This window comes from Esox lucius, chromosome 8 (assembly GCF_011004845.1).
Source record: "Esox lucius isolate fEsoLuc1 chromosome 8, fEsoLuc1.pri, whole genome shotgun sequence".
In the NCBI taxonomy this organism is placed as follows: Eukaryota; Metazoa; Chordata; class Actinopteri; order Esociformes; family Esocidae; genus Esox; species Esox lucius.
Window position 1 is genome coordinate 182,471 of NC_047576.1, and position 101,685 is coordinate 284,155.

Below are 101,685 nucleotides of genomic sequence, written 5' to 3' on the forward strand. Positions count from 1 at the left end.
ACAGACAGACAAACAGACAGATGTGTTATTAGACAGACAGACATGCGGTTTGTCAGTCAGACAGACAGACAGATGTGTTATTGGACAGACAGATAGACAGAAAGATGGTTTGTCAGCCAGACAGACAGGTTGTTGGAGAGGGAGTATCTCATTGAACTATAAATACTAACTCTGGTTTAAATTTCAACACGGCAGCTGCAAGTGATGTTGGATCTATATGTGTTATCCATGTGTTACCTCTAAATATATCCCAGCAGGAGGACATCTATCACATGTAATAAATATGTTGTAGTCGCTAAGGTATTATCATGATCTGCCAGACATTTTGAACAATATTTAATTGCAAAGAAATGAGAAAAAGGGTTAAAAAACATGCAGTCCATTATTACAAAATATAGTGTCTGTCTGTCATGGCTTTACAATAAAGGGTGGGGATGTGGAAGAACAGCCTAAACCAAGATGGGTAGGGGTAGTGTTCTGGGATTAGAGTTTGAGGGTTAGGGGTTTGGGGTATGGGAAAGAAACTGAGTAATATGTAAATGTAATCTGGTTGTTTTTAAATGTTGGATCAGAACCCTTCTTCATGACATCACTTAGCTTCTCTCCCTTAGTCCTAATCTCCTAACACATAGTTTAGGGTCACAAACCACCACTGGATTCTTGGTAAGCAACTCAAGTATATATCAGGCCTTCATCGTCCTGTTGAATCAATCAATCAAATATATTTTATAAAGCCCTTTATGCATCAGCAGTTGTCACAAAGTGCTTTTATAAAACACCCAGCCTGGAAGCCCAAAGAGCATGCAACAGTGTTGAAGCATCGTGGCTAGGAAAAACTCCCTAAAAGGGCTGAAACTTAGAAAGAAACCTAGAGAGAAACCAGGCTCTGAGAGGTGACCAGTCCTCTTCTGACAGTGCTCGTGTACAAATTGTAAGAATTAATAAATGCATCTGGGCTGTGTTCAGAGTCTGTCAAACATAATCCAAGTGAATTTTTCTTCCATTGTTTGGTGTATCACTCAGTGAAGATTTTGCTCTAGAGTTGCCTCTGTGGAATCTCATTTCTTCTTTTCTCAAAAATTCTGTAGTCTTTGCTGTTGTCAAGTATATCTATATCATGATGCAGATACCATCATGGTTGAAAATAAGGCAGTTCTGCAACTTTTTATTGTTTTAGATTTGTCCTGTATAAGAGCAATAGGTGGATTTGAAACCATGCAGTGGATAAAAACTGTCTCCATGTACACTTCTATTTTCCCTTTAAGACTAAATAATATGATTAATAGGTCAATAATGCATAATGAAAATAATGCAAATTCCGTCCATTGTCAACTGCTGTGACCTTTCCCAATGTTTAGGGTGGGTCCGGTCTGCGGTGTGCTCTCTGTCCCATCACTCTCCTAGGGTGTCCATACAGCACTCCTGCCTCTCCTTTGTCTGCGGCAAGATTTGCAGTGGCGGCAGTTTGCTGTAGACATTAGCCATCCCACAGGAAGAGCTTAAGCTCCCACCTCTTCCATCCCTGTCAGGGATTTAACTAAATACTCATTCAGCTGAATGTGAATGGACCTAGTGAATGGACCTGGTGGATCAGCTGGAGATGGAGCCTGGTGTGGAAGTGACGGCATATGAGCGTAAAGCTGAATGACGCAACACCAGAAGAATCTGAAGAACTGTCTGCTTTAAATCTCCATCTGTCAACTTTGGTGGATTTGCTTATCAAACACAGAGTTATTTATTCAAAGAGATAGTGACTCTTCTAAAATCATAAAATCATACTGTGGGAGTTTTAGATCATTCTATTGGGGTTAGTTATTCAGAGGACAGTAACTATGTTAGACTGATAGCTTGGGGCTCTCCACAGAGCACAGAATATACTTGGTGATGTGCTTCGGGTCCCTCCTATTATACAAATAGCAATGCCGACTGTCTCGAGAACATCCTGGGACCCAGTATCTCGATTCCTGTGCTGATTAGTAATAGAAGGAATTGAGTGCATGCAACTTGTTAAGTAAACTTGTCTAATCTGTTAACTGTAACATGTCGATTTACTAGTCCAGGAACCCCTATTATCTCTATTTAGCTGGCTTTACTTAATATCAGATCTCTCGCCAACAAATCATTCTTGGTAAATGACATTCTAATATCCTACAACCTAGATTTGGTGTTTCTCTCTGAAACGTGGCTAACAGAAGACTGTAGTGCTACTATTCTTTACGAGACAGCACCCGAAAAATTTATATGCATTATGTGTTATATGAATACATGTTGAAATGTTAGGAAAGGAGGAGGAGTGGCTGCCCTATTCAAAGATACATTCCAGTGCAAAGAAAATACACTTGGTAATTTTATTTATTTTGAATACCTCTGTTTTACATTGAAGGGTGCGCCCAGAATTTAGTTTTTAACTATTTACAGACCTCCACGATATTCTGCAAATTGTACTGATCATTTTACTGAATTACTGCCAAAGATTGTTTTGCACTACTTGACACTTTTGATCTCACTCAACATGTGAAAGAATGTACACACACTCAAGGCCACGTTCTAGATCTGGTTATCTCTAAAGGTCTCGATATTTCCTCTGTCATGGTTAAAGACTAGCCTTGTCTGATTATTTCTATGTCTTTTTTTTATCACTTATCACCCTGGATGTTCAAGTAAACTCTGTTTCTCTTAAGAAAATGTACATTAATGAGAATGCTCAGTTTATGGAACTGAGCATTCAACAATAATAATTGCCGAGTCATTTGATGTACACCTGGATATTTTTATTAGCCAAAATATTGAATGTCATGGATCGTGTTGCACCGGTAAAGATAAAGAAAACTATGAGCAATCAGAAAACGGAGAACCACCATGATGGTAGGAACCCTGAAAAGAGAATGTAGGAAAGCAGAACATAAGGAAAACTAAACTTAAAATTCACCATGACATCTATAAACAAAGCCTTGGTAGCTTCAACAATGAGTTACACAGGGCCAGACAGCAACATTTAACGGGAATGATCAACAAGAATATCAACAATACCTGCACTTTATTTGTCATGGTCGACAAGCTTACAAACCCACTAAAGCAGATAGCATCAGAACTCATATCCACTATGAAATGTAAAGAATTTGCACGTGAAATGACATTACATAACCCTAACCCTAAATTATTAAACAGACCATCAGAACTACACAGTCTTACAAGGACTCTGTACCGTCACCATGACCACCTAGACATCACTTGGTTATTATGTCCCAATTAAATACAAATGATCAAAAATCACTTGAAGAAACAGTTTGACATCTTAAAGCTTCCACATGTTGTCTTGACAGACTGCCATCTAACTTTTTTTTAACTATTTTTAATGCTATAAAAATTGACCTACAGCAAATAGTTAATAGCTCTCTGCAATCAGGCATTTTCCCAACTTCTCCATAAACAGCTGCCATTAAGCCCTTATTAAAAAAGAGAACACTGGATGCATCTATAATGAACAACTATAGACCTGTATCAAATCTCCCTTTCATAGCCAAGATCAGTGAGAAGGTTGTCTTCAATCAACTCAGCAATTTGTCTCTTAGACAAATTTCAGTCAAGCTATCGACCTCACCACTGTACTGAAATGGCTCTGATAAAAGTTTTAAATGATATATGGCTGAATACTGATTCAAACAAATAAACAGTTCTAGTTCTATTAGATCTCTGTGCAGCATTTGACACTGTAGATCATAAAAAACTTATAGAACACTTATAGATAGGCTGAAATTCTCTGGCCCTAAAAACCAGGGACCATGTGAGTAATCTTGGTTTTCTGATCTCAGACCTCACGTTCAAGAGTCACATCAAAGTGGTCACCAAAACAGCATTCTATCATATTAAAAATATAGCCAGAATCAAAGGCTTGGTGTCCCAGAAAGACGAAACTCATTGATGCTTTTAGCTCTAGTAAGGTTGACTACTGTAATGGTCTCTTAACTGGACTACTCAAAAAGACTGTCAAACTGTTGCAGCTCATTCAGGATGATACAGCTAGAATGTTAAACAGGACCAAGAGAACTGAGCACATCACTCCAGTTCTTAAATCTTTGCACTGGCTTCTAGTCAGTTGGCTTTTGCCCCGAATACATTTGTGATATGTTTGAAGAGTATAAACCTAGCAGGGCTCTTAGATCCATGAACTCAGGTCAGCAAGTAGAGCCCAGAGTCCAAACTAAACATGGCAAATCTGCATTTAGCAGTTATGCTGCACACAACTGGAATAAACTACCAGAATATCTTATAAGTGCACTAAACATAGCAATTTGTCAATCCAGGTTATTTTTATATTTCTCTTTTTCTTTGTAAAGCACATTTAATTGCTTCTATGTTTTTATTTTGGTTTTATTCTATTTTTGTTCTCTTATTCTAGGTTTTATTCAGTTATGTATACATTTTCTATTCTATTTCTATTTTTCTATGTTTTACCAATAAATACTTTTTCTGTAATGCAAGTTCTGGTGCAATCAGAGGAATAACCTCTGTTTAATCTGCAGCTGTTTAGACATCGATGTAGGGTATTATCTCACAAAAGACTGGTGATTTTATGAGATACCAGGGTGATTCAGTAAACAGTTCTGGGAACTGTAATTCATCAAGGATTCATCTATTGTATTTTTATATTTTTCTTTTCATTGTAATGAATTGGGCCGTTCTTAATCCACTGCACGCTTTTTCTTTACTGTAGGTACAATAAAGGACATGTACCAACTAACCCATTGTCAATATCACAGGACAGTTAATTTGACAGGCTATATTACCATATACACATTTCTTTCATTTTTTATTTTACCTTTATCTATACAGAGTCCGATCTAGGTCTCTTTTATAGCTAATCCTTATGTTGCAAATGAAAACATAAAAACAATAGACTCACGACATAAAATATTTTTAAATCCGACTGTTATTAACAACCAATACTTCAGCTGTGGCGGTAGTGTTCTGAGCGCGTGGTTGGACAGAGGATCCTTCATCATTGGTAGTTTCGCGCCTTGCACTAAATCCAGATCCGAAATAGGTTCTAATCCGTGCCAGGTTTTAGGGTTTTCTTTTTTACCACCTCACTTTTAAAGCTCTGAAAAACATACTACGAATTGGCAGCTGATAACCAGAGGAGCAGCGAGGATAGCGAGACTAAGATTTCAGATGTAGAGAATTAAACTATGACTGAAGAAACACTAAAACTCGGACATTTGGATTATTCTGGGCACGTTTTGTATCGAAAATAATTTATTGGGGCAGACTTTTCTTGAGCACAGTCAGACATTCCTGAATCGGTGCATCTTATAATGCCATTTGCCAAACGGATCGTGGAACCTCAGTTACTGTGCAGGCATTCAGTCCCGACTGGAGATGATTTGTTTTTAGATGAACTATGTACGGTCAACAATGTTGCTCTGTCCGGGACTTTACGGCAGCTATCGGACCTGGCCGGACATGCGTGCTCGTTATTCCAGGAGCTGGAGATCGACATCGTGTCTATTAACCAACGGGTCTGGGGATTACAGAGTAAAATCGGCAAGCTCCAGCCGACAATCTGTGGGTTAGACCCCAAGCAGGAGGCAGTGCGTGAGTACTTCGGTTTCTTCGTTGCTACTTTCTCTACTTGGACGGCATGCCATGTGTTCTCTGCTGTGTGCGGCGCAGCCGGGCTGGTCTTCTAATCCGCTGCAACTCACATGGGGGGAAAAGTGGGGTCGGTGCCCTGAATATTAAAACTAAAACCTTGTAAGAGTAATTACAGAACTGTCTAAAGCCTTTTTATGCACTATGGAATAGTAATCCTTAATTCACAGTCCTTGGGTACCCTCTCCATGCCCATATTTCAACTCTGTATGTGTGTGCATATCATTGTTTTTAAAGCATTTTTGTATGTCTATTGATATGTTACTATTCTATTCGACTCTATTGCAGTCTATTCTGAATGCAGTAGATCGCCCGGCGGGGCGTGTTCATTGTTTCTTAGTTATAGCCGCATTGTAGCCTATAGTAGGCAAACGCCAGTTTTGATAACCAAGCGAGAGGTGCCATCGCACTTCTCTGTGCATCAGTAATATTAAAAGTAATATTATTAAATATTTTAAGTAATATTTAAAGGATCTGTATAGTTAAACGACCTGTGTGATGATAATAATTACTTAGCTGTGCCTCCGTGCGGTGGGTGAGCGTTAGTTTGCTTTGACACTAGTGGGTGAGGATTAGTTGGCTGTGCCTCTGTGCTGGGTGAAGTCCGTGTGCAGGAGTATGGGGGTTGACACCAGGCGGTTGTTGCACCAGATGGGGCCTTTTGTTTGTTTTGTTTATTGCTGTTGTGTTTTTCTTTGTAATTAAAGATTAGGGTGGGTAAATGTTGGCCTTGTAACCTCTGTTCATTTATCCCCACATGACACAGTTTCTAACACCCTATATATGAACTGTGTTTATGTGTGTGATCTCGCTGTCTGTCCCTTTGTATAACCCTCTGTCTTCGCCTACACTGTTTGTCTCTCTATCTTGTCTGTAGGTGTCTGTTTATTTATCTGTCAGTCTGTCAGTTTATCTATTGGTCTGTCTTTTGTCTACATGTTTCTTTCTATCTGTCCCTCTATTTGTATTGTCTTTTTCAGACAGTTGTCTCTGTCTGTTTACCTGTCTCTCTCTACCTGTCTAATCATCTGCCTGTCTGCCTGTCTAATCATCTGTTTGTCTACCTGTCTAAACATCTTACTCAAACTCTTCCTGTGGTCACAGTGGTTTACCTGTCTGTATTGATTCGCTACGCAGTGTTCACTGCCCTAAACATAATCCTGGTAAAATCATGTCCTGGAGTCAGCAGGTTAAGGCTTCAGGTTGGGTTATAAAAAAATCAGCTTTCTAGGATATTAACTATAATAGGGTAGTTTGGGGATTTTGGCAATGATGACATTTATTTACTACCCCAGTCTTGGTAGCCAAAACCTGAGTCCTGTGCATGACAAGAAAAATATACCAAAGCAAATGTTTCATCTACTTTTTGATAAGAAAAAGGACATAAATATAACAGCTCTTCTCTTCGAACATCCAAACCGGTTGGAGCCGTGTGATCCCCTCCCATGGGGACAAACCCTAACCGCTAAGACCACTTTCTGTGGTTTATTTAAAGAGAGCAAGTCCTCTGGTTGAATGAGGACTTGACAAGGTTAGGGTTTAGGATTACAGGGCAGAGTATAGTGTTGGTTGTGAACGTTCTCTAGCTACTAACGTTCTCTAGCTACTAACGTTCTCTAGCTACTAACGTTCTCTAACTTCCTTCTTTGAGAGAAGAGCATGTGGCTGGCAATGTTCCACATTCCTGCTCCCTGCAGCCAGACCAGACTCCAGTCTGGAGCGGAAAATATGGGTTAGAACCATAGACATACAAACTGCTTTATATAACTCTGGGTTACAACTCTGATTGGACAAAATGAAGTAAGATATTTTGTATCTCTGATAAGAAGAACCATTTGTGAGCCAAACTATCTTCCCCTGACTGTGCTTTATATCATCCACGCCCACATTTTACACACTGTTGGTAACTTTAGCATTAAGACTAAACTATCATTCAGATTTATCCAATACTGTCTGACGTCCTACAGACTAACTAGACTATTCCACGTCCATGTCCAATTACTATTATGGACTTGCCTAATCACAGTCATACCCCACTGGGTTCCGGTATGTCGGAAGACTGAGATGTGTCCTCAAATTAACTTATTGGAATATTATTACCCTGCTCACTTAACCAAGAAGTATTGTCGGTTACGTACGTGTTAGAGTATAGCGAATCTCCTGCCAACAACTATGACTCTGTTATCAAGCGAGTTATAATCAACTACAAATCAGCATTTCATTATCAGTCCCACTAGTCAAAAGGTCACCATCAGATTGTTTAGTTAATTTATCAGGTAATCAAAAACAAAGTGATTGAAACAGTTATTCTTGGTAAATGTGATACAATTGCTGATTTGTGATAATTTCCTGTGTCAATAGTATGACCATGAAGACTGGTCTCTGTCTTCTCCAGTTCAACAACATCCTTTCACTTTTTTTATTAGTTAGAATGAAGGGAATGCACCAACCAAGTCAAGGGTCAAGGCCGGAAAACCATACTGGATGCCCGTGATCTTCGGGCCCTCAGACGGCACTGCATCACATACAGGAATTATACTGTAATGGAAATCACAACATGGGCTCAGGAATACTTCCAGAAAACATTGTCGGTGATTGAAACAGTTACAAAGTGATTGAAACAGTTATTCTTGGTAAATGTGATACAATTGCTGATTTGTGATAATTTCCTGTGTCAATAGTATGACCATGAAGACTGGTCTCTGTCTTCTCCAGTTCAACAACATCCTTTCACTTTTTTTATTAGTTAGAATGAAGGGAATGCACCAACCAAGTCAAGGGTCAAGGCCGGAAAACCATACTGGATGCCCGTGATCTTCGGGCCCTCAGACGGCACTGCATCACATACAGGAATTATACTGTAATGGAAATCACAACATGGGCTCAGGAATACTTCCAGAAAACATTGTCGGTGAACACAATCCACTGTGCCATTCGCCGTTTCCGGCTAAAACTCTATAGGTCAAAAAAGAAGCCGTATCTAAACAGAATCCAGAAGTGCAGGTGTTTTCTCTGGGCCAAGGATAATTTAAAATGGACTGTGGCAAAGTGGAAAAGTGTTCTGTGGTCAGACGAATCAAAATTAGAAGTTTTGGAAAACTGGGACGCTATGTCATCTGGACTAAAGAGGACAAGGACAACCCAAGTTGTTATCAGAGCTCAGTTCACAAGCCTGCATCTCTGATGGTATGGGGTTGCATGAGTGCGTGTGGCATGGGCAGTCTACACATCTGGAAAGGCACCATCAATGCTGACAGTTATATCCAAGTTCTAGAACTATGTTGTATTCTGAATAAAATATTGAAATTTGAAATGTCCACATCATTGCATTCTGTTTTTATTCACAAATGTACAGTGTCCCAACTTGTTTGGAATCAGGTTTGTATATGGGTCATAGAACTAGATACTCAGTTCTTTAAATGAATCTTTGCATCAAAACTGTTGTCGTCCTGAATGTTTTGGTGATGAACAGCATCAGATGATAACATTAGAACATACTGTTTCGAGTCTGCTCTTAAGCTCACCCAACGGGTGTTCAATAAGCCATTCTGGTGTGGATCTGGATGCAGATAATTGTCCTATTAGAAGATACAACGCTAACCCAGTTTTAGTCCCCTGGCAGGGGCAGTCAGAGTTTGGTCTAAAATCTCTTGGATTTTTTATTTTTGCTCATCTTTACCAAGGGGTCCAGTATCTCGGGCAAGTAACGGTATCTATGCCCGGCTCTCTTTCCCAGTCTGTCTGTCTCTCTGTCCCAGTCTGTCTGTCTCTCTGTTCCTGTCTCTCTGTCCCAGTCTGTCTGTCTCTCTGTCCCAGTCTGTCTGTCTCTCTGTCTGTTTTTCTGTCCCTGTCTCTCTGTCCCAGTCTGTCTGTCTCTGTGTCCCTGTCTCTCTGACTCAGTCTGTCTGTCCCTGTCTGTCCCTGGCCCTCTGTCCCTGTCTGTCTGTCTTTCCCTGTCTGTTTCTCTGTCTTTCATTCTTAATTCAAATTCAGTTACATTTTCCATTTATGGGCTTTATTGGCATGGGAAGCATTTGTTTACATAACCAAAGCAAATAAAAAATTAAAAGCTATAATAACAAAAGTAAAATAAGCAAATCTACAATTTTAAGTTGTCATTACACACATTTTTAAGAAGGATGAAGGTAATTTGAATGTAATATTATAGTCTGCGTAATGTGATTTCAAATGTTCAAATGGTTACAAGTGAGCACGACAAGATAAAGTAAACACATGATGATGTTCATGATCACGCAATGATGTCCACAATCTTGCTCCACTGGTTGCACTTGGCAACTGGCTCACAAAGTCTGTCTCACCATCTGTTTGTCTCAGTTTCCCAAACTCTGTCTGTCTCTCAGTCTGTCTCACTGATTCAGCCTGTCTCTGTCTCTCAATCTTTCTCTGATTCAGCCTGTCTCTGTCCCAGTCTCTCTGTCTCTCAATCTTTCTCTGATTCAGCCTGTCTCTGTCCCAGTCTCTCTGTCTCTCAATCTTTCTCTGATTCAGCCTGTCTCTGTCCCAGTCTCTGTCCCAGTCTCTGTCCCAGTCTCTGTCCCAGTCTCTGTCTGTTTCTCAGTCTGTCTCTGATTCAGCCTGTCTCTGTCCCAGTCTCTGTCTGTCTCTCAGTCTGTCTCTGATTCAGCCTGTCTCTGTCCCATTCTCTCTCTCTGTCTCTCAGTCTGTCTCTGATTCAGCCTGTCTCTGTCTCTGTCCCAGTCTCTCTGTCTCTCAATCTTTCTCTGATTCAGCCTGTCTCTGTCCCAGTCTCTCTGTCTCTCAATCTTTCTCTGATTCAGCCTGTCTCTGTCCCAGTCTCTGTCTGTTTCTCAGTCTGTCTCTGATTCATGCTCCCTCTGTCCCAGTCTCTGTCTGTCTCTCAGTCTGTCTCTGATTCAGCCTGTCTCTGTCCAATTCTCTCTCTCTGTCTCTCAGTCTGTCTTTGATTCAGCCTGTCTCTGTCCCAGTCTCTCTATCTGTCTCTCAATCTGTCTCTGATTCAGCCTGTCTCTGTCCCATTCTCTCTGTCTGACTCTACCTCTCTGGTTTAGAGGCAGTAAGAACTCAGAGACAGTGTTGAAGCTGCAACTTTGTTTTCATTTACATTACACTCAGCTGATGTCATCTCTGTGTTTTCCAGCTGTGGCATTGTTTTGCAGAGTTATGAGGCCTGGGGCTGTTATGTGATGTGGTTGGGGGCTGTTATGTGAGGTGGTTGGGGGCTGTTATGTGAGGTGGTTGGGGGCTGTTATGTGAGGTGGTTGGGGGCTGTTATGTGATGTGGTTGGGGGCTGTTATGTGATGTGGTCGGGGGCTGTTATGTGAGGTGGTTGGGGGCTGTTATGTGATGTGGTTGGGGGCTGTTATGTGATGTGGTCGGGGGCTGTTATGTGATGTGGTCGGGGGCTGTTATGTGATGTGGTCGGGGGCTGTTATGTGATGTGGTCGGGGGCTGTTATGTGATGTGGTCGGGGGCTGCTATGTGATGTGGTCGACTCCGGTTTACTCTAACTGGAAGCAAGCTCATATTAGAAGCAAAGTCAGCTCAAGTGTTTTGCTCTGCTATTGTTATCCTAATAGAACTACTGGAAGCCAAACCTTGATTCATCTTTAATATTGATGATACCATTTTAGTTGTATATTAAACTGAACAGCTGTCTTATAGCTTAGCAACAGACATTGAAAGCAGAGATCAGTCTGTCCTTAAGCAGGTACCTCAAAACTGCTAGTCCCTGTCTCTGGCCAGGTTGACCATTCTAAACCCTACTACTGGCCCAGCTGTCCATTCTAAACCCTACTACTGGCCCAGCTGACCATTCTAAACCCTGCTACTGGCCCAGCTGACCTTTCTAAACCCTGCTACTGGCCCAGCTGACCATACTAAACCCTGTTACTGGCCACAGCTGGCTATACTAAACCCTGCTACTGGCCCAGCTGGACATACTAAACCCTGCTACTGGCCCAGCTGACCATACTAAACCCTGCTACTGGTCTAGCTGACCATACTAAACCCTGCTACTGGCCCAGCTGACCATACTAAACCCTGTTACTGGCCACAGCTGGCTATACTAAACCCTGCTACTGGCCCAGCTGGACATACTAAACCCTGCTACTGGCCCAGCTGACCATACTAAACCCTGCTACTGGTCTAGCTGACCATACTAAACCCTGCTACTGGCCCAGCTGACCATACTAAACCCTGTTACTGGCCACAGCTGGCTATACTAAACCCTGCTACTGGCCCAGCTGGACATACTAAACCCTGCTACTGGCCCAGCTGACCATACTAAACCCTGCTACTGGCCAGGCAGACCATACTAAACCCTGCTACTGGCCAGAGCTGGCTATACTAAACACTGCTACTGGCCCAGCTGTCCGTATTGCTGGTCCCTGTGTCTGGCCATACTCAAGCCTACTATTCAAGTATTTTCCACTCAACCATTTCAGTCAAGTTAAGCATTCCATAGCCCTAACCCCTTCCCCTATCCCCTAACTCCTACCTCCATAACCAAAACCCAATAACCCTGCTGAGTAAATGATATAAAGGAAAGGGTGTTTGGGAGAAGGAGAGAAGTTAGATGAGTTTGAGAGGAGAGGGGTGAGAGAAAATAGAGGGTTGCCAAGATAGGAAGAAGAGGGAGAGTGTGTTGAGAGGGGGAGGAGAGGTTAATTGTGGAGGTGCTTCTTAATGAAAGGTTTCTGATGAATGGTGCAGATTCTATTTGTAGTAGTTAACTAGAGGACATGAATCAGTCATTACTGATGCATTCCTGTGAAAGAGTGTTGCAAGTAGCTTCTGAATACCTGCTGCAAGATAAACTCCAATATTGGCGCTTTTCCACTGCATGGTAACGGCTCAACTCGCCACGCCTTTTCTGCTTTTCCATTGGGCAAAAGTTAGGATAGTACCTGGTACCAGATATTTTTTTTGTACCTGTTCTGTCGAGGTTCCAAGCGAGCTTAGACGATACCAAAAGGTGATGTGAAAACACGTAAGACTTCTGATTGGTCAAAAGTGACTCAAAGCGTACAGCAAAGCAAAGCAAGCTGAGACGAGAACGACGCATTGCATTGAAATGGGTTAATTTCAGTGCCAGTGCATAGGACCAGACTCGTAATTTGAGCCATCGTATTTTCCCAAAACTCCTCTTGGTTTGGACCTATATACTGGCATTGAAATCAACTCGTTATCACCGTGAGAGACCCACAAAGACACACTGTTTTTGTAACCTACAAAAGCACCTCGTCTTTTTCCTCCTCTGGGTTTTTCTATTGGCTAACTGGCATAAATTGCACTGGTCAAAGTATTAATGTCAAGCACTGGTCAAGTATTAATGTCTGTACACAAGGCAATATTATAAACATTGCCTTGTGTACAGTAGGCTACTACCAGTATAAACACTGCCTTGTGTACAGTAGGCTACTACCAGTATAAACACTGCCTTGTGTACAGTAGGCTACTACCAGTGTAAACACTGCCTTGTGTACAGTAGGCTACTACAAGTATAAACACTGCCTTGTGTACAGTAGGCTACTACCAGTATAAACATTGCCTTGTGTACAGTAGGCTACTACAAGTATAAACACTGCCTTGTTTACAGTAGGCTACTCTTGAGTCAGTAAGTGTGGTATTATAGCCGGCAATTAATAAGCAATTATTTATACCTTTTAATGGAGATGGAGGGGTTATGTAGGTTGCTTTAAATGTGTTGGTGTTGAGTTGTAAGGTGTATACACTTAAATCTACAGTTATCTTTTATACTGCAGGGCAATAATTATATTCAAAATTTTCACAGTTTTTCAAACAGGGTCTGTGACCATGATATCCAGATTTAGTTTAATTTTGATTTGCCACTTTACGTTTAAAGCTTGATAGAGTTAGGGTTAATGGATGGAGTTAGGGTTAATGGATGGAGTTAGGGTTAATTGATGGAGTTGGGGTTAATGGATGGTTCAGTAGTTCATTCAGTACATTATTCTTTACGATATCCTCCATTGTTGTTCCCGTTTGGGTCACATTGGAGGTGGCGTCACGGCAGTTTTCCTGAGTCGAGGCGAGACAAGTAGAGTTGAGCCGGTACCATGCAGTGGAAAAAAGCCATATCAGGTCAGCCCCAGTGTGATGCTAAGTCATGCAGATGGCAGTGACCTTCAGGTTGCTTCCATCCTGAAAATTTAAAAGACGGCGGTTCATAAGAACAAGGTCAAGCAACAGTCATTGGGAACAACAAAGCATCAGACTGGCAGAGGGCGAAAACGACTGTCCACTGACCGAGATGACTGTCAACTCATTCGAATGTCACTCAACAACCATAGGATGACATCAAGTGACCTATAAAAAGAATGGCAGCTGGGGTGAATTGCACAGTGAGGATGGTTTGAAACAGGCTCCTATGGGCAGGGCTGAAGTCGTGCAAAGCTGGAAAAAAAATTTCATAAATGAGAAGCAAAGAAGAGCCAGGCTAAGAAGACAATAAGGATTGGACCGTAGAGGAATGGAGTAAGGTAATCTTTCAATTTTCAGCTTTGCCCAACACCTGTTGTCTAATGGTTAGACGGAGACCTGGAGAGGTCTACAAGCCACAGTGTCTCGCACTCACTCACATTTGGTGGAGGATTGGTGATGATCTGGGGATGCTTCAGATTTGGGCAGATTTGTTTTTGTGAAGGACACATGAACCAATCCAAGTACAAGGTAATCCTGGAAGAACACCTGCTTTCTTCTGCTGTGACAATATTCCTCAACTCTGAGAATAGTTTTTTCCAGCAGGACAATGCTCCATGCCACACAGCCAGGTCAATCAATGTGTGGATGGAGGACCACAAGGACCCTGTCATGACCAGCCCAATATCCAGACCCAAACCCCATTGAAAACCTCTGGAATTTGATCAAGAGGAAGATGGATGGTCACAAGTCATCAAACAAAGCCAAACAAAATTTTTGTGCCAGGAGTGGCATAAAGTCACCCAACAGTAATGTGACAGACTGGTGGAGAGCATGCCAAGACGCATAACAGCTGTAATAAAAAATCTGGGTTATTCCACCAAATATTGATTTCTGAACTCTTCCTAAGTTAAAAGATTAGTATTTGTTGTTGAAAAATGAATATTAATTTGTTTTCTTTACATTATTTGAGGTCTGAAAACAATGCATATTTTTTTGGTTCTTTTGACCAGTTGTTATTTTATATAAATAAATACTCTAAAGGACAAAAATTGTATTTGGAATTTGGAAATAATGTTGTCAATAGTTTATAGGATAAAACAAAACTGTTCATTTTACTCAAACACATACTTATGAATAGTAAAACCAGAGAAACTGATAATTTTGCAGTGGTATCTTAATTTCTTCCAGATCTGTATATATCAGGCAGTCTGAAAGTAGGGAAGGTTTCCAAAGTAATTTACCCTGAACCTAAACTGACGACCACCCCTGCTTCACTCCCACAGCCCACCCCCGCTCCACTCCCATAGCCCACCCCCTGCTCCACACCCACAGCCCCCCTGCTCCCCTCCCACAGCCCACCCCCGCTCCACTCCCACAGCCCACCCCCTCTCCACACCCACAGCCCCCACGCTGCACTCCCACAGCCCACCCCCTCTCCACACCCACAGCCCCCACGCTGCACTCCCACAGCCCACCCCCGCTCCACACCCACAGACCTCCCCCGCTCCACTCCCCGGTCCACCACCACAGCCCCCTGTTCCACTCCCACAGCCCACCCACGCTCCACACCCACAGACCTCCCCCGCTCCACTCCCACAGCCCCCCCGCTCCACCACCACAGCCCCCCTGTTCCACTCCCACAGCCGTCCCCCGCTACACTCCCACAGCCCCCCCGCTCCACCACCACAGCCCCCCTGGCTCCATTCCCACAACACCGCTCCACCCCCACAGCCCACCCACGCTCCACCCCCACAGCCCACCCACGCTCCACCCCCACAGCCCCCCTGTTCCACTCCCACAGCCCACCCCCGCTCCACAACCACAGCCCATGCCTACTCCACTCCAACAGCCCCCCTGCTCCACTCCCACAGCCCCCCCTCTCCACTCCCTGCACAACTTTTTTGCAACTACATGTTGAAAACAAGTTTCAACTTCATGTTGAAAACATACACCATTGATGTGTTCTATGAAAAACAAATTGAATAGCTTGCTATTACTCCAGGCTTGTTGTAAACAGAGCTGAACCAGGTTTGTGGGTGAGGGTGGGTGTAGAATCGTAGGGGTGTATGGGTTAGGGATTGAGTTGGGGTCAGCGTTAGAAAGTTGCATTAAGGACCACCAGGCTCAGTCACATGTTGATTCGTGACTGGTTAATTCAGTTTATTGATCTGTACTCCATCATAATAGTATGGGTAAATCCAGCCCATGTCACACTAGCTCCCTATGTCATTTCTGGTTGAATAATTATACTCTACATTCCAGAATGTCATCAAAGACATTCTCTTCCGCATGCTGTGCTCTTGGAACTTTGGCTCAACTCAACTATCTCTGAAGCAGACAAAATCTGTTTTTCTGCAGCCGGAGTAATCAGTTGATCTTTCCACTATGTCTTTTTTTACCATTCTAAACAAATTGGGAACAAATTCTGGGAATGATAGACAACAAAGGTAACAGATCACCCAGAGAAAAGAGGATATACAGTGGATATACACCCCTGTTTAAATGCCAGGTTCTTGTGATGAAAAAGAATGAGACAAAGATAAATCATGTCAGAACTTTTCCACCTTTAATGTGACCTATAACTTGAACAATGCAATTGAAAAACAAACTGAAATTATTGAGGGGAAAAATTATTTTATAACTGGGGATGTGGCTGTGATCAGACAAATTCTTTATCAATAAATAAAAAAAATTCTCAAAACATGTCAGAACTAGTATGCTTTGTACACCCTTCCCTTGCTAATATAACAGCAGTGACTCTCCTCTAATGTTTGAGGTGGGAGTAGACATAGTGAGTGATCTGAGACAATTTATCCATGCAGAATCTCTCTAGGACATTCAGAGTTCTTGGTCCTAGCTTGTGGAATCTGCTCTTCAGCTCACCCCACGTTTTCAATGGGGTTTAGGTCAGGGAACTGGGATGCCTATTGCAAAAGCTTTATTCTGTAGTTAGTGGAACATTTGTGTGGATCAGGAAGAATGCTTTGGATCATTGTCCTGCTGGAGGATCTCCTGGTACTTGACAGTCAATTATGCCATGTATCCTAACAAAGTTCACAGGGCCTCTGGAAGCGAAACTACCCTCAGGGATCTACAAAAACCTTTTTTCCTTAACCCCAGTTAGGTTAGTTGGCCAAAAGACTACAGGCCCAACATTAATTTCTAATGGCCCAGACACTGTCGTTTTCAGAACATATGCACAGCCTTTTTAATTTACTTGAATTCATTAAACAGTATTCTTTAAGTATTATGGAGCAGTTACATTTTTTTTGTTAGTTATACACATCTATAAGTATGTTAACAGCTTTTGCTGAAACTCTCTAGCCAAATGGAATGGGTGTAGGGATAACATTATAAATAATCATGTTTCTTAGTTCTGATTCCATCACACGTGTAGCTAGCTAGCTCGACCAAAATGTACACTTGATTTCCATTCAAAATCATAAAAACATCACCTATTTCACCTTAGTAGCCTGTGGCCGAGTAGCCCGGCTCTCACTTGGTGCCAAGCCCCGGATTTAGGAGAAACTGTTTTGTATAATACCCATCCCTTTTGAGAAAAAACATTAATTTCAAGAAGTCTGAGGCTGAAATATGCAGTCAGGAGAAGGGGGGAAACAGGGTCAGGAGAACAGGGTCAGAACAGGATCAAGAAAACAGAGAACAGGGTAAGGAGAACAGGATCAGAAGAACAGGATCAGAACAGGATCAAGAAAACAGAGAACAGGGTAAGGAGTACAGGGTCAAACTAATTTCCTTAACACGTTGATAGGTTGTATGTTCAGCTTTTGAACAGCAGCATATCCTAAAGTTTTGTGTTTGGTTTAATGCACAATGCTATGTAACCTGAAATATTAAGTATGAAATATAAAACATGAAGTGTGACATTTGAAATATGAAATATGAAACTGAAAGGAGACTGCCTTCTAAACAGAAACATCTGGGATATTTCACAGTTACAGGACCACCCTAATATAAAAGAAGCTTCTACTCCTTTCTTCAATCCTTCAAGTAAAAACTAATTTTCCAGAAAGCTTTCTGATCATTTCATGGTGTCTGATTCATGGTTCTCCTGAGCGATATTGTGGTTTCAGATGTTGTTTTTCAGAATCAGCCAGGAGAAAGGGTTCTTGGAAAGGCTGTTTCCTCATGTTGAGTCATTTATGGGAAATGTGGTTTTGTTGTCTTGTTGCGTCATGACAACGGGGCCAGGACAGGGTCAGCTTCAGTCATCCTCCAGAGAGTACAACTCCAGTCAGGCTTTACAGAAAGATTATGTTTGAACTGCCTTGCAAAGTGCCTGGGTCTGTTGTGTAGTTAGAGTAATGTGTTAGTTACCAATGAAGAGGAACCTCTTCTACTGGCACCTTCCCCAGTATAGTGCTGTGCTCCACCATCAATGCTAATGTAACACAGAAACTGCCCACTCAACTCCTTTGCCTTTCATTTACACCCCCATTTCCAAAATAGTTTGGATGCTGCATAAAATGCAAATACAAACAGAATGCAATGATGTGCAAATCATGTATCCCTATATTTTTAGGGATAGTAGTACATAGACAGCATATTGAATGTTGAAACTGTGAAATGTTCTTGTTTTTGGAAAAATACATGCCAATTTTTTATTTGATGCCAGCAACACGTTAACAGAGTGAACATCAAGGCCAGCAATAGACCGAGTGAACTACGAGTCTAGCTGTATATAGAGTGAAACACGAGGCTAGATGTATATACAGTGAAACACGAGGCTAGCTGTATATAGAGTGAAACACGAGGCTAGATGTAGACAGAGTGAAAAACAAGGCCAGCTATAGACAGAGAACCTCTAGGCCAGCTGTAGACAGAGTGAAACACAACGCCAGCTGTATATAGAGTGAACCTCTAGGCCAGCTGTAGACAGAGTGAACCTCTAGGCCAGCTGTAGACAGAGTGAACCTCTAGGTCAGCTGTAGACAGAGTGAACCTCTAGGTCAGCTGTAGACAGAGTGAACCTCTAGGTCAGCTGTAGACAGAGTGGAAAAACAAGGCCAGCTGTAATGTTGGGTATCGGGACCGTATCATTAGTAATATTGAGTATCGGGACCGTATCATTAGTAATGTTGGGTATCGGGACCGTATCATTAGTAATATTGAGTATCGGGACCGTATCATTAGTAATGTTGGGTATCGGGACCGTATCATTAGTAATGTTGGGTATCGGGACCGTATCATTAGTAATGTTGGGTATCGGGACCGTATCATTAGTAATGTTGGGTATCGGGACCGTATCATTAGTAATGTTGGGTATCGGGACCGTGTCATTAGTAATGTTGGGTATCGGGACCGTGTCATTAGTAATGTTGGGTATCGGGACCGTGTCATTAGTAATGTTGGGTATCGGGACCGTATCATTAGTAATGTTGGGTATCGGGACCGTATCATTAGTAATGTTGGGTATCGGGACCGTATCATTAGTAATGTTGGGTATCGGGACCGTGTCATTAGTAATGTTGGGTATCGGGACCGTGTCATTAGTAATGTTGGGTATCGGGGCCGTGTCATTAGTAAAGTTGGGAATCGGGACCGTGTCATTAGTAAAGTTGGGTATCGGGACCGTGTCATTAGTAATGTTGGGTATCGGGACCGTATCATTAGTAATGTTGGGTATCGGGACCGTATCATTAGTAATGTTGGGTATCGGGACCGTATCATTAGTAATGTTGGGTATCGGGACCGTATCATTAGTAATGTTGGGTATCGGGACCGTATCATTAGTAATGTTGGGTATCGGGACCGTGTCATTAGTAATGTTGGGTATCGGGGCCGTGTCATTAGTAAAGTTGGGAATCGGGACCGTGTCATTAGTAAAGTTGGGTATCGGGACCGTTTCATTAGTAATGTTGGGTATCGGGACCGTATCATTAGTAATGTTGGGTATCGGGACCGTATCAGTAGTAGAGTTCAGTAGGGTTCAGGGGTTGGAATATGGTTAGGAGTTAGTGTTAGCGTTTAGGGGTTGTGTTAGGATAGTGACAACTGGATAGAATTGCTCACATTTGTTTAATAACGCCCTTCTTCACAGAGAAATAAGACTGCTTTCTTATGTTTCACTGCCTCCGCCCTTACAGGAGTGACGATATGTGATACAGTGGGAACTGTAGAAGGATGATATCAGTAGGGATTTACTGTCCAGCAGAAGCCTCCTCAGAGTAACTCAATCTCACTCAGCCCTGACAAGAAAATGTCTTGCCTGAGGAAATGTCTTGGAGATTAACTAAATTATTTAGATACCAGGTCATGTTTTTCAACCACAAATGAGGAGAGATGTCTTTTTAAGATATATATCCTCTATGTTTGTTGTTTGCAGTTTACAGCATCCCAAAGACATTCCAGCATGAGGATTACAACTTCATATGTCAACAAAAGACATGTTGTCTTATTGTGACTGTCAGTAATCATCATGATTGTCAATTTATTCAGGTGGTTGAAGCAACTGTTCTGGTTTTCTCTCATGTAGATGCATAGTACATCTATTGTGTTGATGTCCTGAGGCGTCAGCATCTACTGGTAGTCAGCTGCAACAAGAAGCAGCAACCCTATCCTAATTCTGTCTCCTTCTGATGATGTCATGAACCTAGGGTCATGTTGAGAGCTTGAATAGGAAAATCTGTTCACAGAAAAATCACTTTCACTACAATGTATGGGTGGAGCTAATACATTACTTTGAGTTTGGGTGGGGCTACATTACTTTGTTTGGATGGAGCTAGCCTCGTATACCTGGCCAAGCTACACTAGGCCTGTCGATGTGTGGGTGGAGCTAGCCTCTATGTTGTGTGGGAGCTACATTACTTAATGTATATATGGAGCTACATGACTGTATGTGTGGAGCTACAAGACATTATGTATGGATAGAGTTACATTACTTTGTGTAGGTGGAACCACATTAATTTATCTAGGGGTGGTGCTACATGACTATGTATGGGTGGAGCTCAGTTCGTGCTACATGACATTATGTACGGGTGGAAAATAATTGGAAAATAATCAGATGTGCACCGCCTGATTGTTAAACTACAAGCATTACCTCAAAGTAACATCACTTCATAGTGTGATTGTTTGTTAGACATTAAGCATTACCATACAGTAACATCACTTCCTATTGTGTGTTTGTTAGACATGAGCATTACCACACAGTAACATCACATCATATTGTGATGGTTAAACATTGAAAATTACCACACAGTAACATCACTTCCTATTGTGATCGTTAGACTATGAACATTACCACACAGTAACATTACTTCCTATTGTGATTGTTTGTTAGACATTAAGCTTTACCATACAGTAACATCACTTCCTATTGTGAGTGTTTGTTGGACATGAGCATTACCACAAAATAAAATCACTTCATATTGTGATTGTTAGACATTAAGCTTGGCACCAAGTGAGAGCCGGGCCATGGCCTAGTGGCCGACTGGCACTGGCCCTTGTCAGTGGAAATAGAAACATTTCTGGCCTTTAGGGTAAAACACCAGTGCTTTGCACCAGTGGAAACGAGGCATAAAATAACTGCAGCCAAACCCCTCTGTTGCCTTTAGGAACCAATGCTTGCAATTTTTATTTCTCTTTTGCTTGCACAGACTTTGCTGATAGCTACTTCAATAAGTAGCATTTACTTTGTAGTACTGATATCCATTGTTTTTCCACCATTATCTCTCTTCATTCTGTCTGATCTCTGGGTTGTTGTCTCTCTTCATTCTCTCTGATCTGTGGGGCATTGTGTCTCTTCATTCTTTCTGATCTGTGGTGTGTTGTCTCCCTCTTCAATCTGTCTGATCTGCGCTGTGTTGTCTGTATTCATTTTGTCTGATCTGTGGGGTGTTGTCTTTCTTTTCATTCTGTCTGATCTGTGGGGTGTTGTCTCTCTTTTCATTCTGTCTGGTCTGTGGGGTGTTGTCTCCCTTCATCGTCTGATCTGTGGGGTCTTGTCTTTCTATTCATTCTGTCTGATCTGTGGGGTGTTGTGTCTCTTTTTATTCTCTCTGATTTGTGGGGTGTTGTGTCTCTTTTCATTCTGTCTGATCTGTGGGGTGTTGTCTCTCTTCATTGTCTGATCTGTGGGGTGTTGTCTCTCTTCATTGTCTGATCTGTGGGGTGTTGTCTCCCTTCATTGTCTGATCTGTGGGGTGTTATTCTTGTTCACTGATCCAGATTTCCCCTGTTGGACATATGGCATGGGTTGGTCATGGACATCAGTGAGGGTGGAAAGGGGAGTTTGGGAGGAGGGGGGGGGGGGGATGAAGGGTGAAGGACCATATGCCTTGGATCAGAGAGCAGAGAGGTTTAACAAAAATCAGGGTAGAGCACCCGGAGTAGGTGACATTCTTTAGAGGGCTGATGTGACCAACAGGCCTTCAGTTTTGTTTTCAGCAGGGTTCAGCAGGGTCACAGTGTGTCTAATTAGTGGAACAAAACCAGTCAGAGTCTTATGTCAGGTGACTGCTGTCTCTTGTATGGCTTTCTCATGTTCCCACCACAGATACCAGACCAACTCACATGGTAGTCCACTCTCCACCAGTCACCAACCCCAATCCATTCAGTCACCAACCTCATCCCATTTACAGGCCCCAACCTCAACCCATTCAGTCACCAACCTCAACCCATTCAGTCACCAACCTCAACCCATTCAGTCACCAACCTCAATCCGTTCAGTCACCAACCTCAACCCATTTACAGGCCCCAACCTCAACCCATTCAGTCACCAACCTCAACCCATTCAGTCACCAACCTCAATCCGTTCAGTCACCAACCTCAACCCATTTACAGTCACCAACCTCATCCCATTTACAGTCACCAACTTCAACCCATTCAGTCACCAACCTCAATCCATTCAATCACCAACATCAACACATTCGGTCTCCAACCTCAACCCATTTACAGTGACCAACCTCAACCCATTGCCACCAGCCTCAACCCAATCAGTCACCAACCTCAACCCAGTTACAGTCACCAACATCAATCCTTACATAGTCACCAACCACGCATTTTATAATCCAAGTAGTATGTGTTAAAATATAGTATTGTTTAAATAGTATTTGGTTAACCAAAATACATGTTTTTATAAACTACCAATACCATATTAGAGCTACTACATAAGGCGCAAAGGAGTGGGTGTCATTCCTATCTAACATTGGCTGAATGGCGGTTCGTGTGATAAAAGAGGAAGGAGGAAGTTGTGTGGTAGACCCACATACCTCGGCTACAGAACTTGAAAACAATACAGTTCCGGAAAAAATGTAAAGTTGCAGTGGTCTCTTAATTTTTTCGGGAGCTGTATTTATCAACACCTAACATTGAGTTTATTGGATGGAATAGTGTATAGATAACCCAAATTAGCTAAGCTAGCCAGAAAAGTTACAGCTCCAGAAAAAATTAAGAAACCACTGCAACTTTTTCTTTCCTTTCCAAAAAAGTTGAAAAGAAAGGTTTTGAGTGAGGAACAGAAGGGTTAAAATTAAAAGACCACTGCAAATTGAACGCTTTTGTTCCTCACTCAAAACCTTTAAACATTTTTGGAAAGGAAAGAAAAAGGTGCAGTTGTCTCTTAATTTTTTACAGAGCTGTATATGCCATTTGCTTAACTAACCGTTTTCATTACTCTCATAACTGCCTTTAGATTTCACAGCCTAACTTTACGTAGTGTTTTGTGGCCAATAATTTTTTTTGTAGGTAACGTTAATTCCGTAAGTATATTTAATCTTCCCTTGAATTAGTTAACTTTCATTTACTTGCTAACGGTAGGCGGTATATATTGCGGCGTTTTGACTGGGTCAAAACATCACTGCTTTGATTGACGAACGTAAACAACAAACATGTGTGAAGCAGTCATAAAAACGACTTAGAAAGGTATATTTTTTAAATGTCATGGTATATCATCAGACTTGTTCCCTGTGCATGTTGGACTCCGGCAGGGCTGCCCTTTGTCACCGGTTCTGTTCATAATTTTTATGGACAGAATTTCTAGGCACAGCCAGGGGCCGGAGGGTGTCACGTTTGGGGACCACACGATTTCGTCTCTGCTCTTTGCGGATGATGTTGTCGTGTTGGCCCCTTCAAGCCAGGACCTTCAGCATGCACTTGGACGGTTTGCAGCCGAGTTAGGGTGAGCTTTCTCCGCAGGGTGGCTGGGCGATCCCTTAGAGATAGGGTGAGAAGCTCGGTCACCCGGGAGGAGCTCAGAGTAGAGCCGCTGCTCCTCCACATCGAGAGGGGTCAGCTGAGGTGGCTTGGGCATCTGTTTCGGGGAAGGTGTTCCGGTCCCGTCCCACCGGGAGGAGACCCCGGGGAAGACCTAGGACACGCTGGAGGGACTATGTCTCCCGGCTGGCCTGGGAACGCCTCGGTGTCCCCCCGGAAGAGCTGGAGGAAGTGTCTGGGGAGAGGGAAGTCTGGGCATCCCTGCTTAGACTGCTGCCCCCGTGACCCGGCCCCGGATAAGCGAAAGAAGATGGTATGGTATGGTATATCATCGTATGTAAAAACAAAAAGAGATTGGAATTGTAATAGTAGTTAGAAAAAAAATTTTCAGGTCTATTTATTTACCATTTACTTTACCAAAGAAATACATAAATGTCAAAAACATTTCGGGGCACTGCCTGAAATGAACTTTTTGTCTCACCTGCCAAGGGGACTGGTAGATGGAAATAATCCACCAGCCAAGCATATTTTTTACCAGGCAAAATAACTAATTGCCTTTTTGTGTCACATATACATTAATTTCAGTACATGTCATTGAGATAACAAGGTATTATGTTGAATACAAACTTAAAGAGCAAAATGTTAATACATACAGCTCCGGAACAAATTAAGAGACCACTGCACGTGTTCCTTTCCAATTTTTTTTAAAAGGAATATTTTGAGTGAGGAGCAGAACAGTTAAAATTAAGAGGCCACTGCAAATTGAAGGCCCCTATTCCTCACTCAAAACCTACCTAAATTTTTTTATGGAAAGACAAGAAAAAGGTGCAGTTGTCTTTCAATTTTTTCCGGAGCTTTAGAAGAGAGGCTTCGATTGAACACAGATGCCCAGGCAGTGTGACACTTGCTGTGTTCATGGCCATGAATGTTCTCCAGCTTCCTCGTTTTAGCTTTACCTATTAGCTTTTATATTTTGCTTACTGGCATCACACTGAACAACTCATTACCACAGCCTCAGCATCATACTGTAGTCAGCTTCTTGAAACTCCTTTATCTCTAGTCCTCCATTTCTCACAAAACTTTATTTTTCATGTGATTTGTCTTGTTTTTGTCGGTGGGTTTTCGTTTCAAATGTTGGCTTACTCCAGGTAAATGTCGCAACATAACTATTTAATGAATAGTAGCTATCCGCTGACCGGCGGCAAGTGAGCGATGTCGAGTAGTTAATGTCCCGTACATTAAACAGTGCCGCGAAATACACAAACAAGTAAACAACATTAATTTCAGTTATTTGAATATTCAACTAACTGTGCCCATCCGTATTAGAGTCACCAACCTCAACCCATCTAGAGTCACCAATAGGGCTGCTATGGGATACCTAACCCATGGTACAGTACATATTGCGGTTTAAAGGTTTGGTAAACTTTCGGTAAAGTGCAAACAGTTAAATTTGTCGAAAGATACAACAGTAATCCAGGAATAATTTATATTGCCTGATGAGAGCACAAGCTAAAATAGTGCAATATGTAATTATGGCACAAACACTTACATTTTTTATTATTTAATTAATACCTCTCTGTCCATCGCTGTTGTAGTCTACTCGAAACCCCAAATGCTACAAAACTGGAGATTGAAATGAAGCTGAAAGGTTCTACAATGTTGGTTTATTGTATTCATTTGGATTCACATTCGTGATCCATTACATCCTTAGTCACCAACCACAACCCATTAAGTCACCAACCACAACCCATTTAGTCACCAACCACAACCCATTTAGTCACCAACCACAACCCATTTTGTCACCAACCACAACCCATTTAGTCACCTACCACAACCCATTTAGTCACCTACCACAACCCATTTAGTCACCTACCACAACCCATTTAGTCACCTACCACAACCCATTTAGTCACCTACCACAAACCATTTAGTCACCTACCACAAACCATTTAGTCACCAACCACAAACCATTTAGTCACCAACCACAAACCATTTAGTCACCAACCACAAACCATTTAGTCACCTACCACAAACCATTTAGTCACCAACCACAAACCATTTAGTCACCAACCACAAACCATTTAGTCACCAACCACAAACCATTTAGTCACCTACCACAAACCATTTAGTCACCAACCACAAACCATTTAGTCACCTACCACAACCCATTTAGTCACCAACCACAAACCATTTAGTCACCTACCACAAACCATTTAGTCACCAACCACAATCCATTTAGTCAACAGCATCAACAGCCCATTTAGAGTCTATCCCCATTTCCATCCCGGACTGTGTATAAACAGCAACATTAACTTTATAGCTTTGTGTGAATGCACACCCGAATATTAATACCCATATATAAACCGCATTTGTCTGGAGAATTGACAGTTCGCAAAACCCATCCCAAAAACAGTCCTTGTCCAATCCTACCTTAGCAACCGGTCACTGCTTCAAGGTCTGTCAAACTTTCATTGTTATGGCTCAAAATAGTGAAACGCTGTGCCTTCGCTACAGCACCTGCTGCATATCCGACAGCAGGTACCTGAAAAGTTTAGAAGGGGAGTCATTTACAGTGACTTCTCTTGGGTTGTGAAATGCTTTAGTCAACATTTATACATAATTAATCATTACACAACAATTTTATCTAACGCTGATGTTATAGTTATTTGTGCTAATTAATATGACTAACTTGCTACTATGTTCGCTAAATAGCTAGCTACCTCTAATATTAGCTTGTTATTGTTCATAGGCTTAACTTTAACATGTGACTTTCTGCTGAAGTTGATAGGATGATGTTGACTGATTAGAGTCCAATAACAGCTATAGAAACAGAACTTGCCTCCGTGCTTGGCTGTTTACAGTAGTTGCCAGCTGAGCTTGATGGGTGTAGCAACAGTAACTGAGACAGATGGGTCTTTTGTGAAAGGGTTAGTGGTTGAAAATGTTTTCAATATCTGGGTATAAGTCGCGGTTTACAAACAGGTTGTCGCCAGTCTCAATGAATTTAGTAAGTAAACTTAGGCCATTTGTTCACCAACCTCCACCAATATTAGACTTGTCTAGATCAGGTAAAATACTCTAGATTTAAAAAATCTACTTTGAAAATAGTCTAGATCAGATAATAAAAAGTTAAAAAAGACCTAGGGCTAAAATAGCCTAAATCAGATCACCCTAATCCCACCCACCCTGAATCAGCTAACAGTTATCCCGCCCACCAAGAATCAGCTAACCCCGCCCACCCTGTGTCCTCAATGCCACTAATCTGTGGCACTCCCCAAAACATAGTAGGTATAAATAGAAACAACACTCCCCAAAACATAGTAGGTATAAATAGAAACAACACTCCCCAAAACATGGTAGGTATAAATAGAAACACCACTCCCCAAAACATGGTAGGTATAAATAGAAACACCACTCCCCAAAACATAGTAGGTATAAATAGAAACACCACTCCCCAAAACATGGTAGGTATAAATAGAACCAACACTCCCCAAAACACAGTAGGTATAAATAGAACCAACACTCCCCAAAACATAGTAGGTATAAATAGAAACAACACTCCCCAAAACATGGTAGGTATAAATAGAAACAATACTCCCCAAAACACAGTAGGTATAAATAGAAACACCACTCCCCAAAACATGGTAGGTATAAATAGAAACACCACTCCCCAAAACATAGTAGGTATAAATAGAAACACCACTCCCCAAAACATGGTAGGTATAAATAAAAACAACACTCCCCAAAACACAGTAGGTATATACAGAAACACCACTCCCCAAAACATGGTAGGTATAAATAGAAATAACACTCCCCAAAACATGGTAGGTTTAAATAGAAACAACACTCCCCAAAACATGGTAGGTATAAATAGAACCAACACTCCCCAAAACATGGTAGGTATAAATAGAAACAACAATCCCCAAAATACAGTAGGTATAAATAGAAACAGTCAAGTCAGTCGATAAGTCAAATGTGTTTTTAAAGATGTTTTGCATCTAATGATGTCATAAAGTGATTTTATGACAACAATTCCAAAACCCCCAAAAATCAAGCAACAACCACAATTGAATGAATGTACAGTGGCTAAGAACAATGCCATTGATAGGTTGGAACTCAGGAAGTGACCTACAGAGAAGCCAGACGCTGGGAAGTGACCTAAAAAGGACTTCAGGCTTTTCAAGGTTAATTTTACAAGATTACCCAACCTTTTGATGTCACATCATTCATCAACATATTCAAACATTCCGGTGAGAACAGGTGGGTTGTGGCCAGCAAAAAAAGGAGTCTCCATGACCAGGTGGAATTTGTATTAGGATGGCCAAGTAGTCTTTGAACATGAATGACCAGGTGAGCTTTGAACACGGATGACCAGGTGAACTTTGAACACGGATGACCAGGTGGGCTTTGAACACGGATGACCAGGTGGTCTTTGAATAAGAATGACCAGGTGGGCTTTGAACACGTACAGAGTTAATCAGGTAGATTTTGGTCAGAGATGACCAGATGGACAGTGACGGCAAAACGTCTTTATAATTCTGTGAAATGCAAACCTCAAAATCAACACAATAATGGTTCACTTAGTATTAAATTAATATTTATGACCAGGTGGTCATAAATATTCATTTAATACTAATATATTAGTATTAAATGAATATTTTATACTAATATATGAATATTTCTCAAAGGTACCAATATTTTGCAGATGGCACTGTATTTGTTGCCAAATCTAAACGAAAAGTTGTCTCTATTCCCATTATTCTTCAATCTCATACAATTGTGCTCTTGATCAAGACACCAAGTACAGACTAAAAACAATTATCAAGAGAGATCTGTTATTTATTCACAGCATGGAAGTTGTTTGTTAACTTTGCTATTACATGATTTGATGGAAATCTAACTGATGACAAGATGGTCTGATTGGGTCATTCCATCCCTGCGATGCTTGTGCCCACTGCCTGAAGCAGCCTTTCAAAGTCCCACAGTAAAAATGAAAGGACCGACAAAACTCTTCTATACATACTGTATGCTAGCTGCAATTCTGTGACTACAAAAGGATGGAACTGTCCATAGATTCATAAAAACTGTGATAATATAACATGCATTTACAATGCTTAGAATATAATATGCATTTACATACGAGACCACTGCACCTTTTTCTTGGCTATAAATACTTTTTTTGAAATACATGTTGATGAATTCTGTAAAAGGCTCAAAATCAAGATTTCCTCTATAGAAATCAAACATATTTGTCCTCCATAAATAGAAGACAAATTGTGCATTCTACTTTTATGTCGGTTATATATAATGGGGATATTATCTACATGCTACTGCATCCACACTTAAACCAATGGATGCTGCTTATCATTGTGCACATTTAGGTTTATTATGGATGCTAACTACCAACTACCGTTGTCTGACCACCAGAGAATTCATTTCTCAAGCTTACCATCTCAACACTACTATGTCTGTCTCCCTCAACTCTCTGGCACCACTAAACATTTTCCTTTCACCTCCTCATCCCCCTGGTTTACATCTGAGATCTGAACCATGAAGCAAGTTGGTCGTCGCCTTGAATGCCGAGTGAGGAAATCGGGTTCACTGTTCACACTGAAGCCTACAAACTTCACCTTTCAGCTTACAGACATGCCCTCAGTGCTGCTAGGTCCTCCTACATCTCAAACAAAATCAACAGCTCCTGTATGAACTCCCGGACCCTCTTCTCTACTGTCAGCAAACTACTTCAGCCATGAAATGACTCACTCTCTAGCCCCTCCACTAAACTTGCCAACTATTTTTTGCAGTTTTTTAAAGATAAAATAACTATCTAATAAATCTACCACAGCACCCCCTACTGTTAACCTCCATATTTGTCCACCTGCTGCCCAGGACTCTCACCTCTCCTCATTCAGTCCGGTTGATTTCCCTTACATCACAAAACTCATATTGACATCCAAAAATACTACCTGCTCTCTTGATCCTCTTCCCACAGTCCTGCTTAAAGCCTCCATACCTGCTCTCTGTCCACACATCACTAGCATAGTCAACCTCTCCCTCATCAACGGTATTGTCCCCTCCAGCTACAAAGCTGCTTCTGTCAATCCCATCCTAAAGAAACCAGGACTAGACAACACCATCCTTAACAATTTATGCCCCATCTCCAATCTCCCCTTCCTGGCAAAAACTCTTGAAAGAATTGTTGCCTCATAGCTCCAAACCTACCTCCTCAACAGTAATCTATATGAGCCTCTTCAGTCTGATTTCCGGCCAATCCATAGCACAGAAAATGCGCTCCTCAAAGTTCTCAATGACCTTCTCCTCTCTGCTGATGCCTGTTCCCTCAACATCCTGATTCTCCTTGACCTGAGTGCTGCCTTTGACACCGTTAACCACCAGATTATGCTCACCAGGCTCGAGGGGTTGGTTGTTGAGGGAACTGCACTTGCCTGGCTCAATTCATATCTCACTAACCAAAACCATTTCATCTCACTCCAAGGCCTAAACTCAGACTCAGCCACAGTCACTCAATGTGTCCCCCAGGGCTCAGTACTTGGTCCCCTACTCATCATCATCTACATCCTTCCCCTTGGTCAAATCCTCTGTCACTTCAACCTTAATTTCCACTGCTCTGCTGATGATACACAAATATATTTAGCCACCAAATCTGTCACCAACTCACCTCTGACCCATTGAATCCTGCCTGACTGCAATAAAAGTGTGGATGAAGGACAACTTCCTCCAACTAAACAGAACTCATACCCATTGGAACCAAATCCACACGCACCAAAACTCTCACTTTCACTCTCTAACTTTGGTGTTATTCTGCACTCTCCTTTGATCATCATGTGAAACAGACTGTAAAATCGTCATTCTTCCATATTCGCAACATTGCCAAACTCAGACCTTCCCTCTCCCGTCCTGCTGCTGAAACCCTAATACATGCGTTCATAACTTCCCGTCTTGACTACTGCAACTCCCTACTCACCAGCATCAAATCTACATCCCTCCATAAACTCCAAATGGTTCAAAACTCTGCAGCCAGACTACTCACTCACACCAAGTCCCGGCAGCATATCACCCCTATCCTCTGTTACACTGGCATCCTATCTCCCAACGCATTGACTACAAGATCCTCCTACAGACATATAAAACCCTAAACAATATTGTCCCTGCCTGTTCCCGTCTTTAAGAAAGAGTGAGGGTAGGTTTAAGGTTAGGGTTATGATTTAGGTTAGGGTTACATCCCAGAGTGATATACCAAACGGTTCATAGGGTTAGGGTTAGGGTTAGGGTTATGATTTAGGTTAGGGTTACATCCCAGAGTGATATACCAAACGGTTCATAGGGTTAGGGTTAGGGTTATGATTTAGGTTAGGGTTACATCCCAGAGTGATATACCAAACGGTTCATAGGGTTAGGGTTAGGGTTAGGGTTATGATTTAGGTTAGGGTTACATCCCAGAGTGATATACCAAACGGTTCATAGGGTTAGGGTTAGGGTTAGGGTTATGATTTAGGTTAGGGTTACATCCCAGAGTGATATACCAAATGGTTCATAAACGTTCTCTTGCCCCCTCCCTCCCACTCTCGCTCTCCACACTAACATTTCCAATTAAATTCCGTCCTTTCTCTCTTCCCTGTCTTTATTTCACATTCTCTCACTCTCACCCTCAGTCCTTCTCTTTTCCCCTATTTCCCTGCTGTGATGTCATAGGAAGTGAAGCTAGACTGACCCGGTCAGAGCCAGGACATTCCAGGTTTTATCCTCCCTTCATTCTCCACTATGGCTTTGTCACCCATCTTCTGGGGTGGGGGAAAGAAAACTTGACATTGTAATTCCTGTATACAGTCTGTCAAGCCTGACCAGTGACTGTCTCATCCTTGCTGGGTGGTCCACTACATTTCTTAGAGATTCTCCTATCCTCTTGAGATTGGCATAGAGGCTGGCTGGTGATTGGTATAGAGTCAGAGCCTGGCTGGTGATTGGTATAGAGTCAGAGCCTGGCTGGTGATTGGTATAGAGTCAGAGCCTGGCAGGTGAATGGTATAGAGTCAGAGCCTGGCTGGTGAATGGTATAGAGTCAGAGGCTGGCTGGTTATTGGTATAGAGTCTGAGGCTGACTGGTGATTGGTATAGAGTCTGAGGCTGACTGGTGATTGGTTTAGAGTCAGAGGCTGGCTGGAGGTTTGTATAGAGTCCTAGGGTGGCTGGTGATTGGCAGAGGGTCAGAGGCTGGTTGGTGATTGGCAGAGTGTCAGAGGCTGGTTGGTGATTGGCAGAGGGTCAGAGGCTGGCTGGTGATTGGCAGAGGGTCAGAGGCTGGCTGGTGATTGGCAGAGGGTCAGAGGCTGGTTGGTGATTGGCAGAGGGTCAGAGGCTGGCTGGTGATTGGCAGAGGGTCAGAGGCTGGCTGGTGATTGGCAGAGGGTCAGAGGCTGGTTGGTGATTGGCAGAGGGTCAGAGGCTGGCTGGTGATTGGCAGAGGGTCAGAGGCTGGTTAACTTTGTAGACTGCTGATTAAAATGAAAAAAATTCTTTTTGTCCCTTCTCATTATGCAAGGCCTGTTCAGCTTGTAGGAAACTGCAAAGTCTTTGACTGCTGAGTTTGTCCTGGGTCAACACATTCCTACTGCTCAGAGGTACAACTCTGACCACACAAGAAGCGTTCACACAGAACGCTAACTGGCTGTACAAAGTAGTTATCAAATATTTACCCTCGCTAAGTTATTTCTGTTCTTATTTATAGTGGATTGAATGACCAGACTATAAGACTGGTGCACTTACACACTCAAACACACATAAGTGGTAATTGCTCTTCTCACAGATAATAACTGGTTTAAGAGTGGTTGCATAGCTTAGTGACAGCCCATGAGTCTAGGGTTTTTCACGTTTTTCACAACCTATTTTCTCTTCAGACTACAGTAACACACACAAACACCACACTAGAACACACACAGACACACACCACACTACCACACACACAGACACACACAACACTACCACACACAGACACACACAGAGACACACCACACACACAGACCCACACCACACTACCACACACACAGATACACACCACACAATTACACACAGACACACACCACACTACCACACACACACAGACACACCACACACACAGACACACCACACTACCACACACTCAGACACACACCACACTACCACACACTCAGACACACACCACACTACCACACACACACAGACACACCACACACACAGACACACCACACTACCACACATTCAGACACACACCACACTACCACACACACAGACACACACCTGACTACCACACACAGACACACACCACATAACCACACACACACAGACACACCACACACACAGACACACCACACTACCACACACACAGACACACACCTGACTACCACACACAGACACACACCACACTACCACACACATTCCTAGAGTTTCATTCTGGGATTGCTGATTCTCTTCACTCTGTTTCCATGAGTCAGGTTGATCAAACCACCTTCTGTACCAAGAAATCTTTGCTAATTAAGCTTGGAAAAGTTTCTCTGGTTTTATTAATCATAGGTATGTGTTTGAGTAAAATGTGTTGTTTTATTCTATGAACTACTGACAACATGACTCCCAAATTCCAAATAAAAATATTGTCATTTAGAGTTTTTATTTGTAGAAAATTACAACTGGTCTGGCATGTGTAGGTGGCTTGTAGGACTCTCCAGGTCTCGGTCTAACCATTAGACCACCAGGTGTTGGGCAAAGCTGAATATTTGACTTGTCAGAGAAGATGACCTTACTCCATTCCTCTACGGTCCAATCCTAATGGTCTTTTGCAAACTTCTGCCTGGCTCTTCTTTGCTTGTCATTGATGAAGGGCTTTTTTCTAGTTAGACCGTATAGTCACAACAATAATTTCATTGGAACTTTGTTTCGTCATTCTGTGAAATATCAAAGTTTTGATTTCTCTGGTAACACCCTGGATTTTAGGAGGTGGAAGCAAAATGGAAACTGTGGAGTAGACTTTAGCAACCTTCGGACTGGACTGGAATGTTACTCAGTGTAGCACATTAGGATTAAGGCCAGGATTAGGTTAAAGTGTTGTCAGGCAAATAACGTGTCTACTGCAGAATAGGGTTAGGACCAGGGTAAGGGATGCATGGTTTAAAATTATTATTTGCAATTTTCATCTGGTTGAAACAAATGTCAAATTTGGAAACTGCACTATTTTTGGAATTGAAACATGCTGAAGTTCTCTACAAAACACATGCCTTTACTGAAACACATGCTGAAGTCCTCTACACAACACATGCCTTTACTGAAACACATGCTGAAGTCCTCTACATGACACATGCCTTTACTGAAACACATGCTGAAGTCCTCTACACGACACATGCCTTTACTGAAACACATGCTGAAGTCCTCTACACGACACAAGCCTTTACTGAAACACATGCTGAAGTCCTCTACACGACACATGCCTTTACTGAAACACATGCTGAAGTCCTCTACACGACACAAGCCTTTACTGAAACACATGCTGAAGTCCTCTACACGACACATGCCTTTACTGAAACACATGCTGAAGTCCTCTACACGACACAAGCCTTTACTGAAACACATGCTGAAATCCTCTACACAACACATGCCTTTACTGAAACACATGCTGAAGTCCTCTACACAACACAAGCCTTTACTGAAACACATGCTGAAGTCCTCTACACGACACAAGCCTTTACTGAAACACATGCTGAAGTCCTCTACACAACACAAGCCTTTACTGAAACACATGCTGAAATCCTCTACACAACACAAGCCTTTACTGAAACACATGCTCTGCAAGTACTCTGCACATGGGCTGTGTTAGCTATGGCGTGTAAACATGTGTGAGCTCTGTGCATTTAGTCAAAGATTATTAGAGCTATGTTTCCCTGTGGATCTGAGATGTACCCAGCCAGAGGCAGGGTGAACATTTATTTTGGAGATTTATTTGCGGCCTGTTATGGAGACTGATGAGTCCGTAGAGGAGTAATGTTATCTGACGGGGAGGAAGAAAATGGAAGGATGATGAGACAGTGTTGCTTGGTTGGCATTAGTTTACCCCATCCCCAATTGACCCAGCTCCCACCTCTCCAGCCTGCCCCTCCCCACCCCAGCGATGCCCTCCCTTCTGCCCAGTCTGTCTGGTTAGGTGCACTAGTGTGGCAGAATGGTGAACTCAGAGAGCCCCCTCCCACACCGTATGGAGCTGGGAGAGCAAACACAGGCCGACAATGCAAAACAGTGCCATTGACTACCAGAACATACCAAATTCTGGCCAATCCCAAGTTGTTTTGTTGCTTTTGTGTCTGTAGGGGAATGTGTAAGATGTACTGCTGGGGTAATCCGGTCTACATGCGATCTGCTGTCTAATCCAGTATTGTAGCAGCCCGAGGATGTTTATTTATTGGTAATAGAACAGGAAGCGGTAAAGAACAGTAAGCGTACAAATAAATCAGAGGTATAATTAAGGTGTTTCTGTCAGAGAGCAGATACTAGGTGTTTTCGCAGTGTTGGGTCCTGCCCATGGCCTCTGTGTCTCTGTGGTGGCTCATCTAGCTTGATCTCAGTGGATGTTGTTCTTCTGGTCTCTTTCAGAGGATCGTGGTATGGATCAGTTAGAGGTCAAAGATGCTGATGGCCAGTATTTAATGCCATATACATTCAGTGAAATTGTATTAGAACATGTTGTTACTTCAACTTTAACATCTTATTTGTTTAATTAGTGATTTTCTGTTGCCTGCTGCCATCCTCAATAGTGTTGCCTCGTTTTTAAATCTCAGTGAAAAGTGCAATGAACATTATAGTCATAAACTTGCTTAAAATATTCCAATGCAGATTAAATAAAATATTAGTTCTGTCCAGCTGTCTGAACCTGCCCACGTGCACAGGAGCAGGCAGCTTTATTAGTCTACAACTTGGCTACTGTGCAGTCACAATGACTCATTTTACAACTCTTTCCATATTATGACAATCATCTTATTCATTTATGTGGACAAATGCGGCTGGTCAGATCAGTGGACGGTACAAGTTAGATGAGAGGACGGTAGAAGACAGATGAGAGGACGGTAGAAGTTAGATGAGAGGACGGTAGAAGTTAGATGAGAGGACGGTAGAAGTTAGATGAGAGGACGGTAGAAGGCAGATCAGTGGACGGTAGAAGACAGATGAGAGGACGGTAGAAGACAGATGAGAGGACGGTAAAAGACAGATGAGAGGACGGTAAAAGACAGATGAGAGGACGGTAAAAGACAGATGAGAGGACGGTAAAAGACAGATGAGAGGACGGTAAAAGACAGATGAGAGGACGGTAAAAGACAGATGAGAGGACGGTAAAAGACAGATGAGAGGACGGTAGAAGTTAGATGAGAGGACGGTAGAAGTTAGATGAGAGGACGGTAGAAGTTAGATGAGAGGACGGTAGAAGTTAGATGAGAGGACGGTAGAAGACAGATGAGAGGACGGTAGAAGTTAGATGAGAGGACGGTAGAAGACAGATGAGAGGACGGTAGAAGACAGATGAGAGGACGGTAGAAGACAGATCAGTGGATGGTAGAAGACAGATGAGAGGACGGTAGAAGACAGATGAGAGGACGGTAGAAGTTAGATGAGAGGACAGTAGAAGGTAGATCGGTGGACGGTAGAAGGTAGATGAGAGGACAGTAGAAGGTAGATCAGTGGACGGTAGAAGACAGATGAGAGGACGGTAGAAGTTAGATGAGAGGACGGTAGAAGACAGATGAGAGGACGGTAGAAGACAGATGAGAGGACGGTAGAAGTTAGATGAGAGGACGGTAGAAGTTAGATGAGAGGACGGTAGAAGGCAGATCAGTGGACGGTAGAAGTTAGATGAGAGGACGGTAGAAGACAGATGAGAGGACGGTAGAAGACAGATGAGAGGACGGTAGAAGACAGATGAGAGGACGGTAAAAGACAGATGAGAGGACGGTAAAAGACAGATGAGAGGACGGTAAAAGACAGATGAGAGGACGGTAAAAGACAGATGAGAGGACGGTAGAAGACAGATCAGTTGATGGTAGAAGGTAGATGAGAGGACGGTAGAAGACAGATGAGAGGACGGTAGAAGTTAGATGAGAGGACGGTAGAAGACAGATCAGTTGATGGTAGAAGTTAGATGAGAGGACGGTAGAAGTTAGATGAGAGGACGGTAGAAGACAGATCAGTGGACGGTAGAAGACAGATGAGAGGACGGTAGAAGACAGATGAGAGGACGGTAAAAGACAGATGAGAGGACGGTAAAAGACAGATGAGAGGACGGTAAAAGACAGATGAGAGGACGGTAAAAGACAGATGAGAGGACGGTAAAAGACAGATGAGAGGACGGTAAAAGACAGATGAGAGGACGGTAAAAGACAGATGAGAGGACGGTAAAAGACAGATGAGAGGACGGTAAAAGACAGATGAGAGGACGGTAGAAGTTAGATGAGAGGACGGTAGAAGTTAGATGAGAGGACGGTAGAAGTTAGATGAGAGGACGGTAGAAGTTAGATGAGAGGACGGTAGAAGTTAGATGAGAGGACGGTAGAAGACAGATGAGAGGACGGTAGAAGTTAGATGAGAGGACGGTAGAAGACAGATGAGAGGACGGTAGAAGACAGATGAGAGGACGGTAGAAGACAGATCAGTGGATGGTAGAAGACAGATGAGAGGACGGTAGAAGACAGATGAGAGGACGGTAGAAGTTAGATGAGAGGACAGTAGAAGGTAGATCGGTGGACGGTAGAAGGTAGATGAGTGGACGGTAGAAGACAGATGAGAGGACGGTAGAAGTTAGATGAGAGGACGGTAGAAGACAGATGAGAGGACGGTAGAAGACAGATGAGAGGACGGTAGAAGTTAGATGAGAGGACGGTAGAAGTTAGATGAGAGGACGGTAGAAGGCAGATCAGTGGACGGTAGAAGTTAGATGAGAGGACGGTAGAAGACAGATGAGAGGACGGTAGAAGACAGATGAGAGGACGGTAGAAGTTAGATGAGAGGACGGTAGAAGTTAGATGAGAGGACGGTAGAAGACAGATGAGAGGACGGTAGAAGACAGATGAGAGGACGGTAAAAGACAGATGAGAGGACGGTAAAAGACAGATGAGAGGACGGTAAAAGACAGATGAGAGGACGGTAAAAGACAGATGAGAGGACGGTAAAAGACAGATGAGAGGACGGTAGAAGACAGATGAGAGGACGGTAAAAGACAGATGAGAGGACGGTAAAAGACAGATGAGAGGACGGTAAAAGACAGATGAGAGGACGGTAAAAGACAGATGAGAGGACGGTAAAAGACAGATGAGAGGACGGTAGAAGTTAGATGAGAGGACGGTAGAAGTTAGATGAGAGGACGGTAGAAGTTAGATGAGAGGACGGTAGAAGTTAGATGAGAGGACGGTAGAAGACAGATGAGAGGACGGTAGAAGTTAGATGAGAGGACGGTAGAAGACAGATGAGAGGACGGTAGAAGACAGATGAGAGGACGGTAGAAGACAGATCAGTGGATGGTAGAAGACAGATGAGAGGACGGTAGAAGACAGATGAGAGGACGGTAGAAGTTAGATGAGAGGACAGTAGAAGGTAGATCGGTGGACGGTAGAAGGTAGATGAGAGGACAGTAGAAGGTAGATCAGTGGACGGTAGAAGACAGATGAGAGGACGGTAGAAGTTAGATGAGAGGACGGTAGAAGACAGATGAGAGGACGGTAGAAGACAGATGAGAGGACGGTAGAAGTTAGATGAGAGGACGGTAGAAGTTAGATGAGAGGACGGTAGAAGGCAGATCAGTGGACGGTAGAAGTTAGATGAGAGGACGGTAGAAGACAGATGAGAGGACGGTAGAAGACAGATGAGAGGACGGTAGAAGTTAGATGAGAGGACGGTAGAAGTTATATGAGAGGACGGTAGAAGACAGATGAGAGGACGGTAGAAGACAGATGAGAGGACGGTAGAAGACAGATCAGTGGATGGTAGAAGACAGATGAGAGGACGTTAGAAGACAGATGAGAGGACGTTAGAAGACAGATGAGAGGACGGTAGAAGTTAGATGAGAGGACGTTAGAAGACAGATGAGAGGACGGTAGAAGACAGATGAGAGGACGGTAGAAGACAGATCAGTGGATGGTAGAAGACAGATGAGAGGACGGTAGAAGACAGATGAGAGGACGGTAGAAGACAGATGAGAGGACGGTAGAAGTTAGATGAGAGGACGTTAGAAGACAGATGAGAGGACGGTAGAAGTTAGATGAGAGGACGGTAGAAGACAGATCAGTTGATGGTAGAAGGTAGATGAGAGGACGGTAGAAGACAGATGAGAGGACGGTAGAAGTTAGATGAGAGGACGGTAGAAGTTAAATGAGAGGACGGTAGAAGACAGATCAGTTGATGGTAGAAGGTAGATGAGAGGACGGTAGAAGGTAGATGAGAGGACGGTAGAAGGTAGATGAGAGGACGGTAGAAGTTAGATGAGAGGACGGTAGAAGACAGATCAGTTGATGGTAGAAGGTAGATGAGAGGACGGTAGAAGACAGATGAGAGGACGGTAGAAGTTAGATGAGAGGACGGTAGAAGACAGATCAGTTGATGGTAGAAGGTAGATGAGAGGACGGTAGAAGACAGATGAGAGGACGGTAGAAGTTAGATGAGAGGACGGTAGAAGACAGATGAGAGGACGGTAGAAGACAGATCAGTGGACGGTAGAAGACAGATGAGAGGACGGTAAAAGACAGATGAGAGGACGGTAAAAGACAGATGAGAGGACGGTAAAAGACAGATGAGAGGACGGTAGAAGTTAGATGAGAGGACGGTAGAAGGCAGATCAGTGGACGGTAGAAGACAGATGAGAGGACGGTAGAAGACAGATGAGAGGACGGTAAAAGACAGATGAGAGGACGGTAAAAGACAGATGAGAGGACGGTAAAAGACAGATGAGAGGACGGTAAAAGACAGATGAGAGGACGGTAAAAGACAGATGAGAGGACGGTAAAAGACAGATGAGAGGACGGTAGAAGTTAGATGAGAGGACGGTAGAAGTTAGATGAGAGGACGGTAGAAGTTAGATGAGAGGAAGGTAGAAGTTAGATGAGAGGACGGTAGAAGTTAGATGAGAGGACGGTAGAAGTTAGATGAGAGGACGGTAGAAGACAGATGAGAGGACGGTAGAAGACAGATGAGAGGACGGTAGAAGACAGATCAGTGGATGGTAGAAGACAGATGAGAGGACGGTAGAAGACAGATGAGAGGACGGTAGAAGTTAGATGAGAGGACGGTAGAAGGTAGATCGGTGGACGGTAGAAGGTAGATGAGAGGACAGTAGAAGGTAGATCAGTGGACGGTAGAAGACAGATGAGAGGACGGTAGAAGTTAGATGAGAGGACGGTAGAAGACAGATGAGAGGACGGTAGAAGACAGATGAGAGGACGGTAGAAGTTAGATGAGAGGACGGTAGAAGTTAGATGAGAGGACGGTAGAAGACAGATGAGAGGACGGTAGAAGACAGATCAGTGGATGGTAGAAGACAGATGAGAGGACGTTAGAAGACAGATGAGAGGACGTTAGAAGACAGATGAGAGGACGGTAGAAGTTAGATGAGAGGACGGTAGAAGACAGATCAGTTGATGGTAGAAGGTAGATGAGAGGACGGTAGAAGACAGATGAGAGGACGGTAGAAGTTAGATGAGAGGACGGTAGAAGTTAAATGAGAGGACGGTAGAAGACAGATCAGTTGATGGTAGAAGGTAGATGAGAGGACGGTAGAAGGTAGATGAGAGGACGGTAGAAGGTAGATGAGAGGACGGTAGAAGGTAGATGAGAGGACGGTAGAAGGTAGATGAGAGGACGGTAGAAGTTAGATGAGAGGACGGTAGAAGTTAGATGAGAGGACGGTAGAAGACAGATCAGTTGATGGTAGAAGGTAGATGAGAGGACGGTAGAAGACAGATGAGAGGACGGTAGAAGTTAGATGAGAGGACGGTAGAAGACAGATCAGTTGATGGTAGAAGGTAGATGAGAGGACGGTAGAAGACAGATGAGAGGACGGTAGAAGTTAGATGAGAGGACGGTAGAAGACAGATGAGAGGACGGTAGAAGACAGATCAGTGGACGGTAGAAGACAGATGAGAGGACGGTAGAAGACAGATGAGAGGACGGTAGAAGACAGATGAGAGGACGGTAGAAGACAGATCAGTTGATGGTAGAAGGTAGATGAGAGGACGGTAGAAGACAGATGAGAGGACGGTAGAAGTTAGATGAGAGGACGGTAGAAGACAGATGAGAGGACGGTAGAAGACAGATCAGTGGACGGTAGAAGACAGATGAGAGGACGGTAGAAGTTAGATGAGAGGACGGTAGAAGTTAGATGAGAGGACGGTAGAAGTTAGATGAGAGGACGGTAGAAGTTAGATGAGAGGACGGTAGAAGTTATATGAGAGGACGGTAGAAGTTATATGAGAGGACGGTAGAAGACAGATGAGAGGACGGTAGAAGACAGATCAGTGGATGGTAGAAGACAGATGAGAGGACGGTAGAAGTTAGATGAGAGGACGGTAGAAGTTAGATGAGAGGACGGTAGAAGTTAGATGAGAGGACGGTAGAAGTTAGATGAGAGGACAGTAGAAGGTAGATCGGTGGACGGTAGAAGGTAGATGAGAGGACAGTAGAAGTTAGATGAGAGGACAGTAGAAGGTAGATCGGTGGACGGTAGAAGGTAGATGAGAGGACAGTAGAAGTTAGATGAGAGGACAGTAGAAGGTAGATCGGTGGACGGTAGAAGGTAGATCGGTGGACGGTATAAGGTAGATGAGTGGACGGTATAAGGTAGATGAGTGGACAGTAGAAGGTAGATGAGAGGACAGTAGAAGGTAGATGAGAGGACAGTAGAAGGTAGATCGGTGGACGGTAGAAGGTAGATGAGAGGACAGTAGAAGGTAGATCAGTGGACGGTAGAAGGCAGATCAACAGATGGCAAGTGGCCTGTTGCTCAAAAGGTGACTTCTGAATGATAACCAGAAGGCTTGTAGTTCTCAATACGATATTGGTCTCTTCTCCGTTGTTCATTGGTGATTTGATCAGGTCATGGGTTTAGATCATTTTATCTAATTGGTTCTTGGCCCTGAGAGACCAGATGACATCATGGTTGTGTATGATCTACTACTTCCTGGTATGTTTTGTTCATATAAAACATGAGAGCTGTTGTTATCTCCTCTCATTGTTCTCTTGTAGTCTGAGGTAGAGAGAATAACGGGTTTGCCAGATAATATTCCAGCCTGAGGTTAGAGAGAATAATGGGATTGCCAGGTAATACTCCAGCCTGAGGTAGAGAGGATTATGGGATTGCCAGATAATACTCCAGCCTAAGGTAGAGAGAATAATGGGATTGCCAGATAATACTCCAGCCTAAGGTAGCGAGAATAATGGGATTGCCAGATAATACTCCAGCCTGAGGTAGAGAGAATAATGGGATTGCGAGATAATACTCCAGCCTAAGGTAGAGAGAATAATGGGATTGCCAGATAATACTCCAGCCTAAAGTAGAGAGAATAATGGGATTGCCAGATAATACTCCAGCCTGAGGTAGAGAGGATTGTGGGTTTGCCAGATAATACTCCCTTGAGAACTGGCCAAATTTCTACCAAACAGACTAAATACAGATCACATACTCTGCCATTGGAAGATAAAAGATCACACAGACACTTTGTTAAAGTCTGTGTGTTAAACTTAAAGTAGTATAGTAGGGTTAGGGTTAGACTGTAGTCATACCTAAATATTACCACTGTAAGGAACTGGGTAACAAAAACCTTCCAGTTCTCTCCCTCTTCCTGTTCTCCCTCTGCCTGACCTCCCTCACCCTCTGCCTGGCCTCCCTCTACCTGGCCTCCCTTTTCCTGGCCTCCCTCTACCTGGCCTCCTTCTGCCTGGTCTCCCTCTTCCTGGCATCCCTCTACCTGGCCTCCTTCTTCTTGGGCTCCCTCTGCCTGGCCTTCCTCTTCATGGCCTCCCTCTTCCAGACCTCTCTTTGCCTGGCCTCCTTCTGCCTGGCCTCCCTTCCAGGCCTCCTTCTGCCTGGCCTCCTTCTGCCAGGCCTCCCTCTCTGCTCCCTATCCCCTAGCCTTTAACCTCTTCTCCATAACTATAACTATTTAGAACAGTTGGAGTTAACACTTCTCTACAGTGCCCATTTTTATGTATCAGGGATATACCGTCCCCCTGCTGCTTCAGCAGATGCGGTTGTTACTATGTCTGAATTCCTGGTCCCTTTTATATCCTCTGAGGTTGACTGACTAAAGCCAGCTTCTGATAAACCGATGAGCTTATGTATTGATTTTAATCTGACACAGCTGATTTTGAAAACCTTATTAACTTAATAACTGATCTAATACTGAAAAACAACCCCAACAAATATAGATCAACTGGTGTTTAAAAAAAATCACTGATTGATTTCTGTATGTATTTTACTCTGAGCTGTTCTCTGTAAATTCTCAGACCCGGATCTGGCTCCGGACCGCTTCCCTTTAGTCGAAAGATACGCCACTTTTAAATATCACAGAGTGTGAGATTGCTCAAATCTTTGATCTATCTGAATACCTTAGGCAGAGAAATCAGTCTTGGACAATTGTTAGAAAGGCTGACTTGGTATCTGAATGGCAACTCAACAGGCAACTGAGAAATTGTACTGTATAAATAAAAAAAGCCAAATCCAGTTTTTACTTAGATGCAATTTCTAGCTCTGCAGTTGATCCATCCAGATTTTGGAAAAACATAAATACAGTAAAGTGAGGTAACTTCCCTGCTTCCCTGCCTAGGCAAAATCAATTGGACCCTTGCATTATTACAGATGAGATTAGAAATGCATTTAACAAACATTTTATCTCAACAGGCTTTATATTTGACAGAAAAAGTGAGTTGGGTGACCATGTACAACCAGTCAGCTGTTCCTCCCAGTCACCACAATGCATAGTGAACTCCCAGTCACCACAATGCATAGTGAACTCCCAGTCACCACAATGCATAGTGAACTCCCAGTCACCACAATGCATAGTGAACTCCCAGTCACCACAATGCATAGTGAACTCCCAGTCACCACAATGCATAGTGAACTCCCAGTCACCACAATGCATAGTGAACTCCCAGTCACCACAATGCATAGTGAACTCTTCTCTGAATCCTGATTTTCACTTCAAACACTTCCTGTAGATCGATATAGATGTACAAACCCGATTCCAAAAAAGTTGGGACACTGTACAAATTGTGAGTAAAAAAAGGAATGGAATAATTTACAAATGTCATAAACTTATATTTTATTCACAATATAATATAGATAACATATTGAATGTTGAAAGTGAGACATTTTGTAATGTCATGCCAAATATTGGCTTATTTTGGATTTCATGAGAGCTACACATTCCATAAAAGTTGGGACAGGTAGCAATAAGAGGCCGGAAAAGTTAAATGTACAGATAAGGAACAGCTGGAGGACCAATTTGCAACTTATTATGTCAATTGGCAACATGATTGGGTATAAAAAGAGCCTCTCAGAGTGGCAGTGTTTCTCAGAAGTCAAGATGGGCAGAGGATCACCAATTCCCCCAATGCTGCGGCGAGAAATAGTGGAGCAATATCAGAAAGGAGTTTCTCAGAGAAAAATTGCAAAGAGTTTGAAGTTATCATCATCTACAATGCATAATACCATCCAAAGATTCAGAGAATCTGGAACAATCTCTGTGCGTAAGGGTCAAGGCCGGAAAACCATACTGGATGCCCGTGATCTTCGGGCCCTCAGACGGCACTGCATCACAAACAGGAATTAAACTCTATAGGTCAAAAAAGAAGCCGTATCTAAACATAATCCAGAAATACAGGTGTTTTCTCTGGGCCAAGGATAATTTAAAATGGACTGTGGCAAAGTGGAAAAGTGTTCTGTGGTCAGACAAATCAAAATTAGAAGTTTTGGAAAACTGGGAAGCTATGTCATCCGGACTAAAGAGGTCAAGGACAACCCAAGTTGTTATCAGAGCTCAGTTCAGAAGCCTGCATCTTTGATGGTATGGGGTTGCATGAGTGCGTGTGGCATGGGCAGTCTACACATCTGGAAAGTCACCATCAATGCTGACAGTTATATCCAAGTTCTAGAACAACATATGCTCTCATCCTGACGTCGTCTCTTTCAGGGAAGACCTTGCATTTTCCAACATGACAATGCCAGACCACATACTGCATCAATTACAATGTCATGGCTGCATAGAAGAAGGATCCGGGTACTGAAATGGCCAGCCTGCAGTCCAGATCTTTCACCCATAGAAAACATTTGGCGCATCATAAAGAGGAAGGTGCGACAAAGAAGACCAAAGACAGTTGAGCAACTAGAAGCCTGTATTAGACAAGATTGGGACAACATTCCTATTCATAAACTTGAGCAACTTGTCTCCTCAGTCCCCAGACGTTTGCAGTCTGTTATGAAAAGAAGAGGGGATGCCACACAGTGGTAAACATGGCCTTGTCCCAACTTTTTTGAGATGTGTTGATGCCATGAAATTTAAAATCAACACATTTTTCCCTTAAAGTGATACATTTTCTCAGTTTAAACATTTGATATGTCATCTATGTTGTATTCTGAATAAAATATTGAAATTTGAAACATCCACATCATTGCATTCTGTTTTTATTCACAATTGTACAGTGTCCCAACTTGTTTGGAATCGGGTTTGTAGATATAGACATAGATATAGATATATATGCATATATAGATATATATGTAGATATAGATGTAGATATAGACGTAGATATATATGTAGATATAGACATAGATATAGATATATATGCATAAATAGATATGTGTAGATATATAGATGTAGATATAGACATAGATATATATGTAGATATAGACATAGATATAGATATATATGTAGATATAGATATATATGCATAAATAGATATGTGTAGATGTAGATATAGACATAGATATAGATATATATGTAGATGTAGATATATTTGTAGATATAGATATATATGCATAAATAGATATATGTGTAGATATAGATGTAGATATAGACATATATATAGATATATATGTAGATGTAGATATAGACATAATATATATGCAGATATAGACATATATATAAATATATATGCATATATAGATATATATGTAGATGTAGATGTAGATATAGACAGATATATATGTAGATATAGACATAGATATATATGTAGATATAGACATAGATATATATGTAGATATAGACATAGATATATATGTAGATATAGACATAGATATATATGTAGATATAGATATCTATATCCTCTTTGAAGTTGTAACAACTTGTCAAGGTGTAGTGTTGGAGGGAACCAGGCGCAGGCAGTACTCTCGTTCGTGGGATTTATTAAAACAACAAACAAACCAAACACGAACGGAAAAACAATACTAATGACTGAATGAAATAAAAGTGCGCAACATGCGTCTTAACAATTAACATTCAAACAGTACATTCAATAACACTCACCGATTAAATGCACAGACAGCAACAATGACAGCAACAATGATCCACAATGTGGGGAGCAGAGGGGAAACATATATACACATACAAACGAGCTAGATTGGGACCTGGTGTGGAAGATGGGAAACATGTGACAGTCCGGGATGTGTTCGTGAGAATATGGGAACTTGTGGAAATATGGCACGGTGGCGCTGCTGCTCACCGCACCATGACAGAAGTCCTCTTTGAAGTCGCATAGATCTATGCATTTCACTCTTTTTGTTTTTAAAGCACTTTGGCATAAATTACTACCATATATTACTTCTCTGCTGACATACAGTACAAACTATCAAACATGGTCTCAGGGATGGTTAACTATTGAGATACCTGCTGTCTCCACAGAGTTAGGTAGGCAAGCTTTTAGTTTTTCTGCACCTCACATTTCATGGAGAGAGAGGTGGAGGGAAAGAGAGGTGGAGGGAAAGAGAGGTGGAGGGAGAGAGAGAGAGACAGAGGTGGAGAGAGAAGATAGAGAGGTGGAGGGAGAGAGAGGTGCAGGGAGAGAGATAGAGAGACAGAGGTGGAGAGAGAAGATAGAGAGGTGGGGGGAGAGAGAGAGAGACAGAGGTGGAGAGAGAAGATAGAGAGGTGGGGGGAGAGAGAGAGAGACAGAGGTGGAGAGAGAAGATAGAGAGGTGGAGGGAGAGAGAGAAAGGCAGGTGCTCCTTTATTCCCTGCCTTTACACCAGGAAACATGTAATATGACCTCCACCACAGATAAGAATATGTTTATTTGATTTGGTGTGTGCATTTGTGTGGTGAAGAGGTGTGCTATGTGCATGGACAGTATGTGTGGCATAATGTTAAGCGCTCAGTTTTCAGTTCTGTCTCCTCCCTCCCACGCCATGTTGTGGACTGATTTCTCCATCAGTAAGTTAAATTGTCTAAAGTGACTAGATAAGATTGAATCCTTAATTGTTGTTCTGGAATTACAAGGCTACACATTACTGTATTGGTGAAGAAGCTGAAGATTATAGTGGGATTCTTTTATCAGAAAAAATCATGTCTGTCACTGCAGCATAGAAATTAAATTGTGCAAGTAACTTTGTCTGTTGTCTTTTGTTAACTTAAGTAAGTTGTCTTTTGTAAACTTAAAATAACTTAAGGTTATTTTATAAAGCCATTTTTACATCAGCAGTTGTCACAAAGTGCTTTTACAGATACCCAGCCTAAAGCCTCAAAGAGCAAGCAACAGCTGAGTTGATGAATAGTGGCTGGGAAATAACCCCTAGTAAAGTGGATATAAATAGTCTACACACCCCTGTTCAAATGCCAGGTTTTTATGATGTAAAAGAATGAGACAAAGATATAACTTTTTCCAAAGAAAGAACTTTTTCCACTTTTAATATTACCTATAATGTGAACAATTCAATATAAAAACAAAATGAAATCTTCGACAGGGAAAAATAATAAACTTACAATAACCTGGTTGCATAAGTGTGCACAGCCTCTTATAACTGGGGATATGGCTGTGTTCTGAATTAACCAATCACATTCAAACTCATATTAAATAGAAGTCATTACACACCTGCCATCATTTAAAGTGACTCTGATGAATCACAAATAAAGTTCAGCTGTTCTTGTAGGATTTTCCTGACATTTTCTTAGTTGCATCTCAGAGCAAAAGCCATGGTCCACAGAGAGCTTCCAAAGCATCAGAGGGATCTCATTGTTGAAAGACATCAGTCAGGAGAAGGGTACAAAAGAATTTCCAAAGCATTAGATATACCATGGAACACAGTGAAAACAGTCATCATCAAGTGGAGAAAATATGGCAGAACAGAGACATTACCAAGAACTAGACGTCCCTTCAAATTGACGAAAAGACGAGAAGAAAACTGGTCAGGGAGGCTTCCAAGAGACCTACAGCAACATTAAAGGAACTGCAGGAATTTCTGGCAAGTACTGGCTGTTTGCTACATGTGACAACAATCTCCCGTATTATTCATATGAATGGGCTATGGGGTAGGGTGGCAAGACGGAAGCAAAACAACCAAGCCCGGCTGAAATTTGCAAAAACAAACATCAAGTCTCCCAAAAGCATGTGGGAAAATCTGTTATGGTCTGATGAAACCAAGATTAAACTATTTGGCCATGATTCCAAACGGTATTTTTGGCGCAAAACAACACTGCACATCACCCAAAGATCACCATACTCACAGTGAAGCATGGTGGTGGCAGCATAATGCCTTGGGGCTGTTTTTCTTCAGCTGGAACCGGGGCCTTAGTCAGGGTGGAGGGAATTATGAACAGTTCCAAATACCAGGCAATTTTGGCACAAAACCTTCAGGCGTCTGTTAGAAAGCTGAGGATGAAGAGGAAGTTCACCTTTCAGCATGACAACGACCCAAAGCAAACATCCAAATCCACAAAAGCATGGCTTAACCAGAAGAAGATTAACGTTTTGGAATGGCCCAGCCAGAGCCCAGACCTGAATCCAAGTGAACATCTGTGGGGTGATCAGAAGAGGGCTGTGCACAGGAGATGTCCTAGCAATCTGACAGATTTGGAGGGCTTTTGCAAAGAACAGTGGGCAAATATTGCCATGTCAAAATGTGCCATGCTAATAGACTCCTACCCAAAAAGACTTGAGTGCTGTAATAAAATCAAAAGGTGCTTCAACAAAGTATTAGTTTAACAGTGTGCACACTTATGCAACCAGGTTATTGTGAGTTTTTTATTTTTTATTTTTCCCCCTCAAAGATTTCAGTTTGTTTTTCAATTGAATTGTTCACGTTAATAACAAACTAATTGATTACAATGCAATTCCAACTAACCTGTTTGGTTGTCTGTAATGCTGGGTGGAGGAGAGTTGTATTTTGGGGCCGGTGGAGATGAGGTGTATTGTGCAGTCAAGTCCTGTCACCCATTATGAAACGACAAATACGACCCCGAACTGTTGAGCAGCGGATATCCTATTTCAGGCAATAATGGAAAAACATTTTACTTTCAAAACTTGAGCAATTGGGCTCCTTAGTTCCCAAACTCTTACAAAGTGTTGTTAAAAGAAGATAGGATGTAACAGAGTAATGAACATGCCCCTGTCCCAACTTATTTAAAACATGTTCCTGCATCCAATTAAAAATGTGCATATATCTCTCCAAAAACCAAAAAAATTCTCAGGTTCAACATTTTATATATTATCTTTGTACTATTTTCAATTAAACATATGGATAAAATTTGCAGGTCATTGCATTCTGTTTTATTTGCATTTTACGCAGCGTCCCAACTTTTTTGGAAACAGGGTTGCACATCACCATGCATAAGCACTGACATAAAAGTGGCTTATACAATTTAAATTATATGCTACAATCACAGACATGCTTTGTAATTAGTAATTAGTTATTACTTTGTAACTTAGTAATGTGGGTTTTAAAATACATTGGAACCAAATTCCAATTTGTAAGGAACACATTATAAGACAGAATTGTCCAGGGTAGACATTTTTACATTTACAAAAACTTTATTTTGGGAAAACCAGGTTCTTTTTCATTTATCACTAGCCTAAGGGAATTTTGTAAAACTTGAAAATCAGACTGCAAATGCATAAATGCTCGTTCAAGAGATGGAACAACCATATACTGAGTCATCAGCATAAAAGTGATAATTGCAGTTTCTTACAGTTACACATGTCATTTATATAAAAAGTATACATTAAAGGTCTCAAATTTGGGGAGCCTTTGGGAACTGCTTTGTGAACAGCAATACATTTAGATTCAAAGTTCCCTTGATACAACAGCCTGAGTTCTATCGCTGAAGTAGACCATCCATCGTCACACCCAATAAAAAGGTTTATTCAACAAAATCGAATGATCAACTGTATTAAACACATTTGACAGGTTAATAAACAGAGCAACTTGATTTATCATCCAAGGCTTTTGCAGTATCATTTACTAATAATTTAGCTGATGTAATTGTACTATGTCCATGTCTGAAGCCAGACTGGTACAGTATCTATTCAGAATGCAATTTTCAGATAAAGAAATAGCACAACTGTTTATTAAATAAAGACCTCAGAATTTTAGCAAGGCAACCCAAATTACATATCAGGTGATAATTATCTAGGTCATTTGGATCTCCAACTTTAGGGAGTGCAGCACATTGATGATTTTCCATACTTAAGGAATAACCCCAGGCTAAAATGATGAGGCTAAATTATTGACATGCAACAGTGCAGCAATAACCAGCAGACCTCAGTTGTGTTTGTCAGACCCAGTTTCTTTAGTGTTGCTATCCAATGAAGCATCAAGGACCTCTTATTCTGTGAATTGCTGTTGCAAAACATCTTGGCAGTTTACATCAATGTGACCCTGCATGAATACTTACATCACATTATGTCTAATTATGTCATCTTAGTTGGGGAGGGGTGTTGGGGTCAGAGGTCAGTCTGGGTTGGTTTGACTAACATCCCAGGTGCCCCTGGAAGGTCTGAAAGTCATGGCAACCTCTGAAGCATTTCACGTGGAGATGGTTCACGCCACACCTCTTCCCCGTTTTGCTTACCACCCCCACTTCCTGGTGAGAGGACTTCAAAGGCTGGGCTGGAAGAGTTACCTGGACCAAGATCAGTGGGAAAAATATTAACCAGTAACATCTGGTGCTAGTCGGCCCTGAGCTAAGTAAGACCAGGTCCATTATTACAGAGGAAGAGAAGTGGGAGTAGATGGGAGGAGAGAAGGGGGTGGGTCTGAAGAGAATCAGAGTAGGGTAGTCATTAAAGGAACTGTGCTCATTTAAGTGTTTGTGAAAGGAGAATTTTAACCATGCAGAGAGAGGGGGCTCTTTCTGTATTGTATTATATGAAGGCCTTTATTCAATACTCCTTCAGGAACAATGCAATCAGACCGGAATCAGGAAGAACATTCTGTACATTTGTGAATTGAGTGCATTGGAGCTTTTAAAGACAGTTTCTGATAGCTCCAACATCTGCATCATTTACAATAAATGGTCATCTTCTGGAACAAACCTCTTTGCTATTAACCAGCTTTCAGAAGGAATTTAGCCCTTTGGGTTAAAGAATGGCTTACTTCATGTGACTTTACTGTATGTTGATCATAATAAGGTAAACCTCAGTGACACGGTTGGCCATTCTGGGAGACTGTTAACAAGCCAGATGTAATGAGGTGTTGTGTTGGAACACTGTTAGTCTGGCCTTCTGTTGACCCTCAGCAGCTCCACCTTCAGTTGACCTCCTGGGTTTACTTACTAGATCTTCCTGTGGTATTTTACTAGATCTCCCTGTTGTGACACACTAGATCTTCCTGTGGTAACCTCCTAGATATTTCCATGGTAACTTTTTGTTATATCATCAATCAAATTTATTTTTAAAGCCCTTTTTACAACAGCAGTTGTCACAAAGTGCTTTACAGAGACACCCGGCCTTAAACCCCAAGGAGCAAACAACAGCAGTGTTGAATTTCAGTGGCTAGGAAAAACTCCCTAAGAAGGTCGAATATTAGGAAGAAACCTAGAGAGGACCCAGGCTCAGAGGGGTGACCAGTCCTCATCTGGCTGTGCCGGGTGAGATATTAAGAGTCCAATTGGAATAATAAATACATTTCTCTGGGCTAAATCCAGAGTCTATTTGATTTTAGACTAGGTCAGAAGTATGACCAGGTGGACAAGGACATGGACAGCAACGGGCCACCCAAACCAGGTAATCCGCAGGTGTGGACCAGGACCTCATCTCCTCCTAAAATTTAAAACTGGAGGAGGCTGGAAAAAAAGTTAGTAGTGCATTCCTCATATCCCCCAGCACAATAATATAGCAGCGTAACACCTTATACCTCCCTGGCATATTTCTCTTCTACTTTCTAGTAATGGAAATCCCTACCTCCCCCTCTATCTCTCCCTCTCTGTCGATCCCTCCATCCCTCCATACAGTGTGGCTCAATGTGCCCCACTAGGAGAAAGTGAAAGTATTTCAGAGTCAGCAGAGGCCTGCTGTTGGACTTTGTTGTGGTAATATGAAGCAGCTGAGAAAACAGGGTTCTCCCCCTACTCTCACCCCTCTTCTTCTTCCCTCTACTCCCCCTCCATTCTCCTCCCTCTACTCCCCCTCCATTCTCCTCCCTCTACTCCTCCTCCATTCTCCTCCCTCTACTCCCCCTCCATTCTCCTCTCTCTACTCCCCCTCCATTCTCCTCCCTCTACTCCCCCTCCATTCTCCTCCCTCTACTCTCCCTCTACTCCCCCTCCATTCTCCAACCTCTACTCCCCCTCCATTCTCCTCCCTCTACTCCCCCTCCATTCTCCTCCCTCTACTCCCCCTCCATTCTCCTCCCTCTACTCTCCCTCCATTCTCCACCCTCTACTCCCCCTCCATTCTCCACCCTCTTTGTTTTGGTTGGGTGGAGAGCTTGGTGTTGATAGTGTGCATTGTTTTTATCTCAATCACACTGTATCAGGTCCAGGAGACTACCTGGTCTATCTCAGTAATACTGTATCAGGTCCAGGAGACTACCTTGTCTATCTCAGTAATACTGTCAAATTCCCCCAGATGTTTTAAGATCCTATCTGTTGTTGTGATACTGCTTTCATGTATCTCTAGATTCCTAGGTTTGTCTAAATCTTTCTGGCAGAGCTTGCAGGTGATATGGCCAAGGTGTATTAGTATATTTGAAGAGGTGAGGGGATGTTGGTGGGAGACTAGTCGAATCAAATAGTGAATAAGGAGGTGTTTAGGGTGAACAGTCTTAATCAAGGGCTAGTTGAGGAAGTTAACATCTCAGTTAACATTCTATTAAATACTTTTTATCTGTGTGTCTGTATGCCTTGAAGTGCTTGTGATGGCATCGATTTGTCCTGGTCTAGTCCTGGTCTGTTAGCCTCAGGTTGGTCTGGTCTAGTCCTGGTCTGTTGGCCTCGGTCTGGCCTGGTCTAGTCCTGGTCGGTTAACCTCAGGTTGGTCTGTTCTAGTCCTGGTCTGTTGGCCTTGGCCTGGTCTAGTCCTGGTCTGTTGGCCTCGGTTTGGTCTGGTCTAGTCCCTGGTTTGTTTTATTTAATTCCAGGTCTCAATCTGGGGATTCGCGGATGCAGCACTCTGTGCTCATTTGCATAAATATTAATGAAAATGTAATCGCTATAATCTTCCGGTTTCAATGCATATTGTATGTAGCCACCTTCATGAAGTGTTCTGTGTATAGTTTGGGTTGCTATGTTTTTCTGTCAACATAGTATGAGAATGTTCTTGAGTTTTTGGGGAATAGTTGGTAATTTTGGTAATTACCAACTTCGATTATTTTATTAATAAAATAATAGAAGTCCAAACTGCATTACCGATCTCGTGCTGCCATCTGGTGACCGTTTGGCGTAATTACAAATACAACTGAATTGATTTATCTTCTTTCTAATTTCTTTTATAGTGTTTTATTTCTAGATAGAAGAACCAAATTATTTGGGGGTGCCTATATTTTTGACCTTATTTGTTTTATTCATTAGTTTCGACCCAGTGCAATTTAATATGACAGTAAAGGCATAGAACTATCAGGGAATACCATTGAAACAAAACTTCATAATGCTTTCAATCAGATTTTATCATGCAGAATGGCAGAAACTTTTCCAACAGATGAGTTTTCTAAATGGTGACCCCAGAAGTCTGTTTTTATGTGTTATTATTGTAGCTGAGGGTGGGGTGAATACCAGGATATGCAATACTCCATGGTATCTGTTACAGAAATTAATCTAGGACCCAAAATGTCCAAGTAGTGAAATCCGGCCGAAACCCCTCGGACCATGAATCGTTAATGGGGTTCCATCAACTCTACTAGCTCCCAGCCTGTGAGATTACTGATTACATTAAAGGTGATTAGTGGTCCAGGGTCCAGTAATTAGTCAGTATCAATATAGGATGTAATTGGCTCTGGATAAGTGTGTAAAATGTTAAATATTAAAATGTATAATAATACTTTTTTGTTATTTCTTTGTTATGTATTTTTTATTGCCATATTATAAAGGAAATGTGGCAGTTTTACAGCTACAGATAGCATCTTAAAGATAATCTGAAATCACCTGAAAGACAGTGGCTCTCTTTCATTCCTCCCTCTGTAGTGATACTACTGATTTCATGGACTCATAGGCACTCTCACCAGTTAGACAGACTGATACTGCAAAACATACAGACCTGCTTGCTCATTACTTTACAGTTGCTCTCATACAGTGGGGAGAACAAGTATTTGATACACTGCCGATTTTGCAGGTTTTCCTACTTACAAACCATGTAGAGATCTGTAATTTTTATCATAGGTACACTTCAACTGTGAGTGACGGAATCTAAATCCAGAAAATCACATAGTATGTTTTAAATAATTAATTTGCATTTCATTGCATGACATAAGTATTTGATCACCTACCAACCAGTAAGAATTCCGGCTCTCACAGACCTGTTAGTTTTTCTTTAAGAAGCCCTCCTGTTCTCCACTCATTACCTGTATTAACTGCACCTGTCTGAACTCGTTACCTAAAAAAGACACCTGTCCACACACTCAATCAAACAGACTCCAACCTCTCCACAATGGCCAAGACCAGAGAGCTGTGTAAGGACATCAGGGATAAAATTGTAGACATGCACAAGGCTGGGATGGGCTACAGGGCAATAGGCAAGCAGCTTGGTGTGAAGATAACAACTATTGTCGCAATTATTAGAAAATGGAAGAGGTTCAAGATGACGGTCAATCTCCCTTGGTCTGGGGCTCCATGCAAGATCTCACCTCGTGGGGCATCAATGATCATGAGGAAGGTGAGGGATCAGCACAGAACTACACGGCAGGATCTGGTCAATGAACTGAAGAGAGCTGGGACCACAGTCTCAAAGAAAACCATTAGTAACACCCTACGCTGTCATGGATTAAAATCCTGCAGCGCACGCAAGGTCCTCCTGCTCAAGCCAGTGCCCAGGCCCATCTGAAGTTTGCCAATGACCATCTTGATGATCCAGAAGAGGAAGGTCATGTGGTCTGATGAGACAAGCTTTTTGGTCTAAACTCCACTTGCCGTGTTTGGAGGAAGAAGAAAGATGAGTACGACCCCAAGAACACCATCCCAACCGTGAAGCATGGAGGTGGAAACATCATTCTTTGGGGATGCTTTTCTGCAAAGGGGACATGATGACTGCACCGTATTGAGGGGAGGTTGGATTGGGCCATGTATCGCGAGATCTTGGCCAACAACCTCCTTCCCACAGTAAGAGCATTGAAGATGGGTTGTGGCTGGGTCTTCCAGCATGACAACGACCTGAAACACACACCCAGGGCAACTAAGGAGTGGCTCTGTAAGAAGCATCTCAAGGTCCTGGAGTGGCTTAACCAGTCTCCAGACCTGAACCCAATAGAAAATCTTTGGAGGGAGCTGAAATTCCGTATTGCCCAGCGACAGCCCCGAAACCGGAAAGATCTGGAGAAGGTCTGTATGGAGGAGTGGGCCAAAATCCCTGCTGCAGTGTGTGCAAACCTGGTCAAGAACTACAGGAAACGTATGATCTCTGTAATTGCAAACAAAGGTTTCTGTACCAAATATTAGGTTCTGCTTTTCTGATGTATCAAATACTTATGTCATGCAATAAAATGCTAATTAATTATTTAAAAATCATAATCATGATCATGATTAGGGTTCACATTCTATGATTGAAGCATACTAAGTCCCATCTAGGAATGGATTCAAGATACGGAACAAAGTCTAACCTAATGTGTTCACGACTGTGATGTTTTCTGTTAAAACGCCTCTGATGCACCAGAAAACAGCTTATGGCTTTCAGAATGTATCTTCTGAACAAGGCCAGTTCTAATTATCTACTAATATATAATAAGAATTATACTGTTTTCTATTAATGGGGATAATCTAATTATCTACTAATGTGGGTAATGTTACTTTGTAGTGTGTACTGGTTCACAGATCTCATAGGGCATTTCACTTTAGGAAGAAATCACACCTTGTTGAATTCCATGTTTCCTTTACTAATCACGGTCCCTTCTTCTCCTTCTTCCAGCGGTATCAGACCTGGACGTAGAGTCAAAGTTATCAGACCACTACATGTCTCCATGGCTTCGCCAGAGGAATGTGTTCCTGCCCTCCACCCGACCACCATGCCTCCAGGAGCTGCACCACGCCGCCAAGCATGGTCTCAGTGCCAAGCCCAGAGGTACACACACAAGATGTGCATCTGCTGTTGTTTGAAAAATAATATACTAGTGTCATCTATTGGGCAGATAGAAACACTACATCCCAGATAGATGCTAGAAGAACTACTGCAATAAACATTCTAGCTACCTTTCTCTTTTTTTGCTTTGTTGTCTGTCTGTCTTTAGTACTGACACATTTTACGTTTCTGTCTGTCTTCATTTCTGACAAATTTTACGTTTCTGTCTGTCTTCAGTTCTGACATCTTACTTTACTGTTTGTCTTCAGTTCTGATACGTCTTACTCTGCTGTCTCTGTCTTTTGTACTGATGCACCTTATTCCTCTCTCTGTCTTCAGTACTGACATGTCTTTCTCTTCTGTCTTTCTTCAGTACTAACAAGTCTTACTCTTTTTTTTGTCTTCAGTACTGAAACATCTTACTCTTCTGTCTGTCTGCCTTTAGCACTGACATGTATTCCTCTGCTTTATTTTTTTGTCAGATTACCAGCAGAGACAACAAGCGTTCAGCAGAGAGCACCAAGTGACTTTTTCTGTGGCACCGCCTATGCCCACGTACCCCTCACAGCGCTCTGCCTGGAAGAGACAGCAGAGGCGCCAGACAACAGTAAGAAAACCTCTATATTCTCAATTACCAACACACAAGTGACAGTATCCTGACGGACAATATCCTAACGGACAATATCCAAACAGATGATATCCTAACTGACAATATCCTGATAGGAAATTACAGGCTTTCTTTACAGACAATGGCCCTCATTCATGAAACCTCAGAAAATATCTCAGATTTCAACATTGCAAGAGCATCACGATCATTTTTAAGTGTGATTCACCAAACTGTTGCAACTAGTTGAAATTAGCGTAGATGTCATCGCAAATTGATAAGTCAGATAAAGCCGTGAACACGAGAACGCGCTGCACCTGTCCTTATTTACATATGACACCCGTAATGTATGCAGCTGTGGCGATCATCAACCTAGGAATTGACAGATTTCAACATAAAGGTTTGCCTGAAATGGCTAATTAACCATTTGTCATTCTCCATGATGAAATCAGCGCAGTTACAGAACACTTTCATGTCACATCCCAGAGCCGAAATCCCTTAAAAGAGCAGGCTCTGCCATCGTTAGGGTAAATGCTTGACCAGAACCACTGGTTTATTTATTCTCTCACTAGTTAATTTAAGACCTATTATCTAATCAAGATGCCAGCCACTCAACCAATTATTATCTCCAAGTAGCCTATGTCGATACGGAAAAGCAAGGCTAAGCAAGTTTATTTGTCCAGCGCATTATATCCACAAAGTCTTTTCAAATGCATGAACAGAAATAAGAGAGAAAATGTGAAATAAAGTGAAATAAATAAATAATACAATAGTGATACATTGTTTAATATTGTGGTACGTTTGTATGTGTTATATTCCCTGTCATTTTATAGGACCTATGATTCTAATTGTGGTTGTTGTCACTAAGGCTGTTACGATTGTTTTTCGTGATAATGAAGGTCTTATTGTGAATCAAACATCTTATTTTTTGACATTGGTTTACACGGTCTCTGGCCAGACGTCAGTTTGACTGTAAGGCTACACAAAGAAAATACTGATGAACAGTGGCGTTGTTAGGCCTGGGCCTCCAGGGCTATAGTCCCGCATCTCAAATTGACCAAAAAAAGTAATAAAAAAAAATATCCCCTAATCTATTCATCTATAGTTCCGCTAGCGTGTACATCGGAATTTTCCACATGTACATTCAAAACCCTGTACTTTGTCCAGGGCGGAGCAGGAGGGTGGGTTAAGCCCTGAATGTATTGTGATCCTAGCGACGCCTCTGTTGATGAATATGAAATATGAAAATACCAACTCTCTCCACCAAAAACATTTTGGTGGGAAATATGCAGAATTAATATGTAAATAGATTAATAGCATATAAATAGCCTAATATTATGTGACCTGTAGGATCTGTTGCCAAGAAAACTGTTAGCCTCTGCTCACTATCAAAAGAAAACAGCAAGCCCCTGTTCAGTCTCACAATAAGCTCACTCTCACAACAATGAGTCACGTGACTAAGGTTGGCGCGAGAATCAAATGCAGCACACTGCAGCAGCAACTCCAGCATAGGACGAATGTCAAAGGCTTAGCGGACATAACCCGGCCGGTTTAAAAAAAAAAAACGAGTCAGTAAATGATCTGAGCCTATTGTAGACCTATAACTTTCCACAGAGCTGTCAAACGCTCTTTCCCACACATTAGACTTTGGAAACGGACATAATTTGCATGGTATTTGTTGAGACGTTTCTAACATGACCTCAAAATCCTTTGGAATCTGTAGACTTTGGAATCAAAACATTGTGCAAAAAGGTTGTTGTCTAAACTGTAAAAAGAAAAAATGTAAGGCAGTATTTTAAATATTAATTATAATTTTCTTTTTCTTAATTATATTTTTTGTCATTATTTAATAAAAACAAAATTGTCAGGCATACCTACCTAGCTGTTGTAGTCTGACTTTTATTTACTTGTCAATGCAATTTATTTGGAAAAAACTTTATTCTAATCAACAGCTATCCAGTAAAATAATTGTATTTCAGTTTAAATAATGACAATTACCGAAAAGGAAGAGATTCACGTGTGTAGACTTATAATTAAATATACATTCTCAGAAATAAGTTAATCAAACAAAGCAGCCAAGCAACATGGAAACAAACATAGCAATCCATGAATTGGATTATAGTAGACAATTAAAATGTTTTTTTCTGGCCATATAAATACAAACGCAGGCTTGAATAACAGCAGTTTCAGGCGGGTGTCAATGTTCTCACAGATGCCCCCTGGAGGCCATTCATATTATTTCTTTTATGTTTTTATCCACTGGCATAGCGCCGTATAACAATGTCTCGTCACGGTCTGCCCCCTTGGCGCTGGAATTAGATGAGCAAAATCTGTACAGCTAGTCAAATTCTAACAACCATGGTTGCTAGCAAATCAAAGAGCGCATGCTTTCGGCAGAGCAGCAGTTATCTTCAGTCTAGTGCATTAATAATGTCAGTCTATAACCAACAACCTTATCATACTCATAAAAACGAATAATTCTGACTTAAAGTTAACTTTCATTTAAATATAAATTATCTCAGGTACACAGTGACATTACCTTGACTTCATGTCTGTAGCCTCCGGCTCATTGCAAGGTGATGTAAGTCGCTTGTGACCAGTAGAGCCTGCGCAGCCATCGGCCACTATTGGAGCCAAGCTCTGCTGATAGTTTGCAAAACGTCCTATCGGCGCCGAATAATCGGCCTTAGGATTAATCGGTCGACCTCTAGTACACACTTTTCATGAATGAGGGCCAATATCCTAAAAGACAATATCCTAAGAGATAATTCCTAATAGAGTTTAAACAGATTTTCTAATGCCCCCTTCCAATTTGTTTAATAACCCTTATTTAATAACCAGGTATGTTTACAGAAAACAACTTGCTATGAAATGACTTTCTCATGTAACACATATGCACCAGTCTACACACACATCACATTCATTTTATACTACTTCATCCTGAAATATTGTATTAACTTGTACAAGCCTGGGGATTTCATTAACTTGAGTGTCCTTTGCCATGTTTAGCCTCTCAGCAGGAGAGACCACTGAGGACACCAGGGGCTCATTTATCAACCGCGCATAAGCACAAATCTGTGCATGAATGAATTTAGGAAGAAAAAATAATATATTGTTTTCATAGTTTTTCCATTACCCCTCTCATGCAAGGTTTTTTAAACAGGCTACAATATTTGTAATTTTACCCTATCTGTTCATTTGGACTGATGAGTATAAAGTATTTGTTTGTTAAATAATAGCCTCATGTATATAAAATTGTGGAATTATTATAACTGTGTTAGAAAATGGAAAATTGAATGGGAATATGTCTCGACAGATATCAGTTTGCCATTTCTTTCTTTTAAATGTAATTTAGAGTGTCATTCCATTACACATCCAACTGCCATCCCATTTGGGTTAAATAAATGTCATTCCGTTACACATCCAACTGCCATCCCATTTGGGTTAAATAAATGTCATTCCGTTTCACATCCAACTGCCATCCCATTTGGGTTAAATAAATGTCATTCCATTACACATCCAACTGCCATCCCATTTGGGTTAGATAAATGTAATTCCGTTTCACATCCAACTGCCATCCCATTTGGGTTAAATAAATGTAATTCCATTACACATCCAACTGCCATCCCATTTGGGTTAGATAAATGTAATTCCGTTTCACATCCAACTGCCATCCCATTTGGGTTAAATAAATGTCATTCCATTACACATCCAACTGCCATCCCATTTGGGTTAAATAAATGTAATTCCGTTTCACATCCAACTGCCATCCCATTTGGGTTAAATAAATGTCATTCCGTTTCACATCCAACTGCCATCCCATTTGGGTTAAATAAATGTCATTCCGTTTCACATCCAACTGCCATCCCATTTGGGTTAAATAAATGTCATTCCGTTACACATCCATCTGCCATCCCCTTTTGGGTTTAGTGTAACAGGAACTTTTCAACAGGACCTTGTCACTGTTGCTCTGCAGGTTTCAGTTTATTTATTTATTGGCCATTCATGGGTTTCCAGATCAATCCTAGGAATAGTACCCAGGTTCTCCATCCCAAGAATGGTACGTGAACAGAACACCCTTCCACTTAATTTGCAGGTGTTATGAGGGAAAAAGATGCTTCTGATTTGTGAAAGCAGTAGATTGAACTTATTTATTTTGGAGAACCACAATGATGTAATTTGTATAGGCTACATGAGGGAGTGATTATGGATGGGAGGACAGTCAGGAAATGTTGAATAGTCATTCATTAAAGAAAATCTTCCGAAGGCTAAAGACACTTTGAATAACTGTTCTCTATTTAGCAACATTTAAATAACTGATCAAGCGTGCAAGCCAAATAATTATGGCACAAATTCAATATATTACAATTAAGCACCTACGGCATATTTCTATGTCAATTAATGGGTTGCGTTATTTCATTCTTCGGCATAGTCTGTTTCCCACAGGCTAAATGGGATGATTTTGACCGTAGATAGGTAATTAGAGTGAAATGCTAATATGCATTGAGCATAAGTACTGAGGCTAAGAACGATTGGTATTTTTCTAAATACCAATGTGATTATATTTTTTTATATGCGTACAACTCTCTGCGTACAACCTTTTTACATTCCTTTAATAAGTCCAAATTTATGATTGTTTTTTATGCAATATTGATAAATGAGTCCCCTGGTGACTTGATATACAGTGTATGTTTGCCTACTGACAAAGAAATGATCAGTCTCTAATTTTAATGGTAGGTTTATTTGAACAGTGAGACACAAAATAACAACAAAAAAATCCAGAAAAACACATTTCAAAAATGTTATAAATAGATTTGCATTTTAATGAGTGAAATTAGTATTTGACCCCTCTGCAAAACATGACTTAGTACTTGGTGGCAAAACTTTTGTTGGCAATCACAGAGGTCAGATGTTTATTGTAGTTTGCCACCAGGTTTGCACACATCTCAGGAGGGATTTTGTCCCACTCCTCTTTGCAGATCTTTTCCAAGTCATAAAGGTTTCGAGGCTGACGTTTGGCAATTCGAACCTTCAGCTCCCTCCATAGATTTTATATTGAGCCACTCCTTTGTTTCCTTGGCCATGTGTTTTGGGTCATTGTCATGCTGGAATACCCATCCATGACCCATTTTCATTGCCCTGGCTGAGGGAAGGAGTTTCTCACCCAAGATTTAACGATACCGTCTATCGTCTTTGATGCAGTGAAGTTGTCCTGTCCCCTTAGCAGAAAAACACCCCCAAAGCATAATGTTTCCACCTCCGCGTTTGATGGTGGGGATGGTGTTCTTGGGGTTATAGGCAGCATTCCTCCTTCTCCAAATACGGCGAGTTGATGCCAAAGAGCTTGATTTTGGTCTCATCTGACCATAACACTTTCACCCAGTTCTCCTCTGAATCATTCAGATGTTCATTGGAAAATTTCAGATGGGCCTGTACATGTGCTTTCTTGAGCAGGGGAAACTTGCGGGCGCTGTAGGATTTCAGTCCTTCACAGCATAGTGTGTTACCAATAGTTTTCTTGTTGACTATGGTCCCAGCTGCCTTGAGATCATTGACAAGATCCTCCCATGTAGTTCTGGGCTGATTCGTTCTTATGATCATTGCAACTCCACGTGGTGAGGTCTTGCATGGAGCCCCAGACCAAGGGAGATTGATAGTTCTTTTGTGTTTCTTCTATTTGTGAATAATCGCACCAACTATTGTCACCTTCTCACCATGCAGATTGGCGATGGTCTTTTAGATTGGAGATGGTCTTTCCAGCCTTGTGTAGGTCTACAATCTTGTCCCTGACATCCTTGAACAGCTCTTTGGTCTTGGCCATGGTGGAGAGTTTGGAATCTGATTGATTGCTTCTGTGGACAGGTGTCTTTTATACAGGTAACAAACTGAGATTAGGAGCACTCCCTTTAAGAGTGTGCTCCTAATCTCAGCTCGTCACCTGTATGAAAGACACCTGGGTGCCCGAAATATTTCTGATTGACAGGGGATCAAAAACGTATTTCACTAATTAAAATGGATATCAATTTGTGTGTTTTTCTGGATTTGTTTGTTGTTATACTGTCTCTCACTGTTCAAATAAACCTACCATTACATTTAGACGGATCATTTCTTTGTCAGTGGGCAGATGTTTTCCCTCACTGTATACACCATATCAACCTTGTCCTTTCCTTCCTCTTCTTCTTCCTGTATTGTTAACATGTACAATCCTTCTTCTTCATCGTCATTCATTTCTTCATCTTTTTGTTTTTGTCTTTGATGTTGTAGTTTGACAGCCACGTCCCCCGCTCCTCTTCCCCCACTGAATGTTGTCACTTCTCTCCCTGGAGCAGAAAGGTATTGGTATCCTCCCCTCTTTTTCCCTCCCTTCTCCTCCCCTCCCTTCTCCTTCCCTCCAGTCTCCTCTCCTCCCTTCTCCTTCCCTCTCCTCCCCTTCCCTCTCATCCCTTCTCCTCCCCTCTCCTTCCCTCTCCTCCCTTCTCTTTCCCTCCAGTCTCCTCCCCTTCCCTCCAGTCTCCTCCCCTTCCCTCTCCTCCCCTCTCTTCCACTCCCCTCCCCTCTCCTTCACTCCCCTCCCCTCTCCTTCCCTCTCCACTCCTCCACTCCCCCTCCTTCTTCTTTCCTGTCTTACCTGGTCTGATTCTTAGACATTTCCTATGTTGTAACTGGAGAATGGCTCAGTCCCATTTATCAATCACATTTATTTTATAAAGCCCTTTTTACATGTGCATTTGTTGACATCGTAGACGTCCTGAAACCCCAAGAGTGGTTACCAGGATGTTTACCAGAGTGGTTACCAGGATGTTTACCACAGTGGTTACCAGGGTCTTTACCGAGGTGGTTACCAGGATGTTTACCAGAGTGGTTACCAGGGTCTTTACTGAGGTGGTTACCAGGATGTTTACCACAGTGGTTACCAGGGTCTTTACTGAGGTGGTTACCAGGATGTTTACCACAGTGGTTACCAGGGTCTTTACCGAGGTGGTTACCAGGATGTTTACCACAGTGGTTACCAGGGTCTTTACCGAGGTGGTTACCAGGATGTTTACCACAGTGGTTAAAAGGGTGTTTACCACAGTGGTTACCAGGGTGTTTACCACAGTGGTTACCAGGGTCTTTACCGAGGTGGTAACCAGGATGTTTACCATGGTGGTTACCAGGGTCTTTACCGAGGTGGTTACCTGGGTGGTTACCAGGATGTTTAAGAGGGTGTTTACCTGGGTGTTCACAAGGGTCTTTACCTAGGTGGTTACCAGGATGTTTACCACAGTGGTTACCAGGGTCTTTACCGAGGTGGTTACCAGGATGTTTACCACGGTGGTTACCAGGGTCTTTACCGAGGTGGTTACCAGGATGTTTACCACGGTGGTTACCAGGGTCTTTACCGAGGTGGTTACCAGGATGTTTACCACGGTGGTTACCAGGGTCTTTACTGAGGTGGTTACCTGGATGGTTACCTGAGTGTTTACTCAGTTAAGTAGCTTTCTATCCATGTTAAAGCAGATGGAGTAAGCCATAACATGTACGTTTCCCTAATAGCAAACTATGATCAATGATATTAAAAGCAGCACTAAAATTTAATAGACTAACAGATTTGCTGTGGATGTCACAGTTACGTCACTGACGTTTGGTGGTGGCAGAAAACTGCGGGAACAAGTGTAGAGAAAGGGGCTAGATCCTGGGAAAAACTGGCAAGCTAAATGCAGACGTTTCTGGCTGCAAGCCATTAGGCAGACTGGACTGATGAAATAATCTGGAATGCTTGTCTCTGCAATGCTCATTTAATTTCAGGCAAAGTTTTGTCCTCTGTTTATCACACACAGGCAAAATCAATGATGTAGTTATAATAGTAACGATAAATTAGTAACAGTAGCAACCACACAGCTGTCATTCTCAATAGGCTATTTCACAATGGTAAACACCATTGACCAACGTTAGTAACATTAGCTAGCGTCTAAGCAGAATTAGCATGAAACAAACCAAATTGCTCATACTTAGACAGTTTAGCTTACATCACTCAGTATTTATGGGAGAATTTAATAAATAAACAACAGTTTTACAGTCTTTTTCGGGGATCCAGTTTAAGAGGCCATTACAGTAGTCAACCCTACTAGAGCATGGATGAGCTTCTCTTGGTCTTTTTGGGACACCAAGCCTTTGATTCTGGCTATATTTTTAAGGTGATAGAATGCTGTTTTGGTGACCGCTTTGATGTGACAGTTGAACATGAGGTCAGAACACCAAGATTACGCACTTGATCCCTGGTTTTAAGGGCCCAAGAATCCAGCTCTTTACTAATATTTGTTCTTTTATTTTTGTTGCCAAACACAATAATCTCAGGGTTTGGGTTAGACAATGTTGACAATTTTGGTTCATCCAGGTATTTATGTGCTCTATACAGTGACACAGAGAGTCTATTGAGTTGTTGTCATACGGTTCGAGAGCCATATACAGTGAGGAGAACAAGTATTTGATACACTGCCGATTTTGCAGGTTTTCCCACTTACAAAGCATGTAGAAGTCTGTCATTTTTATCATAGGTACACTTCAACTGTGAGTGGCGGAATCTAAAACAAAAATCCAGAAAATCACATTGTATGATTTTTAAGTAATTAATTTGCATTTTATTGCATGGCATAAGTATTTGATCACCTACCAACCAGTAAGAATTCCGGCTCTCACAGACCTGTTAGCTTTTCTTCAATAAGCCCTCCTGTTCTACTTACTCTGACAAAAGGATTTTACCTGTGTGTTACCTCACATTTACTTTATACCCCAGTGAAACAGGAAATGGTCATCGACAACAAGAACGTTCCTAGACACTAAAAGCAATATCAAGAAAAAGCTAATTCCTTTGGTCTTATTTATAGTATTCTTCAAGGGTGCCAATCATTTTGTTACATAGGTTTTTGACAAAATAAACTTTTCAGAAGATAAGACAACACTCTGACCTACTGCGATGGGCTTTGAAAAGGAGATAAAAGAAACTCTTACCCGTATTGGGTAAGGTATTTTCATATTAAGGTATTTTGTATGATATCAGGGGTTGTTTAAGGCAATATTAATTATATTTTATGTGATTAAAGTTTCATAGTGGAATCAGATACTGTACACCAACATAGATTTACATCAATGTCGATACACACTCACCTAAAGGATTATTAGGAACACCATACTAATACTGTGTTTGACCCCCTTTCGCCTTCAGAACTGCCTTAATTCTACGTGGCATTGATTCAACAAGGTGCTGAAAGCGTTCTTTAGAAATGTTGGCCCATATTGATAGGATAGCATCTTGCAGTTGATGGAGATTTGTGGGATGCACATCCAGAGCACGAAGCTCCCATTCCACCACATCCCAAAGATGCTCTATTGGGTTGAGATCTGGTGACTGTGGGGGCCATTTCAGTACAGTGAACTCATTGTCATGTTCAAGAAACCAATTTGAAATGATTCGAGCTTTGTGACATGGTGCATTATCCTGCTGGAAGTAGCCATCAGAGGATGGGTACATGGTAGTCATAAAGGGATGGACATGGTCATAAACAATGCTCAGGTAGGCCGTGGCATTTAAACCATGCCCAATTGGCACTAAGGGACCTAAAGTGTGCCAAGAAAACATCCCCCACACCATTACACCACCACCACCACCAGCCTTCTCATTCTGTTTACGCCAAATTCTGACTCTACCATCTGAATGTCTCAACAGAAATCGAGACTCATCAGACCAGGCAACATTCTTCCAGTCTTCAACTGTCCAATTTTGGTGAGCTCATGCAAATTGTAGCCTCTTTTCCCTATTTGTAGTGGAGATGAGTGGTACCCGGTGGGGTCTTCTGCTGTTGTAGCCCATCCGCCTCAAGGTTGTGCGTGTTATGGCTTCACAAATGCTTTGCTGCATACCTCGGTTGTAACGAGTGGTTATTTCAGTCAAAGTTGCTCTTCTATCAGCTTGAATCAGTCGGCCCATTCTCCTCTGACCTCTAGCATCAACAAGGCATTTTCGCCCACAGGACTGCCGCATACTGGATGTTTTTCCCTTTTCACACCATTCTTTGTAAACCCTAGAAATGGTTGTGCGTGAAAATCCCAGTAACTGAGCAGATAGTGAAATACTCAGACTGGCCCGTCTGGCACCAACAACCATGCCACGCTCAAAATTGCTTAAATCCCCTTTCTTTCCCATTCTGACATTCAGTTTGGAGTTCAGGAGATTGTCTTGACCAAGACCACACCCCTACATGCATTGAAGCAACTGCCATGTGATTGGTTGATTAGATAATTGCATTAATGAGAAATTAAACAGGTGTTCCTAATAATCCTTTAGGTGAGTGTATTTCTCAGCAGAAAAAAATCTCTTACCAAACTTGAGATACCAAATTCCAGATATCCGTAGTAACTATAGCAACATGATTTTTAGTAGTGTTTCCCAAATGGCAGCTGTTTAATCCTCTTTCCCAGCAAGATAGACAAACATTACAAGTATTTCATACATTCCTCTACTTCTAAGCTATTTGAATCTGAAGAAATTACAAAAATACCTCTGACCAATTTCTAAATACTGCAACCATAGTAATCATAGCAAGAGGATTTTTTGTTTTTTTCAAAAACAGCTCCAATGGAAAATACTTTTCAATGTAGCTATACTATTCCCAATTAAAATCTAAGTATTTGACCAAACTTAAGATACTGCATCTAGTGTAACTATGCCAACATCACTTTTTGTTACTTTAGAGTTACAAAGACTTGTTACAAAGACTTTTCGTACTTAAAAAACGTATGATGAAATTTGCTGTATCAATGTACCAGCCCACAATTACTTGCAAAGCAGTAAAGCAAGCCCCAGTAACTTTACTTGTAAAGTTCAAATCTAGTTGTAGTTTTAATGGCCATCATTCATGAAGCCTTCTCAGAAAAGATCTCAGATTTGAACAATCATCACGATCATCTCTGTGTGATTCACAAAACTGTCACACATGGTCATAATGTAATCGCAGATAAATAAATCGGATGCATCATGCTGCACCTGTCCTTATTTACATATGACACCTGTAATGTATGCTGGTGTGGCGATCATCAACCTAGGAATTGACAGATTTCAACATAAATGATTGACAAATGGTTAATTTCAGGCATTCTCCATGATGAAATCAGCGCAGTTACAGAACACTTTCACATCTCATCCCTGAGCCAAAGTCCTTTAAAAGAGCAAGCTCTGCCATCATTAGGGTAACTGCTCGACCCAGAACCACTGGTTTATTTATTCTCTCACTAGTCAATTTTAGACCTGTTAGCTAATCAAGATGCCAACCGCCGAAATTATAATTACCATTTATGATCACCAAGTATGTCAATACAGCCTGAGCGACTTTGAAAAAGCAAGCCAAAGCAAGTTTATTTCTCTAGCGCATTACATACACAAAGGCATTTCAAACTTTAAAACAACCTAAAACAAGCATTTCAGTTTTTAAAAGTAAAAATGTTGGTCTGTCATGTTGTCTTTCACTAAGGGGCCCCAAAACAAGTATGGTCCCAAAACAGAGCCTTGAGGAACAGCAAAGTTTTGATTTGTCCGAGGACAGAAAATACACAGCTTTAATACCAATGAGACAATCTGTGTATTTGTTTCTTTTTCCATGTCTAATGAATTTAGCTTTGGACATGGCACAGATAAAACCCTCAAACCAACTTTTATTATCTGTCTTTCTTTCTCTCTCTTTCTCGCACTCTCTGTCTGTTTCTCTATCTGGTTATTCAAGAAACAACCACTGTGTTTGATTTGTTTTATTATTTCTGAGATGTTTCCAAGGAGACTGTTTCTTTTGTGGACAGTGTTTTATAAGGGGCCTCTGGTCTGCTGGGAAAAGAAACACAAAGACCAGAGCTGCTTCAACTGGAACATGAGGTTGCCAAGTGGAAGAAGGGAAGTGGGTATTTGTCCATTTACAGTCAATATCCAATTGAGATTTGGCTTGGACCTTTGAGGGTCGAGGTGGTTACAGCAGGGGGAAGGAGGGCTGGGTAGAGGAGGGGGATGGAGGGCGGGGTAGAGGAGGGGGATGGAGGGCGGGGTAGAGGAGGGGAAGGTGGGCGGGTCGTTGTAGAGGAGGGGAAGGTGGGCGGGTCGTTGTAGAGGAGGGGAAAGGAGGGCGGGTCGTTGTAGAGGAGGGGAAGGTGGGCGGGTCGTTGTAGAGGAGGGGGAAGGAGGGCGGGTCGTTGTAGAGGAGGGGGAAGGAGGGCGGGTCGTTGTAGAGGAGGGGGAAGGAGGGCGGGTCGTTGTAGAGGAGGGGAAGGAGGGCGGGTCGTTGTAGAGGAGGGGAAGGAGGGCGGGTCGTTGTAGAGGAGGGGGAAGGAGGGCGGGTCGTTGTAGAGGAGGGGAAGGTGGGCGGGTCGGGGTAGAGGAGGGGGAAGGAGGGCGGATCGGGGTAGAGGAGGGGAAGGAGGGCGGGTCGTTGTAGAGGAGGGGAAGGTGGGCGGGTTGGGGTAGAGGAGGGGGAAGGAGGGCGGGTCGTTGTAGAGGAGGGGAAGGTTGGCGGGTCGTTGTAGAGGAGGGGAAGGTGGGCGGGTCGTTGTAGAGGAGGGGAAGGTGGGCGGGTCGTTGTAGAGGAGGGGAAGGTGGGCGGGTCGTTGTAGAGGAGGGGAAGGAGGGCGGGTCGGGGTAGAGGAGGGGGAAGGAGGGCGGGTCGTTGTAGAGGAGGGGAAGGAGGGCGGGTCGGGGTAGAGGAGGGGAAGGAGGGCGGGTCGTTGTAGAGGAGGGGAAGGAGGGCGGGTCGTTGTAGAGGAGGGGGAAGGAGGGCGGGTCGTTGTAGAGGAGGGGGAAGGAGGGCGGGTCGTTGTAGAGGAGGGGAAGGAGGGCGGGTCGTTGTAGAGGAGGGGAAGGTGGGCGGGTCGTTGTAGAGGAGGGGAAGGAGGGCGGGTCGTTGTAGAGGAGGGGAAGGAGGGCGGGTCGTTGTAGAGGAGGGGAAGGTGGGCGGGTCGTTGTAGAGGAGGGGAAGGTGGGCGGGTCGTTGTAGAGGAGGGGAAGGTTGGCGGGTCGTTGTAGAGGAGGGGAAGGTGGGCGGGTCGTTGTAGAGGAGGGGAAGGTGGGCGGGTCGTTGTAGAGGAGGGGAAGGTTGGCGGGTCGTTGTAGAGGAGGGGAAGGTGGGCGGGTCGTTGTAGAGGAGGGGAAGGTGGGCGGGTCGTTGTAGAGGAGGGGAAGGTGGGCGGGTCGTTGTAGAGGAGGGGGAAGGTGGGCGGGTCGTTGTAGAGGAGGGGAAGGTGGGCGGGTCGTTGTAGAGGAGGGGAAGGTGGGCGGGTCGTTGTAGAGGAGGGGAAGGAGGGCGGGTCGTTGTAGAGGAGGGGAAGGAGGGCGGGTCGTTGTAGAGGAGGGGAAGGAGGGCGGGTCGTTGTAGAGGAGGGGAAGGTGGGCGGGTCGTTGTAGAGGAGGGGAAGGAGGGCGGGTCGTTGTAGAGGAGGGGAAGGTGGGCGGGTCGTTGTAGAGGAGGGGAAGGAGGGCGGGTCGTTGTAGAGGAGGGGAAGGTGGGCGGGTCGTTGTAGAGGAGGGGAAGGTGGGCGGGTCGGGGTAGAGGAGGGGAAGTTGGGCGGGTCGTTGTAGAGGAGGGGGAAGGAGGGCGGGTCGTTGTAGAGGAGGGGAAGGTGGGCGGGTCGTTGTAGAGGAGGGGAAGGAGGGCGGGTCGTTGTAGAGGAGGGGAAGGTGGGCGGGTCGTTGTAGAGGAGGGGAAGGAGGGCGGGTCGTTGTAGAGGAGGGGAAGGAGGGCGGGTCGTTGTAGAGGAGGGGAAGGAGGGCGGATCGGGGTAGAGGAGGGGGAAGGAGGGCGGGTCGTTGTAGAGGAGGGGAAGGAGGGCGGGTCGGGGTAGAGGAGGGGAAGGAGGGCGGGTCGTTGTAGAGGAGGGGAAGTTGGGCGGGTCGTTGTAGAGGAGGGGGAAGGAGGGCGGGTCGTTGTAGAGGAGGGGAAGGAGGGCGGGTCGGGGTAGAGGAGGGGGAAGGAGGGCGGGTCGTTGTAGAGGAGGGGAAGGAGGGCGGGTCGGGGTAGAGGAGGGGAAGGAGGGCGGGTCGTTGTAGAGGAGGGGAAGGAGGGCGGGTCGTTGTAGAGGAGGGGAAGTTGGGCGGGTCGTTGTAGAGGAGGGGGAAGGAGGGCGGGTCGTTGTAGAGGAGGGGAAGGAGGGCGGATCGGGGTAGAGGAGGGGAAGGAGGGCGGGTCGGGGTAGAGGAGGGGGAAGGAGGGCGGGTCGTTGTAGATGAGGGGAAGGAGGGCGGGTCGGGGTAGAGGAGGGGGAAGGAGGGCGGGTCGTTGTAGAGGAGGGGAAGGAGGGCGGGTCGTTGTAGAGGAGGGGAAGGTGGGCGGGTCGGGGTAGAGGAGGGGGAAGGAGGGCGGGTCGTTGTAGAGGAGGGGAAGGAGGGCGGGTCGTTGTAGAGGAGGGGAAGGTGGGCGGGTCGGGGTAGAGGAGGGGGAAGGAGGGCGGGTCGTTGTAGAGGAGGGGAAGGAGGGCGGGTCGTTGTAGAGGAGGGGAAGGAGGGCGGGTCGTTGTAGAGGAGGGGAAGGAGGGCGGGTCTATACACTGTTTGTTTTATGATAAGTGACTCATCTTTGTGACAATATGTCCCAAAGAGGAGTCATAACTTCATGAATCAAGCTAAGTAAGCTGTTTGTCATAGGAGGTAGACTTACCTATAACTATCTATGTCAGTAACTTAATTACCTACATCTAGCTAGCTGGTAAGGGAGGGAGTTTATACTGATTTAAGGGGTGTGAAAACTTGCTAGAAAATAAGTATGGTATCATGTCAATAAATATCTATAAGGAGCTTTCTTGATATTACTTGTCAATTACTTGTCTTCATGTTACCACATTTGAGCACTAGATATCTTAGTGGTACCCACAAAATGGTATACTAGGGGAGCTGAGAGTGTTGTCTAACTCAGTCTGAATCTGCCTATCTCATGTTGTTTCTTCTCTCCAATAACATATTAACACCTACATTTTTCTGGCCTTTCTATCAGGTAACAACATTACTAAGTCTTTCTATTTGATAATACAATTACTGAACCTGTCTCCCCAATAATGATATTCCTGAACTTGTATTTTTCTCTGATAATGACATTGATTTCATAATTTTGTGGATAATCTGGGGAGAGGAATCTTCCCATGTGTTTATTATTATTTATTAATTTTTTTTGCGCAAAACATCATCAAACAAATGCATTTTTTTAACTGTAACATGCTGGTAATCAGTTTGCGATGGTGTGCCCCTTCTCATGTAACCTAGCTACAGTAATCCTCATCCTAACCTCTGACCCAAAATTACACCCCCCAACCCCCTCACCACTACTCCTACTCCACAACTTAACCTTTAATCCCAAACTGAACTCATACTCCACTCCCTAACCTTAACCCCTGACCCAAACTCCTACTCCCCATTTTAACTATAACCTCCCACCTTAACCCTAAACCCAAACCTTGACTCCCCAGCCTAACTTTAACCCACAACCAAAACTCTTACTAACCTTTACCTAATCCGTGACCCACTCATAACAACTGGTCATATCCGTCTGTTCCAGGCTGCTCCTGCCTGTGACCCTGAGGGTCCTGGTCAGTGCCACCGGCACCCTTTTCCTAACATCCCCTCTACACTGGACAAACAGACCAACTGGTCCGGAGCACTGCCACTGCCCACACCACAGGAGAGGATGAAGAGCGATTCACAAGTCATCCCATCCTGCATCATTCCCATTAACATCACTGGTAAATAAACATCCTCTGTTTACCCATGTAGATGACTGGTAAATAAACATCCTCTGTTTACCCATGTAGACGACTGGTAAATAAACATCCTCTGTTTACCCATGTAGACGACTGGTAAATAAACATCCTCTGTTTCCCCATTGCATGTCAATGTTTGAACCTCAGTTTTAACAGGCCGAGACACCGGGAACATACACAGGACAAGTGTTTAGGGCCCTGGAGGGCATTTTATTTAGGGAAGTGGTAGAGGAGGTGAGGGATGTTTAGGGCCCTGGAGGGCATTTTATTAAGGGAAGTGGTAGAGGAGGTGAGGGATGTTTAGGGCCCTGGAGGGCATTTTATTAATCAATCAAATTTATTTAAAAAGCCCTATTTACAACAGCAGTTGTCAAAAAGTGCTTTTACAGAGACACCCGGCCTTAAACCCCAAGGAGCAAACAACTGTAGTGTTGAATTTCAGTGGCTAGGAAAAACTCCCTAAGAAGGCCACATTTTTGGAAGAAACCTAGAGAGGACCCAGGCTCAGAGGGGTGACCAGTCCTCATCTGGCTGTACTGGGTGAGATATTAAGAGTCCAATTGTAATAATTAATACATTTATCTGGGCTAAATCCAGAGTTTATTTAATTTTAGATAAGGTCAGAAGTATGACCAGATGGACAAGGACAGGGACAGCATTGGGCCCCCCCAAACCAGGTAAAGTTTAAAACGGGAGGAACATTCTGAAAATACATTCCTCATATCAACAACGATTTATAGTGGAGAAGGAGAACTTAGTGGGGAAGGAGAACTGAACCAATCCCCCAGCACAATAGTATAGCAGCGTAAGATCTTGGAACTGAGACGGGGGGATCCGGCGACACTGTGGCCCAACCGGGGGAGGGAAGTGGTAGAGCAGGTGAGGGGTGTTTAGGACCCTGGAGGGCATTTTATTTAGGGAAGTGGTAGAGCAGGTGAGGGGTGTTTAGGACCCTGGAGGGCATTTTATTAAGGGAAGTGGTAGAGCAGGTGAGGGGTGTTTAGGACCCTGGAGGGCATTTTATTTAGGGAAGTGGTAGAGGAGGTGAGGGGTGTTTAGGAACCTGGAGGGCATTTTATTTAGGGAAGTGGTAGAGCAGGTGAGGGGTGTTTAGGACCCTGGAGGGCATTTTATTTAGGGAAGTGGTAGAGGAGGTGAGGGGTGTTTAGGACCCTGGAGGGCATTTTATTTAGGGAAGTGGTAGAGCAGGTGAGGGGTGTTTAGGACCCTGGAGGGCATTTTATTAAGGGAAGTGGTAGAGCAGGTGAGGGGTGTTTAGGACCCTGGAGGGCATTTTATTTAGGGAAGTGGTAGAGGAGGTGAGGGGTGTTTAGGAACCTGGAGGGCATTTTATTTAGGGAAGTGGTAGAGGAGGTGAGGGGTGTTTAGGACCCTGGAGGGCATTTTATTAAGGGAAGTGGTAGAGGAGGTGAGGTCGTGTTTAGGACCCTGGAGGGCATTTTATTTAGGGAAGTGGTAGAGGAGGTGAGGGGTGTTTAGGACCCTGGAGGGCATTTTATTAAGGGAAGTGGTAGAGGAGGTGAGGGTTGTTTAGGACCCTGGATGGCATTTTATTAAGGGATGTGGTAGAGCAGGTGAGGGGTGTTTAGGACCCTGGAGGGCATTTTATTAGGGGAAGTGGTAGAGCAGGTGAGGGGTGTTTAGGGCCCTGGAGGGCATTTTATTTAGGGAAGTGGTAGAGGAGGTGAGGGGTGTTTAGGAACCTGGAGGGCATTTTATTTAGGGAAGTGGTAGAGGAGGTGAGGGGTGTTTAGGACCCTGGAGGGCATTTTATTTAGGGAAGTGGTAGAGGAGGTGAGGGGTGTTTAGGGCCCTGGAGGGCATTTTATTTAGGGAAGTGGTAGAGGAGGTGAGGGGATCATTAATAAAAAAGAAAGCCTTCTCCTGCAGGGTCTGCTTTGCCTCAGGAAAAGTCCTGGTAGCGGTTTGAGAGTAATGGGTACTGGTGGTGTTTGCTGGGTGGCCTCTCCTCCCGTTCCTCCAGCTGTAGGGGTGGGGCTGATCCTGCTGGCCGCCTCTGAAAGTTCCTGAACCTTCCAGCTTTCCGCCTTGGGGGCATTAGGGTGCAACACTAATGCAACATTGGGGGACACGTTCATGCCACAGTATAACATCACAGCCTTTTCCAGTATAACATCACAGCCTTTTCCAGTATAACATCACAGCATTACCATATTTTCACCACAACATTACTTCCTGTTACAATTGATCCTTTATTTATCAATCCTTACCCATATTAAGTATTATAAGCACTAAAAGTATGCACTGAATAATTTAAGTTGCTCCTGAAATTACTAACCACATTCCCCAGTAAAGAATCCCAGTAAAATAGTTCACTATATTAAACACAGTTGAAGACAGATGGTAGTTGATTCACTATATTATACCCAGTTGAATACAGAGCTGGTAGTTGATTCACTATATTAAACACAGTTGAAGACAGAGCTGGTCCTTGATTCACAATATTAAACACAGTTGAAGACAGAGCTGGTAGTTAATTCACTATATTAAACACAGTTGAAGACAGAGCTGGTCGTTGATTCACAATATTAAACACAGTTGAAGACAGAGCTGGTAGTTGATTCACTATATTAAACACAGTTGAAGACAGAGCTGGTAGTTGATTCACTATATTAAACACAGTTGAAGACAGAGCTGGTAGTTGATTCACTATATTAAACACAGTTGAAGACAGCTGGTAGTTGATTCACTATAATAAACCCAGCTGAAAACCGAGCTGATTTATATCATGTATTCCAACAGTGGCTACAGTACCTAACAGATTTGGCCTTGATTGTCTGTATTTAGCATATATATTTAGTTCATGCAACTTCTGAGCAACAAAGCATAAAATATAACCACACCACAACATGCTGCATGACATTAGAAAACCTATATTAGATTAATACACACTGAGAAATGTTTAATGCTGTGAGACATTTAATACACTAAGAATCATGTTACAATGTGAAAGTCATAGTTAGCAGCAGTCAAGGCAGTCTGAGTTGTTCTATTTGTACCAGTGAGTGAAGAGGCAAGATACTGCTTCATGAATGCCAATTAGTCCCATTAAGATAGTTAAAAGGCCTGTTGAGATTTATTTACTGTGAGTAGCAGAGTCTCAGAGATGTGGAGCCAGGCTTTGAGTCTGAGTGTCGACACAAACTGAGACAGAAACGAGCCATTGTGACCAGAGCGCTGTAATTACCGTGGAACTGAAAGGCCAGCCTCTTGTCACATGAGCTGTGAGGTATAGAGAATCAGCACAGCTAGAGACACAGACCCAGAAAGCTGCAACATAGCCCGTTATACTGCTATCAGGTAGGAACAACGGCATTCTATTCCAGAACTACAGCATTCTAGACTAGAGCTATTGTATTGTAACCTATAGCCACTGTATTATACACCAGACTGAATATATTCTAACTATTGTTTAGGTCAGTGTTTAGTGTTGAAAGTTGTGAACATGCATCATAATAATAATAATATATTGAACTTATATAGCACTTTTCCCCAAAGATGCTTTACATCAGATACAAAACAAACAAAATCATATGAGAGCGATTGGACAGTATACAAAAAGAAAAGGATTTCACTGGATGAAGGGAAAGGGCAGGGGGTAGGGAGAGGGGAGGGGCTAGGGGAAAGGAAAGGCAGGGGCTAGGGGTAGGCTTGTTTGAACAGATGAGGCTTGAAGCAGTGGATGAAGATGGTAACAGATTGAATCACGGGTTGATTGTGGAGGAGAGTTCCAAAGCCTTGGAGCAGCCATAGAGAATGCACTGTCTCCAAAGCTCCGTTGCTTGGACCAGGGGATGATGAGGTAACCAGATGGGTTGGTAATGGAGAATAAGATCAGAGAGGTTGGGTGGAGCAAGCTCATGGAGGGCTTTATAGGTGAGCAGAATAATTGTATAATCAGTGCGCTGAGGGACGGGGAGCCGGTGGAGTTCCCGGAGGATTGGGATGATGTGCTGCTGGCGTTTGAGAAGTCTGACCATTTGTAGCTTATGGAGAGAAGAAGAGTTGATGTCAGAAAGAAAAGAGTTGCAGTAGGGAGATGATCATGCTGTTTACTATATGATGTGGTCAGTGTTGTTCATTAGTTTGTTGTGATGTTTTCAAAGTCAATTGTATTTAAACCCTGGTTAATAAGTTATGTTGTACTTTAACCCTGGTTAAAATGTTACAGTATGTTGTATTTTAACCCTGGTTTGTGTTGTGTGTCATCTGTTAGTTCAGAGTTTTTACATACATTAACATTTACCACAAATAGGAATATATATATCTACATATCTGAACAGAAATATATATATATATATGCATATCTGAACAGAAATATATATATCTGCACATCTGAACAGGAATATATATATCTGCATTTCTGAACAGGAATATATATATCTGCATATCTGAACAGAAATATATATATCTGCATATCTGAACAGAAATATATATATCTGCATATCTGAACAGAAATATATATATCTGCATGTCTGTTCAGGAATATATATATATGCATATCTGAACAGAAATATATATATATCTGCATATCTGAACAGAAATATATATATCTGCCTGTTTTTTTTTTTTTTATTGGTACTGCTTTAGATCTCTGGTTGCTTGAGCATGTTGCTAACACAGATCTCTGCTCTGCTGTACAGGAGTGCAGTTTGACAGAGACGCTAGTGTTCGCTGCTCCCTGGTCTACTCTCAGTCTGTTCTTCAGAGGAGAAGGAAGCTGAGGAGACGCAAAACCGTCACCGGGATTCCAAGACAAGTTCAGGAGGATTTAGGTACCGTATATCTCAGCTTAACCCTGGCATAAATTTGTGCTCACAAGTTTGCATACCCTGGGAGAAATGGTGAAATCTTAGCATTGATTTTTTAAATATGACTGATCATGCAAAATGTACTTGAAGGATTTTTGATCATATGAAGCCATTTATTATCAGATAGTTGTTTGGGTCCTTTTTTAAATCATAAAGATAATAGAAATCACCCTAATGGCCCTGATCAAAAGTTTACATACCCTTGAATGTTTGGCTTTGTTACATACACACAAAGTGACACACATTTTGCAATGTATAAATAGTCAATAAGTTTGTTAGCTCTCATATGGATGCACTGAGCAGGCTAGATACTGAGCCATGGGGAGCAGAAAAGAACTGTCAAAAGACCTGCATAACAAAGTAATGGAACTTTATAAATATGGAAAAGAATATAAAAAGATATCGAAAGCCAAGCAAATGCCAGTCAGTACTGTGCAATCACTTATTAAGAAGTGGAAATTTTGGGGATCTCTTAATACCAAGCCAAGGTCAGGTAGACCAAGAAATATTTCAGACAAAACTGTTTGGGATACAAAGAAAAACCCATAGGTAACCTCATTAGAAATGCCACAAAAAAGCCTGGTTACAATATGCCCGACAACACCTTGACACGCCTCACAGCTTCTGGCACACTGTAATTTGTAGTGACAAGACCAAAATAGAGCTTTGTTGTCACAACCATAAGCGATATGTTTAGAGAGGGGTCAACAAGGCCTATAGTGAACAGAATACCATCCCCACTGTGAAGCATGGTGGTGGCTCACTGATGTTTTGCGGATGTGTGAATTTTAAAGGCACAGGGAATCTTTAGAAAATGTATGGCAAGATGAATGCAGCATGTTATCAGAAAATACTGGCAGACAATTTGCATTCTTCTGCACAAAAGCTGCGCATGGGACGCTCTTGGACTTTCCAGCACAACAATAACCCTTACCACAAGGCCTAGTTAACACTCCAGTGATTACAGCAGAAAAGGTGAAGGTTCTGGAGTGTCCATCACAGTCTCCTGACCTTAATATCATCCAGCCACTCTGGGGAGATCTCAAACGTGGGGTTTATGCAAGACGACCAAAGACTTTGCATGACCTGTAGGCATTTTGCCCAGACGAATGGGCAGCTGTACCACCTGCAAGAATTAAGGGGCCTCATAGACAACGATTACAAAAGACTGCACACTGTCATTTGCTAAAGGGGGCATTACATAGTATTAAGAACTAAGGGTATGCAGACTTTTGAGCATAACTGTATCTAACAACTTCTGAACAAAATCAGATTCAACGTTAGTATGTTTATAGTTCATGGAATGTTTAGAATTGTCAATAGTTTGCTGCTTTTTAATCAGTGTTCATTCTTTCCCTACCATGACCCTGAACCTAACCCAGACCATGACCCTAACAATGACCCTAACCCAGACTATGACCCTAACAATGACCCTAACCCAGACCATGACCCTAACAATGACCCTAACCCAGACTATGACCCTAACAATGACCCTAACCCAGACCATGACCCTAACAATGACCCTAACCCGGACCATGACCCTAACAATGACTCTAAACCGGACCATGACCCGAACAATGACCCTAAACCAAATCATGATCCTGACAGTGAATCTAATCCAGATACTATGTCACTCCTCCAGATTCTGATGAGTCTCCGGTCGCCAGGGAACGGGTGGTGGTCGTCCATAGCAATGCTGCCCTCAGTAGTGAGGACCTGTCCAGCCATCTGAATGCTAAGAAGGACACTGGCTGTCAGACTGAAGTCTTCCTGGTCACTGTGCCGCCCCGCCGGAGGGTCCGGTCACAGAGGGGTCAGCAGGGAGTCAGCTTTGCCCCCAACCCCCTGTCCCTCTCCACCAGTAATATTTCTTCTCTCCCAGAAGCCTCGGAGCACAGAACGGCTATGCTCTCTTCCTCTGCCTCTTCGCTGGGAGTAAACCTGCGGTCACGTAGCTTGCTGAGGGAAGGGGGGCACAACCACAGGGGGGATGAGGAGGAGGAGGGACTGTCTCCTTATGAGGCTGAGGACTTTCTATCTGGACCGGAGGAGTTGAAGGATGAGGAGGGCGGGGGTCCTGACGTCCATGCCCAGCCAGACCACCCCCTTGGCAGCCTGCAGTACCAGCAGCAACCTGCCAGCCCAGAGCACCCCTGGATGCAGAGGGTCCACTCTCGCCTGCCCCATCAAGCTAACATGGGGAGTTGTGAGATTTCGTCCAGCTCAGATACCTTCTCTAGCCCACTGCACTCTGCCTCCACCAGGGGGATTCTGGGGGACCAACTGGACCATAAAGATGACCATCAGTCTTCCAGTGGGAACTGGAGTGGCAGCAGCTCAACGTGCCCCTCCCAGACCTCCGAGACCCTCCCTCTCGCAGCCTCCCCCCAACTCACTGCCTCCTCCCACTGTGACTCAGAGCTGTCCCTCAACACCGCCCCTCATGCCACCGATGATCCTGCCCCCTTTCTAATCCTAGATCCATACCAGATGGACAGGCTGCTTGACGATGCAGGGGTCAGTACAGTTAGTGACAGAGAGTGGAGTTACCCACACCCTGACCATCCTGACCCCCGACCTGAGGACTTCAGCCCTGAGCACTCCAGAGAGGGGGAGGGGAGTCTGGACTGTCCCAGCTTCACTAGCATGGCTACCTGCGAGAGCTTCACCACAGACAAGCCTCCCTCTGAGAAGGCAGACTCTGTATCATACTACTCCATAGACACTGAAGGGTACTACACCTCCATGCACTCTGACTGTGGTCTGAAAGGGAGTAGGAGCTTCACGTATAACTACGCTGGTTCAGCCTCCGGCTCTGACTGTAGTCAGGAACACACTGTAGGCCAGCGCTGTCTGTCTTTAAGAAAACCCAAGGCCAAGCCATCACCTCCTAGGCGCAGCTCCTCACTAAGGAAAATCAGCCGAGAGGGAAACGCTGCTGACAAGAGCAAACCGAAGAACCCCCAAGAGCAGGAGAGAGAGAGGCCACAGAGAGCCTTGGAGGGCTCCTTGGGCTGTCCCCACCTTGATGTAGGAGGGGGAAGTCTGCAGAGGTTACTGTTAACGCAGGACCCCCAGGAGGCCCTTAAAACCTTGGAGGCCTGGCGAGGCAAGGACACTAAGGAGATTCCCAGTTCCAGCCTGTTTGGTACCATTGACACACAGTCCTGTCAGGGGGAGAGCGCTGTCCAATCAGACTGTACAGATTGGTCCAACACCGACCCGTACCGCTCCTTGTCCAACTCCTCCACTGCTACCGGCACTACTGTTATAGAATGCATCAAATCTCCGGAGAGCTCAGAGTCTCAGACCTCACAGTCAGGCTCCAGAGCTACCACCCCCTCGCTGCCTTCAGTAGAAGACTTCAAGATGTCTTCGCTGCCTTCATTAGAAGACTGCAACATGTCCTCGCTGCCTTCAGCAGAAGACTTCAAGATGTCTTTGCTGCCTTCAGTAGAAGACTACATGTCCTCGCTGCCTTCAATAGAAGACTTCAAGATGTCATCACTGCCTTCAACAGAAGACTTCAAGATGTCCTGTCTGCCTTCAGTAGAAGACTTCAAATTGTCCTCTCTGCCTTTAGTAGAAGACTTCAAGATGTCCTCACAAGATGAGTTTCAGATTTCTTCTCCTGAGAGGTTGGCTGGCTTAGTGTCGCCATCTAGTGGCTACTCTAGCCAATCAGCGACCCCCACCAACTCCTTCCCCTCTGCCTTCTTCCCTTGTCCCATGTCTCCCACCAATCAGAGGAGGAAAACCCTTTCACCCACCAATCAGAAGAGGAAGCTCCTATCTCCCACAAATCAGAAGAGAAAGCCTATGTCACCCACCAATCAGAAGAGGAAGCCCAAGGTTCCAGAGAGGAAGTCATCTCTGTCATGGTCCTCCACCAGAGATGTGGAACTGCCAGTTATTCCCCCTAGCCACCTGGATCTCAGTTCCCTCTACAGCCTTAGTCCTAACCCGAACCAGCTTCCTCCCGTCTCTACCAAGACCCCAGGCCACAGGAACCACCTATATCCAGTGCACCAGAGCATGCCGAAGTCAACAGCAGCATCGGTCAGGACTGAGACCTCCAGCTGCCCTACCATGGCCATCACCCCCACCATGCTGCTCTCGGTCCAGCTAAGGTCTGTTGGTAGCCCCGACCAGTCCAGCCACACAGAGGTGGCCCCCAGTCCCAACATGAGTCCCCCCTCCAGCAGCCAGGCTCCAGAGGTCAGGTCCCCGCCAGCCTACCACTCCAAGGTACCCCCCTCCCAATGGTACTGTGAGTCACTGTTTTCCTCCAGTGATGGGCCCTTCACTACGGAACCAGCTGAAAACAGGAGGGGTACCACCGCCTTCAGGTTACCATCAGACCAGCAGACATCAGACCAGCAGACACAACCAGAACATGAGGTTTTTCAGAGTGGAGCTAAGGCCTCTGGGGTGATCCCAGGTCAGTTGGTAGAGGAAGCTATCTTTCCTGGTACCATCATTCAGGAGGTTGAACCACCAGTGCCCTCTGAGCTACAGAGAACAGACACCCCTTCACTGTGTCCTGTTCAGACCAGTGGTGACACATCATCAGAAAGTGTAGACAAAGTACCTGTAATAAGTGATGCTATCAGCAATGCAGCTGGCAGAGAAAAGGAGTGTGATTCCTCAGGTGTTCCAATCAGAAGTACTTCTAAGGACAGCAGCAGTTTGCAGGAAGATGTGGAGGAGATTGTTCCGATAGAGGAAGACCCCAGCTCCACCCCAGGGTCCCTGCCAGACACAGAGCAGGCATATGGCAGTAAAGGTCAGATATCAGCCATTAAGCTTCTGATTTATTTAACTAACTGAACTAAAACAGTACAAATGTATCCAAAGGTATTGAGGTGCATTTAAACCAATCATGCATTGTCTCGTACTCCAGAGTCAAGCTCCTGGGACACCTCTCCTGTGAGTCAGGACAAGACTGAGGATGATGTATTCCTCTTTCCCAGTAAGGCTCGTACTACAGAAGATCTGTTTGCCATGATACACAGGTGGGTTTCTGGCAGGTTAAAAAAGTCACTAACCTAACAAAGTGCACTGTTATCCATAACTCTAACCATTGTTTTAATGTCCTTTATAGATCGAAGAGGAAAGTTCTTGGTAAGAAGGACTCTGGAGAGTTAAGTGTCCAGCGTCGTCGGTGTGCTACATCTGAGGGAACCTCGCCTGGCAACCCAGACCCCCCACCTGGCCACATCATTACCTCTCCAGTGTCCCTGCTTAATCCTGGTACTCCAACCAACATTAGTCCCCAGAAAGCCCCAGGACCAATCTACCGTAGCCTAAAGAAGTCCAGTACCTCCAATGAGGAATTTAAACTGCTACTCCTAAAGAAGGGCAGCCGCTCAGAATCTAGCTACCGCATGTCAGCCACAGAGATCCTGAAGAGCCCAGTCGGCCCCAAGGCTCCAGGAGACCCCCTGGTCTCTCAAGGGGAGCCCCAGTCCCCCCCACCGAGTGTAGTGCAGTTTCCCAGTCCCTTCACCGAGGGCTTCTCCCCTAAAGGGCTGTCTCCTGTTTCTTCATCCAGACATGGCCGCTCACGCATCCCTCCCCCGGCCAACAGCAGCCGCTACAGCAGCCGCAGTAGACACCACCCAGTCCCGATGCAGGCCATCTCAGAGGGCGAAACGGAGAACTCAGATGGGAGCCCCTCCTCACAGAGATCCTCCTAACACAAAGACATTTAAAAAACAGAGGAATATCTTACTGTTTTAAAACAGACAGAGGAACATGTAAAGGTTTTAAAACAGACAGGAAATTATGTTGAGGTTAAAAAAAAGACAGAGGACATTTTAACATAAAAAAGAAAGCACTTTATTGTGCTGTGATTATGACCAGGAGTGAAAAGGCAAAGATCTTCTACATCACCCACATGACAGCAGGTATATTGGGACGATCTTAAAAGGTTCCCAAATTCCAAACAAGTAGGATATTCAGAAGGACTAAGACATTTAGCTGGTCATTTATTCCATAAACACATCATATGCACTTGACTTTAGGGCTCTACTCAATCTGTATGTTTGCAATTAAGCTTTACACAGAATAATTTAAATTTGAAGTCAACATTCCTGCCTTAGCACAGATTGAAATCACAATAAATGTGTATGTTGGATCAATATGAAATTACCTTTAAATATATATTTCACAATCTGTAACATTTCAGTGATACAGGTTGATTAGAGCCCATAATTCCTCCACAAAATGTGTGATATTTCTGCTAAATGCCACATTGTATTTTTAGAGAAATCCCTATAAAGGCTGTGACATGGCAGAATGGTATGGCACATTTTGTGTCTTGCTTTTTGCTAAATTGTTTATATCTGATTTTAAAGTTTAAATAGCCTAGTCCACATTTCCTCTGGTTCAACAAAATATAACTAATATAACTTTGTTAGAAAAGTTTTTGGTTCCACAGAATACAGTGCTATTCTCAGTCACCTCGTTCAAAAGAATAATCAGCATTTAATCATGACTTGTATTCTGTGAATACTTTTGCATTTAGATACAAATAATTTTTGCATTTTTACTAAACCAATAAATTAGAAAATAATTGAATAATCATAATACCAATAGTTTAAAGATGCATTTAAAGACTGACACTGCAAGGAAGAGCAGAACAAAAGCTGTGAAGCTAGCCAGTAGCCATAGGTCACTATACTATAGTAGCTGTGAAGCTAGCCAGTAGCCATAGGTCACTATACTATAGTAGCTGTGAAGCTAGCCAATAGCCATAGCTCACTGTAGGATAGTAGCTGTGAAGCTAGCCAATAGCCATAGCTCACTATACTATAGTAGCTGTGAAGGTAACCAGTAGCCATAGCTCACTATACTATAGTAGCTGTGAAGCTAGTCAGTAGTTATAGCTCACTATACTATAGTAGCTGTGAAGGTAACCAGTAGCCATAGCTCACTTTAATATAGTAGCTGTGAAGCTAGCCAATAGCCATAGCTCACTATACTATAGTAGCTGTGAAGGTAACCAGTAGCCATAGCTCACTTTAATATAGTAGCTGTGAAGCTAGTCAGTAGTTATAGCTCACTATACTATAGTGGCTGGATTGCTGTGTTCGTGGATGGAGAGCAGAACACACAATATAGCAAAATGATGGAATTTATTATTATTTAAAATAACTGAGACTTAGAATAACTTGATCATGTCCTTTTGTACAGATGTAACATCACTGTAGAAATTGGAATTATGCAACATCAAATCTAACTTGGTATGTTGGGAAAATCACGAGAAGCAGCTAGCTAGGTGAGGAGGAGAAGCCATTAAGGGACATGACAAGGAGCAGTTAAAAATGTAAGGAGGTGAGGAGGAGCATGCAGGCAGATTGGGAGGTGACAAGTAGCCGGATGGGTGGGGGATGTAGGGCCCAGGCCAAGGTCAGAGTTCAAGAATTGACAAGATGGACATTTAATGTTAATAAAGGTTGTTTGTAGTTTGTTGATGTGATGTGTTTAATGTGAAAGTGTTGAATGGAAAAGAGGAATGTGTTTTAATGAAACAAAAGGAGTAAAAGTGCTAGCTAAGAAATGGTGTGGGCAAGCGAATCATTAAGCTTACAATTCTGCGATATACCATGTCCATCTGAACAATTTGCCCAATTTAACCATCTGGCTCATGTGATTGTGGTAAACCATCTGGCTCAAGAGACAATGTTTAACCGCATGTCAAGTCACTGTATGCAGCTCACCTTTATGTTATCATTAGCTAGCTCATTAGGAAAGTTTGGCATTGTGACTAGTGACAACATTAACGTTACATTTCTACACCTTTAAGATTACTTATAGTTTGACTTTGCTAACTAACTTAATAGCTAACCATGAACCACTGACGTCCAATAGCTACCAGTTAAATTACTGTGGCATATAGTGTAGGATGTCACCCCCATTTAAGATTAAATCTTATTTCCTCCCAAGCAGTGGAAAGAATGGTGTTGAAGTAGTAGGACTACTTTCCCGCTAAAATATTTTGGATTACTTTCACGCATATTTTATGGAATTTATTTTTTGCAGTGTGGGAAGGGGTGGACTCAGGTAATAGGTGGACCTATTGAATCATTCAACAAATGACAAGGACGCTCTACAAGACCAAATTAAATCAATCAAATCAGCAGTTACCTAGCCTGAAACCCAAAAGAGCAAGCAACAACTGAGTTGATGCACAGTGGCTTGGAAGAACTCTCTAGTTGGGTTGGGAAAGAAGACTGAACGGTGGCCAGTCCTATTCTTGCTGTGCTGGGTGAACATCATGAGTAATACCTTTTAGGCCCCATCAATTACTTAAATTCTCAGATGAAAGGATAATAAATGCATGGTCTGAGTCCAGAGTCCTTAAACTAAGGTGGACTAGGACAGGGACAATTAGGTGGGGTGTGGGCTGTGGCTGCAGGAATCATCAGGCAGCAACTTGATCTGCAACACAACCAGGAGTACTTTGGACAGGGACAGCTACGGGTCATTTGGGCCTGGTAGTCCCGAGGCACAGTCCAAGGGCCCATGTCCTCCTGAGGTTAAACAGGACACCAGGAAAGGTGGAGAGAGCATTCCTTGGATGCAAAAGGATACATGTTAAAGTTACAACAACTACAATGAGCAGGCATAATAGTACTTAGCTTCAGCAAGTCAGGAGTTGATATGTCCAAATATGTTACCAGTGTGAAAAAGTTGAATGAAAAATAATACATTGGTAAACTCATAAATAAAGAATTTAACAAAATTAATTCATAAAATGCTTAGTCGAAATTTTTTTGGACAGGTGGCCAAGTAGATACAACAAAAAACAGCAAGTAGCGCACAGCATGTCAAAATGACCATGTATCCTCATGATTTTATACAGGAAATGACAGGTTATTTTTGTTAGCCCAACATTAACATTAAATATAAAGAATTCAAATGGAAATAGAAATTGATTTAGTCAAACATTTTTAAGGTATTTCTTTGTCTTTTCACCATCTTGTCATTGTCAGGAAAAAAAGTTTAGACAGTGTTTTTTATTAGAGCATCGTTAACAAAATGAACGACTTCACGGTCCAGCACCCAAAAACAAAACTGGGTTTGAGAAAGGTGGATCTAGACATTTGCACTGATGGGGTTTGTCTTTTGCTGTAACTGATGTTATTATTGCAGGATTTTACTTGCAAGACTTTCAGACTCTCCTTATAAAAAACCACCAAAGTTCCAAATTCCTAAGGACGATAAAATTGATTATTCTGACAAAGTGTTTAAATGGGTTTATTTGAAACATTAAACTGATATATTGGTTTACTTGATAAAATTTATGCTTTTCAGAACATACAATGAAACTGAGTGTGAAAAGGTTATGGTTTTGCTACTAGATGCTCAATTGATTTGCATCCATATTTTTGTATTTTTTTGTATACATTTGTAAATACAATCCTTTTAAAGTTTTTCCAGGATGGGTGATTTTAGTAAAATATTTTCCAAGTTGATATTAATTCCAAGCCTTTGTATATTTTTGAGCTGTACAATTTTTTTAATTAATGATGTATTTATTTTTGAATAAACATTGTGACAATCCTTGTATTTTTTATCAGTTGCAAACCGTGGTAATTAGAGCTCAAGGTACTAAAGAAATCCAGTATGTATTTTTATGTTAAAAATTCATAGAAACCAAGCCTCACTTAGGAGCATTCGTGCATTAGTGCTGGCTCTTGTCAAAGTGTGTCAAAAAAACGCCCATTCATGGAAAACTCAAAATCTGATTGGTTAATTAATACGACAATCAACAACATGGTCCTGTTTGCTTCAACAGCAGAGGGGATTCACTCGAAATTCTGAAGACCTTCAGTTTACCCGGAGACAGCACATTTGAAAAATCTGATTTATATGAGCTGTACTAGAAGCAGCATAGCAGAGGGGGAGAGTAGCATTACAATTACATTAATAGACTGATGGGAATTAACTTTGTAAAATAGCATTAATGAAAACATATATTTAATTTAAAAAATATAATTTTGACAATCTGACAATCTGACAATCTTTAGGCCAGCAGAGATGCCACTGAGAACAGTGGTAGATGAGGCAAAGGCAAATCTCTAGTACACAGTAGCAGTTTATTTAAACTTGCAAGGAGAAACCACAGCAACAAAGTAAGCAGTGGAACATTTCTAAAGTAGTTCAGAAAACTATCAGTACTTATACAACAATGGGTTAGGGTTGTTTGCATAGTCATCTTGTGAAAACATCTTGTTCCTTATCCATCCTATCTCCTGTTGTGTGTCTTCATCTATCCTGTCCTAAAAAACATCTATCTGTCTTTGCCCCCACTCTGAAAAATAATTTACAACAACAGCAACACCTCATGTTCTTATTCTCATGTTTTTATTCCTACTTGACCCTCCAGTAATCAGTACTGTTGTTAAGAAACACTTTTAACCCTTTTACCTAATACATTTATTAACACCAAACACAGAAACAGATACTTCCATAATAGTAACACCAAACTAACCTGGTTTCTTGTCACTATTTATAAAAACCTGCCAAAACTCTTTCCTATAGATCTCCTCCTTTTATTGGTTAATTTCATACCCAATTATTTACCCATCTGATTCTGCTTACCAACTTTTTTGCCAATGTAAATTTAACTAATGCAACTTGGGGTTCACTTATTTTTTCACCTGCACTAATCCCTGTTTAACTTTGTTTTATAAAGTTAAACAGGGATAAAAAAAAGACAGGTTCTGATTAAATCCAGATTTCATGGTGAACACTAAAGAAAAGGGTTCATATACTTTCAAGCAGCACCGTATGTCCAATTGAACCCCAAATGCACTTAAAACGTTCTTATAAATGCTGTTGTGATCATAGTGATCATAGTGATCATAGCATAGTTATTTATTCTGGATATTAAACAGGCTATCTGTTGTTACATTGTTGGACTTTTACATTGGTTGATGATGAAAACTTAAATTTCTTAGGAGGTTCAACTTTTATACCATTAAAATAAAACATTCACAAAATATTTTGATAGAATATTGTATTATCAGCAAAAATGATTAGATTCTGAATAGCATACTATTGTTAATCTGAATAGCATCCAACTTTAAATCTAAATAATATCCAAATGTAAATCTGTCAAAAAAAAAAAAAATGTTCCTTATGGCCAATTTACTTACAGAATACAAATACAATAAACACTATTCTATGCTATAAGAATCATTGTAGAATATTTCTGTTGAAAGTCAGTAAGCACAAATTCACCTGATTGGAACAGTTGTTGTTGTAGCTTCTTGTTGTTGTGGCCTCTTTCTGGTATATCGGGGTTTTAGGAAAAACTGCATTATTTATATAAATGATGAAGGAAGTGATCTTATTTATTTAAGATAAAGTCAATATTTGCACAACCCTGAGTTTGCATGTCAGTTATTGTATTTCACTAGTATATTTTCCTACATTTGCATTCAACAGGAAAGGAATAAAAATCCTTTACTGTTGGTAAGGATACATTTTATTTCCTGGATAGTAAATGCAAGCATTTGAATGTTTAGTACATGCCAACACTACTAGCTTTAACTGAAAGAGGTGATGAGCCAAACTGTAGACAAATTCTGTGGTTAGTTGCATTGTGTATTAGTATCAAGAAAGACACTAATTAAGATCATGGCCAACTGACCATGGAATTGATGTTCCATGCAACTTGTTTAAGGCTGGCTTTGTTTAATAAATAATATTGTCACAACTCAATGCTTTTTATCACAACCAAAGCTACTGTCAAACATAAAACGTTTATTATAAACACACATTAAACGATTTGCGGAAATGGGCTGAGCTGGATCCAAGGAAAGAAATAACCCCTAAACTAAATTTGCCTGCCTCAAGAACCACTTAGCTGACTACTAACCAACACAAAAATACAGTGGGTGGTCCACTCAGTTCTAACTAGTATATTTAGATAGTGTTTTCCTATGGTATGTGTATGTCCAAGGTGACTTGCTAAAAATCCCCTTTTCCCAGGTACAAACAAAACACACAGGTTTAACAGGGACTCAACAGCAAACAATGGATTAGACAACCGCAAAAAAATAAACACCACAGCAATACATACTCACATGAAACATCAAAAGTGAGATGTTTGCACTGTGTGATGTATGAATGAACAAAATTAGTCTGTCTATCAAAAGGATAAGTACCAAGAGTTTGTGTCTATCTAACTGCATTTTGTAACGTTTCGAGGAGAAGGAGGCAATTGCAGGGGTTGAAGAAGGAGCTTTTAATGCGAACAAAGAGAAAACAAAACTGAGCGCTGGGCGCTACAGAATACAAAATAGACTACACACAGGACCATGGAATGCCACAATACAACACAAAGGAGGATGGACCGCCAAAATACAACACAAAGGACCATGGAACGCCACAATACAACACAAAGGACCATGGAACGCCACAATACAACACAAAGGACCATGGAACGCCACAATACAACACAAAGGACCATGGAACGCCACAATACAACACAATGGACCATGAAATGCCACAATACAACAATGACCGACCAGGACAGGGAGAACATTTCTGAACTAAATACACAGACTAACAAGGAGAACAGAAGCAGGTGGGGGCTAAACACAGGTGAAAGGAATAAACCGATTAACAGAAACGAGAACAGGAAAGACCAAACATGGACATGACAACCTCTTTAAACAATTGAGATTATTAGATTAGATTAGATTCAACTTTATTGTCATTGAACAGTACAGTACAGTACAACAAAATGCAGTTTGCGTCTAACCAAAAATGCAAATAGAGGAGCGCAGAAAAATTACAAAAGTACAAGAATATGTACACTCACCTAAAGGATTATTAGGAACACCTGTTCAATTTCTCATTAATGCAATTATCTAATCAACCAAACACATGGCAGTTGCTTCAATGCATTTAAGGTTGTGGTCCTGGTCAAGACAATCTCCTGAACTCCAAACTGAATGTCAGAATGGGAAAGAAAGGTGATTTAAGCAATTTTGAGGGTGGCATGGTTGTTGGTGCCAGACGGGCCGGTCTGAGTATTTCAGTATCTGCTCAATTACTGGGATTTTCACGCACAACCATTTCTAGGGTTTACAAAGAATGGTGTGAAAAGGGAAAAACATCCAGTATGCGGCAGTCCTGTGGGCGAAAATGCTTTGTTGATGCTAGAGGTCAGAGGAGAATGGGCCGACTGATTCAAGCTGATAGAAGAGCAACTTTGACTGAAATAACCACGCGTTACAACACGCACAACCTTGAGGCGGATAGGCTACAACAGCAGAAGACCCCACCGGGTACCACTCATTGTGGGATTGTTGACGTGCTGTACTCTGCCTGCTGTTACATACCTGGCTACCTGCCAAACTTTTTCGAATTTACTCTATATAAACTAATTGGTCAAAATTCTATTTTAAGAGTTTTACCATCGCAATATTTATCTGTTGACTTCTTACCCAACTTTTCTACACCGGGACTCTTTTTGGACATTATTAACAGAACTACTACAAAAATTTGTAATGAGTTCTAAACCCACAAACTCTCAGCTAGACCCGATTCCAACAAAATTACTTAAGGAGCTATTTCCTGTGCTAGGTCAGCCAATGCTGAACATAATAAATTGCTCCCTTTCCTCCGGATGCATACCAAACTCACTAAAAATGGCGGAAATTAAGCCTCTTCTAAAAAAATCTAATCTGGATCCCGACATATTAAACAATTATAGGCCAATATCGAACCTCCCGTTCCTCACAAAAATCTTAGAAAAATGTGTTTCCCAAAAACTGAATGCCTTCCTAAAGACAAAAAACATTTATGAAATACTCCAGTCCGGTTTCAGATCCCAACATAGTACTGAGACTGCACTCGTGAAGGTAACAAATGACCTTCTAATGGCCTCAGACAAAGGTTTCGCATCCGTCCTGTTGCTTCTTGATCTTAGTGCTGCTTTTGACACTATTGATCACTCCCTTCTCTTAGAGAGACTGGAAACCCATATTGGGCTACGTGGACATGTTCTAGCCTGGTTTAAATCTTATTTATCTGAAAGATATCAGTTCGTTACTGTGGATGGCATATCCTCTGACAAGTCAAAGGTATGCTTTGGAGTTCCTCAAGGCTCGGTTCTGGGCCCATTATTGTTCTCACTATACATGCTCCCTCTGGGCGATGTAATCCGAAATCACAATATTAACTTTCACTGTTATGCTGATGACACACAGTTATATATTTCAATGAAGCATGGAGAAGCCCCTAAATTAGCTACTTTGGAAGCATTCGTTTCAGATATTAGGAAGTGGATGAAAGAGAATTTCTTGCTCTTAAACTCAAATAAAACAGAAATGCTCCTTTTAGGACCCAAAAAACAAAGAGCGTTGTTAGCAGATCTCACTGTGAACCTCGATGGCTGCATGGTCGTATCCCAAAAAACTGTAAAAAACCTTGGCGTTACCCTTGACCCTGACCTCTCCTTTGAAGAACATATAAAATATGTCTCAAGAGTTGCTGATTTTCATCTTCGAAACATTGCAAAAATTTGAAACTTTCTATCAAAAACAGATGCAGAAAAATTAATCCATGCTTTCGTTACTTCTAGACTAGATTACTGCAATGCTCTTCTCTCTGGCTTTCCAGACAAATTAATAAATATACTTCAATTAGTGCTGCACACAGCTGCTAGAATCCTAACTAAAACAAAAACGTTTGAACACATTACTCCTGTCCTGGCGTCCTTACACTGGCTGCCTGTTAAGGTTAGGGCTGATTTTAAGGTTTTACTCTTAAACTATAAATCAATACATGGACTTGCTCCTACTTACCTTGCTGAAATGATCCAGCCATACATACCTAAACGTAACTTTGGATCGCAAGATGCAGGCCTTTTAATTGTACCTAGACTTTCTAAACAAACAGCTGGCGGCAGGGCCTTTTCTTATAGAGCTCCACTCCTGTGGAATGATCTGCCAATTAAGGTTAGAAATGCAAACTCAGTGCAAACTTTCAAGTGTCTACTAAAAACTCATCTCTACAGCACGGTTTATAATTAGGTGTAGCCTGGCCTGGGGGCGTGAAGGTGACCAGTAGGCTTGATACTGTCCACCCTTGCTGTCTTGCCAGGTGGGCTCTCTTCGCCACTGGGATCCCCTCCCTGCAATGCCTTTCGGGGGAAGAGTCACTGGCTTGTTGTTGACTCTCTGTTGCGCACTTGTGCAATTGGGCTGTACGCTGCTAGCAATACTCGGCTCTCATTCAGGGGGGTTGCGGTTGGTGGGTGTCCCTTTGGTTGATGCCTGGCAATGAGGGTGGATTGATTTCCTGTCTGTTGGGCCCTGTCCAGGGCCTCCCCCGGGTAGGGCCACAGTATCGCCAGACCCCCCCGTCTCAGTTCCAAGGTGTTACGCTGCTATATTATTGTGCTGGGGGATATGAGGAATGTACTACTAACTTTTCTCAGTCTCCTCCAGTTTTAAATTTTAGGAGGAGATGAGGTCCTAGTCCACACCTGCGGATTACCTGGTTTGGGGGGCCCGTTGCTGTCCCTGTCCTTGTCCACCTGGTCATACTTCTGACCTAGTCTAAAATCAAATAGACTCTGGATTTAGCCCAGAGAAATGTATTTATTACTCCAATTGGACTCTTAATATCTCACCCGGCACAGCCAGAAGAGGACTGGTCACCCCCTGAGCCTGGGTCCTCTCTAGGTTTCTTCCTAAAATTTGACCTTCTTAGGGAGTTTTTCCTAGCCACTGAAATTCAACACTATGGTTGTTTGCTCCTTGGGGTTAAAGGCCGGGTGTCTCTGTAAAGCACTTTGTGACAACTGCTGTTGTAAAAAGGGCTTCATAAATCAATTTGATTGATTGATTGATCTCCACTACAAATAGGAAAAAGAGGCTACAATTTGCACAAGCTCACCAAAATTGGACAGTTGAAGACTGTTGTTGCCTGGTCTGATAAGTCTCGATTTCTGTTGAGACATTCAAATGGTAGAGTCAGAATTTGGCGTAAACAGAATGAGAACATGGTTCCATCATGCCTTGTTACCACTGTGCAGGCTGCTGGTGGTGGTGTAATGGTGTGGGGGATGTTTTCTTGGCACACTTTAGGCCCCTTAGTGACAATTGGGCATGGTTTCAATGCCAGGGCCTACCTGAGCATTGTTTCTGACCATGTCAATCCCTTTATGACCACCATGTACCCATACTCTGATGGCTACTTCCAGCATGATAATGCACCATGTCACAAAGCTCGAATCATTTCAAATTGGTTTCTTGTACATGACAACGAGTTCACTGTACTGAAATGGCCCCCACAGTCACCAGATCTCAACCCAATAGAGCATCTTTGGGATGTGGTGGAACGGGAGCTTCGTGCCCCACAAATCTCCATCAACTGCAAGATGCTATCCTATCAATATGGGCCAACATTTCTAAAGAATGCTTTCAGCACCTTGTTGAATCAATGCCACCTAGAATTAAGGCAGTTCTGAAGGCGAAAGGGGTTCAAACACAGTATTAGTATGGTGTTCCTAATAATCCTTTAGGTGAGTGTATGATCTCTGTAATTGCAAACAAATGTTTCTGTACCAAATATTGTCTGATGTATCAAATACTTATGTCATGCAATAAAATGCAAATTAATTACTTAAAAGTCATACAATGGGATTTTCTGGATTTTGGTTTTAGATTCCGAAATCAAATTACTGATTTCTACATGCTTTGGAAGTGGGAAAACCTGCAAAATCGGCAGTGTATCAAATACTTGCTCTCCCCACTTGCTGCTTAATATATCCCACCCACTGACAGATGCCATTATAACAAGATTATCAGTGACATTCATTTCACCTGTCAAAGGTCATAATGTTATGGCTGATTGGTGTAGCTTTATAAATTAAAAAGTACCAATGATAGAGCCTACATGGTAACAATTAGGGCCAGCCTACTCTACTGTACAGAACACAGTGGTGAGTGTGCACCCTACAATTAGTAATGAATCTTAAAGCACCATGGTAAACAGTGTCCAGAGCATGTAAAGACTGACAAGAAGCATGCATGTAGATGACATCCCCGTAACCTAAAACAGACAGAAAAGTAGCAAGTATAAGTTTCTTTCTAGCTTCAAAAAAAGAACAAGACGTATTTTGAAAATAACAACCCAACTTTTAAATGTAAAACAATTGTCTTAAAGGAGAGAGTCATCAATTAAAATCCAAATATATTTGTGTACAGACTCAGGGTCAATTATATTACCACGCAGAGTGGTAAATAATGGAAGATCTATTGAATTTGAAAACAACAATTTGTGTTATCAGCAAGTTTCAGCTGATTAAATTTTTGTTGAACTATAGTGGATATAAAAAGTCTACACATCCCTGTGAAAATGCCAGGTTTTTGTGATGTAAAGGAATTAGACAAAGACAGGGGCGACTGGTCATTAGGGGCAAGTGGGGCACAGCCCTTCCTGTTGTCAACAGAAAGAACTGCAACACATTTTTTTTTATATTTCTTGAAGATTACTTCTTATAATTTATTATCTATGAATATGGCATCTTCCTAAATTGCATATAATTTGTGTTAGGATTTTATTTCATGTTCATTGGTCCCTGCCTTGCTGCTTCAGACTGCGTTCTGCCGATTCAAATTCACAGTAGTAGACCATGAGAGGCTAGCCCTTCTCTTACAATGCAATGTACATTGTACGTGTGAAAATATTAATATGCATACTCAGAATGTTAATGTGATCAATGTAGATCACACAAATTTGATGCCTAATGGGGCTGACAGCCGGTAGCCCCACTACAGCATAATTTCATATTTCAGACCTGATTGGCTATCTGTCTGTCTGGTGCCAACATTAGTCGGCAAGAAGAGCAAGGAGGGTAGATTGCCTTAGCTAGCTTGTTAGCTTCACAAAAGCCAGATAACTTGAGAAAATGAATAAAGTGGATTTCATACTCGAGGACCGGTTTGAAACCCTTAATTTGGAGGAGAAAGTTGAAGTAAAGCAACTTGGTGCCCATCAGCCACAGGATATTGTCATCACTCAAACTGCTGGTAAAAGTAACCGCAGGTTTAACGTGGAGTTTTTGAATAAAAAGTGGCTAACGGTTAGCATACAAAAGAATGCACTCTTCTGTTTTCCATGTCTGCTATTTGGTGGAGATGGTACTTGGTCGAGGACGGGTTACAAAGATTTGAAACATCTTTCTGAGAGCATTGCAAAACATGAGAGCAGCGGGAGTCATCTGGACAATGCTGTGAAATTGGGCTTACTTGAAATGTCGCAGCCCAAGTTGACAGTGCATACAGGCGCTCCATTGAGCAGCATAACAAATAGGTGGAGGAAAACAGGTACATTCTGTGATGATAATTCCATGTATCGACACTCTTAAAGGAGTAAGAAACAGAGACAAAGTTCTCTTGGCACATTCTAACAGTTTTATTAATATTTGCAAATATGAGAGACGTGTCAAATGCTTACAAACATAATCGTCCGAGGAGTCTCTGACTCGATACATGTCATTCAACTGTATATAAGGGAAGAAAAGGGGTGTGGTAAGATGCTGCCCATCTGTCTCGTGTCAATTAAACACATTCCCTTAGTCCTATCTCCCAAGTCAAATGCTATCCTCCCCCACCTTATCCTTCCTGCCATAATGTTTACTGTTGTGTTTACCTAAAGATCCAACTGATCTTATTTCCCCCCAAGGACCACATTCCTGAGGATCAAAAGACTGACACCCTTCTTCTAGGCAGGAGGACATGGCCCAAATACCTAATAATCCTCTGATATTATACAGACATGTGTGTCACAATCAAAGTAAAGATTTACATACCAGCCAATGGAAAGACAGACATTTCTCAAATGTACCTTAGTTCACAATTTCCATAACAATTCTCAGTCCGATCATAACGTATTCAACTGTGTGGAAAAAGTGAAACCGCACTGCAGAGGCATGACGAGTCAGTGGACTCCCTGAATCCTGGAATATTCAGATGTATTTTTCGAAACTGTGTGAGGGCAATTTGAAACTTGTGAGGCACTATGACGATCATCCCATCTTCAAAGGGACATCTAGCACTGTACAAAACAAACTGTTAGACTGTATGTATGAAATGTACAGGGAGGAGATAGCCAGGCAAGTGGACAAGACATCATTTGTTGTCATACAGGCAGATGAGATGAGATGAAACTGATGTCTCTTGTAAATCACAAATGGTGGTTGTGTTGTGATACATGTTGCCCTGACAATACAGTGACAGAGAGGTTTTTGGAGTTTGTGGAAGTCAAAGATAAACCTGGACTTGGTCTCTCTAATAGCATCAAGTGTGTGCTGGAAGCACTGAAGCTTGGAGAAAAGCTGATCGCTCAGATTTATGGTGCGGCTGTAATGAGTGGAAACGTCCGAGGTGTACAGACGCTAATGAAAGAGACATAAACACGTGCCCAGTTTGTTCACTGCTCTGCTCACCAGCTGAACCTGACCTTGCAGCAACTTTGTTCAAGGATGAGCATCATGATGGGGTTTTCTGCAGATTTAACTGCTTTTGCCACCTTTTTCTCTGGCGCTCCAAAAAGTGCGAAACTTGCTGAGGCAACACAGAGACGCATTCCAAGGCCACCTGTTTTACGATGGAACTTGTCAAGTAAAATTGTCAATGAAGTTTGGGAAAACCGCGCTACACTGCTCCAGTGTATGGAGGACATACGCACACAACCAGGATGGGATGAGACCACCATAAGTGAGGCTTATGGCCTGTCAAAAATACTCAGGGACCGAGCCTTTCTCCATCCATGAGTACAACCTAGAGGAGGCTTTTTCTGAGACGTCACTCTGCTGAAAATTATCATAACACCATTAAAGACATCCGAGTCAGAAAGGAACTTTTCCACCTTGAAGAGGGTAAAAACCTTCTCCCGCGATATCTTGGGACAGCCGTAACTCAACACATTGGCCATGTTGTCCATCGAAAGCCAGCTGATTCAGCAGCTGCATGACTTCATTCCCAAAGTATTTGAGAAGTTTGCCCAGAGGAAGAACCGCCATGCCACCTTTCTCTTCAAGTGAGCCCTCAGCCTTGGTGAGTGAAAGCATATTTTATCATCCTGCCTTTGTGGTCCTGGTCCGTGCATTGGTCATATTTTTGTGCTGGATCGATTGATATAGATGGTGACGAGTGTCAGTGCATCCATGCTTATCTATTAAGGTTGTTGTCATAGAATGGATCTGTATCCCTAAAAAGTTGTCTTTCCGCTTCGTTGTGGCCTTCAGTGGTGTTGAGCTCATTGCTGTTCGCGTATGGCCCTGTAGGAACATTGGTTCTGAGCTTGGTTGAATTCCTATTTTAGGTTTGTAAATGTGACAGTGGTAATTTTACATGTGTGGGAGAGAGAAAGAGAGCAATTACACAAGGTCTCTCTCTCTCCCGTACGTGTACTACAACACCTGGTAGAAGCAAGCCGCTCTGTCATTAAAATTGTTTTGTGGAGCCACGCTGTTTGGTTGTTAAATAAACACATCAGTAGCAAGAGGGAGTTTTGTAGCTTTACTGGTATGTATCCTATATTCTGAAATGGTTTGTGCCCCACCAATTTATTACATATAAAATGCCACTGGTTGTAAGTGAACCTGATGAGATCTATAGTTGTGAGTGAACCTGATGAGATCTTTAGTTGTAAGTGATCCTGATGAGATCTTTAGTGATCCTGATGAGATCTTTAGTGAACCTGATAAGGGTCCATAAGTTCAATGCTCAAATCTATTTTCAAATCTATCTACAAAGAAAGACTTGTGTCGGTGTGAAACCGTAATACATATTTTTTTCCTCTCACATCTCAGATAGAGAAAGGCACTTGGGTCAAGTCGATTTGTTGAGTCGACTTGACCCAAGTGCCTTTAATTAAACTAGTTTAATGAAACCAATCAGAAAGGAACAAGGTGTGTATGTGTTTTACTCAAGGCAACTACCCGTAGAACATAGAGAAATATGCTTTTCCCTTCCATACATATTCATAGATGTGCAATAGACGTTTTTCAATTGACTATTTCCATATAAGGCCTGTGAGGTCTCCCTTTTGTTTACAGTATTTTTATTTTATAAATTGTAACCTGCCAGTGAAGCAATCTCTTCTAAATCTTTGCAAGCCTAGTTGTAATCTAGGACAGAAACCAGTGTTGGTAAGATCGTATTAAGCACTCCAGAAAGATGGAGATCTAAGCTTGCAGCCCCATCCATGTACCCTCTATACTCACTCTACCCTCAATACCCTCTGTGCCCTGTGTACCCTCTGAGGCGTGTGGTACATACAGTCAATTCCAGATGGAGTGTGGTACATACAGTAAATTCCAGATGGAGCGTGGTATATACAGTCAAGTCCAGCTGGAGTGTGTTATATACAGTCAAGTCAAGATGGAGTGTGGTATATACAGTCAAGTCCAAAAGTATTGTCACCTTTGATAAAAATAATCCATGAAGGCAGGAAAAACACTGATGAGCTCTATTGCATTTTTTTCAACACGCATAGTACTTTGTACTGCATTCATGTTTTAAGTAAATCACACAAAATTACGCATTTCTCTAATCATAAATGTATTTCTGAAAACTATTTGTACCCTATGTACCAATTAAAAATAGTTCATAACTGTCTGACAGTGTGGGGGTTGTAGACCCAAGTGCAGACACAGGCAGAGAGGAGATGATGCTCCAGATGTTTATTAAGGGATAGGCAGTTGAGAGACAGACAGGCAGAGTTCAAATGTTGGATCAGATGGCAAGACGTAGATAGAGGCTGACTGGTTGGAGGTCGGGGACAGGCAATGGTCGTAATGGGTGATCCGAACAGCAAAAGTACAGGAGGGCAGGCAGGGTTCAGACGATGGACCCTAACCCTAACCCAGATTACTTTTGGCTACTTCCCTGGTACCAGCTGGGATGGGTCAGAAATCTCTTTCCACTCTGCTCACTATGAGATCAATGCTCTAATATTTGCTGTTTGTATTACAAGCAAAATAACTAAAGAAAATCAAGTTACAATTGATTGAAGGATATTAGTATTTTCTGAGTCATCCAAGGTGCGTAATACTCAGCATTCATTCTGGTTGTCATGAGGTCTCCCGTACACCTCCACCTCACACAGGTGCAGGTACTCATTCCTTGGAATGACCACAGTGACATAACGACCCACCATGTCATTACACCTGAAGGTACTGGTACCGCCAGCTGAGATAGAAGAGATGACAGCACACCTGCAGGATGAAACAGAAACAAAATACTGATAGCACCTTTTGTTTAATTCATCATTGACATGTAGCCCCAATCCCTGGATACTTGGTATAATTGTATTTCCAGATTTTGGAAAATTAGACATTACATGACATGGTAATTGAGTATGCAAAAAAGACAAATAATAGATTACAGTGTGCAAGAAAGTACTACATGATAGTAGCCCCAACACCACAAACAGTTCAAAACTCAATGTTTTTCCAACTACAAGCCTGATTAGGTCTGTGGTAAGACAAAACATGGAATTCATCACACAATTGTATTTCATACTTTTTGGGTACTTCTCTGTAATGCAAACAACCCCATTTGCATGGGAATTTACATTGTTCACCATGACACAATATGTGGTTAAAATATGTACAGCAAAAAGTTGTTTAATATCTACCAAGCTGTCGCTATGGGGTGCAATTACTTCTTAATGAGACAAATCTTTTAATAATTAAATACTGAATTAGAGGACTAATATTGAGCTAGTGGGCAGCTCAATAACAGAATGGTGTTGCAGAAGAAATAAGAAAAATGAGATGTGTCTAAGACAGTTAGGTGCTGTAACATATTTTGTTAGTGCAATATCTAGAATAAATGTACAAATATGGTAATAGATCTACCTTGCCTACTAATAGAATAGGGAACCTCAATGGGCGCAGAACTCATGTGGAATGAGCACTGCCCAAAACAGTAGTTTTAGTTGGATATTCAATACTGATGATTATGTATAACGACCACATCTATCCTACAGGGCTTCACCTGGGATTATTGATGCCATTGTTGTCCAGGGAGTCTCCAATGCGAATTTCAGCTCCATAGATCCTAGTTTCACAACAGTCCCCTCTGTTTGTGATAACAACCGAATTGATATGGTGACTCTGTAGAAGATCCACTCTCCACCAGGAGTTAGTCTGCTGCCTAGTGTGAGAGCAGGATCCATCGTAATAATTTGGATTTCTGTTTCCATCGATGGCATTGGAGGCATGAGCAAATATGTGTTCGTACTGGTTTGACTGGGTAGCTTTTCCAGCCAGGGCAACATTTACTGCAGAAAAAATAAGTAATTAAATTACAGAGGAGCATTTTAATAATGCAGTCAAAACAATCAACTTTATAATAATCAGATTCCCGAAATAAATCTACCTGTTGGTGACATTTACTTTACAAAAAACTACACTTCATTAAGGGAACCATGAATTCTGAGGTATACTAGGAGATTCTTGAACAGAATATCAGGCCATCAGTAAAGGAGCCGAATCTGGGCCAAACAGACGACTCAAAGCATTCAAGCAAATCTACCAAAGAAGGGTCCAGGAGAAATTAGATTTGTATTTTGGATTGGTTGAATTCAGCAATTCCAGACTCACAAACAGTTTTTTCCCTCAGGTCAGTAACACTGATCCATGATCATACTGGCTCAACCAGTAACACTGATCCATGATCATACTGACTCAACCAGTTACACTGATCCATGATCATACTGACTCAACCAGCAACACT

The 101,685-nt window shown here is 42.5% G+C and overlaps 2 protein-coding genes across 6 annotated transcripts in view; one reads left to right on the forward strand and one right to left on the reverse strand.

Annotated features, from left to right (window-relative positions):
- Nucleotides 1-5,133: 5,133 nt before the first annotated feature.
- Nucleotides 5,134-85,378, forward strand: LOC105029432 (Nance-Horan syndrome protein). Of its 4 annotated transcripts, XM_020049057.2 has the most exons (9): nt 5,134-5,595; nt 56,537-56,689; nt 57,169-57,293; nt 63,555-63,623; nt 72,848-73,031; nt 77,735-77,866; nt 79,545-82,688; nt 82,806-82,917; nt 83,007-85,378. In XM_020049057.2, exons 1-9 carry the CDS (start codon nt 5,316-5,318, stop codon nt 83,599-83,601), a joined length of 4,794 nt encoding a protein of 1,597 aa, XP_019904616.2. In that variant the 5' UTR covers nt 5,134-5,315; the 3' UTR covers nt 83,602-85,378. The 4 variants fall into 4 exon arrangements, with proteins under 4 accessions (XP_019904616.2, XP_019904617.2, XP_034149764.1 ...); XM_020049058.2 differs by lacking the exon at nt 63,555-63,623; XM_034293873.1 differs by lacking the exons at nt 5,134-5,595; nt 56,537-56,689; nt 57,169-57,293 and adding an exon at nt 61,267-61,350.
- Nucleotides 85,379-99,580: 14,202 nt separating this feature from the next.
- Nucleotides 99,581-101,685, reverse strand: part of LOC105029431 (fucolectin) — a 5,455-nt gene continuing 3,350 nt past the window's right edge. Inside the window, exons 3-4 of one of the 2 annotated variants that reach the window (XM_010902783.4) lie at nt 100,945-101,230; nt 99,581-100,160 (exon numbers count right to left, since the gene is read on the reverse strand). In XM_010902783.4, coding sequence (XP_010901085.1) covers nt 99,998-100,160; nt 100,945-101,230 — 449 coding nt within the window. In that variant the 3' untranslated portion in view covers nt 99,581-99,997. 2 annotated transcript variants of the gene reach the window in all.

Bases quoted from the DNA above. Each gene is read 5' to 3' on its own strand.
- LOC105029432 (XM_020049057.2), top strand. From the start codon at position 5,316: ATGCCATTTGCCAAACGGATCGTGGAACCTCAGTTACTGTGCAGGCAT. The intron at 57,294-63,554 runs GTAAGAAAACCT...TTGATGTTGTAG, and splicing joins AGCAGAGGCGCCAGACAACA to TTTGACAGCCACGTCCCCCG. The intron at 82,918-83,006 runs GTGGGTTTCTGG...TGTCCTTTATAG, and splicing joins CTGTTTGCCATGATACACAG to ATCGAAGAGGAAAGTTCTTG.